At 30.9% G+C, this 144,179-nt stretch overlaps 1 protein-coding gene across 1 annotated transcript; it reads right to left on the reverse strand.

The window, feature by feature from the left end:
• Positions 1-73,048: 73,048 nt before the first annotated feature.
• LOC129918625 (uncharacterized) lies at positions 73,049-75,062 on the reverse strand. Its single transcript, XM_055999249.1, has 3 exons — positions 74,447-75,062; positions 73,273-74,387; positions 73,049-73,212 (listed from the first exon to the last, which is right to left on the reverse strand). The coding sequence occupies exons 1-3, from the start codon at positions 74,791-74,793 to the stop codon at positions 73,163-73,165; spliced, it is 1,512 nt and encodes a 503-aa protein (XP_055855224.1). The 5' UTR covers positions 74,794-75,062; the 3' UTR covers positions 73,049-73,162.
• Between the last annotated feature and the right edge of the window lie 69,117 nt (positions 75,063-144,179).

Genomic DNA, 144,179 nt, shown 5'->3' on the forward strand with positions numbered 1-144,179 from the left:
TGTTTGATCTTAAATTTAAGATTTATAAATTCATATTCCATTAAAAAATCAAAAATTTTGAAAACAAAGTCAAAAATGGCCAAATGATTAAAACACACTTATAGACTAAATTTCATGTTTTTTTTTTTAATTAGCACAATTTTGACATCTCTTCTATTTCTGTTTCAAACGAAATATTGAATATTTTGGGGTTATATGCTTGCCAACTATGTTTTTAAGTACATACATGTTAGAAAACATGATACCTATATTTAATAAAAATGTTCAATGTTCAATAAAACTCAGCATTTAAATTTTCGGTAAACAAAAATATACTTTTCTAATAGATTTTAACATTCCTAATTCAAATTCGAAGTCGAGCAAAATCTATAACATCACGTTTTTGAGATTTAAGAAGTTCAAAATGAATTTTTATCTACTTCAGAATTGAGTGGAAACGATTTTAAATGTTTCATTTTTCAGAATGAGTGAATCCTTTTTTTTAAATTTTAATTATAAAGCTACTTAAAAGCTTCTGAAAATTTTTGTTGTGCTAAAAAAAAAAAGTCATTAAGGAGAAAGTCAGATATCAAGAAAACGGATCTATGACAAGTCGCGTTCATAGATATTGGCTCAAAAAATATTTATTTTTATTTTATTATTAGGACCCTACTTTCCAAAGTTCACAGACCTAAATTAATTATCAAAATCGTAAGAGCAGTTTTTTTCAGAAAAAGAGTCATATAACATCTACCTGAGATTTTAAGCAAATTTGTCAATGGTGCAAAAGATAGTGAAATTTTATCAATTTATTATTCATTAAAATGGTACTGTGTATTATGAAAATTTACCAATTTCAACTGAAAAATGCCACCAACTTTTTTTTTAAATGAAGTTTCCACAGGAAAAATGGCTTAAGTCCACTTAAAGTAATTTTGAGTACCTTGTTACATAGATATAACGAAATTATGAATTTCACTCCCCATATACCCATCTTACAAATAAGGGGAAATCATTCCATGACGTATTCAGAAATAATTCAATTGATTTTCAAAAAGGAGGAATATCATCAGATATCAATCAGTAAATGCTACGAGACCTCATGCGAACTTTTCCAAGGCAGGAATTACTACTACCTACTCTTTTGGAATTAAAATTAAAAACCAAAAAAATTCTTATGAAAAGTGCAAAAGAATACCAAAGATTTAATAGACAATGTTACTCATTTACTAACCAAGAGTACTCTCGACATCATTGGCTGCTGACTTAACTTTAATCGCTGAGTAGTGTGAAAATGTAATTTTTCCAACCAACCTCCTCCAATTGCGCTTTTACTCTATTTTTTTTTTTTTTCATTTTCATTATAAATTTACAACATCCGTTAAAAAAAAAAAATAAATATATTTTTTTTACTTCTCGATGACATATTGCGGAAAATTTCGATGAATTTGTTGGCATTTGGAAAATGTATTTAAACAAATTTGTCATTGATGTGAACAACATCTGGAATTTATTTAAATATTTTACTTTATCTGTCTCTCTGCTATATTTAATGCTTTGTGTGTATGAAAGAGCATTGTATGTAGGTATGTGCATTAAGCGTGTTGCTGACAAATGAAATAAAAATATTTTGAATGCTTTCAACGGCAATGAACATTGAACTGTATTTATATATGCACAATAAAAAAAATGCATTTCATTACTAAGTTATTGGATATTCTAGAAAAACTAATTGGAATGAATTTCATAATAAATTTTCCGACTCTTTATAAGATAATGGGTGGGAGTGGATAGTGGAAATATATCACTCGATTTGATCATGCATACTTTTAGGCTGATGGAGAGAAGTTTTCTCCTAGAAAGAGAAAGTGAAATGGGAAAGAGAGTTTTCGCTTTTCGTCTGGTAGATGGCTTTCTTTTGTCAGTGGAATTGTAGTTGGATCTTTGAAGTTGGAAGAGTTGCATTGTACGATGAGATTATGTGATTTTGTGGGTTTTGTGTCGCTGCAGCAATTCAATGATTATCGAATACGAAAGAAACTCTAATAAGAAAACGATACAAATTTGGTGCGCTTCTTTAATTGATAGGTGCAGTTAAATTGCAAAAAAAAAAAAAAAAAACGAGAAAATAGAAGAAACAAAAAATCAAACAAACTGAAACTGGATAAAAAATAATTAATTGTTTAAGAATTGTTGGTTTAAAAATGAAGAAATTAACATTAATTAACATAATTAAAATCATAGTCTGGTAATCTCCAAAATAGTGGAAAATTTGTCCAAAAGTATTATGATTCGGTCGCATTAGTACCAATTTTACAGTATTTTTGTTAGAAAATGGGAATTTTGTATGTGTGTTTTCAATTTTATTTTCCTTAATATTGGTAGATTATTCCTCAGACCAAATTGTGGAGGTATAATCTTGTTTTTCATAACGTTTTTTAATAAGTTGTATTCTAACATATTATATTTAAATGCTTTACATAAAACTCAAAAAACCGTTAAAAATCTATTTAAAAAACCTGACCTCCGGAGGAAAATAAGAACAAATTTGTTCCAGAAATTTTATTGCTGCATATAATTCTTTGCCATAAAAGTATCCTTGAGTCAAAAATGCTACTAAAATCCATTGATGAATTTCAGAGTTGGTAATTCGAAAACCAAGCCTAACTTTCAATAATTTAATTTAACTTTTCATAAAAAAATTTAATTTTATTTTAAAACAAGTTATTTTAAAATTCTAAAAACATAGTTCTGACTAAAATTCTAACCTTCTTAAATCAATAAAAAAAAATTTTTTAAATTAGAGTTTTTTTTTTACTAAATCACCCCGTACCTCCAAATTGTATGCTAGTAAAATAAAGTACCTAGTGGAGAAATCATTTGACAACATTCTTCTTTTATTATTTATTTATTTTTTTTTTTTAAACGACAGAAATGTACCCTTCAAAAAATTAGCACTATTTCTCTATTTTTGATTTTTCAGCTGAGAAAGACATTTTTAAATGCGAGAGAAACACTTAAAGTAAACTGATTTCAAGCGACTGATTAAATATAAATTTTAAATGACAAAAAAAAAATATTAAGTAGAATTCTAATGGTTTTGTGTCAACTTTGTGTGAGTGTTCATTTTATAAATACTGGTTGAATCGACCTTGTTTTCTTTGCATAGAGCAACACTTCATACGTAATAGTAGGAGGGCTTGTGGCACATTTGACTAAGGTAGCTCTTTTAAGGCTGAAAATTCGTACAGTGGTAGTTTTCAGCATGCTTAGTAAGAAAATCTTGGTCTGGCAGGCCTCAGCGGTGCACATCATATATATATTTGACCTTGAAAGTTTAATTTTCAACTTTTTTTGCCCAAAATTTGACTTTGAAATCGATTATTTCAAAAAGTATTGATTAAAATAACTTGATTTAAAAACTACTATAAAGTGTAATATTCTGCCTTTTGAAAAATGTATCACTCATAACTGTAGGTGTTGCCGTCGTTTTTAAATATTTTTTTTTTTATTTTGAGTTACTTTTTTAGAAAATTGCCCCTCCCTCCTAAACGGGGGGAGATAGACCCCCCTTTCCTCTAGTAAAAAATGCTTGTATTTAACTCCTCTGCAAGAATCAGATACTAATTTTCTCCGCCTTAGAAAACCATTTTTGGTTCAAATTTTTTTTTTTTGTATTTTATATTTTTTGGGGAAATTACGATATAGAGCGGGCGGCCACTGCAGAAACGCTCAACTCATCGAGCTAAAGAAAATTTCAAATGGGAAGTGAAAGAGGGCTATTAGTAGTTACGAAAACCACAGGTCTTCCCGTTCGCATCCTGGCACGATTGGCGTGGTAAAGTGCATCGTGCATCTCATAGAGTTAAAAGACAATATTGGTGTCAAATTAAAGGTGCTATTGTCAGCTATCAAAATTCAGAGGTCTTCCGGGCGAAAGTCTGGCAGTTTTGTCATGCAGCCCGTTTTAAGGTTAGAAGCGATAAAAGTGAGTTTTTTCATAAAGTCTTGTTTTTTGGTATTTTGGTGGATGAGTTAAGGAGTTTTTTCACTATAAAATAAAAATAAGAGTTATTAGCATTTAAATATAAAACGATGTTTTGGAAAAAGCTTGATAGTTTATTAACAATGACCCAAAGTATATGCAAAACTACGAATAATTCACGAAAAAGTCTCAAATAATACGCTGCGCCCCTTACAACTTACCGAATTAAAAGGCGAATTTAATTTCAAATTAAAGCTAATAATGTCTTTTTTTGAAAACCAGAGGTCTTCCAAGCCACATCTTGTCATTTCACCCCCCAGCCTGCTTGAACGTTTTAAGTGAAAAACGCACCTAACCTTAAAACAAGCTGCGTGACCTAACTTCCAATTTTTGGCTTGGAAGACCTCTGGTTTTCAAAAAAAGACATTATTAGCTTTAATTTGAAATTAAATTCGCCTTTTAATTCGGTAAGTTGTAAGGGGCGCAGCGTATTATTTGAGACTTTTTCGTGAATTATTCGTAGTTTTGCATATACTTTGGGTCATTGTTAATAAACTATCAAGCTTTTTCCAAAACATCGTTTTATATTTAAATGCTAATAACTCTTATTTTTATTTTATAGTGAAAAAACTCCTTAACTCATCCACCAAAATACCAAAAAACAAGACTTTATGAAAAAACTCACTTTTATCGCTTCTAACCTTAAAACGGGCTGCATGACAAAACTGCCAGACTTTCGCCCGGAAGACCTCTGAATTTTGATAGCTGACAATAGCACCTTTAATTTGACACCAATATTGTCTTTTAACTCTATGAGATGCACGATGCACTTTACCACGCCAATCGTGCCAGGATGCGAACGGGAAGACCTGTGGTTTTCGTAACTACTAATAGCCCTCTTTCACTTCCCATTTGAAATTTTCTTTAGCTCGATGAGTTGAGCGTTTCTGCAGTGGCCGCCCGGACTAATAGCTAAGGCAAAGTTTTTGAGATATTGAATTTTGAACGTCACAAACACTTTTTTCTGATTTTTGACATGGTAATATGTCAAAAACGTGATGTGAAACCATTAGAAAAATATACTTTGATTTCTATAAAAAAAAACTTTTTGGCTAGTGAAATCGAACAAGGCATTCGTTTTTTCTGCCCTGTTGGATTTTACTAGTCAAAAAGTTTTATAGAAATCAAAGTATATTTTTCTAATGGTTTTTTGTGCGCTGAGCTCGAATCCGAAGTCAGAAAAATTCTATCACATCACATTTTTGAGATATTACCATGCCAAAACATCACAAAAATAGTGTTTTTGACGTTCAAAATTCAATATCTCAAAAACTTTGCACGTTAGAGCTATTCTAATTCTAGATTCAAATTAAGAAGGTCAAAGGCCATTAGAAAAGTATAATTTGGTTTCTATGGAAAATTATTTCTCGCCAATATTACTGTCATTTACGGGAAAATCAATCTTAAAAATCGTTTTTAGTTTTTTTTTTTTCAATTTTTCTCAGTATTTTCTATCTTCTTCTTCCTTTTTCTCGGCGCTGTTATGATCTCGATGTCGAGGGGATCATTGACCTCAGAAATCGGCGGCAAGCCTCCCGGTTTTGTATTGTTCCATTTCTATGGCCAACTGAATGCTGGTGGTTTTGCATTTGCTTGTACCAGGAGTTTTTAGGCCTACCTTTCTTTCTATTTCGTGTTGGAACGTTGTATTTTCTTTAATAAAAGTATACTCTTTCCACACAATCTTAAAAAAACGGTCTTAAGCTAAATAATTGCATTCCAAACTTTTCAAAAATCAAAAATTTTTTTCGGTAACTTTTTTGACTGAAAAATAGGCTATTTTTTCAAATTAATTTCGTCAGAAATTAATTTGAAACCGCAAATAAATTTGTACGAAAATTTACAATAATAATAGTTTCATATATAATTTCGTCCAGCTGCCGGCAAGTATTGAAATTCAAACAACCTATATTTTGTTCTATTTTTGATAAAATAAACAATATACCTAAGCAAGATATCTTTATGAGAACCTATATGAGACAGTTTTTATTTGGCCAATTGTGAATGTATACAAAAAAGTGGATTCTTTGATATTGATCATTAAGTATTCCAATTGTTGCAAAACAAAATATTTTTTTTTAAAGGAAGGTACATTTATTGTAACCTTCTCTCTTAGAAAGAAAAATATTGATTACAGGACACTTGAAAATAGAATTCAAAATACTTCTTGAAATCGAAACTGCTGATTGAAAGATAAACTTGAACATTTTCTCCAAGCCGATCTGATAAGGTGATTAGCCAACTCAAAACTCAATCGTCCGGAAGAAGTGTTACAAGAAAATACATACAATTTGAAAGAATACTTTAGTGTATACATCGCAATTCCTAGGAACTCAGACAAAAGACATACATCATATATACATGTCCTGCATCTCTCATGAATCATACCTTTACCTTTCATATTTCCGGTTCAGTAATCGATTAGCATCAATTCGCGGTTCATATACAAGCACACACACACTCAATACCTACACTTAATGAATCTAATCTAAAGGACACTTTTTTTTTGCTTTTCCATTATTGGTACATCCTGGGAATTGTTAAAATAGCTCCATATACCAATTCATTCGTATAAACTCATACCTCAAACGTTTAAGGTTGACAATAAATAATTATAGAGTCCCGTTGACAAAAGAGAACAAAAAATAAAAACACGAATAATATATCGAGTGGAACAAAATACCTATACCATCGACAAGGAGCGAACACGGTTTGATCCTCTATTCTTCAAAATATATTATATATCCTGCGTGTTCTGTATTTTGTGCCTTGTAGGATTCACAATCCATCCGATGAAATGCTAATCTATGGAAGTGTGTAGCGCAAGTGAGATTTTATTCCTTTTGAAAATCGAAACCGTATATTTTCTGATTTTTCTTCTTCTATTCCTATTTTTTTTTGTGCGATAGCTCTGCCAAATTGGATAGACTATAAAGAAGGAGAAAAATCACTCTAGGAATCTAGGAAGAACGACACAAAAAGGAAAAAAAATCGTACTGAAATCCTTTGATGAAATAAAAATAAAGAATCAAAGGAGGAAACTTTTGAGATCTTTTTTGTGTACCATACGAGCTCTATGCTACTCTATCATCGATGACAATTTGTTTCTATACCCTTCGATATATTTTTTTTTTGTATTTCGAGTATTATTATTATTTGTATAAGTATGCAAAAGGATTTTGTCACCACGAATTTCTAGGGAGGATTTAAAAAGAACGCGCGTTATGGAACTGATACCACTGATGGAGATTATACAAAGGTATTGTACTGGTTTTAATATATTATAACGGAATGCTTTGAGTCAAAGGATTTATACATACTTTGTAGAACTTAATTGATCGAAAATATTAGGTTACCCTCACGCACAGGAGCTATAAAGCGAAATCGTCAGAAAAAAGGCTTAAATCTCGGATTACAAGGTGCAATTTATTGTCTTGTATACGTAGAACCGAAAGAGTTATTGATTTCAATAGATTATGTCACAGAGACTATTAACTATAACCTAGCAACAACGGAAATTATTGGGTCTTTAAAATTCTAATAGAAACCAATCATTTCTGATGTTTTCCATCTTTGTAACCAGGACCGAAAGAACTTCTCAAACAAGGAAAAAAATTTCTCAAATTCTATTATCTGCTAAAATATCACAAAAACAGACCATTTCCCTTTTGACATAATCTCGATAACATTACAGTAACCTTATTCCATCGCCATTTTCTTAAGTGATGGGAACTATCGAATAAAAACTATCAAACTATCGATAGTTGTAAAATATTCATTCATCTGATAGTTTTAAATCATTCATTCATTCATTCATTTAGTTACTATTTTCATTCGAATAGTTTTTTCATTCGATAGTTTAGTTACTATTTTCATTCGAATAGTTTTCTTAAACGATAGTTTTTTCATTTGAATAGTTTTTTTATACGATAGTTTTTATTCGATAGTTTATTCGTTAGTTTTTTCGATAGTTTTTATTCGAATAAATAAATGAATGAATGAACTATTCGATATTTCAAATCATTCAGTTACTAAATATCGATAGTTCAAATCATTCGATAGTTCCCATCACTAATTTTCTTAAAATTCGCTTGAAAACTGCTCCAAATAAAGCCACTCCCTCATAAACAAAAAAAAAGTCATGTGTGCAATTCACACGTGGTAGAAGTGAAACCTTAAAAAATCATTTTTCTTGCAAAAAAAATAGAAAAAATCTAACTATTTTTATTCTATCACCTTCAAATCCATGTTTTTTATATGACAACCTATATAAATTTTATATCATCTGTAAGCTTATTGTCTAAGCTCAAAATATCAATTTCCATAAAAAAAAGCGAAAAAAACACGTATTTTTTGTCTTCTCACGCTATTAAATGCATTTTTTTCTAACAACCTATAAAAAATTTTATACCATCTGAAAGTTTTTTGTCCAAGCTCAAAATATACATTTCGATCAAGTCAATGAGACATCTACAAAAAGAGCTAGAATTTTTTAAACTCGATAAAATTTCATCAAAAAAACCAAAAAAAACATTTATTTTTATGTTCTCATGCTATTAATTCAATTTTTTTGTTTGAAAACCTACACAAATTTTTATACCATGTGAAAGCTTATTGTTTCCTTGTATAATGATGTATAAATCTTATTTCAAATATGTCTACAAGAGAAGTTAGAATTTTGTAAAGTCAACCATGTCGAATTTCCAGACTGAGATTACGGTACTTCCTACACTGGTAGCTGGTCATCGCCAACAGATCTCCACAGGTGTTTTGAGGTATTTTTCAATTTTTTCAATTTAAGATTGTGTAACTTGTAGAGCACGTACCGTTATGTGCGATATATCAAATAAAAGGTTATGTTATCAGCATGCTTATTAAAGTTAAATCAAATTTGTATGTGCACTAGATCAAAAGATATAACGTGTGTTGGAAAAGAACATCTTTTTACCGTTATCTCCGAATTTTGGATATGAAATTAATTGAAATTTTGTACAATTATAATTTATTTAATTACCTATCTACAGTACAAATTTCATTCATCTATCTATTAAAACAAAAAAGTTATAACAAGTTGAAGTCGTGTCGCGTTTTCGTTTCATCTTGTTTCTAATCACTACGATACTAAAGAAGTTTTCACTTCAAAAAATTACAACTTCTCATAAATAAAAACAAAGCTTAAAAAATTTCCTTTAGTCGTTGAACTTTATCAAAATGACTAACAAATTAATAACAATAACACTAAAGAGGCTCCTCTATAGTACCTGTGCCATAGCTAATGAAGCTATCACCCAACGACTTTTCTACAACACACAAAAGTCTTAATACAAGTGTATTATAACAAAAGTTAAAAATGGAAAGGTTAACCATACCTCTTTCTGTCTCTAAAATTTCAAGACTTTGTGCGCCTTTTTGTGCCACACTCAGTCAGAGTCAGAGTGAATGTTTATTGGAAAATTTGCTAAAAAGAAAAAAAAAAAAAATTATAGTCGATGTAAAATGCCTTACTAATTGCCACCTGCCTTCAAGGCACAAAACAAGCCTTACTTTCATACCACACGATGCTGCTGGGGAGAGCCTTATACTTACTGGTTTTTTTCTGTAAGATGGCGCTAATACATTGTAGCACACGGTTTGGTTGTGGAAGGAAATTGATAAAAGTGTGATTATAGGGCGGAATGACTGACTGACTGGCTGGTTGGCTATAAACCTACTACCAAGTAAAACCTATTATAGCCACAACAGAAAGTATATACAGAGAATATGGATGATTGGTTGTGGCTTGAGGAAAATAGCAAACCTAACTCATCATAAACCGTTAGATAATAATTTCAATATGAATTTTATGTGATCATAGTTTTGAAAAAGTGTTACTTGGTAAGAAATTAAAAATTATGTGAAATTAATATGGTGTTTTTTCTTGCAATAAATTTGGAGCAGATTATAATTGAGATGTAAGATGACATAAATATCGCCAATTTTTAGAAGTCAGATTTATATCAATATTTTTTAACAACCCGACTAACAATTTTGCTTCTGTAAAGATTTAGCTATTTATGTTTCTTTTGTTTCTATAAAGCCTTATAGAAGCAAAATTGTTAGTTGGGAAACCTTCTGTTAAAGCTTAGTATGTATTTAATTTTTAGAAAGAAAATTAGTTATAGTTTAAACTTTAAGGTAAAAAAAAGTTTTAAAATACAAGCATAACATCAATACAGAGTGTGAAACTTATTGGTTTTACTCGCGTTATACTAGCCGTGTTTGTGAGTAAACCGTTTAAACTTTAAGCGATTATTTTTTTTTTATGTTATAATCTTTTGTTGTTGAAATTTTTCAAAAAAATTACACATTTATTTTTTTAGATTTTCGAAAATTAGGTATCCTTATCGAAAAATTCGGAATTTTCAAAAATTTTCTCCAAATCCATTGAATTAGATATCAAAAGAAAAAACTCTTTAGACTCTATTCATAACTGAAAACCAAAAGTTTGTAGGAGTTCGGGTTGCTGAATTATTTGAAATCGAAGTATTTTTTTTCCTTTCATTCGGAAGCAGATATTTTCGGATCAAAGTTCCGAAATAAGTTTTGGTTTACAGATATGAGATCACAGTAAATAGCCCTATGCATTCAGCTAAAAAAATTAAAAATTTATTTTTTTAAGATTTTCGAAAATTTTCCAAGGGGTACCCCTTGTCTAAAAATTCGGAATTTTCAAAAATTTTCTCCAAATCCGTTCAATGAGACATCAAAAGAAGGGTCTCTTTAGACTCTATTCATAACTGAAAACCAAAAGTTTGTAGGAGTTCGGGTTGCTGAACTATTTGAAATCGAAGTATTTTTTTTCCTTTCATACGGAAGCAGTTATTTTCGGATCAAAGTCCCGAAACAAGTTTTAGTTTACAGATATGAGATCACAGTAAATAGCCCTATGCATTCAACTAAAAAAATTAAAAATTTATTTTTTTAAGATTTTCGAAAATTATCCGGAATTTTCAAAAATTTTCTCCAAATCCATCAAATGACACATCAAAAGAAAGGACTCTTTCGACTCTTTTCATAACTGAAAACCAAAAGTTTTTTGGAGTTCGGATTGCTGAATTGCTTGCAATCGAAATAATTTTGTTTTTCTTATTCTTTTTGCGTCTGTTAAAACAAGCTGTTCACATCTTCCACCTTAATTTTTTAACTTAAAATGCTATTCATTTCTTGTTAAGTTAAAATTCATCGACCGAAAAAATCCAATCAAGATCCGATGCAAATCCAATCAGTTCTGCCATTCTTTCTCGAAATTAAAAATCCGTTAACTGACAATGATTTGTGTTTTTTTTTTTTTTGAACATTTAAATTTCGTATCCTTAATATTTTATGTCTTCAGTTAACACAATTTCTTCAAATTTTGAAAACATCATCTCCTGTCAATTTAAGTTAATGCTGTGTTTTGACACATATTTTATGATTTTATAATTCCGTTAGAACGAACACTTAAAAAAAAAATGAATAAAACCAAAATTCAATTCATCCTTCCAACACATTGTAGCAAACATTGTTCAAGAAGTGTGAAAATAAGATCTGATTCTGGCTCAAGGGATTAATAATAATTTTTTTATCAAGAAAATAAATAATATCCACGACGACATGCGGTTCCACTAAAGTTCTTGACGGTGCGTTAATTGGATGCCATGTAATCAGCCCCAAAGGTGTGAGAATCGATCGAATTAAATTGTTAGCCACGCCAGTAACATCCATTGCAACTGCAGAATTGCATTTATCCCAACTGTAGACATATTTTATACTACCAACTCAGCTCCATCTGTCCAAATTCGTTTCGCACATCTTTGTTAAGATTTTGAAGGAATTAGGGAAGCGGTCAAGGTATATAGTATAAATGGAGTCTTTGCCATCTTGTTAGGGATTTCTTTAATGGGTTTCTTTTTTCTTCGTTTCTTTCAATGTGGAACACCTGTCGGATATGCAAAGTATCCTTGCCACAGACGTCGTCGTTTTCATCGTGTCGTTCCTTTTTGGTTTTGAAAATCCCAAATAGTAACCAAAGTGCAAACCAAAAAAAAAAAAGGAATAAGAAACATTCGTGAATGAAGACGATGACACAGGATACAAAAGAGAAGTTCTCTGGTGTTGCTACAAATTTGAATAAATTTTTTTATAGGTAAAGGATATTTCTATTTTTTGACAACTGAAGTATTTTTCATTTCTAAAAAAAAGTATGATGAGAAAAAGGGATTTTTAGTACTTTGCTTCTATTCAAAAGCTTAAAACCTGTTTTTTGAAGTCACTTCTACATTGTCCAACGGCCTACCAAGGTACCACTTCTTGAATCCATTTCAGTGATATTTTCAGCCAGATAGCCACAAGTTGGAAGACAAAGAGAAATGCAATCAGGTGTTAAATATTTTCAATATTCATTGTGGAACAGTATTGTCGAGGATGCCTTACAGTGGGACCGACGTTATAAAAATCAAGGTTAAATTCAATAAATCAATAATTCATCATTTCATGTTATATTTATATGTACTTTTTCGATGCACTTTGTAACACATTAGCATCACGGCCGGCGCAGGGACATAATGTCCATGAACATAACGCCCCACAAATCAAAAGTTAGAGCAATGTTACTGGGTCTTAGACCATTTTGCAAAAAAATGAACCAGCACATATTAGTAGAGACATAAGGTCCAGGGATATAAAGCAGCGGGTAAAAATATCCACAAACAATATGTGGGTATTATGTAGCTGGGCTTTTTGTTTCTAGGATAATATTTCCCATTCCCACTTATATGGGCATAACTCCATATAATTTTGGTATGTACTTATGGCCTAATAGAGTGGGACATAAGTCCAAAATGAATAATTTGGGACATAAGCCCCAAATTGAATGTTGGGCTTATATGGAACATAGTCCCCATAAATAAAAATCGTTTGTTATGTCCCTGCTCCTAGGATGACATCTTATCAGGTAAATCTTGTTATGGAAAATTATAGTAATAGTATACACTAATAAAAACTGCCCCACTGTATGCCTTACAGCCAATTCCAATTCCAGAGAGAACCAAAAGCATACGCGAAAAATTAGATCTGGTTGCATGACTTGTGGTGTTAAGTTGGCTGTTAATCTTGTTTCCATACGCCAACATCCAGTCAGTGGGGCACAAATCCTCTATTATATACCTACTTATTATATTCCAAAAATAATCTTGTGGGTAGATGGTCTTTTTGAGCAAAACACAAAAAAAAAAAATAATAAGTCCAAGTTATGTCTAACCATTTCGATGATGCCTTGTTGCTCTAGAAAAAGTTTGCACCGCACCACATCGAAATCAAAGAGATCTCTAACCAAAGGCAAAAATATATAAGTAAGAGACTAGAGAGAGGTATGCCACCGCTTAGTTGGCTCAAACTGGGATGTAATTGTGCTATTTACAGGTTCCTTCGATCGATTTTGTTGTTCGCGCCTGATTTGATTCGGAGCCAAAAGAAGTATCTTTTTCTGGATTCACAATTTTCGCCATCTCCTTTCGTCTTTTCAAACTAATACCCCCCCCTATCGCCCCCTCTTTTGCAAAATTACCTATTATATTTTGTGGTATATACCTATGTAATATGTCTATGGCGCGGTTTATGTTATTGCTGTTATTGTTAGTATAGTGATCCAATGGATAGAGAGAGAGAGAAGTTCCAGAGTTTTGGAAAATAATACCCTGGGGAGTCATGCATGAAACGCTGTGATTGACATTGATTAGATGTTTTGGTGTGTTTGCTGGTGTTTTGAATGTTTCGTTAGGTAGGTCATGACGATTAGAGGGCAATTTTCGTCCGGATGCTGGCTGAATTGATATGAGGTTTTCGAAAATGAAGAATTAGGTTACCACTGTTTGGGAGAAGGAGGATGAGGTGGAGGTTCTTGTTGTTGTTGTTGTTATTATTATTGGCTGATGGTGATTTGAAATGAATGGTGTATGGCGACCACAACAGATGTGGGCTTTCTTTGAGTTGGTATCCGGAGAATTCTATATATTTTTTGTTTTGTGCTTTTTTTGGATCTACAATTTTATTTCTAATCTTAGAAAATGTTTCAATTGATTTGTTCTAGACATCGGTGTTCCGCATGAACTGGCAAGAAGAATTTGATTTGTTACCTATATAAAATTGATAAAGGTAGGTAGGTTTTTTGTATGTAATTTTGTTCAAGGTATTTTAAGACATTGGTCTTTTGTATTGATTTCAATATATGTAACTGTCAAAATAAAAATAAATTCAATTGAGCTTTAAATACGAGTAGTAGCAAATGCTGTAATTGAGTTATGCTCCCTCCATCCATTGTAATTTATCTCTTATTTTACTTATAGGAATATTATTTATTTTTGTTTACTTTCGAAATGAGTTCTTAGGGCAAGCTAAGGATTCGTAAAAAAAACGAAGTCAAGACAACAATCACCAATCCGATCCCACTACGATAATAGGAAATGCTAAACAAAAATTGGTCTCATAATTCAGTCTGCCAGTTTGTCTGTATTTCTGTCACTATCTCGAGCTGCAGCCTAAGGTACTGAAGCGATTGACTTCAAATTTCGTATTGAAAAATTGTTTAATACCAAAATTAACCCCAATTGTCTTTGACCATAAATGAAGAAAGATAGCTTTTTCCAAAACGATTCTAAGCATTTTGATTACAAAATACACTGAATATTGCAAATATGGTCAAACTTTGGAAATAAAAAAAAATTACCATTTTTAATCGTAGAACCGTTTTCTTGATATTAAAATTTCTTGTAAACGACAACATCGATTATTACAAAAACATTTCAGTAATTATTCTAAACTTAAAACTAAAAACATTTTTAAACATTTTTTGGTATAAAAAAAAGTTTAACATTTTTTTTGAAAAATCAATTTTTTCGAATTTTACTGAAACTTTTCTTTTTTTCACGTACTTACGAATTTTGTTTTAATACTTTGGAAATTTCTTATATACAAAAACTACTCCTACGGTTTTTCTTTTTTGTTCTTTGCTTAAGTCGAAATTACACTGAAAAAATTATTATTCTTAAAAACTATGAATCTTGTTCATAAACTAAAATTCATACATTTTTAAGAAAAATTCATTAAATTTAAGCACAAATTCTTAAAAAAAAGTTTAGATTTAAGAAAAATTCATAAAATTTAAGAATCAGTTTTCATAAAAATTTTCCTATGGAAAAAATTTTAATGAATTTTTTTTAAGAACAAATACGAAGGTTTATGAATAAATTCATAAACTTCTAGCTCCAATTTGAAAGAATATTTTGCTGGATCATAGAATCTGGACATACTTTTATGAATGAAATTCACTATTATTTTCCGTTCAGTTGTATTTTGAGTTAAAATAATTTTTAAAATTGACTTTTTTCCCTTCTAAAATTGAGAAAAATCTATTTTTAAAATTACATTTGTAAGGAGTTCATAAATTTTGTGTTTTTAAGTATTTTTTCTTAAAATGAATGTATTTTTTCTTAAAATGAATGTATTTTTTCATTAATTGAAAAATAACGAAAATTTTACCGTTATCCTGCATTCGGTATTAAGAACTTATTCTTAAAATCTAAGAATCTGTTCATACTTCTTAAGTTCGAAATTCATATTTTTCCAAAATTTAAGAATTAATTCATTAAATTTTATGAAAGTATACATATAATTTATGAAAAAATTCTTACCTTTTGAGTTTTTAAGTATATTTTCTTAAAGTCTATGTATTTTTTCATCAATCTAGAAAATAATAACTGTTGTTTTGAATCTATGCTTTAGAAGGTTTTCTCTGCAGATTTAGTTTAAAATCTGATATTCAAAGTGGACGGTTGTTGTCAAAACAAGTTTGTGAATAAAAAACAATATTTATTATAAACAGTGTTAAGCATTTTAAACCACGTAAACAAATTTGAAGAGTATAAGACATTATTGTGTAAATAAGTGTAAATTATTGTTGGTTCCCGTTGCCTCTTCCCGATATACTCAGATATGTATAAAAACATAATTTGTTAAAGATTTCTTTCTTTTATATATTAAATATATTTAAAATTTTTTTGTTATAGGTACATAATTTAGATACTTTTGTGAAACGAGTACGCACGTGAGTAATCTTCAATTTAAATTTTGTTTTAACGTAATATTATCAACATTCCTCATATTATTTTATATAATGCTGAAATGCTGTATCTACTTAAATTTTTAAATTGTGATTTTTCCTCAACTTATTCAATTTTGTATTGTTTTTTCTTTCAGCTGCAGAACCTAATGCTGCCGATTACAATAAGGTAAAAGATAATTCTACCTTCTATTTCGATTTTTTAAACCAAATAGTACATAGTCATTTTACTAATACAAACTTTTTTTTATCTTTCCAGATGATGCATCAATTAAAAAAGAAAAATTAAATTTAAAAATTAATGTATAGTGACAGTGACCAATAAAACATTTTTATTACGTTTAAACTCAATCATTTCTTTTATTTTTAAAAATTATTTCATTTGTTTCTTTTAGATTTTGGGTTGTTTTCTTTGGCTGTTTGTTTGATTGGAATACAATTTTTTTCAGGAACAAATTAAATGCTTGGAATGGTAATGTATATTATATGCATCTATATAAATAAATGCATACATTTTAATGAAAAGTGTATTACATTTTATGAAAACAATCATAAAACTTTAAGAAAAATTCATAGTTTTTATGATTTGTTTCATAAAATTTAAGCAACATTTCATTTAAATTTTAACGAAATTTATAAAAAAAAATTATAAAATTTAAGAAATAATCTTAAAATGTAAGAAATTTTTCTTAAAATCTAAGAAACTCTTCTTAAAATCTAAGAAACTTTTCTTAAAATCTAAGAAACTTTTCTTAAAATCTAAGAAACTTTTCTTAAACATGTTCAAAACTTTTCGAATTCGTTTATGAACAGAATTCTTAAAATTTAAGAACTTATTCTTAATTTTTAAGAAATATTCATTCCCTTATGAATTTGTTCTTAAAAAGATTCTTAAATTTAATGAATTTTTACATTGGCTCATTTGCCATGAATTTTTACATTAATTTAATGTACAAATTCATTAATTTTATGTACCTTTTTGGTTCAGTGTAGCATAGGTAATTTGTTTGTAGGTCAAACCCATTTCAAGAAATGTTTTTGGAGCTTAAAATGACTTTCTGTTTATTTTTTACTTGCGATATAGGTAGGTACTATAATAGATAGGGCAAGTTTAGGATTCGTAAAAAAAATTGAACTCGAGATAACAATTTTACATGACATTACGATGATGGAGAATGCCAAAAAAGTGGGTCCGGCAATTCTGTCTGTCCGTCTTTAAGTACCTGGAGCTGCAGCCTAAACTAAAGGAGTGATTTTCTTCAAACTTGGTAGTTAGCAGTTTTTGGTGATTCCCTAGAGGAGAAATTGAATTTTTTTTTATGACCAAAACTAACGGTACCTGCCATATAACGGAAATAGAAAAGTTAACTTTTTTCAAAAACGGCTCTAACCATTTTGATTAAAATTTTTGTGTATAGTATGTATAGTATTACACATAAGAGCCAACTTTTGAAATAAAAAAAAATATTTTTTGTACCGTTATTAACGGTACCTGTCATAGAACGGTTTTTTTTTATTTATGAATATCTCGTACAAGACTAACCCAATTTCAACGAAAATTTTTAGGTATACAAAAGCGTTCAAGTAAAAGTAATATTAAAATTTTAGAAAATTTTCAAAAAACATATTTTTGGATTTTTAAAAAATATTTCAAATTTTTTTTTGAGAACGGGTTTATGAAAAATTTTTAAGTTTCGTACTTATGTGTAAATTAATTATTTCTTCAAAATGGCATACCAAATTTTTTTTTTAAATATTAGAAAATTTTTATATACAAAAATATTATTTTTTAAAAAACACGGCTCTAACGATTTCGTAATTTTTTTTTTCTAAATATTCCTTTTTATACAAGAAATAAAATGGCATACTTGGTTTTTTGTAAAAGATCATTTAAAACGGTGTTTATTTAATTATAATTAAATTAAAAACAAATTTTTTTTTTAATTTACCCTAATTTTCTTGAATAAAAAGCTGTAACATTGAAGTAACTTTAAGCATAAGAGCAAGTACGTGCGACCCCAGTCGTGCATTTTATTTTATTTTGTAAATCAATTTTTTATGAATTTTTAAAAATAGTTTTAATAAAAGCAGATTTTGACATAAGAATGAAGACGTAATAAGACCCAGTGGTGCATTTTTTTTTTTTTTTTGATTTATGGAGTGTTGATTTTGAAAAGACCCAAAATGATTTCGAAAGGACCCAAATCGCTCAAAATGGGTCTGCCTTTGTTCTTATGGTATTTCAGGATCGCTAAATGCAAATCCGGAATTTCTTTAATCTTATTAGTAAAATTTAAAGGGAATTGAATGTCAAATTGAGAATAGTGTCAAAATAAACAGATTTATGCATTTGGAATGATTTTTTAGTGTAAATATGTAGACCAAAACAGCCTAATAACCGTGGAATAATCAGTATTATATTTATGAAAAATATTGTTGTCAAACATTTTTTTTTTCGTGGGTTGTATAACTTAAACAAAGCTTTATTGGGCTAAATACATGATTTATTTCTTAAATGCATCTTTTCAAAACAAAAAAGCCCAAATATTTTTTTTTATTTATCTATAACCATTAAAAAAAAAACAGGGGTCCAAAGTTTGAGAAAAGCATTACAAATTAGTTTTTTTTTAATTTTATAACTTATCAAATAGCAATTATATATAAATGAACAAGACATCTCGTCTTTCGTAAAAAATAGTTGGAAAAAAGTTGCGCATACACCCCCGTGGCCGTAAATTTTAAAACTTTAAAAAGTGATACAAAATTTGTAGAGAAATGTTGCTCAAATACATAAATAGACATTCTCTGAAAAAAACACATTTAGCTTCTAGTAAGTAAAAAAATTATTTTTTGTTTTTCAACTCCGCCAGACACATAACTAACTTTTCTGTACCTGGGAGAGCTGACTACGTTTTTTTTAAATCTTATTTATAATTAATTTAAATACATCCCTTTATTACCGACATAGTGCACAACAAATTTATTAAAAAACTTTTTCTACTAAAAAACAATTTTCAAAATTCGTAGGTATGCAAAAAATTACTTCGTTTAAAAGTTGTTTCCTTATAAGGATCTATTCCTACTGGACTCATTGGAAACAAAATGCAATTCAATTACAGATTGCACCATAAACTAAGGTGTGCAAGTGTTTTTCATGGTATTCACATACGAGATCTCCAATGATTAGCCTCCTTTATTAATTTACCATTGGAAAAGTCAATCAATTGTTTTTTTCTTCTTTTTTATTGACTATTTCAGAACCCAATTTGGTATGAATTCTGTTCGAGCGAGGACAACTTGGAATGACAATAAAATTCCTTTAAAACGCAACTAAATATGATTAGGTATAGGTATATAGAGATTGGAATTCTTCTTCATCACACGCCATAAAGGTGCGCGCTTTCAAGAAAAACAGATAACTCGAATTCCTATTCGCTTTCTATGGCTAGACAGAGTCTTCCAATCCGGAAAATAGAAGTTTCTGCTAGCTCCTGGCGATATGGCGGTGTAATATAAATAGAATAAAAAAAAAATAAACCAGAGTTGACCACATTGCTAGAGGTGCATAAATTTCCACACACAATTTTTTTCTTCCATTCGTTATTGTTTTTCCACACTGAAACAGTTTCTACTTTTCAAATCTCTTTTTATTGAAGCTGGCGGATGGACATCAAGAAACACATTGGATGCACAGAGGTATATCTCCTCTCTCTCCTGTTGGATTGAAACTTACAAAACTAGAATTGGTTCGCAAGTGGATGTGATCAGGGTTGTTATGTATGATAAGTTGAAATAATTAAAAAGTAAAAAGTAAAAAGTAAAAAGTAAAAAGTAAAAAGTAAAAAGTAAAAAGTAAAAAGTAAAAAGTAAAAAGTAAAAAGTAAAAAGTAAAAAGTAAAAAGTAAAAAGTAAAAGTAAAAAGTAAAAAGTAAAAAGTAAAAAGTAAAAAGTAAAAAGTAAAAAGTAAAAAGTAAAAAGTAAAAAGTAAAAAGTAAAAAGTAAAAAGTAAAAAGTAAAAAGTAAAAAGTAAAAAGTAAAAAGTAAAAAGTAAAAAGTAAAAAGTAAAAAGTAAAAAGTAAAAAGTAAAAAGTAAAAAGTAAAAAGTAAAAGTAAAAAGTAAAAAGTAAAAAGTAAAAAGTAAAAAGTAAAAAGTAAAAAGTAAAAAGTAAAAAGTAAAAAGTAAAAAGTAAAAAGTAAAAAGTAAAAAGTAAAAAGTAAAAAGTAAAAAGTAAAATGTAAAAAATAAAATGTAAAAAGTAAAAGGTAAAAAGTAAAATGTAAAAATTAAAAAGTAAAAAGTAAAAAGTAAAAAGTAAAAAGTAAAAAGTAAAAAGTAAAAAGTAAAAAGTAAAATGTAAAAAGTAAAAAGTAAAAAGTAAAAAGTAAAAAGTAAAAAGTAAAAAGTAAAAAGTAAAAAGTAAAAAGTAAAAAGTAAAAAGTAAAAAGTAAAAAGTAAAAAGTAAAAAGTAAAAAGTAAAAAGTAAAAAGTAAAAAGTAAAAAGTAAAAAGTAAAAAGTAAAAAGTAAAAAGTAAAAAGTAAAAAGTAAAAAGTAAAAAGTAAAAAGTAAAAAGTAAAAAGTAAAAAGTAAAAAGAAAAAAGTAAAAAGTAAAAAGTAAAAAGTAAAAAGTAAAAAGTAAAAAGTAAAAAGTAAAAAGTAAAAAGTAAAAAGTAAAAAGTAAAAAGTAAAAAGTAAAAAGTAAAAAGTAAAAAGTAAAAAGTAAAAAGTAAAAAGTAAAAGTAAAAAGTAAAAAGTAAAAAGTAAAAAGTAAAAAGTAAAAAGTAAAAAGTAAAAAGTAAAAAGTAAAAAGTAAAAAGTAAAAAGTAAAAAGTAAAAAGTAAAAAGTAAAAAGTAAAAAGTAAAAAGTAAAAAGTAAAAAGTAAAAAGTAAAAAGTAAAAAGTAAAAGGTAAAAAGTAAAAAGTAAAAAGTAAAAAGTAAAAAGTAAAAAGTAAAAAGTAAAAAGTAAAAAGTAAAAAGTAAAAAGTAAAAAGTAAAAAGTAAAAAGTAAAAAGTAAAAAGTAAAAAGTAAAAAGTAAAAAGTAAAAAGTAAAAAGTAAAATGTAAAAAGTAAAAAGTAAAAAGTAAAAAGTAAAAAGTAAAAAGTAAAAAGTAAAAAGTAAAAAGTAAAAAGTAAAAAGTAAAAAGTAAAAAGTAAAAAGTAAAAAGTAAAAAGTAAAAAGTAAAAAGTAAAAAGTAAAAAGTAAAAAGTAAAAAGTAAAAAGTAAAAAGTAAAAAGTAAAAAGTAAAAAGTAAAAAGTAAAAAGTAAAAAGTAAAAAGTAAAAAGTAAAAAGTAAAAAGTAAAAAGTAAAAAGTAAAAAGTAAAAAGTAAAAAGTAAAAAGTAAAAAGTAAAAAGTAAAAAGTAAAAAGTAAAAAGTAAAAAATAAAAAGTAAAAAGTAAAAAGTAAAAAGTAAAAAGTAAAAAGTAAAAAGTAAAAAGTAAAAAGTAAAAAGTAAAAAGTAAAAAGTAAAAAGTAAAAAGTAAAAAGTAAAAAGTAAAAAGTAAAAAGTAAAAAGTAAAAAGTAAAAAGTAAAAAGTAAAAAGTAAAAAGTAAAAAGTAAAAAGTAAAAAGTAAAAATTAAAAATTAAAAAGTAAAAAGTAAAAAGTAAAAAGTAAAAAGTAAAAAGTAAAAAGTAAAAAGTAAAAAGTAAAAATTAAAAATTAAAAATTAAAAAGTAAAAAGTAACACAACCCTGCACATGATGAGTTTCAATCCATGGAAGTGAAGGAAGGTTGCAGTTGATGCTTGCAATGGAGAGAAAAAAATACAAATCATAGATTTTTGCTGGGCAATAAAAAACAAAGTACTCAATCTAAGATGTTCATCTCGATTTAATTTACTACGCTTTGGATGAGGCCATAGAATAGTGAGTGAAGCTAGAGAATTTGATGTTCTTTTTTTTTAATTTTTTTTTTTGCAACTTCAATTTTTAACATTACATATAAAATATAAGTTGACAAGGTGAGTTAGATTTGAAAAATAGCGAAGTAAATATTTTTGTTTTGGGAAATGTAAAAAAGGAAAAGGTAAAATTTCGGTGTGCGATTTCTTCATTAGGTATTTATTCAGTCTTAATGCACCAAGTTAGGTATTTATCTATAATACAAGTGTTATTTGGTAATTTGGTTTATCATTAGAGTTTTCTATGAGAAAAAATAGAGTTTTTACAAACTTCTCCTTTAAAAATAAATACTGGATTCTTTTTCTTTAATTTAAAATTTCATTTTAAATTCAAAATGACTCAACTTGTTTGTTGTGGTTAAAAACTTCATTTGCCTTTTGTCATTTACATTTAAATATTTTATGCAAAATTAACTGGATACCCAATTGTTATTGTTGTTGTTGTTGTTTTCACTTACCAATAAAACGAAAAATTCCAAGAACTCACAACCCAACAAACAAAATGCTGCACTTTTTCTTTCGCTTGTCCGGGGATTCAACATAAAATCAGATAAACACAAAACTCTAGACATGGACCAATGAATAACAATAACTAAAATGAACAACAACAACAACAAAATAAAACTGATCACTAAATACGAAGAAATAACACGACTCACTGACTGGCGATTTTCAACTTCAACTTCGACGTCGACGACGAGATGACCTTACAAATCACGCTGCAGTTCAAGATCATCATATCTCCTTGACAACTCCCGAACTCTCTGAAGTCGCGTCTATAAAATAAAAGTCAGTGCAAAACCAAAACCAAAATACAAAAAAGCACAACACCCAACTTCTCCTAGCCATGCTGCTGCCATGCTGATCACTATCACCTTTTTCGTGCTGGAATCACCCATAGTGGTTATATGGTGTATGTCTGTCCAAGACAGTCTATAGAGCTCTTCATTGGATCTTGGGCTTGGTATAAGTTTCTTAGCCAGCATGATTGTTCAAATTGCCAAGGCAATCGAATAATTGTAATGCATGACATTTGGATCATCATCGATCATCGGTTTTTGTTGAGGGTTTTTGCATTGGAGAAGGGTCCTGCTGCTGTCCTCCTGCAATCATATCCAAGACACATTGCATGCGCGCGGTATGATGGTCTCGTGGTTCTGGGCAGTTTTTATTTTATTGTTAGTTCGTCCCAGGATATTCATGGTATCGATCATCAGTAGCAAACTGCATGGCTAAATGCTGCTGGGATAGGAGATCTTTGATGTGAACTGCGCGCAAACCTAATGAGACTATCCAAGTTGCAGTATCCTATCCACTGTAACCATCAATATGATGGTTTTTATACGAATATATTTTTTTGGTGGAGTTGGTGTTTTTTTGTTGTGGTTCGTCACAAAAGAATTGAAAAGTAACTTTTTCGAACTTTAAGGCTCTAGTTGCTTCGATACGATCTGATTGAAGACCGTTCTCGACTTAATGCCTTTAAATATGAAACTAAGAGTTTGAAAGAATTATTTTGCCGAAGACAAACCAGATTGCAAATAAAATAGATTTGAAAATTTTATTACCTAAATGCAGAGGCATGTTGATTATGAACTCATACCTATCTTAATTAAATATCGAAAGATATTGGCTTCGGAATGTAAAAAAACATTTGTTTTGAAATATCTCAAGAACCAAGGAACTTTTAGCTTCCAGTATGAATAGAACTTAAGGACACCTTTCTTTTGATATCTAATTCGATGGTTTTGGAGAAAATTTTTTAAATTGTATTTTTTTTTCGACAAGAGGTACCCCTTGGACTTTTTTTTCGAAAATTAAAAAAAAAAAAAATTAGTTTTGTTGGAAATAATTTAGGAACCTGATGTTCAACAAACTTTTAGTTTTCAATTATGAAAAGCGCTTAAAAAGACCTTTCCTTTCATGACTCACTCGATGAATTTGGATCAAATTTTTAAAAACTCATTCAAATACATCGAGTTTTTTACAGTGTTTTTACATGTAAAAAACTCACTGATTAAAAAATGGTAAAAAATTAAATTTCAAACAAAAAATTGAATGATTGCATTCTTTAATGTTTTTTTTTTTTCAACTATTTGGAGAAAAAGAAAAACACTACAATTTTTGAAATCATTTAAATTCACAAGAAATGCTTGATTTTGTTTGCTTTTTAACGTAAAACAAATGTGAATTATTTTCCTTGACCTTTCAAATGCTTATGGACTTGCATAAAATTTAAATGTTGGGCAATTTGGGTTTATTTAGTGGGCAAATTTAATAACCTTAAAGCTAATTTTGAATGGTTTGCGATTATTATTTCAGCATTATTTACCATTTTGGTCTAACAATACATCACCTTTTAAAATTTGTGAACTTTTTTGTTTAAAATTATGCCAATCTTCATTGCCCTCTCCTGACACATTTCTTAGAAGAAAGTTAAAGTTATTTGTCAGAATTTCGCTGTAGAAAAATGGATACTAATGATATGAAGAAAGATCATAATCGGTGTTTTGTAAGGTTTGCAACAAATAATGTATTGGGTTTGAGAACAAAATCCATCTCTTCAAAGTTTGTTGTTTACGGAACTAGCATTTTATAGCCTCTGTTTTTACTAGAGCCCAAATGGGATAATTTCACAAATAAACATATTTCGAATGTCAAATCGTAAAGGATATTTCTTCCAAATGACATCATTTGCGAAATTATCTCAATTGTCTCAATGCCGCAAAATTAATGACAACCTATCAAAATGAATGCGTTTTTTACCGTTTATACCATTTTTTACATTGTTTACACATTATTTACAATTTTTTACGGATTTTTACACAAAAACGTGAAAAAACAGTTTTTACACGAAATCGCCCATCAGTGCCTAAATGCATGGATATAACCTTCAATGGGAATTCGTATCTGCCTCCGAATAATAGAAAAACAATCAATATATTTTTTTTATTTCCTTCTATTAAAAATAATAATCCATCACTATAAAGATTAATGAAAAAGTTTTTCCATTTATTTAGGTTAGTTTTATTGACAGAAGCTTTTCTTCAATGTGTGTTTCTAAAAGATTCGTGTCCCCTTTTAAAAATCCCATACTTATCACTTCTACCTTTTTACCCTGCATTTTAAACCTTAAACTGCACATCCTAGCTGAATATGAAAAGAAAAAAAAAAGAAAAGAACACTTAACTAGTTCAGTGACAAACGGATGTGTGTTCCAAAAAATATACATCTTATCCAACAAAAGTCTCTTGACTGCATGGTAATCTACATGCAAATCTTCTCAACCCCATTTATCTTTTAGCCCAATTTCTTCTTCGACAAAATGCACTCCCTGTTTTTTTTTTCACCATGAGTGTATAAGTATAAAATATGTAGGTATTTGTATATATGAATGAATTTTACAACCCAATTTCCAACGCCTTGCATTTAATGTTCACCAAACGAGTTACCCATTCATTATAGACCCGACAACTTGCATTATCCCTCTGCACTCTTTAGCGAAGCTAATTCAAGCTAAAAGTCCTTTTCATATGCAAAAAAAAATTGAAGAAGAAAAAATTTGTCGTTACGGAAAAATGCAACAGTAGCTTCTGCACTAAAGAGGATGTATATATGTATAGGAAAAGAAAAAGAAGAAGTAGAAAAAAATACGACCACCCTTTTCGACCCAACACAACACATCCTTTTGTTTGTCTCAAAAGAGTCACCACATAATATCCACTATGCTCTTAGTCTACACTTATTCTTCTTCTTGTGGGACAACCACACATAGATAGTTCCTTCTTACCATATTACATTCAAAGTAGCTAAAGAATAGAAGTCAAAAACATATCAATGAGTCGTATGAGCTTGCTCAAATGGTTTAAAAGTTATATTATTTTAGTGTTCAAGAACGAAAATAATATTAATAAATCAGTCCGATTTTTCAAATAAAACTCGATGTTATTCTTTTAATAAATTATGGTTATTTAAAATTATGAAGTAATTTTATTTCGAATTCAATTGATCAAAGGGACAACAAATAAGACCTCAAAACAAATAGGAACAAAATGTTACGTATACACCTCAGTGACCCGTTGTAATTTATTTTACATTTTTCTTTTGGAAAAAAAATATATGAACGTGACTTTTTATTGTCACACCTGGACAGAACAGTAGTTGGAATACTTTTAAAAACGATGAAACAAAATAATATACTTTGTGTAAATGTATTAAGATACTTAACTTAGTGAATAGAATAGTTAAATAAATAAGAGCGACAAAATACAAAAATTTGCCCAAACTTTCCAAACACTAAGCTTTTATACATCAGAAAAAAAAAATGCATTTTTAAAATTGTAATTTTGTTCGAAAAATATTTTTTGTGTTTTTTGAAAACGCCAAAAATATTGTTTTTTTATATTTGATAATTACTACAATACCAATAGTCTATTGAATAGACCCTTTTGAATGGAACAAATTCGTTCAAGAGTTTTTATTGCTGATTATGATTCCTTGGCATTAAAGAATACACCAGCCAAAAGTGCTATTAAATCCATCGGTGCATTTCTGAGAAAACGGCAACACTGGTCGGTTTTCTGTTTTTTTGATTTAACTCATAAGCCAAGCCTAACTTTGAAATGGTTCAAGGACACTTATCATGGTAAATTAAATTTAATTAAATTTTAAGTTAAGATGGTTAAAAAATTTTTAAAATTATTTTTGACTAATATTCTAACCTAAAATCAAAGAAAAAAAAAAAGTTAAAAAATTGACGATTTTATGTTTTTTTTTCTAAATCAAGGATATTTTGTGTATGAAGCCGGTAAGTCTAAACTTTGTACTAATAAAATAAAGTAGAGGTCAAATCCTTTCATAAGATGCAATTTTTATTTTTTGTTTTGTCAAGAAACGAATTACATTAAAACCAAGTTTTTAAAACTCGATAAAATCGTATTAATTTTTAACTTTTAGACTTTTAAAGTAAACAGACTTCGAGGGATTGATTTAATATAAACCGACAAACAAAAAAATGTATTTGCATCCTTATGGCCTTGTGTGCATTTTTATAAATACGGATCGAATAGATGGACGGAGATCCATTAGCTTTGGTCTCATAGAGGAAGGAATACCTAGAGAGCCGACTCGTACCCCCCTTGCCTAAAACACCCGCAAATTTAATTTCAGATAATTGCTATACATCTCTCTTATTTTTCTCTTGTTTTCCTATCTGTGAATACGTGTGAAAGGTATAATGCGTTTAATACCTTCCTTTCACCAGTAGATCTCCTCACAAACTTTGAATTTAAACATGATTTTGGTTTGTACATGAACTTGAATAGCTCAAATAGCTCACTCCAGACACCCACCTTTCAATAAATATGTACAGAAATAAAAAAAAAGGTTCGTGTTTTGAAATTATTATATTATTTTTTTATGAATTAATTCCTCTACTGAGCACTTAAATTGTTTTTAATTGTTTTGAGCACAACTCCACAGTTGAATGTGTTGGTGCCATTTAAAATGCACGGGAAAACTACCACATATAAGCACTGTGGAGTTTTAGGAGCGGGTCATAATTCTGCTTGTCAAAATTCTGTACGACAAAATTCTGTGGGGTCAAAATACTGTAATACCATAATTCTGTACGTCATTATACTGTAAATACAAAATTCTGTACGTCAAAATACTGTATGAACAAAATACTGACATGCAAAATTCTGTTTTGTAAAATTCTGTACGGCAAAATACTGTATATCAAAATTCTGTAAAAATGCTGTAAAAAAATATCGTTTTGATAATGTAAAAAAGTGCGAGCGCACTTTTTTACATTATCATAACGATATTTTTTTACAGCATTTTTACAGAATTTTGATTTACAGAATTTTGATGTACAGAATTCTGAAATACAGTATTTTGACCAACCAGAATTTTGCTATACAGAATTTTGACTTTCAGAATTTTGTTCCTACAGCATTTTGCACATACAGAATTTTGACATACAGTATTTTGGCATACAGTATTTTGAATACAGAATTTTTCAACACACAGAATTTCGACCCCAACCCTGGAGTTTTTCCTCTCATTGCAGCTTGTAGGGTGGAAGAGAAAAACCAACCGATGTCGCGTCTCTAGGTATTCCTTCCTCTATGTTTGGTCTATTGCATAGAAGGACATTTAATACAAAACTCTTTTACTGTTTTCAATGGCCTGAAAAAACGATTCTTGTAAAATCAACGACAAACGAAAAGTTTCTCTTGAAAAACGAAAAAAATACTCAAATGAGTTTCAAACAAAATAGAACAGGCAAATTAGTAAATCAAATTGCATTTTCCACTGAACAAATTTTTTTCATGGAACGTGTTTGGGTGTATGTCTCCGGTCTATTAAATAGACTACAAATCGATTTCATTTGTTTTTATTGTTTATAGCTTAGTATTTGTTTTTTTTTTTGTATGGTTCCAAATATTTTTAACTTTGTTTAATGCATCTTCAAGTATATTTTTTTTTTGAAAAAGAAATTTTATGTTTAATGTTTTTTTTATTTCGATTTTATCTGATTCTTGTACTAATTATTATTGGCACCCTTCATGCAATAAAGCATTTCACAAAATCTTCTATGCCCATTAAAAAAAATCATGTTATTTTTTCATACTTTGTATCAATTCTCCACAATTCTGGATTTTTATTCAGGTTTATTTAATTCTCAATTCCTTTTAATCAGTAAAAAATTAAAGCTGTTATATGTTCTTGAAAAAAGTACTAAAAATATAGTGTTCCTGCTAAGGACGCTGATTTTGGTAACCGTCCGTTTTTTATTATTTTTTGAGTTTTTCGATGAAGATGTATTTTTTTTAGTTTAACAATAGGTAAATTAAATATTTTTAATATGGCAGCCACCACACAAAAAGTTACGCCGTTTTCTCCAATTCCACTCTCGCACTTTCGCAGTGCGGCAAAAATTTCAATTCGAAATTAAAAATAAACTAGGTATTAAAGATACAAAAATCTTCTATAGCTTATTTGAAAGATATTAACCAAAAGTTAAATACATTTGAAGGATTTTAAAAAATTCCATCTTTTAAAGGTAAATAGGGGTAAAACAAAATTTCAAAAAATTGGCTATTTTCTAAACGCGACAATGCATAGAGTTGAATTTTTTTTAATCAATAGAAAAATTTATTTGCAAGACTGACAATGGTATTCAAAAAAATTCTAAAAAATTTCAACACCAAGCTATTAATGGTTTTCTAAAACTAAAACATGAGGTAGACCTTTGACAAAATAGTGATTATAGTTATGGGAATTTTTTTTTTGACAATTTGAAAACCGTCATTCAAAAGATAATAAAAAAAAAGTTAGGTGTCTCATACGGATTTTTTTTTAAGTCCCTTTGTTTCAAAATATGAATTTTTGAAAAACACCTACTTATTTTGGGGTATTTTTGGGTGAGTTTTTATATTTTTAAATTTTTTGTAGCATTCAAAAAATCTCAAGCTTATAGAACATGTAGTCTATGACTGTGCACATACATGTGCAAAAAATTGGTATTTTAAAATGGTTTTTGACCGAATAACGGGAAAAAAAAGTTTTTTTGTCCCAAGTTTTTTGACCTTTTTTAACCGTTTTTTTATTTTTATCTTTTTTTTTCAACAGATAAATAAATGAAATTTATATTGTAGATAGATAATAGACAGGATTATATCTGTGTAAAATTTCAATTAGTTTTGTAGTCACAATTTTGAGATAACGGTAAAATAAAGTTTATGATTGTTTGAAATAAATAAACGCTTCAATTGACTCATTTTAAAAGCACCCAACCTGTTTTCTTACTACGTTATCACGTAAAATCATCGTCCGTAAACCGACTTTACAAACAACCTCTTTTTTATTTTGACTTGGTTTTGAATTTCAATTCAGCTCGAAGTCAAAAGAATTGAATGCAAACTATTTACAAGGAAATTCTAATAAACGTTTCATTTCTCAGAATAAATGCAAGCAAACCCTTCTACATTTGAGTCAAATTGATAACTATTTTCCAATAAAAGAAACAAAATATACTTACGGACCACTTACATGTCCTTTAGTATAAGAAGTCTATATGGAAACAATATCTAATGTCTATGGAAAGAATGCTTTTATAGTTCTTCGTGGGTGCTAATGAAAATCGTGCATACAAAAAGGATGTGCAACCAAACAGAAACAACAATCCATCTAATCTTGCCGTTTGCCAGAGACCAATTTAAAATTGAAAGAAGGATAATAAAAAGCCAGAAGCAGCAGCAGCAGCAACAGCAGCCAGCCAGGATTAAAAAGGAGGCAGGGCAATGACAATGCATTCGTATATAGTTTTTTTTTTCTGTTTTCTATTCTATTGCATCCATCTACTATACACAGCTAGGAGGCAATTTAAGTTCCCTTACACCAGCACTTGGGTGATGCAAGCGACACATTATAAGGATTTAGAAGATGCAAAAAGGATGTACTAGATGGTATACGATGCTATAAGAAAAGTTGCTATATTGCCGATAAAAAAAAATGCAAAAAAGGATCTCCAAAGAAAAGAAACTTCCTTAAGCCTTATTCTGATGATTATTCTATGTAAGGCATAGGGATAACAGATGAGAGGGTTGGGGTATTTTGTTTGTGTGAAGAGGGAAACGATTTATGGATCCTGCAGGAAGGATACTTTTGTTCGACAAAAGCCGCCCGTTTAATTGCATTTGCGATTATATTTCATGGGGATTAAACGTTGGGTGGTTTGGTTAAAAAGAGGGGGAGGCTACGACCGACACAAGAACGACACGACAAATGGGCTTGCAATTTGGGATGTGCAATGAAATAGAAAGAAGACTTTTTTCCCTCTTTATTATATGGTTTGAGCTGAAAACTGGTTGAAAAACTGGGTCAGTAGCTGCAAGGACATTCATAAAGCCAGAGCCCAACAGCAGCATGATGGTTAAAACTGAATTCTAATTGAAAATCAGCAGGATGCCGTTGCTGGAACTTATACTTATACATATTGCTCCATCACACTTCACTTTTAAAGGAAAAGTATTTATAAAGGAAAAGCTATATGCATTCCGCAGGAAAGAGTGTTACTAGGTCCATAAAAGTGATGCTATACAACACGACCAAAAAGTTGGAGTACCAATAGTTTTGTATGGCGGTTCCCGCCGCCGCTGCTGATGATGATGATATGACGACGAATGACGACGACGACGATAAAACTGGCAAAAGCATAGCAAACTACACTATTCTTCGACTGTGTGCGTGTGTTTAATTTAAGCCAGATGAAGTGAAACGAAATTGGAACAGTGCGCTATTTTAGTGGTCGGTGGTAGAGAGCTATTATAATGGAACTTCCAGCTTTAAAGGATAAAATTTTAATTTAAACTATTGTTTTTTGTTTTTTGGGTAGGTAAACACAATTGGTGTGTGTGGCTATGGCTAGAGAGAGGATTTAACAAAGTTCTGGTGAATAAGTGGTAGGTAGTGTACATACCTCTATAATAAAGATGCATTTCATTGGGAATTTAATTAATTATACGAAGTGCGCAAAAGAGAGAATTCTAATCTATTTAAGCTTTGATTGTTTTGTAAGTATTCTCAGTGCAGTAGGTAAAATAGGAAGGTATGTTGGTATTTTGAAATTAATGTTTTAAGGGCATACCTAGTCTGAATATAGGTCGAATTTATAATATTTCAATTGGGAGGATTTATCTTTTGATTAAAAAAAAAAAAAACGAACAATGCTGTAGATATTTTGTATACCTACTTTTCGGCTCTTTTTTTTAGAGCAGGAATTTTTTGAATCTGCTTAAAATTCTTTATATACATTTCAATTAATGTTTGTTTTACTTTATTATTTTTAACCCTTTGACTGCCAACTTCTTAGTGCTCTAATATTTCACATAAGGTGTCACCCAAAAATAATAGCCATGGCAGTTTTAATCTTATTAAATAGAAGGATTTGTTTTTAAGATTTTTTTTATTATTTTAAACGCAAAATAAAAACAAAATTAATAAAAATGTAAAAATGTTTTTATTTTACGAATAAAATAAAATAATGATAAATTTATTTTCTTAAAAATGAATACATGCTCAAGTAGCACAAAAGTCTAAGATACACCAAAATATTTGGTGTATTTTTTGCACTTTCGTGATATGCATTTTGAATATAAAAAATACACCATTTTCTCGTATAAAATAAACTCCGGTGGTTAAAAAAATATACCGATTTTGGTGTATAAATGGCACTAGTGGTATATTAAATGATCTGTTTTTGGTGAAAATTATCCCTTTGAAATTGAAAAATACACAATAAATCTATGGATAAAATACACCATTTAAATTATTCTGATTTAAAATTTGAACCAAAGTTTATTTTTTGTCTCAAACAGTTTGATGAATTCTAATTCACACCATTTCTTATGAAATAAATGAAAATGAATTTTTATTCACTTTCATAATATTGCCATAAGAAACCAATGGTTAAATATGATTTTGTTTGCCAAATTTTAAAACGAAACACATTCTATCAACTAATTTTAGATGCTACCCCCTCTAAAAATCGAGCGCCTCAAAAATGTCAGTGAATTAATGATTTTTTTTTCGATTTTAAGAATCCATTTTTCAAAAATTATAATTTTTGTGTTGTTTTACATTTTTTTAAGAAAAGTTATTTTATAATGAATCGAAAAAACTAAGAATGCGGGACTATTAGGTCGATAAATATACTATTTTAATAAAATAATTAATCGCTGTCTTCTATTTTTAAATGGCGTCCATTGAAAAATATGGCGTCTCCCACATATGCATTTTGGTGAATTTTATGTCCACAGGGTGTGCTTCCTACACCAAACAGAGTGTACAAAATAAACCGTTTTGGTTGATTTCAGAATCAAATAATTTTATGCACCATTAATGGTATATTATAAAAACAACTGAATATCGGTGTATTTTTCGCACGGAATCTTAAAAAAATGTTGAAATTTTGTACAGAAAAGACAGTGGTATAATTTTTATACCACTAATTTTAAGAAATACACCATATTTTTTCAATTTTCTCAATTTTACACCAAAATTAATGAATTTACACCAATTTATACACAAGTGTGCTACTTGAGTGCATCAAAAAATTTAAAAGTTACATTTTTTAATAATTGTTTTGAATTTAAGAAATCTCAAAAAATACAAAAAAATTATATAACCGCTAAAAAAAAACGGTAAAAAATGTACCTATTATTCAAAAACTTAACTTTTTTTAAATGGAAATAGGTATTCCTTTTTTGTTATAAAAAGTGCTTGATAATTTTAAGAAAAATAAATGGTCTTTCAATTTGAAAAATCGTGGAGCCGAAAATAGTCACTTTCAGAAAAGGTTCAAAAAATGCATAAAATTTGTTTTTGTATGAGATTTTTGATTTTTTTTTTTTAATTATCAGATAAGTTTTAATTTTTTTACTTGCGATATAGGTAGGTACTATAGGGCAAGTTTAAGATACGAAAAAAAATCGAACTCGAGATAACAATTTTAAATGACATTAGGATGATGGAGAATGCCAAAAAGGTGGGTCCGGCAAATCTGTCTTTCTGTCCGTCTGTATGTACCTCGAGCTAGAGCCTTAACTACTAGAGCAATTCTCTTCAAACTTGGTAGTTAACAGTCTTGCGTGATTCGCTAGAGGGGAAATTGAAATTTTTTTTAGGACCAAAACTAACGGTATCTGTCATATAACGGAAATAGAAAAGCTAATTTTTTTCGGAAATGGCTCTAACGATTTTGTTTAAAATTTTTGTGTATTACATATGAGAGCCAACTTTTGAAATAAAAAAAATATTTTTTGTACCGTTATTAATGGTACCTGCCATAGAATGGTTTTTTTGGTTTCTAAATATCTCGTACAAAACTAACCCGATTTAAACCAAAATTTTTACACAAAAGCGTTTAAGTAAAGGTAATATTAAAATTTTAGAAAATTAAAAAAAAATACATTTTTGGATTTTTAAAAAATATTTCAAGATTTTTTTTTTGAAAAATTAATTTTATTTAAACGGGTTTGTGAAAAATTTTGAAATTACGTTTTCATGTGTAAATTAATTATTTCTTCAAAATGGCATACCAACTTTTTTTTTTTTAATGTTAGAAAATTTTTATATACATATAAAAAATTATTTTTTTAAAAAACGGCTCTAACGATTTTCAAAATTTTTTTTCTAAAAATACATTTTTATACAAGAAATAAAATGGCATACTTGGTTTTTCGTAAAACGGTGTTTAATTAATTATAAAAACAGATTTTATTTTTTATTTAAGTACTTTTTAATTTCTTGAAAATATCAAATTTTAAATTTTCCCTAATTTTCTTGAATTAAAAGCTTTAACATTAGAGTTACTTTAAGCATAAGAGCAAGTACGTGCTACCCCAGTCGTGCATTTCATTTTTTAATACATTTTTGGTTTTCATAATCATTACAATACATAAAACGAAAAATGTAAGCAAAATGGTTGTTTCTGTTCATATCAATGCTGGATTTAATTTGTAAAATGCTTTAATTTTGAAAAAGTCTTAATTTAAAAGATCTAAATTTTGAAAAATCGGAAATCAAAATTTTGAATGTGCGAGTTGAAACGTTTGAAGAAACCTGTTTTTATAATTAATTAAACACAATCTTAAATGATCTAGTATTCCATTTGAGTTCTTGTATAAAAAAGAATTAAAAAAAAAAAAAATTCGAAAATCGTTAGAGCTGTTTTTTTTTTAATAATTTTGTGTATAGGTAAGATTTTCTAACATTTTTCAAAAAAAATTTTGGTAGTTATGCCATTTTTATAACAATATTGTTCAACACATAAAAACAAAGTTTTGTTAAAAATCATCAACAAGTTTTGAAAAAATTAGTTTTTCAAAAAAAAAAAAAAAAAAAATTGGGACACTTTTTTAAAAATCCGAAAATGTGTTTTTTGATAATTCTGTAGATTTTTAATATGTATACCTAAAGTTTTTTTAAAGATTCTGAATAAAAATTTTGGTCGAAATTGGCTATGTCGTTCTGGAGAAATTCATAAATAAAAAAAATGTTCTATGGCAGGTACCGGTTATAACGACACAAACAAAATTTTTTTTACTTCAAAAGTTGGATTTTCGCAAAAAAATCAAGGAGTACCCTTTGCCGAAAAAAATCCATTTAAAAATTGTTTCTCCAAAATCCTTTGGGGACCCCGAGGCACTGCTTCGACTAACCCAATTTTTATGTAAGTCCCTGAGTTAATTGCTTATGAGCCATTGAAGACTTAGCCAACATAAGCGCACATTTGCTGACATATAATAGATTTTCTCAAAAATGTCAATTTTAATTTATTTACGTCATCCCAATATCCACCTTCACTCCTTAACACTTATCCACTATCGTGGTGGTCCTAACAACAGGCTACTTTGCAAAATATTCTTTAACAAAAGTCTAAAACCAACAAAAATTAGTTAAAGCTATTGTACGTTTCCTTTGTAATATGAAATAAAAAAAAAAATTGAACATGAAACAAATTGAATTCGAGAAATCCTTCTAAGCAATTGTCCTTTTCAAACAATGTATCTGTCATTTGGCAGCCAAAGAAGAAAACTGACCAATCTGCTACTTCACTGTGTTTTCCTTTGCTGATGGTTACAAAACCACAGTAATTTTCTTCAAAAAAATCAACCACAAATAAAACCAAAACAAAAAAAAAAAAACAGGAAAAAACAATCAGCAGGACTCCGAACTTCTGTCCATTGACCTCATGTAGGAATTCCAATTGCATTCTCCGAATAGCGTTTTTATCTAGTGATGTGTTGTGTGTTGTTGTCTTTTTTTTGTTTAGAAAACCAGCAAACGGCAACTAATTCTTCACATTATCCTTGTTCACTCCCATCGTTATAGAGCATAGAGCACACAGAGGCTATACCTAGGTATGACATTGTTAACTTGAAAATCGCACCTGGATTTGGCAATACACGTAGATACAGACCACAGGAGCACCAACAGAAGGACTCTAGTAGCAATAACAGGAGGATTGGATTTTTTTTCCTTTTTGTAGATATATGTATTGTATGTGACCGACAAAGTATGGGAGAGACAAAAAGAAAAAAAACAAATATTTTCTGGCAAACTGTTGAAAATTCCAAGCCTTCTTGGTGCCTTACTATATTTTCTCATCCTCATGCCTCTTTCCAATCAAAGATTCTATGTCCAGTTTGTGCGAATAGTACTTTTGTACACCGAACATAATTTATCTAACTGCAGACGAACCTTCTATTCACTTTTCACCTCGGAAAAAACGAATTATTTTATTGAATGTTTGGGTTGGAGTCAAAATCCTGAAAAATCAAATCCCCGAAAACCCATTACCTATCACGAAAATCTTAAATCCAGAAAACCCAAAATCCATAAAATCCAAAATAACGAAAACCCATAATCCCGAAAATCGTTAAAATAAACAAATTTTTTGTTGAAAGTTTGGGTTATGGTCAAAATTCTGTAAACCCAAAATTCAGAAAATCAAAAATCCCAAGAACCTAAAATCCCGAAAATCCAAAAACTAGAAAACTCAAAATCTTGAAAAACCGGAATCCCAAAAACCTTAAAACCCGAATGGAAATTTTTCGGTTTTTCGGATTTTGGATTATCAGGATTCTGGGTTTTCTGGGTTCTGAATTTTCTGGATTCCTAATTTTCGGTATTCCGAGTTTTCTGGGTTCAGAATTTCGGGATTGTGCCCGCCTCCTTGAAAGTTTTTTTTTTTTTTAAACTGGTTATCCTGTTATTTTCTCTGAATTTACTATCGGTTTTTGACATCCCGACTAACAATTTTGCTTCTGTAAAGCTTTATACATGCTGCTTTTGCTTCTATAAAGCTTTATATTAGCAAAATTGTTAGTTGGGATTACATCTTATAAAGGTGACTTAAACGTCATATTCGTACAGGGATAAAAACACATCGTAAACAAAATTTTTGAAAAATAGATGAATGTTTTTCTCCGTGTAGAAGGTCCTTGCAATGTTGCGGTTAAATATTTTCCATTTATTTCTATTGTTGATCGTTTTCCCAGGTGCTCCTTGACTTGACTTCAGGGACGCGAGATATAGCAAGAACAGAAAAAAAAAATTCAACTAAATGGAGAAAAATTCTTTGAAGAAAGTCTATGACCAGGACAACGACCAAGGACTAACAACTACGACGACGACACAACGATAGAGTAAGAAGAAAAGTGATTAAGGTAAAGGTAAAGGTGCTAAATTGTAGGACATCCGTTCATTAATCAACCTAAACAACACCGACCAGGAGCAACCGTCCATACCTACCAACATACCTACTACACACAAAGATACATCAAAAGGACAATGAACAATGTATTATGGGATTTTTTTTTGTGCTTCTTACTGTTGTGACATGTTGTGATCGAGAAATCGGTTTTCTTTATTTGTTTTTTTTTTTTGTTATCCTTTCGATGGACTTTCTCAATAGATTTTTTTATAAAGTAGAGGTACCTTTTTCTGCCATTTTGGGTGGCATTTTTTTTTTTATATCAAATTGTTTAAGGAGTGGAGTATAAAAAACCAGAAAGGCAAAGGCACAGACTAATGGGAGATACTATCAAGGGAAATTAAATGAGCCTCATCAATAATTGTGACTCAAAAGAATTAAGTTGTGTGACATTTTTATGGGCATCAAGGGAGTGATTAAGAAATAAGCGTGAGATTGCGATTAAAGTAGTTTGAAGGTTTAATTTTTTTTTTGCTTTAAGTTATGCGGGTGTATTTTTTTTAAAGTTCAAGGATTTTCCAAAAAAAAAAAAAAATTAGTTTGAAGGTATCTTTGGATTTGCTATCTGATTGATTGGTTGAAGAAACCAAATCCTTAAATCTCAAGAGGGTTTGAATTTATATACTTCTAAGCCTATATTATTGACCTTGACATCAATAAAACTAGTATATAACAACACAAAAAGGTCCCACATTTTTAGTTTCGTTTTTTTTTATTTCTTGACATATTAGGTACTATAATATACGCTTAGGCGCAGAAGATTGAATCGTACGAAATGGAAAAAGAGAAAGAATTTAATCATACACATGTTTTCAAGTTATCTTTTGATGATAATTCTAATGACATCAGGCAATAGTCTATAGTGCATTTATGATTTCCATATATTTAACAAAAAAGTATTAATAACTTTTGTATTTATAGCGATACAAAAAAGTTGTATGACAGAGTTGTAGAGAATTTTAAGTTGAACAATCGTTTCTTGGAAGGTTTTTTCATTATTTTGATAAAACTGATCAAAACATAAAAAATTTCTTTTTTTTTCGTTTTTTTTTTACTTTTTTGGCTTGTAACTTTTTTAATATTCAGAACATCGAAAAAGTGTTCTTAACATAAAAGACACGAAATTGAATTGTCTACGTTTATTGTATAACCAACTTTTACCTAAGATGAACAAAAGTCGAGATATTTAATAAAAACTAAAATCCAAGATGGCGGCCAAAAGGTGAATCTCACGAGTGCAAAAAATCAGGGTTATGATATTGACCTGTTCGAAAGAGCAAAAAAAAATTTGGGGGTGGTACAAAATGCTGGGTCAAATTATAAATGCACTGAACTACAATTTTTGGGCAAAGGGTATTTTGTTGAGGGTTTGAGTTATGTGTAAAAAAGCTGATAAAAATTTTATTTATTTTTTTTTTTTAATTTGGTGAAAATGTTACGTTTGTTATAAGTTATAACTTATAAGAATTAAGAATTGAATTTACAAAATTATCTTGAGAGAAAGGGTGTTTTTTTTTTATTAGAAAAGATAAAATTCAAAACTATGACAAAATTCGTACTCCAGTGGAAATGGTAAAAACTAAAAATATTTTATTTTTTTACCAAGTAGGTATGTAAATTATTTTCATTTGAAAGGGTGTTATTTTGAGATGATTTGAGAGAAAATGTGGGTATTTTCCAAAAGCTATGTAATAAAATGGTACCCTGTTAAAAATCAGCAATCATTTTACTTTTAAGACTGCAAGAAAGTATCTGAAGTGTCTATAAGACTATAATGTTAAAAGGGTGTTTTTTTTATCGAAAACAAAATTGATGCACCACTCTTATAAAATTTGGTAAAAACTATGCATATTCGATAGGAATCAAGAATAAAAAGAAACTTCATAAAATCATTTGGCTGTTTATTTTTGAGGAGGGTGTAAATTCTATAATAAATATCAAAAATCCAATGATTCGGATATAACGTGTAAAAGTTTTAGTATACCTAAATTTTCAATTACCATCGGCAAAAAATTAAAAATGAATTTTTGAGTGAAGGAGACATGAGTACCTATACTTATTAATTATTATAAGAAATCAGTTTTTAGGTTAGGAGTCAATTGTCTATAGAGCCGTAACAATTATTTTAAAGAAAAGGGTGTTTTTTCGACCAACTGAAAGGAAGAGATTTGAACGGAATTTTTTTTTCTTTCCTTCACTTAAAAAAAAACAACCTATCGGTGACTAAAAACTCATTTTATTATTTGCTCTTATTTCAAAAAATGTAACATCTTTAGATTTTTTGGGGGTTTATTACAAAATTAATTTTACCTTAACAAATAATTCATTTTCAAGACCAGTCTATGTCTCAAAACCTTGTATTAATTAAATTTTTCTGTATCAAAGTTGATTAAAAGAATTTAAAGTACATGTTCTAGTTTGCATTTTATTCCTTAAAAGAATCATTATCTAAAGTCTATGCCTTGACATGCGCTAGACACCTCTTTTCACCATCAGTCGGCTTTTTCGTCTAAGTAAGACCATTATATCTTTCCAGAACAATGCTTCTGTCCGCTTATCTCATTATCAATCGACAAAGAATGAGAACTTAAAAACAAAAAAATTTAATAGCCAAACCCCAGTATCAACCCCATTAACCGATCTTCTCCTTCGAGGACTGTCTAAAATGCAAAAAAAAAAAAACACTAAAGGTGAGCTTGAACATCACCCACCCGAAGAACACCTGGGTTTTATTTAAAAGATTATCATAACATCACCTTTCCACTGCACTCCTGATTCCAATTCGAGAATATTCATAAATTTTACATGTCCAAACAAAGAACAATGCAGACACAATGTTCACCTTTTGTCTTAAAGTCTTAGGAGGACCTCCACAGACGCCGCCACCGACCGTCCACATCGTTATCGTATATAGTTGCCACCATATCACCATCGCCACTATATTATACCGCTCTGCATGGGCAATTAATTTTTGTGAACACACAAACTTTGCCCACCAGAGACCAAAAGATTTATGAACTGTTGTGCTTCCGCGTAGATACAACTTCCAGATATCCTATCCTGATGCATACTTTAATATCGGACCAAAAGACAACAACAACAACAACAAAATCATCGAGGAAACTATCATAACATTCAACAATCAACACTTCTTGTTTATAATGTCTTAATTATTTAAATTTTAAATGTAACTTGCATGGGACGGTATACTTTTGGACTTGAACCAAAAAAAAAAATATTAAACAATTGAAATTTCATATTCATAAGTGGAGCATTTGCATAGAGCCCAGCCCGCATGACCCGCCTTAAACAACCACCAAAAAATGTTATAACTTAAGACCTCGCAGACTGGAACATAAAAAGTACATTTTTTGAGCAATAATTGTCTTGCGAGCCTTCATACACGCATGACTAATTCTAATGGCCTTGTAAATTTTTGAATTTTTAAACCCATGTCCAGTTTCTTTTCTTTTTTGACAATAACTAACTATTTTGACAGGCGACTTAGATAGTTTAGATTCGACCAAGTAGAACGTTATGATTTTCGGTCTCCTTCTAGTATCTAGTTTTTGTTTTGGAAAAAACCTACCCAATCCACACCTTGCTCTAACTAATTGACATGGAGATATAATTTATAGACCAAATTTTACGGGAAGTTAGGGTGAACTTTTTTTTAAAAAAGGGGTATAGACAAAGTCATTATTTTTAATTTTTTAAATTTTACCGAAAAACGCATTCCCCTCTTGAGGTATTTGACTTTTGAAGCGTTTATCACTCATTAACACTAGCATTTTCAAAAATGGAAATCAGGCGGGTAAAATTTGCGACTTTTTTCGAGTGATTGATAATGCCAGGGGTCGAATTTAACAGCTTAAATTTGAGTTTAACAGAAATATTTTACGATGGGAAAGTCTATTTATGAAAAATACAAGATTATTTAAAAAGAATAGCAACAATTTCTATGAAATAGTTTGTTTAAATTAGTGCGCATTATTCCAAAAAGTATTTAAGGTCACTTTTATTGCATTTTTCTTTGACAGAAAACATTTTTTGAATAGAATTTCAGTTTTATAAATATTTTAATGTTCTCAACTAAAAATTTTATAAACATTAAGTATTATGTATTTTCAAAAATTTAAGAATGCAATTAAAAATCAAAAAAGTTTTTCATTGGAATGCAAAATTTTTTATCAGAATCTATTAAATCCTTAGAAAGAAATTTGTTTTCCGTGTTGTTTAAAATAAAAAAAATTTCAATTCTTAAATGTAAATCACAATCAAGAAGCGTTGTTTTTTTCAAAACTCAGCAAATACCCAAAATGTAAAAATGAGATATTGGTAACTAAATTTTTGGTATGACCAGGCGCACAATATCTTCTATAATTACACTGTGTTACAAAATAAAAATCATTTCAATTACTTTGGAAATAACCTAGCAGAGGTTGTAGGTATTACTGAGTACATCATATTTCGGCACTTGAAATTTTTACTAGACCCTCAAAATTTCAAGTTATCGTAAAAAAACCGTTTTACAATGTTTTCAGATTTCAACGATTTTTTACTCAGTTTTCGGTCAATTTCAGATTTTTTTACAGTTCTAAACAGAGGAGTACTTGTTCTTTTTTGAAATAATTTTTTTCATATAAAGTTGATTATTTTGGCGTTATAGTATATTTGGCAACTATGTTTTTATGAAATTAAATAGGAAAAATGTAAAAAATGTGCTAATTTAATCAAAAAATCCAAGAAATAGCATAAAAAGGGTATAAAAGTGTTTTTTACTACTTTGGTACGTTTTGGTCTTTGTTTTAAATTTTTTTTAATTTTGTTTTTCATTGAATATGAACAGTTTTAAACAAATCCAAGAGCGAACATCTTTTTGACATCAATTTAGCTAAATTTCTAGCTTATATTCAGTTTTGTAAAAGAAAATTCTATAAACGCTTATTCTGTCCGCCATTTTGGAACCACCGTTTTGAAAAAATAAAAGTTGGAAGATTTTTCGTATTTCTCATACTAATATGCTTCAGTGTCCCATATTTCATGACTTTTCGTCAAGAAATGGCCGTGTAAATGATTTTTGACGCCATAAAGCACCACTGTGCGACGAGGAGAATGATACATAGTCAAATCCCTTTGACCGACGGATTTTCAAATCTTTAACGAGTTCATAGCATTCACTGATTGTGTCAACTTCATTTTTACTTCAAATTTGGTAAAAATAATAATTTACCAAATAGTCTAAAGTCTAAACCATTAAAAAAAATTCGTAAAAATAGGAATTTTGCCATATTTCGAAAAATTTCAAAACGCATGTGCGACCGGAAGTCCTAACCCAATTTGAACAATTTTTTTTTTCTACTTAATATTTAGCTAATATAAAGGTTGTCTAAAGCGATTTTATTAAAAAAAAAGATGTTAGGGTGTTTAAATTTTTTTTGTAAAAATACCATTTTTTTAATATTTTTTCAAACTTAAGAGCCGATGAGCGGATTGAAGATATTAACCGATTTTGATTATTTTTTAACCCCTTCTTAGTCTTCACTATTCACAACTTTTCCGCACTATTACGTTTTGAAATTCGAAAAAAAAGAGGTTGTCTGTAAAGCCGGTTTACGGACGATGATTTTACGTGATAACTTCGTAAGAAAACAGGTTATGTGCTTTTGTTTAGAATGAGTCAATTGAAGCGTTTACTTATTTCAAACAATCATAATTTACAAGAAAAAGCTAAAAAAAAATACCCTTTTTTATTTTCTCATTATATTAATTTTTTTATTTTACAAGCTTGAAAAAAAAATTAGGCAATTTAAAAGCCAAGTATTTCTTCTAAAGAATAAAACCATTTTTAAATTTTTACAATGCGCAAAAAGTATAAAAATAATTTATTTAAAACAATCATTTTCATCAAAAAAAGCAAAACAAATCATGAATTTTTATCTTTTCACGTCATTAATTCCATTTTTTCAATAACAACCTATAAAAAATTTTATACCATTAGCTCAAAATATACATATATATCGATCATTACTATGAGACATCTACAAAAAGAGCTAGAATTTTTTTAACTCGATCAAATTTCATTAAAAAAAGCAAAAAAAACATTTATTTTTATGTTATCAAGCTATGGAATCAATTTTTTTGTTTGACAACCTATAAAAGATTATACCATGTGAAAGCTTATTATTTCACCTTTCATATGACGTATCAATCTCATTTCAAGATGCCTACAAGAGAAAAAAGAATTTTTTAAAGTCAACCATGTCGAATTTCCAGACTAAGATTACGGTACTTCCCACACTGGTGGCTGTTCGGGGGGCAACAGATCTCCACTGGTGTTTTGAGGTTTTTCGCAAGTTTCTTGATTTAACATTGTGTAGCTTGTAGTTAGTCTACCGTTATGTGTTATATACCAAATGAAAGGTAATTGTATTAGGATGCTCATAAAAGTTTAATAAAATTTCTATCTGCTCTTGGTCAAAAGTTATAACCTAATGAATTCTAAAATTTTATTTTACCGTTATCTCAAAACTGGGTTTACGAAAATGATTGAAACTTCGCACACATTTAGTCGTGGTCATGGTCTATCATTACTCCATATAAATACTTTATTCCTGTATCTAGTGAAGAAAAAAAGATCAAAATAAAAAACGATGAAAATCGGTTAAAAACGGTTAAAAAAAACGGGTTTTTTAAAAACTTGTTTCTTCCGTTATTCAGTCAAAACTAACTAAACAATTCCAATTTTTTGCACATTTATGCATAAGGAAAAAACCTACATGTCCTAAAAGTTTTTTGAACGCTCCAAAAAAAAGCTAAAAATCAAAAAATACCCCTAAAAACAAGGTCTTTTTCAAAAATTCATATTTCGAGACGCAGAGTGTTGGAAAAAAATCCGTATCAGACGCCTTAATTTTTTTTCCCTCATCTTTCACCTGGCATCTTTAGAATTGTTAAAAAAAAACTTTAACCAAAATCATCATTTTGTTATAGCCCCAACACGTGTACAACGTTCAAACAAAACGTTATAGCTTAGTTTAAAAATGTTTAAGAATTTTTTCTTAAATGCAGTTATTCTTAAATTAGTCTCATCTATCTATAGCATCAACTCTCTACAACTTCGCGTTTAGATTTTAGCCCACTGTACTACTTTCTGAAGAATTTCTTGAGTGCTAGAATAGGTACTTTGTATTAACCCATGAGAAACTGTACTGAACCTTTAAATTCTTCTCTAATTTCAGCACTACAACACAAAAAAAAACATATTTCTTTGATCATAATAAGGGTATAGTTAATTTTGCAGTACTTAAGATTCTTTCTTTCAGAGTATGGTACTTATACCTTGTTTTTTACCTGAAGAGAGTTAATCTTTCTTAATTTACCACTAGTAACTTTTTTTTTATGGGCTAAAAAAAAAACTTACGTATCATTTTTCAAAGCTTGTTCTTTTACAGAAATCATTGTCTAACATTATCCTAAGCAATCAGTTTGTTTCTTGCATTGCCTTAGCCGATAGAAAAACTTTCCTGTTTAAATGAGAGAATTAAGAAGATACTATAGGTATACAAATACCTACATGACTTATTTAAAAAAAAAAGATCAGTATTTCGTTTAAATGCATATGTTCCCATTTCAATTCTACTAACAACAAAAACAGCAAAAAAATATCCATTATTATGAGTTGAACACAAAAACCGGTCAAATCTCTTGAATAATCTCGTTATCGGTAAAACCAAGATTTAAATGAATCCTGACAAAAAATAATCGTCAATGGCACATACAAAAAAAAAAACTCAGGCAAAAATAATTGGACTACATCCGATTCAATGGAAGACAAACGTGAATGCTTCAGCGCACCCAAGGACAGATGGAACATACTACCTTCAATTCTGTGTAATTTGCATTTGTCCGAATTTACAAAATGAAAAAAAAAAAAACACAAATCCTTAAAATGACAGAGAAATACACAGAATGAGACAATGCCCCATTTTGGCGCCTTTAGGCTCTAGCCGTCATAAGAGGAGTGACAGAGTAGTTTGCCAAAAATACAAATGCATTTCACTCTTTGCGAAATTCAAGGTGAATAAACTGCCCATCACTAAGGTACATTGCGAAGCTACGCGGTATAAAGTGTGGTGGAGATGTGCAGTGGCGTACGTTGAGTCGCCGGGGCCCCGGGGCAAGACTAAATTTTGGGGCCCCTTTGATATTTGGGGGCCACTTAGATACAAAAAAAGTACGTATACGCCATACATTTTTTTTTGTATGGCTTATTTATTTTTTAGGTTTATTTTAATGTTTTAATATGTTCGTAATGCACTTTGCTATAACTACTTACTTAAAATTTCTATCATAAAAGTAGTAAATACTTGTACTAAAAATAAAATATTTAGAGGCCCCTAAAATAAAAATTTTTGATGCTTAGAAATGATAGTTCTTGGGGCCTCTGTTCTGAAGTAATACATAAGTACACATTTCATTTTCCATCATCAAACATAGTTTATTTCTTTCGGGGCCCCTGAAAAATTATTTTTAGGGCCAAAAAATTAAGTGTTTAGAGGCCCCTAAAATATAATATAATTTTTTTGGAGCCAAGAATTAATAGGTATTGGGGCCTCTGTTCTGAAGTAATATTCGGAATGCCACCAATAACGTAATATTTTTATTTTGGGCAATGATGTATTTATGTTGGGGCCCCTGAATTGATATTTAATTTTCCATTTGACTGTTTTGAACCACTGAAGTAATAGCTTTTGAGCATCCTCAAATAATATTTGTCATGCCATCAGAAAATTTGATGAATATTTTTGGGCTCCCAAATTAATATTTGATTGCCTCTCAACTAACGGAGTTCCTGAATAATTATTTTTTGGAACCCTTCATATAATATTTTTGGAGCCCCGAAGTCATATTTTTTGGGGCTCCTAAAGAAATATTTAGTAATCCATCAACAAATGTGATTTAATTTAAAAAAAACAACTTTTTTTATTTTAATTTTTGTTGACGCCCTGAAGTAAAGGCTTTTGGGGCCCCTGGCTTGAAGTTGTTTTTTGCTTTTTGGGGCCCCTTATGTATTATTAGTGGTTGCAAAGATTTTTCAAGTAATATTTTTTGGGGCCCTTAGATAAAATTATAATTTTTCTTTTAAAAAGGCAGTTTATTTTTTTGGGGCCCCTGTATATTCATTTTTATTAAATGAATATATATTGTGTGGCTACCAATGCATTATACATTACACTGAATGACATAATTTGTCTCCCTTGTATCCGAAGTGATTCAAATACATTTTAATTTACTTCGTAACTCAATTTATGCTAACAGTTTCCTTCTCTGCATTGTCTCCAGTGGGGGCCCTAGGGTCGGTCGGGGGCCCCGGGGCTCCGCCCCGCTTGCCCCAAGGGAGTGTACGCCCCTGGAGATGTGTTGTGCATGTAGGCTCGTGTATAACCTAGGTAATTGCTACCTTTTGCGTTGTAACTAAAATTGACATACAAGACAGGCGCACTGATGCAATGCAACGGCAGTAGCTGATGCAGCAGCAGTCGCAACAACGCATCAGAAGCACGTTGCCACAAATGCGCAAAACTTTTCGCTTTAGTTTAAGACGCCCCGATTTCATACTACACTTTACTGAGTTTGATTCTGCTCTCAAAGACGAAAGCCAAAAGAAACTCTTTTCCTCCACGCACACGAAACGCTTAAATGGAGATTATAGCCCCACGGGGTAGACTCATTGGCAAAAGAGGCACATCCAAAACGCAGCGCAGGTCGCCGCTGCAGCGCAATTGCAATACTTAATCTTTCGGAATTCCTTTTTATTAGGGACTTCCACGTTGAGTTTTAAAGTTGACTCTGGCCAGAAGGACGAAGACGAAGACAAAGTCGAGAGTTGTTGTCTTGGTCACTTTTGTATAAGTCGTCATCATCAACATGCGGATGCACATTCATTACCTTGGAAGAAATAACGAATTACTATCAAGGGTAATCATTATCCAAAGCAGTCAGTCAGTCAGACAGCCTGGGCAGGCATTTGTAGTCACTCAGGTAGTTGTTTGAAGCCATCTTTGAGAATTTCATAAGTCGGATAGTTGAAAATTCGCTGCTGGTAATTAAAATTTCTTCCAGAACTTCCATCTTCGTGAAAACTTGGGAGCCCGGAAAATTGTTACGGGGAAGATTTTCAACGTATCCGAACATTTTGTTCCAGGGAAAAGAAATTTCACTGCAACTGCGGTCCCCCTTTATAGAAATTCTACCGAAGCTTCCTTCAGAACGTATTTTAGCGGCCATTTAAAATTTGGCGAACTTCACCATGAAATTATCTGTCTTATGATGTAAGTCAGTTGCTTTGGTATATCGGTATGCACAGTGTAAAATGGAGTGTTGTGGAACCCACAATTACAGTGCCGCCGCCGCCGCTGTTGCATTCCTCATTGCACCTCGATAAAATTTCAGCAAAGTAGGCAGAGTGGGGTGGGTTCCAAACTTAGCCGTCGCGTCGTCGTAGTATAAAAATGTATATAAGAGAGGATCCAATGGACAATGAGAGAATATTATAGGTACGTACTTGGGGCACGTCGTATTTTGCGGTGGTGCTTGCTCGCGCCTTGAAGCGCTACCCAAAAGATCAACGAAGCAAGATGACTTTTCTTCTTCTTATTCTTTTCCATCTTTTTCTTTTTCTTCTATGGAATGGAAATGAAGAAGCGGCCTGGTTATGTTGTGTTGTGCACCTTGTAATATTCTATAGTTTGTGGCATTATCTTGGAAGTACTTCCAAATGATTGCTTTTAAAGTTGTAACTACGAATTAGCTTGCTGACTGACTATGACGATCACGATGACTATAAGACTATGAAGAAGAAATGGCACTTCAGGAGGTATAGAAACTGAAGCAGTCAGAGCTGTGGCTTTGGTTTTAAGTTGTCTCAGCTTGAAATAAGAAATATAAGAAACAATATTACAATGATGTACACACTATATAGAGATTGTACGGTGCGGCTAATGGTTATTAAAATATGAATGAGGTTAAACAGTTAAATGCATTGTATTGTAATTACACTGGTCAACAAGGTTTTTGCCACAACAACCAAAATATACTTTTCTAGTAGTTTTTGATGTGCTGAACTCGAATCTGAAGTCAGAAAATTGTTATTGGCCTCCGTTTTTTAAATATTACCGTTAGAAAATGTAAAAAAACGTCATTTTGGCTGCTTTCGAGGTTATGTTTTTATGTGGGGTAATACATTATGAATAAATTTGTAACGGTGGCTATAAGAACTGATTTTATTCTTTCAAAAAATGTTTAAATCCTTCCGATATCTCTTTTACTGCCCGAGATATTTAAAATTTAAATAGCGGTCTTTGAATCAGAAACAACACTGGCCAACCAAATTAAACTTTTTTTGCCACAAGAACCAAAATATACTTTTCTGAAGGTTTTTGGGTTGCTGAGCTCGAATCCGCAATCAGAAAAATTTGATTAGCCTTCGTTCTTGAAATATTACCGTTATAAAATGCAAAATAAAGGTTTTTTTATAACGGTAATATTTCAAGAACGGAGGCTAATAGAGTTTTTCTGATTGCGGATTCGAGTTCAGTAACCCAAAAACCTTCAGAAAAGTATATTTTGGTTCTTGTGGCAAAAATTCTGTGACCAGTGACTTAATCTTTTAAATTAAGTTTAGTTTCTCTTTGGCTTATTTAATGAAACTTAAGATATCTCGAGCAATAAAAGAGATATCGGGAAAATTTAAACAGTTTTTGAAAGTAGAATATCAGTTCTTATAATAACCGTTACAAATTTGTTTATAATGAATTACCCCACATAAAAACAGAACCTCGAAAACAGCCAAAATGACGTTTTTTAGCATTTTATAACGGTAATATTTCAAAAACAGAGGCCAATCAAGTTTTTTTGACTTCAGATTCGGATGCAGCACCCCAAAAAATACTAGAAAAGTATATTTTGCTTCTTGTGGCAAAAAAAAAGTCAAATTTTGTTGACCAGTGTTATTTTGTGAAAAGGCTAGAATTAAGTGATTTATCACATCCCAGAGTCTTGCTGAAATTGAACTTTATAAAATAACATGATTTTGATAACGAGGTCCAAAATTCGTCAAAACTGTTGATAACTAGACTGAAACGATTTCATGAGTCGAAAGTACATCAAAACGGGAAGATTTCTTCTAAACCAAAAAAGTAACAAAATGGCTTTATTTTTCTTACTTTTTCAGGTTAATTTTGTGTAGGAGTAAATCGGTGTATAAAAATCGAACTCAAAATCACGAAAATCTGTTAACTTTTGTAGCAGTTTTATTGGCTTATATAAATTTTTGTTTTTAAAAGTTTCACCCACTATATGAAACTTTGGACTTTGTATCGTTAAGTCCTCTATTAAATGAAGACGTTTTATTATTTTTAAGGACTCATTTGCATGAAGACTTTTAAATCCATGAAATCACACTTTCTGTTTCGTTAAGTCCTCATATTACATGAAGACTCAATATTTCTTAAAGTTTCATCTCCAATAAAGGCTCTTAAATCCATGAAATTACGTTTTCTGTTTCGTTGAGTCCCATTATGTTTCGTTAAGTCCTCATTTCTCAGGAAGACTCTTAAATAAATAAAATAACTTTTTCTATTTCGTTAAGTCCTCATACTACATGAAGCCCTTATATTTCTTAAAGTTTCATCTATAATAAAGGCTCTTAAATCCATAAAATTACGTTTTCTGTTTCGTTAAGTCCTTATATAACATGAAATCTTTATATTTCTTAAAGTTTCATCTCCAATAAAGGGTCTTCAATCCATGAAATTACGTTTTCTGTTTCGTTGAGTCCCATTGTGTTTCGTGTTTCTTAAATAAATAAAATAACTTTTTCTGTATCGTTAAGTCCTCATACTATATGAAGCATTTATATTTCTTAAAGTTTCATCTCCAATAAAGGTTCTTAAATTCATGAAATTACTTTTTCTGTTTCGTTGAGTCTCATTGTGTTTCGTTAAGTCCTCATTTTTCATAAAGACTCTTAAGTAAATGAAATAACTTTTTCTGTTTCGTTAAGTCCTTATATTTCTTAAAGTTTAATTTCTAATGAAGGCACTTAAATCCATACTTTCTGTTTCGTTAAGTTCTTAATAACATAAAGCCCTTACATTTCTTGAAGTTTCATATCCATAAAGGTTCTTAAATTGTGTTTCGTTAAGTCCTCAATTTTCATAAAGACTTTATATTTCTTAAAGTCTCATTCTCAATGAAGGCTCTTAAATCCATGTTTAGTTTATTCAACACGTTAAATACTAACTTCGTTAAGTTCTCATGCTTCATGAAGATTTTTTACTTTTTATAGAATGATCCTGGGTAAAGCCCAGTGATTCCAAATTGTTTAAAAAGACTTCATAGGTGATGACTTCGATGGAACTGTACAATCTAACCAAAATCTTTTCTACATAAAATAATAATTATCATACTATCCACAGACAGCTTAAACTGATCATACCATCATTTCAAAAACTCTGTGTAAATCCATCAAGTACAACCCATCACGATAAAATACCAATTCTGGCTTAATTTCAACAAATTGCATGCCACAAAGTGTTAAAGGGAAGCAAGCAATTCATCTCTCCAGCGCGCACCACCACCATCACCTTCTTCCACCACCTCCAGACCTTCCGAAACCACCAAAACTTCAACTCTCATACTCACATGAACACAACACACCGATGCATGATGCGATCATTCAAAACCCCTTTTCGCTTTAGAATTAAAATTACACCTTCAGTGAAATGATAGCAGAGCAGCAAAAAGGAACAGATCATTCCCAAGTTCCTGCCTTCTTTCGTTAGTGCGCCACAGCCGCGTATAATTTGGCAACTTTAGATCCACTTATATCACCTCCTTGTTAGGAACTCAGAAACAGAGGGCGCATTTTTTTTTTTTTATATATATAAAGATACAAACTTGCGCACATGAACTGAAAGAATTGCACGAGAGGAGAGCCTCAAGCCCTAAAGTAGATCGACCAAGACTCCGCCGCCGACTCTCTTCGTCTTTAATGCTTCACTTTTCGTCTTCCATCATTGCGCTCTTGCTCGCAATCCAATGCAATTTCCCTGATAATGATAATGACTTTAGTTTTGCTCTACCATCATGGAATGGAAGTTGCCCTTAGATGGAGTTCAACTTCTCCAACAAGTGTTCCACACGATTACCGCTGGTTAGCTGAGTTTATTCCCAATCTGAACCAATCTCTTGGGTTTGGTTTGGAATCGTTACATTCTTGTTATTCGTCTTTGGATTCTACTTTTCGTTCTGTTTTGCTTGGAGTTAGACCCGTATAAACTTAGCATGACAACTTTTGAAAAGTTAATTTTTTTTTGGCTCAGTAATTGCCGCATAATTGCCGTGTTTATGCCGTGAAGTCAAAAAAATTGCCGCGCGCTTAGTTTGGTCAGAATCGGTAAACCAAGTTTGTCATGCTAACTTTATATAAAGTTAGCATGACAAATTTTAATTTTTGATCAATTTAAATTTTTTTTTCGCTAATTATTTAAAGTTTAATTGCCGTAATTATGCCGTGAAATCGAAAATAATATATCTCTTTTGGTTTTCTCAAAAAAATATAAAATGTATTTTTTGTTAACCCTATTCCATATAAAGTTAAGATGACACACCCTGTATTTCTTAAATCCTTGGTCAATTTTTAATTTTTTTTGGCCAATTAATTGCCGCATTGGGTTAATATAAAAACTGCAAACTCAAAAAAATTGCCGCGCTTTTGGTTTTTTCAAAAAAAATTAAAAACTGTTTTTGGCCTCATATCGTATAAAGTTAGCATGACAAACCATCTATTTCTTAAATCCTTGGTCAATTTGAAAATTTTTTTGGCCAATTAATTGCCGCATTGGGTTAATATAAAAACTGCAAACTCAAAAAAATTGCCGCGCTTTTGGTTTTTTCAAAAAAAATTAAAAACTGTTTTTGGCCTCATATCGTATAAAGTTAGCATGACAAACCATCTATTTCTTAAATCCTTGGTCAATTTGAAAATTTTTTTGGCCAATTAATTGCCGCATTGGGTTAATATAAAAACTGCAAACTCAAAAAAATTGCCGCGCTTTTGGTTTTTTCAAAAAAAATTAAAAACTGTTTTTGGCCTCATATCGTATAAAGTTAGCATGACAAACCATCTATTTCTTAAATCCTTGGTCAATTTGAAAATTTTTTTGGCCAATTAATTGCCGCATTGGGTTAATATAAAAACTGCAAACTCAAAAAAATTGCCGCGCTTTTGGTTTTTTCAAAAAAAATTAAAAACTGTTTTTGGCCTCATATCGTATAAAGTTAGCATGACAAACCATCTATTTCTTAAATCCTTGGTCAATTTGAAAATTTTTTTGGCCAATTAATTGCCGCATTGGGTTAATATAAAAACTGCAAACTCAAAAAAGTTGCCGCGCTTTTGGTTTTTTCAAAAAAAATTAAAAACTGTTTTTGGCCTCATATCGTATAAAGTTAGCATGACAAACCATCTATTTCTTAAATCCTTGGTCAATTTGAAAATTTTTTTGGCCAATTAATTGCCGCATTGGGTTAATATAAAAACTGCAAACTCAAAAAAATTGCCGCGCTTTTGGTTTTTTCAAAAAAAATTAAAAACTGTTTTTGGCCTCATATCGTATAAAGTTAGCATGACAAACCATCTATTTCTTAAATCCTTGGTCAATTTGAAAATTTTTTTGGCCAATTAATTGCCGCATTGGGTCAATATAAAAACCGCAAACTCAAAAAAATTGCCGCGCTTTTGGTTTTTTCAAAAAAAATTAAAAACTGTTTTTGGCCTCATATCGTATAAAGTTAGCATGACAAACCATCTATTTCTTAAATCCTTGGTCAATTTGAAAATTTTTTTGGCCAATTAATTGCCGCATTGGGTTAATATAAAAACTGCAAACTCAAAAAAATTGCCGCGCTTTTGGTTTTTTCAAAAAAAATTAAAAACTGTTTTTGGCCTCATATCGTATAAAGTTAGCATGACAAACCATCTATTTCTTAAATCCTTGGTCAATTTGAAAATTTTTTTGGCCAATTAATTGCCGCATTGGGTTAATATAAAAACTGCAAACTCAAACCCAATGCGGCAATTAATTAGCCAAAAAATTTTTTAAAATTGACCAAGGATTTAAGAAATAGATGGTTTGTCATGCTAACTTTATACGATATGAGGCCAAAAACAGTTTTTAATTTTTTTTGAAAAAACCAAAAGCGCGGCAATTTTTTTGAGTTTGCAGTTTTTATATTAACCCAATGCGGCAATTAATTGGCCAAAAAAATTTTCAAATTGACCAAGGATTTAAGAAATAGATGGTTTGTCATGCTAACTTTATACGATATGAGGCCAAAAACAGTTTTTAATTTTTTTTGAAAAAACCAAAAGCGCGGCAATTTTTTTGAGTTTGCAGTTTTTATATTAACCCAATGCGGCAATTAATTGGCCAAAAAAATTTTCAAATTGACCAAGGATTTAAGAAATAGATGGTTTGTCATGCTAACTTTATACGATATGAGGCCAAAAACAGTTTTTAATTTTTTTTGAAAAAACCAAAAGCGCGGCAACTTTTTTGAGTTTGCAGTTTTTATATTAACCCAATGCGGCAATTAATTGGCCAAAAAAATTTTCAAATTGACCAAGGATTTAAGAAATAGATGGTTTGTCATGCTAACTTTATACGATATGAGGCCAAAAACAGTTTTTAATTTTTTTTGAAAAAACCAAAAGCGCGGCAATTTTTTTGAGTTTGCAGTTTTTATATTAACCCAATGCGGCAATTAATTGGCCAAAAAAATTTTCAAATTGACCAAGGATTTAAGAAATAGATGGTTTGTCATGCTAACTTTATACGATATGAGGCCAAAAACAGTTTTTAATTTTTTTTGAAAAAACCAAAAGCGCGGCAATTTTTTTGAGTTTGCAGTTTTTATATTAACCCAATGCGGCAATTAATTGGCCAAAAAAATTTTCAAATTGACCAAGGATTTAAGAAATAGATGGTTTGTCATGCTAACTTTATACGATATGAGGCCAAAAACAGTTTTTAATTTTTTTTGAAAAAACCAAAAGCGCGGCAATTTTTTTGAGTTTGCGGTTTTTATATTGACCCAATGCGGCAATTAATTAGCCAAAAATTTTTTAAAATTGACCAAGGATTTAAGAAATAGATGGTTTGTCATGCTAACTTTATACGATATGAGGCCAAAAACAGTTTTTAATTTTTTTTGAAAAAACCAAAAGCGCGGCAATTTTTTTGAGTTTGCAGTTTTTATATTAACCCAATGCGGCAATTAATTGGCCAAAAAAATTTTCAAATTGACCAAGGATTTAAGAAATAGATGGTTTGTCATGCTAACTTTATACGATATGAGGCCAAAAACAGTTTTTAATTTTTTTTGAAAAAACCAAAAGCGCGGCAATTTTTTTGAGTTTGCAGTTTTTATATTAACCCAATGCGGCAATTAATTGGCCAAAAAAATTTTCAAATTGACCAAGGATTTAAGAAATAGATGGTTTGTCATGCTAACTTTATACGATATGAGGCCAAAAACAGTTTTTAATTTTTTTTGAAAAAACCAAAAGCGCGGCAACTTTTTTGAGTTTGCAGTTTTTATATTAACCCAATGCGGCAATTAATTGGCCAAAAAAATTTTCAAATTGACCAAGGATTTAAGAAATAGATGGTTTGTCATGCTAACTTTATACGATATGAGGCCAAAAACAGTTTTTAATTTTTTTTGAAAAAACCAAAAGCGCGGCAATTTTTTTGAGTTTGCAGTTTTTATATTAACCCAATGCGGCAATTAATTGGCCAAAAAAATTTTCAAATTGACCAAGGATTTAAGAAATAGATGGTTTGTCATGCTAACTTTATACGATATGAGGCCAAAAACAGTTTTTAATTTTTTTTGAAAAAACCAAAAGCGCGGCAATTTTTTTGAGTTTGCAGTTTTTATATTAACCCAATGCGGCAATTAATTGGCCAAAAAAATTTTCAAATTGACCAAGGATTTAAGAAATAGATGGTTTGTCATGCTAACTTTATACGATATGAGGCCAAAAACAGTTTTTAATTTTTTTTGAAAAAACCAAAAGCGCGGCAATTTTTTTGAGTTTGCAGTTTTTATATTAACCCAATGCGGCAATTAATTGGCCAAAAAAAATTAAAAATTGACCAAGGATTTAAGAAATACAGGGTGTGTCATCTTAACTTTATATGGAATAGGGTTAACAAAAAATACATTTTATATTTTTTTGAGAAAACCAAAAGAGATATATTATTTTCGATTTCACGGCATAATTACGGCAATTAAACTTTAAATAATTAGCGAAAAAAAAATTTAAATTGATCAAAAATTAAAATTTGTCATGCTAACTTTATATAAAGTTAGCATGACAAACTTGGTTTACCGATTCTGACCAAACTAAGCGCGCGGCAATTTTTTTGACTTCACGGCATAAACACGGCAATTATGCGGCAATTACTGAGCCAAAAAAAAATTAACTTTTCAAAAGTTGTCATGCTAAGTTTATACGGGTTGGAGTTAGTCGACCTTAAAGACTTTACGCGAAGCAAGTGAGGTTCTGGTGGACGATTTGGACGTGTCTTCGCCGCCATCACCACAACAAAACATGATTCATTTTAAGAATCCATCTCGTTAAGGTACAACCAGATAATTGCTCTCATTAGTCTTTAAAATGCGAATTTAAATCTCTGGTCAACTGATTATGGTCTTATACCGCGGCCCGTAACAAGGACCTATATGCGCTCATCAGGACAAACGAAGCAGCAGCTGGCTGTTGTTTTGATCATAATGTTGTCGGTCAAGTGAAAAGCAAGTGAATGGTAGGTTTTTTTTTTTGGGGAAACCATGATGATGATGAAGAGTTAAGACTTAAAGATCACATTAGCATCAGTGATTAATCAGTGTTGGCAAAATTGTTTCGGTGTAGCCTTTGCCGTTAAAAAACAATCGTTAACTCAAGGTATTTTCTGTTTTAATAGTTTGGTTTAAGTTTTTTTGCAACAGATGTTGTTTTTATTTTAAAAAGCCTCAAGGCTGAAAATTATAAATTCAAAACTCTTTTAAAATAGGTTTCGGGTCAAACTTTGTATATAGCCTTGTTATAATAGTTACCTTATCGTCTGCAAGTGTTAACGACTAAAAGGTTATGAAGAGCAAAATTCTTATTAACATAATTTTCACAACAAGCACCAGAGTCTTAAAAATTAATTACATTCTCAGAAATTGCGCTGACTGAACTCCTAAAAATCTTATTGCCAGTTTACTCCTACAACGTTTAACACTCGAGGTGATAACAAAAATTAAAATAGCAAAACCAGCCATGGCTAAGTGTAAAAGTATAAGTTGTTAATATTAATTGAATTTTTTCTTATTACAATTTATAACTGCAAATAAAATTTTTTAAAAGAGTGAGATTTTGTTTTTAATCTTGAAACTTTTACATGATTTAATATATTTTTCAGGGTATAAACTTTATGTAATCGTTAAAAATGGAAAAAGCCTGAAGAAAATTGAATTTGTGGAGGTGTGCACTTTTCGATTAACATATGCAATCGATATTGATTAAAAATTTTTAAAGTTTTATTTTGTGTTTTGAGAACTATAACTACCATAATAAATAATATAGAAAACAGATTTTAGTAGAATTTAAATAAAAAAATTTGCCACTTCATAAATTCTCCACGTCTTTTATGAAAAATAATATATGATAGATTTATTTATTATTATATTCATTTGGGAAGTTCTAGGATTTAAGTTTATATTGATTTTTTTTTATGTTGCACGTTCTTCTAGTAAAAAATTAACTGTAGAACCAGGAAATGAAACCCGATTTTTTCAAAAAAAAAAACTAGGCCAGGAGATTTTTGCTCAAAGTTGAATAATAGTAAAAACTGATAAAAGTACGGGTGATTTCAAAATAATCTGTTTGCACTTAATTTAAAGTTTTAGTTTTGGAACCAGGTATTTTTTTGTTGTAATATGTAGGCTTAAAATAACTTGATACTAACCAAACAAAAAAATTAAGAATTGGATAAGTTATCTTTGACTAAAAAACAATTTATAGGTATTAGTGATTTTTTAAGGTCACACAATTTTTAACTACTTTGTCTGCTAGTCTGTTTGGCTTTATTGGGGAATAGTATTGAATTTTAGAAACGGTTTTCAAAAATTCATCTTTTTTCTGGATATGTCTGGCAATGGGTCATTGGTTCAAATGCAATTTTCATGAAAATTGACTCAATAGCTTAGTTTTACTTGAGTTTTTTTTTTAACGTACGTTCTCTCATACAAGGTGCCCTAAATTATGAACTGTGCTCCACCGCCGCACATAGGAGTATTCTGGTCAAAAAGCTGGACAAAAGTCGATTTTCTAAAAATCAAAATTTTGAATTAAATTTTTTATAAAGCTAATGGTAAATATACTATACATGGGCTCATTTTAGGCACTTCTTTTTTTTGTGGTAAAGTGTGTGGTGTGATAAAACAAGTTCAGAGTCAGCTGTTTATTTCTGGATTTTTTTTTTTTTTGTAATTTATGGTGATTTGGTGAGTATTGTTAGGAGATTGATTGTTAGCGAGGGTGTTTTTAAACATAAAATTTTCAAATGAAAAACACAATTGCTTCGGAAGATAGATTTATGATAACTTTGACTATTCTTTTAATTTATTATCAAAAATTTGGTTGCCAAATTTTGCGATTGACAAAATAATTTGCGGATGAAATTTTCACTTTTAGTAAAAATCACTCTTACGCCCTACGTGTTTTTCTTCCTGGTTTTAACATTTTCCAGAATTTTTTTTTATTGAAAATAATGCATTTGGATTCACAATGGTTTCTTTTTAGAAGCATTAATAATAGTATATAGCAATAATAAATTGCTTTACTTCAAAAAATAATTTTGTCCAGGTTTTTGATCGAAATAAATTGCTTTATACTTCAAAAAATAATTTTGTCCAGGTTTTTGATCGAAATACTCCTATGTGCGCCGGTCAGTGCGTTAATTTTCATAGCCCAATTTTTGTTATGTGATTATTGAATTTTTAAAGTGGTTTTCTTTTTGTTTATTAATAACTGACATAGCATGGATACCCCCATTTTTTTCGAAGTTTTCAAGTTTTACGTAAAAAGTATACTTTTTTACAATACAAATTTGAAGATTGAAGACTAAATTATAATGAATGGACTTTTTAAATTATCAATTTAATAAAGCTTTTTATGGTCTTTAGTCCATACAAAAATTGGTATTACTCACGGTTGAGCCCACTTGGACTCATCAGTTGACTTATCGTTAGACATCTTGTCAATACACAAATTGTGTTTTTCAGCTCAACTTACATAGAAATGTCATATTTCGACAAAAGTCTAATGTTAACTATTCCAAGCAATTCTACCATGAAATCTGGAAAAGGTTTTGCCCATGGCCAAACCTAGTTAATAAATAAAGATTGGTTTTATAATAAAAATTCTATATAATGTATTACCTACTGAATAAATCAGCCAAGTAGAAGACATTTCACTATAATAACACTAGATATAGATACTTGAAGATTGTTACTTTATTGTACTTTCTTTTTATTTATTATAAAATAATCTGCTGAAGCCTATTAAGCTTTTCATGCATATTATACAGGCTTAATTGCAAAATCTAGATCGTGAATTTTTGTGTCAATACATTAAACTTTATCGATATTTTTGACAAAAAGTGTGTCAAATTTAAAATTGATTTCCCAAATGTAAATGGAATATTTAAAATAAAGATTTTTTTTTTGTTCTCAAAATTGAAATTGAACTTTACCCATGGTATATCTACCTACCTTAACGAATTTTTTATTCGAATATTTAATATCGAACAGTTGAAAATTTATTTTTTCTAAAAAAAAATCTATTCAAATCTATTTTTATCCTTAGTTGCGGGCCTTTTGTTGTTGAATAAACAAAGCCCACATATATATTCGGCCCTCTTTTCTAATCCATTTACATTTTTTTGCATAAATTCTGTGAATAGTATGAGTCCTTTCGATGACACAAATTGCGACCAACTAATCCCTTTCTACCTGCTGGGTCGAATAAACTATGCTGCCACAAACACAAAAAAAAAGCCTCCTAGTTAAACCTTCGTTGACATCATGTTCTATTCAAAGGCTAACAACAAAAACAACTAACAACACAGATGACATGACAAAAAAAAAAAAAACTGTCACCGTGTAATTACATACCGGAATGTCAAAGGACTTAGCAATAGCAAAAAAAAAAATATAAAAAGGAAAAGGACATTCAATACGTTTTTCTATTTATTTTCAATTTCTTATTATTTGTTTTTTCTCTCTTTCTTATACCAAAAAAAAAAAAAAAAACGATCACAGGATAATAATATAAATGAAGCAATAGATTTGGTTTCCTTGAACAGGATATCAGTTGTAGAGTTGTTGTTGAATTCATAGATGAATAAAAAGAAGGACAAAATAAGGTGTGCCCTAACGATTAGGTTACGACATTTTGACGACATTTTTCTAGGCTTCTAAAAAGGTACCTCACGACCTTCCTATACATATAAATGCCTATAGATAATGCAGAATAATCTCATATGGATCAAACAGAAAAACCGAACAACAATCCTTTTACGCTTCATTGGCAGATCCTTTTGCAAAATAATATAATTTGAATGAAATCTGGTCAAGAAACCAAATCCGTATAGGTCGAATTGCTTCCCTAATCTCAATTCTAAATCATACCATAAGCCGCTTGGCCCCAAACTAAGGTCCTCATATAACACAAATTATATTGCATTCATTGGCGATTAGTGGACTCTAGTCAGCACTTTACTTAATGCCAATACCACATCAAACAGGCCAACAATTAATTTCACTCCACGTCCCTACTGTCTCTTAAACCAAGTCAATGTTCAATTTTGGAGATCCATTCGCATTATAATACTGTTGCTCCTGCTGATGACTGATTACCTTGGAAGATGTGTGAAAGGAGGTTAGATGTTGTGTGGTGTCAATCGGTGCACACACAAGCACAAGGATGATTAATGCTCGCGCCACCGTTCGTCTTGGTGGAGAAGATGTGCATTATTATATGGAATTTTCTCATTAACCAAGACAAACACTGTTGGCTTGTGGAGTTGCTGTCAAATAGAATTTCCCATCCTACAAAAATGACACCAGTAACCTAGTCATGCGATGCGCTATGGTGTTCAGCTCAGGTGATGGTGTACCTTTTATATTGTATATAAGGTTCCTTTGGAAAAATAACTGTTTACTGGCATTTTCTTTTATTCGGGTTAAATTAGCTTTAGAATTCTTCACTGTGCACTTTATTAGTGCCAATTTGAATCGACTAGATAGAATATAATGGAGAAGCCTCTCTCTCTAGCTTTTATCTACGGATGAACTTATGAGAGACTTACACTGAGACACTGCTGAGGCAAGTCCAGGTCAAGTGGGTGTTAAAGCATTCACAAAGCTGTCATCATCATCGAAGGCATCATCATCGTTTGTGTTTCCGTTTCATCTTTTGTGGCTTTTGGAACTAGTAACTTAAAGAAATGATCTGAACAAAGAGCAAGGCTGTATTTCTTTTCTTATAGGCCTGAGGTGCAAAATTTTGATAAAATACTAGGGTGGGTCAAAAAAAAATCGAAATTTTTTTTTTTTTTTTGATTTGGTACTATGAAAAATCGATTGCTAGACACCTCTAGAATATACACAACGAATATGAGCTCTTAAATTTTTACATCAAGCTTCTACTAAAAAAAATCATTTTTTTTTTTAAAGGAAATTTTTCTTGTAGGAAATTGAACGCTCTAAAAAAAAGTCCTTGGACACTTTTTTCGTTTATCTAACCGTTTAATAAATATTTGAGGTTTAAAACTCGAGAAAATCTTTAAAAATTCGTTTTTTGTTCTTAATTTTGTAACTAATTGAAAAATTATAATAATCAAACGCGCAAGACATATTCTTGTAGGAAATAGATTGTTCCACAAAAAAGGTCTTGTTAACTTTTTTCATTAATCTAACCATTCTAAAGATATTCGAGGTCAAATTTTGAAAAAAAATTATACCTAAAAACATTTTTTACTTTTCAAAATTTTTTAATTCACTGAAAATTCATTATTTTCAGTATTTTGGTTTTTTTTGCTTGAAGTTTCATAAAAAGTTATTTTCTCAGTTCTCCGACTTTTTTTGGTGTCATAGGCAGTGCATGTTACTTAAATGTAACATGAGAAAAACACATTAGTTTTGCTATTTATTATTTTGGAAAATAAATTTTTGCTATTTATATATTATCTTAGTTGTGATGTTTTTGACCCGATAATACCGAAAAAACATTTTTTAATGTTGATTTTCATAGCTTGGGCTCGAAAGGGTTACACGTATGTATTACATACTTTCTTAATTTCATAATTTTTGTTCCTGAACTGTATTTGTTATGTTTCACCAATTGCGTTACCTGTAATTATTTTTTTTTATATTTGGTGTTTTCATGCCTTGTTATGATTCACACTGTATTTGTATCGAATAATATATAACTAAAATCGAAATTTTAAAAGAGTTTATTGGTTAGTAATTTTTAAAAGAATTAAAATCATTGGGAGACGGACTAAATCCCGAAATCTAGATACAGAAAACTAAAAATCCAGAATCCCAAAAATCCCCTAATCCTAAAAAACTCAAAAGTGTTAAACCCAAATTCTGGAAAATCCAAAATCCGGACCAAACAACAAAAAACCGAAAATAAAACGGAAAAGTAAAAAACCCTTCAAAATTTTTTTTGCTGATATTTTCTTTTAAATATCAGCAAAAAAAACGCTGGAAAAATTTGTTTTATGACAATTAAAAAATTAAAACAATATTTGTATTCACTTTCAGTAATTTGTAAGAAAAACGAAAGAAAATACTTAGAAAAAGAAAGATATATCATTATAATAAACTGAAACGTAAAATCTAAAATTTTTACTATCAACCTAAAATTAAAAAATGTCATAATGATATGATAATCATATTAAAATTTATATTTTAATTGTTGGATGACTTTTTTCACTCAAAAATGTTAATTTGATAGATAGTTTTCTCCTTCACTGATCATGGGATAATGTTAAAATGGCATGTGCATCCCCAAATGCTAATATTTTTTTTTTTTCAAACCTTTTTTTTTGTTTTCACCTCACAAACCAAAAAAAAATATTTTTTTTTTTGTTCAGGGTAAAAATCGTTGATTTATCACTGTGGTTCGTTTTCCCAAGATAAGCCCTCAAGTAGCACAAAAGTCTAATGTACACCAAAATATTTGGAGTATTTTTTGCACTTTCGTGATATCCATTTTGAATATAAAAAATATACCATTTTCTCGTATATAATAAACTCCGCTGGTTAAAAAATTAAACCGATTTTGGTATATAAATAGAGCTAGTGGTATAAAAAATTAACTGGTTTTTGGTGAAAATTATTCCTTTGAAATTGAAAAATACACAATAAATCTATGGATAAAATACACCATTTAAATTATTCTGATTTATAATTTGAACCAAAGTTTATTTTTAAACCTTAAATAGTTTGATGAATTAAAATGTACACTATTTCTTATGAAATAAATGAAAATAAATTATTCTCTATCACAATACAATTAACTAATGATTAAATATGAATTTGAGTGCCTAATTTAAGAACGAAACAAATTCCATCTACTGATTTTAGATACAACCCCGTCTAAAAATCGAGCGCCTCAAAAATTTCAATGAATTAATGATTTTTTTTTTCGATTTTAAAAAACCAGTTTTTCAAAAATAATAATTTTTTTGTTGTTTTTACATTTTTTTAGAAGCGTTCTCTTATTATAATATAGACGAATCGAAAAAAAGTAAGAATGCGGGATAATTAGGCCGATATAGTACAATTATAGTAAAATAATTAATCGCTGTCTTCATTATTTAAATGGCGGCCATGGAAAAATATGACGTCTCCCACTTATGCAGTCTGGTGAATTTTATGTCCACAGGGTGTACTTCCTACACCAAAGAGAGTGTACAAAATATACCGTTTCGGTTCATTTGAGAATCGAATAATTTTATGCACCAATAATGGTGTATTAAAAAAACAATTGAATATCGGCGTATTTTTTGCACGGAATCTTAAAAGAAATGTTGAAATTTTGCACAGAAACGATGATGGTATAATTTTTATACCATCTTTTTTGATAAATACACCATTTTATTCAAATTTCTCAATTGTACACCAAAATTAATAAATTTACACCAATTTATAAACCAGTATGCTACTTGAGCCCAGAAGTAAATACCATTTATTATTACCATTTTCAGTTGGTGACAGTTCAGTTTCAATAATTTTTTAGAAAAAAAAAAAAAAATAGTACGCATACACCACAGTGACCGTTTTTTATTATTATTATTTCAACTTAAAAACCAGAAAATAATATGTAATATGAACACCTAGAAAAGGTACATACATACATGCTCTCAAAAGTAACAAAAAGTATAAAATGGTGTGTGAGCTGTGAGGTGATTTATTTTTCAGTACCTACACGAATAGTACTTTTTAAACGTCTCTCAACTAAACATGTTTATTCCAACAAATTCCATAATTTTTATTAATTACCTACCTATGACAAAAAAAACTTTTTTCTTATAATACTTACCTCGTAAAAATCAAATTTTTTTTCAGTGTAAAAATTGTCCTGTTTACACTTTTTCTCAATTAAGCATGGTAATTCCAACAAATAACATCACTTTTTTTCTATAGCCCACCATTAGTTTGAAAGTTATGACAAAAAAAATGTATACACTGATAAAATAAAAAATTTTTGAATTTGGAAGTGAAAAACAAAATAGGTGCCTTATATAATAAAAGAACTAAGGGTGAGCTAACGAAAAAAATCTTGGGTTATCTTGTCAAAATTTTAAACCTAATACCGAGCAAATGAGCCACTGTCGCGGATGACATTTTTCGTTTAGGACTATTAATAGTACCTATTAATATTTCATGATAGTCGAGTAATACATGTGCTTTTATCTATTCCAAATACTGCCTGAAACTGATGCCTTCAGACCGGCCATGAGCACAAAACAGCCGATACAGTAACATACCATTTTCCGTTTTGTAGCCAAATTGGTATACCCCCCCAAAAGAGTGCATTGAGTACATATTTTTATTCGTCTATGTGAAGATCCAATCGCGACATCAAGACCTCAGCCACAGCTTAAGAGAGTTTTCCATTGCATTGGAATAATTGTACATCTAACTTCATGCATCTCCATTGTTTGTGGCAGACCCTCTATTGTTGTTGTGAAGTGAAGCCGCCTTAAGATATATTATGACGAAGATACAAGTGCAATTGCCTATGTTAGCGCGAAAAAGAAATTTACCAATTCATCCTTCTCTCCCAGATTGTATGGAATAGTTGGGTGATTTATTGCATTGAACTTTTTTTTTTTTTGAAAATTTGTATGAACTTCATTGAGGGTATCTTCGATGATTTCTAACGCCCCCTGTTGGGTATTTTTTTTTCCTCTCTTCTGATCGAATTTAACCTTTATTTGACATTATAGCATTTCACCCTTAATCCAAGAATAGGTATCATTTAATAATTTCCAACGAAATGATTGACAAATTTTCAATAACAGTTGTATCCAGCAAATAAAATAATAAAAAATGGTTCTCCGAACAAGAAGAGAAATGAAGAAAATATAATAACTTTTGCCGAAGTAGGTACCTTTTTTTGGGTTAGCTTGAAGGAATTAACTGACAGCAGTCTGACAAGGAGAAACACATTTCGCAGTTAGCAGAGCAATTGCTTGCGTCTGGATGAGCTCGTCGACGTCGTCGTCGTCGTCATTCGTCCTGGTCCTCATCGCCATCGTCATAGTCATCATCGCCCCCATTGACGTCGTCGTCTAATTATCTTCGTTTCGAGAGTGTAACATTAGTTGCAGTTTTTACTTTGACAGCTGAAGTGTGGAATTTTTTAATTTACTTCAACTTCATGCTAGACGTGATGCAGACATTGGGTATAGTATAAGAGTTGGAGTAGTAAAAAAAACGAAAAGGAGCAAAAATGGATTCAAAATTGTTCTAGAGCTTTGAAGTTGATATGTTTCGCGAATGGATAGGCGGATAAGGGAAGGAGTAACATGAAGGTTTTGCTTTTGGTAAAAATAAATCGATTTTACTTTGAAAGCTGTTGAAAAAAAAAAAAATTTTTTTGTTCTCGTTATGAGTGGAATATTGTCATACAAATGCGGTAATAGGATTGTTTGTTTTTACGAAAAGAAGGTTTATAAAATGAACTACATGGTTTTCTGCTTTTGTAAAGATGGAGTTCAGTTCTAAACATGCTTTCGAAAAAGGGTGTACAATATCAGGACGAAACTAAAGTTCGACGAATGGCTGAGGAGCCACAGGAATGTTTTTTTTTGGCTAAAAATTTAAACATTTTATGAACCGTGTTTTTTAAATCCATTTTTTACCAAATTTTTCTTAACCCAAATTTACTGGTCAAAATCAGGACTTACTTTTCCGATCATTTTGACTAACAAACACGACATCTGAGAACCCAGAATTTCGTGAAAGAAACACCTACGGGCAACCATAGCTGACTTTGTCACTGTTTCGGTTTCTTCCAACTCCAAGTGTACCTAGTCAGAACGATCGCTATGTTGATTAAAGTTGCTCAGAATATTGATTCTATTTGTATAAAAAATCATGAAACAGTATTTTTGATTTAATTTTATTAGAAATTTGAAACTTTTTTAAAAACTAAAAAAAATTCACGGGTCAATAAAATTGCATCTTTTTTATGTTTTATGAAGTTTCCTAACTGTTTTTTACTAATTCGGCATCGCTGTTATAATAATCTGCTCTCAGTTTCTCTAGCAGCTCTAGTTTGGGTGATACTGGTACTTAAAATGCAGAAAAAAATGGATTATTGAGATTTTATAACGGGAATATCTTAGAAACATAAAATGATAGAAAAATTCTAATTTCGGAATTGAGTTCAGCACACCCAATGCATTTAAAAAAATATTTTTGTATTTCCAAAACCAAACTGTAAGCTGGGGAAAAGGTTAACAAGTACACAGCAAAAAATCGATAATTGAGATTTTAGAACGGAAATGTCTCAAAAACACGAGCTGATAGAAAAATTTTGATTTCAGATTCAAGTTCAACACATCTAAAATATTTAGAAAAGTATTGTTTTGTTACTGAGACAAAAATCAATTATTAAGATTTTGTAACGAGATTATCTCGAAAACGCGAGCTGGTAGAAAATGTTTGACTTTGGATTCGAGTTCAGCATCTCAAAAACCTTCGGAAAAGTTTATCAAACTTCTTAAAACAAAACCCTTGCTGTCCAGTGTTTTATTTATTGTTCTTATTTTATTTTTGTAATTTTCACATTGAAGTTTCTAAAACGTTATTCAATAAAAACCAACCGTTGAAACATTTTTCAAAAAAAAATCTAGAAAATCCTTGTTTTACAAGAAATCAAATGACACATTTAAATTGGGGGTTAAGATAATTTAGAAAGGTGTTTTTTTTTTTTATTTAAAAAAAATCTTTTTATTTCGGTTTAAATTTCTTATAAAATTAATGCTTAAATTAAATTTAAATTATTTGTATAAATAATAACAAAAAAAAGGTAAAACCCTCAAAACAATTCTTACCATAAAAAAACGAATCCGTGCAACCAAGTCATGCATTTTATTTTTTAAGTTCGTAAATCAACTAATTTCACACTTTTTGCTCTAAAGATTCTTCTCAAAGCAATTTCTTACCTGCCCTTACCTACTACATAAAAAGTTTAAAAATTTTAATAGCATCTTTTTCCTCAGTCTCAATTCTTCCAATGCCTATGATGCATATATCCCGTCCATGCGGATATTTCTGTTTTTGTTTGAAATTATTATTTTTTTTTTTAATTTGCATCAAAACTATGCGTTCTGCATAGAGGTCAATCACCAAATCATGACTAGAAGGTCAAATTTATACAATTTCAAGCAAAAAAAAAAAAAAAAACATCACTTATTAATCCCATTCCCAAAGTCCATCCATTTATTCTAATCTCTTCTTCCTAATATTGCAGAGAGTAGTGCGCTTCATAAATAGATTCGAAGGAAAATCAAAAAATGCTAATCGCTCCTATTAATTCATCCGGCCAAATGGAACACTACAAAAAAGGCTCAACATGCGGCGCAGAAGTTCTCCTTGAAACCATGAAGATATAAAAAAAAGCCCCAAAACGATTCTAAATGAAACAAAAAATAACAATAAAATATGCTTCGTCTTCATGCGATCTGCATTTGATTGTATTTTATTATTCTTTTTGTCATAATAGTTTGAGAGGTAAGGTTGTATTTTGAGGACGATCGGTGGATCCTTTCCTTCCTTAATACGTACAGAAATAGTACTAAGCAAAAATACAAATATTCCTTTGATTGGTATAAACTGGTCTAACGCAATTTCTGCATTAAAACAAACTTATATCTGTATCTTCCGAACTATACAATAGCATTTTGTTTTTATTTCGTTCAACATCCAATTTGAATAAATACGCGAGCTAAATTCCAAAAGCGACCAATGTTAAACAAAAATTTGCATAGAAAACGGACTTCAAGAAATTTAATTGCACCGCACCGATACAAAAGCGCATTTTTTACTGCAAAAAATCTTCTCTTTTGTAATAAAAAAAAAACACAAAACTAAAATCCGAAACCAATACAAGAAAAAAAAAAAAAAAAACAAAACGCAAATGCGCCAGAATCCGACAATTTGTAGTCATGCGACCATGCTAAGGAACCTATTCAGAATCACCATAGAAAAGACAGAGCCTTCTTCAAGCCTCAGCTATAAGAAGAAGTAGTACTTCCATTGGCATTGGGGGGATATTGTTGGAAATGCAAAATTGTGTACGTTATTACGGTGAAAGTCCAAATTACACTCGACCCAGTGCTCTCGGTGCAGTGCATCAGGCAGGTATATATTCATGAGACTCATGTCAAGGCATTATACAAAAGTTTAAGTCGACAAAATACAAAACAAGAGGATCTCTTTGACAAAACGGAAACTCTATGCAAACGCATTGAACGAAAAATTGCAATTCGCTTATTGTATAGGTACCGACGACGAACATTCGAACGGATTGTTAAAAGACGCAACAGAGGAAAAAAGTTCCAATTTATTTTTCGAAAATCACCACTGACACAGAGATCACCGAATGATCATGATGATGATCTGCATTTTGCATCCCACTAAGGAGTAACAAAAGTAGGCGAAGATCATTTTCGAAGATCGGACATGATCTTCGTGGGTCGCAATGGAGCGTGTGGCACATGTAGATCAGCTGGTGTTTTGCTATAATTGGGATTTGTCTCTCAAAATTCAGTGGGCAGTGGGTATATAGGTGAAGTTGAAAAAAAAAGTATTATAAAGCATAAACGGATATTGTTTTCTTTTGTTGTGATGGAAATTTAAGTTAATTTAATTTTTTATCAAATACCTAACGTTTAGAATTTGTGGACATTGATACGACGAATTAATAGAAGACACAAATTTTTAGCAGATGTTAGCTTTTTTATTGAATATTAAAAAAAAAAAAAATCATGTGTGCAATTCACACGTGGTAGAAGTGAAACCTTACAAAATCATTTTTCTTGCAAAAAAAAATAAATTGCACGACTGGGGTCGCACGTACTTGCTCTTATGCTTAAAGTTACTTTAATGTCAAAGCTTTTTATGCAAGAAAATTATAGAAAATTAAAAAAAAAAATAAAATCTGTTTTTATAATTAATTAAACACCGTTTTAAATGATCTTTTACAAAAAACCAAGTACGCAAGTTTCTTTCTTGTATAAAAAGGAATTTTTAGAAAAAAATTTTGAAAATCGTCAGGAAATAATAAGTTTACACATAAAAACGAAATTTCAAAATTTTTAACAAACCCGTTTTCAAAAAATTGATTTTTCAAAAATAAATTTTGAAATATTTTTTCAAAATCCAAAAATGTGTTTTTTGAAAATTTTCTAAAATTTTTATATTACCTTTACTTGAACGCTTTTGTATAAAAATATTCGCTGAAATCGGGTTAGTCTTGTACGAGATATTCATAAATAAAAAAAAACCGTTCTATGACAGGTACCGTTAATAACGGTACAAAAAATATTTTTTTTATTTCAAAAGTTTTATTTTATGTATAATAATATACACAAAAATTTTAGTCAAAATCGTTAGAGCCGTTTTTGAAAAAAATTAACTTTTCTATTTCCGTTATATGGCAGGTACCGTTAGTTTTGGTCATAAAAAAAAATTTCAATTTCTCCTATAGGGAATCACCAAAAACTGCTAACTACCAAGTTTGAAGAAAATCGGTCCATTAGTTTAGGCTGCAGCTCCAGGTACTTACAGACGGACAGACAGACAGACAGACAGACAGACAGACAGACAGACAGAATTGCAGGACCCACTTTTTTGGCATTCTCCATCATCGTAATGTCATGTAAAATTGTTATCTCGAGTTCGATTTTTTTTACGAATCCTAAACTTGCCCTATAGTACCTATATCGCAAGTAAAAAATAGAAAAAATCTACCTAATTTTATTCTATCACCTTCAAATCCATGTTTTTTATATGAAACCTATATAAATTTTATATTATCTGAAAGCTTATTGTCTAAGCTCAAAATATATATATCGATCAGGTCTACAAAAAGAGCTAGAATTTTTTAAACTCGATGAAATTTCATCAAAAAAAGCAAAAAAAAACATTTATTTTTATGTTCTCATGCTATTAATTCAATTTTTTTGTTTGACAACCTATACAAAATTTTATACCATGTGAAAGCTTATTGTTTCACCTTGTATAATGATGCATAAATCTTATTTCAAAGATGTCTACAAGAGAAGTTAGAATTTTTTAAAGTCAACCATGTCGAATTTCCAGACTGAGATTACGGTACTTCCTACACTGGTAGCTGGTCCTCGCCAACAGATCTCCATAGGTGTTTTGAGGTATGTTTCAATTTTTTCAATTTAAGATTGTGTCATTTGTAGATCACGTACCGTTATGTGTGATATATTAAATAAAAGGTTATGTTATCAGCATGCGTATCAAAGTTAAATCAAATTTGTATGTGCACTAGATCAAAAGATATAACGTGTGTTGGAAAAGAACATCTTTTTACCGTTATCTCCGAATTTTGAATATGAAATTAATTGAAAATTTGTAAACTTATAATTTATTTAATTTTCTATCTACAGTACAAATTTCATTAATCTATCTATTAAAACAAAAAAGTTATAACAAGTTGAAGTCGTGTCGCGTTTCCGTTTCATCTTGTTTCAAATCACTACGATACTAAAGAAGTTTTCACTTCAAAAAATCGGTTTATTGACGGACCCGATTATTTTGACTCAAAGTTAAGATAAACATTTAAAAATATAACAGATTTTTAAAATGGAAATTATTTTTTAATTCATCCCTAATTTTCCCACTTCGCAAAAGCGTAGGTACCTATGTTGACCTACCGGGGGACAAAAAATGTGTTCTTATGTTCTGTTTACATATAACTAGATTTCAAAAGTTCTAAAAAGATATGAGTTCATAATCAACAGGTCTATTCATATAAAAAAAAAAATAACATGTGTGCAATTCACACGGTAGAAGGGGAAACCTTAAAAAATCATTTTTCTTGCAAAAAAAAAAATCGAAAAAGTCTATCTATTTTTATTCTATCACATTTAAATCCACCCACCTATAATAAATTGTATATCACCCGAAAGCTTATTGTTTCAGTTCAAAATATTTATATCGATCATGTCTATTCAACATCTACAAAAAGTGCTAGAATTTTTTGAACCCAATCAATTTTTTCATCAAAAAAGTACAAAAATCAATCTTTTTTCTCTCATTAAATCTATTTTTTTAAATGACAACCTATGATAAATTTTATATCATCTGAAAGCTTATTTCACTTTTTAAATGACGTATCAATCACATTTCTACCACTCCTACAAAAAAAGTAAGAATTTTTTAAAGCCAACTACGTCGAAATTTTAAACTGAGATTACGGTACTTCCTACACTGGTGGCTGGTCATCGGCAACAGATCTCCACAGGTGTTTTGAGGTATTTTTCAATTTTTTCAATTTAAGATTGTGTAATTTGTAGAGCGAGCACGTATCGTTATGTGTGATATATATCAAATAAAAGGCTATGTTATCAGCATGCGTATTAAAGTTAAATCAAATGTGTATGTACACTATACCAAAAGATATAACGTGTATAGAAACAGAACATCTTTTTACCGTTATCTCAGAATTCTAAATATGAAATTATCTTTCTACAGTACAAATTTCATCCATCTATCTATTAAAACAAAAAAGTTATAACAAGTTGAATGTTCGTGTCGCGTTTTCGTTTCATTTTGTTTCAAATAACTACGATACTAAAGAAGTTTTCACTTCAAAAAATTAAAAATAATTTTTTTTGAATTTTAGAAAAAAAAAAATTTTTTAAAAAAATTAATAAAGACCTCCAAATCCACGGAGTGTGACATCAAAGCAAAGGTCTCTTTAAGTTCTATTCATAACTGAAGCCCAAAATTTTCTTCGAGTTGTGGCTGCTGAGTTATATTTTATTTATAAAAAACTGGTTACTTTCCTACAAAATATCTCGTGCGACTCTGGTATTTATTAGGGGCCTCATATAAATTCAATTTAAAAACCTTTTTCAAAAATACCACTCTTTTTATGATTCGAGTTCGTAGACTAAAAGTACCTTTGAGGAAATAAAATGCTTGACTCTTAATATATTAAAACTTTTTTATGAAAAAGGTCGTTTAAGAAATTTGCATTTTAGTTTTATAAGAATTTTTACAAAAAAATTAATTAAAATTTGTTTTTAAAATTACCAAAACACTTTTTTAAATGTTTTGAACTCCAAACGACATTGGTAATTTATTGTCAAACATAATTTTTTTGAAAATACATATGTTTTTATTGTTTTTGCCGTTAAAAAAAAAGAAATTAGCTTTATAAAAATTTTCCAAAAACACAATTCAAAACAAAAATTGTATTCCATATAAAAGAAATTATTACTTAGCCCAAAAAAAAAAAAAAAAATCGTAAGTATTAATAAAATAAAATTTTCACTGAAATTGATTAAGTAGTGTACCTACTACATGAGAACGTCAGAATATTATGCTGAGTTCGATTTTTTTTAAGGATCCAAATATTTGCACATTAAAAGCAACTCAAATACTTTTGTATACAAATTTCGTTAAAAAATTAGCTCAGTCATTTTGTTGAAAGTAAGAAATTAATCTCAAAAAATTGTTAAAGGATGATAATTTGACGTGATAATGTCATAAGAAAATTGGGCTGTCTTGGAATTCGAATCCCATTAATTAAAAAAGGTAATATAAATTGTTTTCCGCTTCAGTCAGACGTTATCTAAAAATGCACAGGATTTTTTGTTTTCAACAAAATCATAGAAGTTGTTTTTGATAATTTCAATTTTTTTACAAAATTTTTGAATTTCGAAATCTACATATTGGAGAAACAATAAATAAGTGAAATAATGTTTTGTTTTTATTTTTAACATTTTATAAAGTTTTATTCAGAGTCATAAATAAATAAATAAATGAATAATAGAATGTAAAATAAAAATTTAAAAAAATTAAAGATATTGATTTATTAAATTCGTTTCATTTAAAGCTAAAATTAATCATTCCAATAAAACTTTGTTGTCGAACATCACTACATGACGTAATTGTTCTGTAAAAAAAATATTTTATTTTTATTGAAATAAACCATAGTCCAAACAACAAAACTTACCAACTTTATCCACATCATAGTCATGCTTTCGATATTTCTTTATCATAAGGAATAACCCCAGTGTTACTAGCAGCAAACCCGCTAAAACTGTCCATATCCAAGGAAAATCCATATCATCACGTCTTTCAAGTTTCCCACTTAATTTCCAATTCGGTAAACACTCGAATAAATTATCTGGCACATGACCAAAACCATCAAGACATTCACATTTTCCCGGGCCCACACAAATACCATTGATACACTCTCGATCACATTTAGGAACACATCCATCACCAAGTTGATAAATGAAACCTTCCAAACATTCACAAAATCCATTTTCCTGACAAATACCATTAAGACAGATTTTATCACAGGAATTGATAATACACTCCTTGGAAAATTTACTATAGACTGATCCTTTTGGACATTCACAAATTCCATTAACACAAATTCCACCACCTGAACATTCATCATAGTCACAGTTTGATGAGAATTCATTTAAAGTGAATACCGAAGATTCTGAAGAGCTTTCGCTTGACAAGATCGGTTCTGTAGTTGAAATTGTGTATTTTTCTGTCGTAAGTCGTTTACAAAAGCTTAATCTTATGCATTCACCTAACTTGAAACCATATTTTTCGTAATCTAAGACACAGGATGAATCAGCCTTAACATATCCTTCGTTACATTGAAAGTTTTCACTAGACAATTCTGTAAAACTAATTATTTCTTTATCTGTCGATGGTTGGCTTGATGATCTTGTTGTTCCTGAATGAGCTCCTTGAATGTCGGCCAAATCTTCTGGTTCCGTTTCAGTAAACGGTTTTCTTGCCATTTCGTTCGAAGGTGATATGGACTTCGTTGAAAATATTTGTGGACGATCTGTTGAAGCCATATGAACTTCTCGAGTAGTTTTTAAATCTTCTGATTTCGATGTGGAAGACGATTCTGGCGTAGAAGGTTCCGACTCCGAACTTGTTGTAAGATATTTTGTTGTCGAAATATTATCCAAGGTCGTTCTGTTATCACCACACGATTCAGTGAAATTATCATACTCGAATCCAGATTTGCAGAGACAAATATTTGGCTTTGAGCAGAAGGCATTTGTCTTACAAGTCGGATCGCATTTTGGTTCACAGCTTTAAAAGTTAAAAACCGTCAAAATCTTTATTGATTCCCATATCTCAATTTCACTTACCTTTTTCCTTTCATTTGATATCCTCTATTACATTCGCAAGTGTGTGTCATACATTTTGAAAACTCCGGACATCCTTCTGGACAATTTGGTTCACAAATTCTTAGCTCCCTGTTCATAGTAAAGCCCTCACAACAAACTCTTTGATGTCTGGTAGTTGGAACATCTTCGGTGACAGCATAAGAAACAGTTTTCCTCTTAATACCTCCATACCATCGGCGATAAGTTAGAACTTTAGTTTGAGCTTTTGTGACTCTCAAGTTTGTTGTTATTTCTTTAATACACCAATTGGCATCACAAAAATAGGAAATTAAAACGAGCCATAGAAAAGCTGTTAAGATTGACTTCATGTTGTCACAATAAAATTCAGAAGCTAACTGAGACTGACCAAAATGATTTCCAATGAATTTTTGAAGAATTTTCTGCGATGATTTTAAAATATTTTTTTTTTTTTTCTCTATGATCGTTTTCACTTTCTGCAAAACTATGTGTAATGGAGGGCAATTTTGTGATAAAAGTTCGAATCATTGTAAAAATGCCTTGAGTTTATCTTGAAAAACCATGAAAATTATATATATCTCAAACTGAGTTGCGGTTTGGTGCTGTGAGTAATAAATATAAAGTTGCTTTGTTTAAGGCACGTTTATCGATTTGTGAGTGAATAATGTTTGTTTACAAAACAAAGATTTGCGGAAAGACTATTTTTGTAATGAAAGAGAAAAAAAAAATGATAACATTAAGCTGTTTCTGTTTGTATACGTGATAAACTATATAATATTAATCAGTGGCTTAAAATATTGTAAACAAATATTTTACAAATGTTTTAAATTGAATGTTGTCGATAATCTGAAAGAGTAGGTATTAGAAAAATTAAGTACCTATTCAATTTCTTGACAACTTTAAACACTTATAAATATCACTATCATGTTACAAATTAGCCAAGGAATTCTTTGTCGTCATACAATCAAATATTTAAGATTAATAGATGTGTAGCTCTGTTGTTAAATATAGTAGATTGAACAAGAGATGATAAAATTGCTATGGTAGAGGAAAAAGCGAAAAAATAATTTTTGAAAACAAAACAATATTATTGGCAGATAATGTGTAATGAGGTTTTTTTAGGATAAATAATGTTAAAAATAAGGGAAAAATCGATTTGATTGCAACTGATTGCTGGAAGTTGGGTGGGCGAGGGAATTTAGTAGTACAGGTAAAATAGTACATAAAATCAAGAAATAAAAAAAAATTGTTACACTCATGAAACTTGGCAAAAAGTTTGCTTTTGGGATAAGAATCAAGTACAAAAAAAGTCTATACAAAAAAGTTGGGCGGAAGGGTGTTTTTTCGCGGACAAGATCAATTTTATTTATGGTTTTGATGACAAATTAAACATTTATAGTTATATAAGTTCTTACACGTTTTACGCGAATCATTGGCTTTTTGGGACCAATTATTGCTGATTTTACTGTCTCTTCGAAAAAAACACCCTTTCACCAAATTTTTTTCATGAAAACTCTTTATTCTTGCTTTCTATCTCAAAATTAATGTTTTAACCAAATTTCATTTTTGTTTTCACTCAAAAAAAAAACACCCTTTTAACCATGATATTTTTATAGACACTTTGGATTCTTGTTTCTTATCTTAAAAGTAACATAATTGCTAAATTTCAATAGGGTACCACTAATATTAATCTAATATTACACACTTTTTCAAATATAACTACCCATATTTTCTTTACTTCTTAAAAAAATACCCTTGATAGACTTACATTATTCGTAACTCCCATTGGAAAGAGAACATATTTAATGAATTTCGTAAGAGTATCATTTATACCAGTGATTTTATCGGACTTATCGCGGATTTTTCCCTATTTCCCAAAAAAACACCCTTTAAATATTTGTATAGACTGTTCGGGTTCTTGGTTTCTGTTATGACTGAAACATTTTTACACAAATTTCATTGGTGTAACAATTTTTTCCTAGTTTTTGTGGTACCTACTAATTCCGAATTTCATCATTTCTTAAAAATAAACACCCTTTCACCTAAGATAATTTTGTACACTTTATAGATTCTTAATTCTTATACCAACCAAAACATTAACACCAAGTTTTAAAAATTAATAAAATTTAAGTCAGCTCACACACAACTTAACCCATCAAAAAAACACCCTTTTACCAAAAATTATTTTAAGAACTTTATGAATCCTTTGTCTTTGCCTTATCTTAAACCTTCATCCCGAATTTTATCAGTGTAGCATGTTTTTCACATGGGTTTCGGTTATATTTTATTTGTTGAAGTCAAAAAACAAGCACCCTTGTTTTTAATCAGCAATAACTTTTCTTAGAGCAATCGTTTTGACTTTATATTTATGTCATTAGATTCAGCATCAAAAAATACCTTAAAAACATGTGTCATATGATGATATTCCACAAACAATTTTTTTCAGTATATTATTTACTTTTACCCCCTCCCTCTTGTCCGCTAAAAAATACCCTTCCACCCAAATTTTTTGTATTGGATTTTTTTCTCCTTGGTTCTTATCCCAAAAAAAAAAACAAAAACATTTTGCCAAGTTTCATGAGTGTAACAATTTTTTTTTTGTTTATCCTATTTTACTCCTGTACCTACTAATTAATAGCAAATTTTTAATTTTTTTTGAAAATTGTTAGAGCCGTTTTGGTAACCGTAAATTGATTTCTCTCTTATATAATTTAGTGACATCAAATTATTTGCAATACCTACTTATTTGAAAAAAAAACTCTCTTCTCTTTTCTTACAATTACTGTTCTTCTAATTAATACAAACATGCAATATATAAAACATTTTTTTTACTTGCGATATAGGTACTATAGGGAAAGTTTAGGATTCGTAAAAAAAATCGAACTCGAGATAACAATTTTACATGACATTACGATGATGGAGAATGCCAAAAAAGTGGGTCCGGCAATTATGTCTGTCTGTCTGTCTGTGTGTACCTCGAGCTACAGCCTAAACTAATGGAGCGATTTCCTTCAAGCTTGGTAGTTAAGAGTTTTGGGTTATTCCCTAGAGGACAAATTGAAAATTTTTTTTTAAGACCAAAACTAACGGTACTTGTCATATAACGGAAATAGAAAAGTTAATTTTTTTCAAAAACGGCTCTAAAGATTTTGATTAAAATTTTTGTGTGTAGTGAAGCACATAAAAGCTTTCTTTGGAAATAAAAAAATTATTTTTTGAACCGTTATTAACGGTACCTGCCATAGAACGATTTTTTTGATTTATGAATTTCTCGTAAACGACAAAACATATTTCGACCAAAATTTTTGTACAGAAACTTTTAAACTATCGTTATTTAAAAAAAATTTTAATTTTTCAAAAAACACATTTTTGAATTTTTAAAAAATATTTCAAAATTTTTGTTTGAAAAATCAATTTTTTTGAAATTCCGTTTTTATGTGTTAATTAATTATTTCTTAAAAATGGCATAATAACTTTTTTTTTGAACAATGTTTGAAATTTTTTATATATAAAAAATTATTTTTTTTAAAAAACGGCTCTAACGATTTTCGAAAAATGTATTCTAAAAACTCTTTTTAATACAAGAAATCGGGAGCGGGTCATAATTCTGCTTGTCAAAATTCTGTACGACAAAATTCTGTGGGGTCAAAATACTGTAATACCATAATTCTGTACGTCATTATACTGTAAATACAAAATACTGTATCAACAAAATACTGACATGCAAAATTCTGTTTTGTAAAATTCTGTACGGCAAAATACTGTATAACTGTATATCAAAATTCTGTAAAAATGCTGTAAAAAAATATCGTTTTGATAATGTAAAAAAGTGCGCTCGCACACTTTCAGAATTTTGTTCCTACAGCATTTTGCACATACAGAATTTTGACATACAGTATTTTGGCATACAGTATTTTGAATACAGAATTTTGCAACATACAGAATTTCGACCCCAACCCCAAGAAATCATATGGCATACTTAGTTTCTTGTAAAATACCATTTAAAACGGTATTTAATTATTTATAAAAAAAGATTTTTTTTTGTACCACTTATGAAATTCCGTGAAAATATCAAATTTTAATTTTTAAAGAAACCTTAGTACGAGTATTTTAGCAATTTTTAACATATGTAGAAGAAGTACATGCGACCTAGTTGTGCATTTTATTTTATGTATTGAGATGACATCAACAACACAGTATTTCGACGAACAAAATTTTTAAAGTATTCTTATCAAATCAATCGTGCAATGCAATTTTTCATATACACACGCACTTACTCATACTCATATTAACATATGGAAACTAAGTATAAGCAATGCGATTGAAATGCAATTCTTAAGAAAAAATTTTGCATTTGTACAAACAGAGACTCGCAATGATGTAGGTTAGCATGAAAATCTGAAAATCCTCTTCGATGTATTCGTACATATAAAATAGATTTCGAGATGATTGCTCTCCCATAGGGCAATGATCATATTCGTCTCCATTTGACTGTGAACACATGGATGGCCTATTGTCCATTCGGAACGACCAGAACTACAGAAGAGACTAAAAACCACACATTTGCCCTGATTTATAGTTTCTTTTTGTGTGCAAGTCTTTCAGTTTGGGAAACCAAATGAAGTGAAGTAAATTTAATGATCCACTCGATGATGGAAGAAGTAGAAGAAGACTTCTACTACTACTGACTACTTTTACTGATTGATGATGAATTTCTATATGGTTTTGGTGAATTTCGACTATGGATGACTTGAGGATGTGTAACGTGAGCCAGTTGTATGTTGAGAAAAAAAAAAAAAAAAAGCATTTCATTCTTAAACCTAACTTTAAACCTAACATGCAATCAACAAACTACCACTACTTTAATAAAAATATAATAATAAATAATAATAATAAAATTAATAAAATCATCTTAAAATAAAATCTAAACTACAATCTATCTACCATTCATACATAGTGGGAGGGAGGAGGTGATCATACACCACCCCCTCAACCTCGATTCATATTTTTGGATCCATATTCCATCTTCCACTTGTGGGTGCATATCATCCACAATATTTTTTTGGAGTGTATCTTGTACATCCCATAATGCATACAAGATATATCCCCCAGATAGTGGAAAAGCAGTGCTGGATAGTTCGCACTACAACAGGTAGTGGCGAATCAAATTTGCAAATTTGCCTTTGTTGTTTTTATCTCCATCTATCTGGGGCACTAAGTCTTTCGTTATTCCATTTATGTATTCATTATCATTCTCTTATATAATATAGTAAATCTAAAAGAAAAAAAAAAAGGTCATTAAAAAAGAAAATAAAAAAGAAATAAATACCAAAAATAAAACTTACCAATTATGCCATCCATTCGCCACCACGTTTAGTTTTGTTTTCATAATTTACATAAAATAGTTTGACATTTCTTAATAACACTCTATCTGTCTCTTTCTTAAAGGAGAGAAAAGAGTACAGATAGAAATTATGTAATTTAAGTCGGCCATTTCTTTTTGCGGCGAATTCAAAAAGAAAGGAAAGTACCAAAGGATGTAGTAGAATTATTTATAGGAAGTTAAGATCGTAGCCGGAAATACGAATTCTAGTGTCGGTTACACTTTGAAAACAGGGAAAGAAGTAGTAAAAGCAATAAATAGTATTTTAGAATGTTTTAGGATTATAAGATGCAATATTTATACTGTGATACTAGTTTATAAGATAGGAATATACTTATAATCTGTGATATTAGTCATAAGGCAACCAAATATAGTACAAACAGTACAATAGTAGTGAATACTTGTTATATGTATAAGGGTAATACGTTACCCATATTAGGCTTGTAAGTACAAAAGAGTGAAGAGTACGAATGTTAATACCAGTAACTATGTCCAGCTACCCTACGGTTAAAGCTTATGTATCTCATAAAACAAAGAATTTTAGAAGTATATTGGGGGTCTTTGTTTAAGGGTTTAGACAAAGGGTAGTCATATGACCAAGAAATCTCAGTCAGATCAGTGTGAATCTTGTCGCAGAATTTTTGATTAGCAGTTGAAGAAAGTTTCACGAAGTTTTAAACCAATTTAGATTTTTTTTATTTTTAAAATAAAATCAAAGTTAAGACTGAAAAAGTGAAAAATTACAACAAATAATAAAATAAAAAAAAAAATTCTAAGAGACAAATAAACTTAAAATTACAAGAAAAGTGAATTAAGTGAGATTTCGTTAATAAAGCTGCAAAGCCCCATTAAGCAGTAAAGGATTTCTTTTTAAGATTCAAAAAAAAAAATAAGCAGAGGTATGTAGCTTCACCAGGCATAGATTGTGGTGACTTTATCTTGAACATTTTTTTTACATTCGTGTATAGGTACTCATTTGTAGTCCTGGGGCTACGAAATTCAAGGTGGACACAAAGGTGCCTCTGCCCCCTTTTTTATCAAGACCATAGATGTCCTGTATGAAGGTTGTCTGACAAAAGGAAAAGGAAGCCATTCAGTACAGGAATCCATGTCAAACGAGGGATCTTATAGATTATTAAATCTAGACGGGGACATTAGGATCTAAAAGGAGCTAGAAGCTGCGAAAGTTTAAACAAATAAAACGAAGAAAGAAAGAAATAAGTGACTAAAGAAAGAACTAAAGAGAACAAAAAAAAAAATAGAAAGAAGTGAATTAAAGATATATATATAAATTTGAATACAAAAAAAAAAAAAAAAAGAATATCAAAGAAAGGTTCAAAAATTAAAGTAAAATTAGATTTTTTTAGTAAAGTAATTTTAAAAGTAATTTTAAAAATATAGAAAAGAAAAAGAGTGAAAAGCTTATCTGCATTTGAAATACAAGTATTAGTATCGGTAAGAACAAAAAAAAAAATAAATTCAGTGATTTTAAAACGACGTTCCTGATACGTGCTGCCGGCAGGACTTCGAGGGACGTGTAAAAACGTGAGTAAACCAAAGATTTACATATATATACATATATATATATTTGTCTGGGACGACAAAGAATTCCCCAGATCCAACCTAAAATTACATATATATATATACTTATTATTAAGTGCAGATTTTTTGCTTCTATAACTATATTAAATTTTGATAACTTTTTTTTCTTTAAATTGAATTTTTATGATTTTTATGAATATACTGATGAAACATCAAATATTAAAAATTTTTGAACTTTCAAACAAATGAAAATCTTTCATTGCTACCAGAATTTGGTGGTTATATTTTAATGATTTTAACAGCAGGATGATTTGCTAAAATTCGAAGCATTTGGTGTGTGAAGGGTCTTTGTCAGACCACCTAAAAGGAATGGACTAGAACGAGAACATGACATAAGATATATTTTTTTAGCTGGTAAGCAATATAGGGGCTATCTTCCACAACATGGGCCAAGGAAGATAGCGAAGGATATGTTTTCGAACATATGGGAGGGATGGCCAAGCGGATGCCAACAACACCGGGCAAACCTTCATGGTTCCAGCGAACCATTATCTTGAGGAGACGATGGATATAGGTGTTAGAATATTTTTATCTTGATAAACAGATAAAAATATATTTAGATTAGGTTAGGATAGCTTGTATTAAGGGGGGTTAATTTTACTAATATATTCTATTGGTAATTTCATATTTTAAAATTAATTTTATAGTTAGTTATAAGATATAGTTTATCTAAATTCAAGATAGATATTATTTTCTTTCATCATTTATCCATCCTTTCGTCAAGGTAATGGCATAGGCAATGTGCAGTATGTTCCTTTTTATTTATTTCTTTTCTCCTATCGTCCGAACAAAGTCCGTCTGATTAAAATTATAGATCTTTAGTTTTCTCCTTCTTCTTTTTAAATTTTTTTTATATACAATCGGCATGATTTTTTTGAGAGTGAGCCTAGAGTGTGAGTAAAGGACAAGAACCACCCCGTCCGACGAGCCTTAGCCGTGCCCGAGACAAGCATGCCGCCGTCCTTTAACGAAGCACAATATCGCCCCTATGGCCAAAACCTAGCTCATTTCAATGGCGCCCAACGATTTTTTTTTAAATCATTTCTCGAGACTAATTGCTACTTCAAGGGGACGATTTTCTTCGGAAAGTCGTCACCTTGGACTTTCAATAGCCTCTTCAAAACTTTTAAAATTTTACTTTTCTATCTTTACTATAAAACATACTCACAGCCGTACATACTCCTGCTTCTTCTCATTAATTTAAAAATTTCTGCCCAAAACTTATAGGTCCTTAGAACCAGTGTTTCCGTGAGGAAATTGGAAGATTGATATGGAAGCAGGAGTGGGACGATTTTGAAAGGCCATATGCATCGCGCTGTCCTTTGAATTAAAGGCACAGTCCAGATTCTAGTGAGGCGTGAGCTTTGGTCTTGAAACATCGTCCGTGTTGATGCTTAGCTGGAAGTTCAGGCCAGCCTTCTATCAGTTTTTTTCAAACGTTGCAAGTAGTGGCAAGAAGGAAAGGTTATGCATCAACACTCGCTGGGATCAAGGGGGTTCCAGCTAATAACATGACAGACTTGACTGACAGGACATACAGACATTTTCCTTTTTTAGAATGGATACCTGACACAGGGACTTCACACACCACCGCATCAACGAAAGAATCTTCCTTAAATAGAAAAAAAAAAAACAAATACATAAATAATCCATTAAACAAATAAGAACAAAGAAAAAAAAGTATATTTGCTTATATTATTCTTTAATAAATTCAAAATTTTGTTTTATCGTACAAATACATTTTTTTAATACATTTTTTTTTATACATTTTTTTTATATTTCTTTACAACACGTTTTTTTTTTTATTTTTGATATTTTTTTTAGTTCTTTCTTATCAGATTTTATTTTTATTTTGTTTTTTTTTTATTATTTTTATACACATTTTTCATTACACTGAAAGAAATTTTCTACACAATTTTTTTTTGGTTTTCATTTAAGAATTTTTTTTGTTTTGCAAATTGAAGTATACTTAAAGCAAAATAAGTGAAAATAATATTTTTTTTAGTTAGTAATATTGGTTGAATTCCATTTTTTTTTTTTTTTTTTGTTATTATTTTTTTTACTTTTTATATTTTTTTTTATACCATTTTTTAATGTGAATTTACAAGTAAATATTATTAATTTTATTGAATAAAATTTACTAATATTATTAGTACACTCTTTTAAATTTCTTAACTAGTTAGTTTTTTTTCAAAAAAAAAAAACTAAGTCTAGTATAAAAGAAGATCTGAATTCTTAGTAAAGAGGAATACTTGAATTTTTTTATCTTTTTAAATACATTTTTTTTTTTAATTTAACAATTTTTTTTAGATATTTAAGATAATTTTTTTTTATTTCTGAATTTTAGCTTGAATTTTTTTTATATAATTTCTTTATTATTCTCTTTGATTTTTTTTATAAATCATTGCTGAGTAAAATTTTTGTTTGATTAAATTTTTTTACGTTTGATACTAATTCAAACAGTTTATAAAAAGTGGAATTCAAATATTAAAGGATTATTCGAAATATGGCAGGTAGAAATACAGGTGCTGTATCTAGGAATGGTTTACCAAGTCCTTTTGTGAGATTTCCTCTCAGGACTCTTACGGAGGAGATGGAGGATAGGACATCTACAGCTGGGAGCAGTCCTAGTGCAATGTCCACTTTGAATGGCGAAGCTCTAAGTAGGTCATTGGGTGAAAATCCGCCTATGCTATATGGGTCAGATAGACCCAGTGGCATTTCAAGTAGGGGAAGTATTCGAAGTGAATCAAATAGGGAATTTGCTTTTCATCGAGCAACTATAGAAGAGATCGATGAAGAGAATAGCCTAGACGGCGTAGATGATGATAACGACATCATAAATCAGATTCGAATTTTACAGATCGAGGACAGAAATGTCCGTGCTGAGATGGAAGAGAGAAATTCACATCGCGAAAAATCTCGTGAATCATTAGATTCTAATCTTGGGTCAGGGAAAAGAGCTTCTGAGAAGATTGAAAAGAAAAGTCAACTCTATGAATCCGAAGCTGACTACATTAAAAAAATAGCAGAAGAAAGTATCTCAAATAAAATAGAATCGGCGATATCAGTGGCAGTGAGGGAATGTAATGATCGGACACTTAATATGTTTCACGATGGTATGACAAAAATGTTTACAAATGTGGAAAATAAGTTTAAAGAAATAAACAAAAAAATAAGTGAACTTGAAAACACTTCCACTTTTATAAAAGATAATGTTCCTTCTCTGTCTAAACAATCTAATAATACTTTTACGTTCAATTCAAGTGTTAAAAATCCGATAGTTCCTCCCACTGCTAACCTATCTTTAAATACAAAACCACCAATAAGTGGAGGTAACCAAACTAATTGTAGGGATACAGAAAACTTTAGAGATACACGAAAATTAGATGTACACAAATGGGATGTAAAGTTTGATGGGTCATCAAAATCTGTGTCTGTTGAAAGCTTCATTTTTAGAGTTGAATTCATGAAAAAGAATCATAACTTAAGCAACAAAGAATTACTTAAAAATTTTCATTATTTGTTGTCAGGTACTGCTCGGACATGGTACTGGCAGTATCTAGAGGAAAATTATTTAGCAAATACAATCCTCAACTACGAGGATTTGAAATCGGAACTTTTAAATCAGTTTAAGAATAAAAGAAAAGATCCTGAAATCCTTCGACAAATTATGGATAGGAAGCAACTTCAACATGAAAGCTTCGATGAATTTTATAGTGATATTAGGGGTCTCTTTTTGCAAATGCGAAATCGCCCTAATGAACAGGATTTGCTAGGGATTTTAATGCCAAACATTAAGGATAGGGTAGCAAATCTAATTTTTAGCTCTAACATAAGTACGATTCGTGATTTAAGGGAAGAATGTAGACGTGCTGAAATTCACTTAGCAACTAGAGAGAAGTTTAGAAAAAATGTTAGCGAAGTAGATTATAAAAAAACAATTTTACAAGAAGATGAAGGGACAGGTGAAGAAAGCTTCTTTAATGGCGAAGAAGAAGAATACGATATTGCTGCTATTCAACAAAATAGATTGAATACGAATTTTAATAAAAGAGGTTCAGGTCCACCTAAACAATCCGAAAGGGAAAAACCACATTTTAGTGGAAATGACCGCAAGAAAGAGGAAGGGAATTGTAATGCAAATTGTCCTTCAAGTTTCCATACAATGACATGCTTCAGTTGTGGACAGGGAAACATATCATTTAAATGTGCATCTTGTATGGGAAAAGTACAAGTCGGAAGTGCATCCGGGAGTCCACTTCCGACGAAAATGCAATCTCCTGCGAACCCGAGTCAAACGGAAAAATAAATATATTAAGAAGAATAACCAATGAAAATGAAATTGAACCAAAACCTGAAATACTACCTGTAAAATCGCTTCACCAACGGCTTCTTGATTATCAAGAAGCTAGAAAACGTATCTTTGGTGAGGAGATAGAACAGGTAACAAAAAAATCTAAAAATTATAAGAAGATTGAAAAATTAAGGGAGAAGTGTGCAATATTGAGGTTACATAAAAAGAGAATCGAATCATCGATTATAACAAATACAGACGACAATAGACCATATACAAAAGTACATATTGATGGAGAAGAGATGCTCGGTCTTTTAGACAGCGGAGCATCTGTTAGTTGTTTAGGGATTTGTGCAATAGATTTCTTAAGAAATCATAATATAGAAATCATAAAAATGAACATTGGGATAAAAACAGCTGATGGTAAAAATCAACAGATCTTAGGTAGATTCAAAACTAAAGTCTCCTGGGGAAATAAAACTGAAGAATTAGATATTTATGTCGTGCCAGGTCTTCAGCAAAAGTTATACTTGGGAGTAGACTTTTGGAGAGCTTTCAAGGTAGCTCCGAATATTGTGAGTGCTCTAGACATTCCATCACCGATGGTAGGACCGGATACTGATCCTGTACGGGATCTTTCACCAACACAAATTGGAGATCTAGAGCGGGTCAAGCAGCTGTTTCCTTCGTTTGCAGTGTTGGGATTGGGGAAAACTCATCTCGAAGAACACGTAATAGAAATGGAAGATGATATACCCATAAAACAGCGGCATTACCCAATCTCACCTGTGATACAGAAGTTGATGTACGCGGAACTTGACCGGATGCTCGAACTCGGAGTCATAGAAGTAAGCAATAGTGCATATAGTTCTCCAGTTGTGCTGGTGAGAAAACCTGGGAAGAACAGACTTTGCTTAGATTCACGTAAAGTGAACGCGGCTACAAAAAAGTTTGCATATCCGCTACCACATATCGAAGGTATTATAAGCCGCCTGCAAGATACACATTTTATATCCAGCATTGACTTAAAGGATGCTTTCTGGCAGATTCCACTGGAGGCCAAGTCAAGGGAGAAGACAGCTTTCACAGTCCCTGGACGACCATTGTACCAGTTTACGGTTATGCCGTTTGGACTGTGCAATGCCGCTCAGAGAATGTGCAAGCTGATGGACAAAGTCATTCCCGGTCATATGAGGGAGAATGTCTTTGTTTATCTGGATGACCTTTTGATCTGTTCACCAGACTTTGAATCTCACATTAAAGCACTAGAGGAGGTAGCAAAATGTTTGCGTGACGCTGGTCTCACTATTAACGTGGAGAAAAGCAAATTCTGCTTCAAGGAGATTAAGTACCTTGGTTATTTCATCGGTGATGGATGTCTTAGAACTGATCCGGACAAAGTCTCAGCGGTGAAAGACTTCCCAATTCCAAAGACTTCCAAGCAGCTCCGTCGGTTCCTGGGAATGACAGGCTGGTATAGAAGGTTCATACCAAATTTTGCGACCATTTCAGCTCCAATGACCGATTGTCTTAAGCAAGGCAAAGCTTTCTTCATGACAGACGAAGCGGTCAAGGCCTTCGAGGAGCTGAAAAACAAGTTGGTAACTGCGCCAATTTTAATAAACCCGGACTTCTCGAAACACTTTTACATTCAGTGTGATGCATCGACTTCAGGTGTAGGGAGTGTTCTTTTCCAGAAAGATGCTGAGGAGAACGAACGACCCATAGCATTCATCTCTCAAAAACTGAATTCCGCCCAAAGGAATTACACAGTGACTGAACTTGAATGCTATGCGGCCGTTCTGTCGGTAAAGAAGTTCAGGGCATATATTGAGGGATTACCATTCACAATAATCACGGATCATGCTAGTTTGAAATGGTTAATGACCCAAAAGGATCTGTCTGGAAGATTGGCCAGATGGAGTTTCAAACTGCAGGGTTTCGTTTTTAAAATCGAACACCGAAAAGGGGTCCTCAATGTAGTCCCTGATACTCTCTCACGAATCCATATGGAAGAGCTCAATCCCGAAATAGAAATGCAGGAAGTTGATCTCAGTTCTCCATATTTCTGTTCTCAGGAGTATGAGGAGCTGAAGAAGACAGTGGCGGAAAACAAAGAAAGATTGCCTGATGTATGTGTTTCGGAAGGTTTCGTTTACAAACGGACAGACATAAGAACCGGTGACGAGCTTCAAGAAGACAGAGCCTGGAAACTCTGGGTTCCGAAGGAGTTGCATGGAAACCTTTTGGAGGCGGCTCATAATTCACCAGCTGCAGGACATGGAGGAATCCATAAGACCTTGGCAAAACTGCGACAAAAATATTTTTGGCCAAACATGACCACCGACGTGCGGGAACACGTAAGTTCATGCGAAATTTGTAAGTGCAATAAACCTCTAACTGTGATATCACGACCTCCAATGGGTAACCAAGTCGTGACTGAAAAACCTTTTCAAAGGTTATACATAGATTTTTTAGGACCGTATCCTAAGACAAAATCAGGAAATACTCATATATTCATTTGTTTAGACCACTTTAGTAAATTCGTGTTTCTAAAACCCATAAGAAAAGCTACTTCAGCAACCATAGTGCAATATTTAGAAGAGAGTATATTCCATATTTTCGGTGTACCAGAGTACATACATTCGGACAATGGAAAACAGTTTGTATCTGAACTGTTTTCCAGCTTTCTCAAAAGATATGGGGTTAAACACATCAAAACTGCATTTTATTCGCCTCAAGCGAATGCATCCGAACGAGTAAATCGTTCAGTTTTAGCAAAAATAAGATCCTATTTGGAAACCGATCAAAGAAACTGGGATATGCATGCAAGCAGTGCAGCATTTTCTTTACGAAGCGTAATCCATGATTCCATTTCATTTGAACCATACTACGCGGTTTTCGGTTCACAAATGGTACAGCATGGAGGATCTTATGAACTTTTGCGAAAACTAAACGCGTTAAAAGATGGCAATATAGCTATAAGCAACACTAACGATAAACTAGAATTAATAAGAAAAAAGATTTTTGAAAATTTAAAGCTAGCACATGAAAAAACCACAAAAACCTATAACACACGAAGTAGGGACATAAAATACCAAGTAGGTCAAATTGTGTATAGGAGAAACTTCAAGCAAAGTAGTTTAGCAGACCACTACAATGTGAAATTGGGACCAAAATTTCTGAAGTCCATTGTTTTAAAAACAATTGGGAATTCTCTATATGAACTAGGTAATCTCAGAGGAGAAAAAGTAGGAACGTTCCATGCTAAGGATCTTCATACTTAAATCTTCAAAAATCCTGACAATCTGTACTGCTAAGTCAAACCTATGTGATTAATTTTTGTGATATACTATTCACTCTGACAAACCTACTTCTGTCAAAACCTTTACTTTTGGAAAAACCTACTTCTGTGATTAAACTGTGATATAAAACCGTGATAAACTTCTGTGATATTTTTAGTTTTTAAGAGAAAGATTTATTTAGTATTTATTTAGTATCAGAGATTTATATTTTTATTTATTTACTTATTTATCTTAACATAGTTTTATTTTTTTTATTTTCCTTTAACTTTAATGTGCAATATAGTTTTAAGGGCATTATTTTATTGATATGCAAAAGAATCTGTGATACTAAGAAAATTTTAAATACATCTTTCATCTGTGATATCCACGTAACGTCCCTTTTATGTAAACTTTAACGTTCGGACTAACGTCCTCCACAAAAAAAAAAAAAAAAAAAAAAAAAAAAAAAAAAAAAAAAATCTCGAAACACAGTATAAGCACAATCATGTATCTTAATAAAAGCCCGGCTGTAACAGTAGAGCATTAGTTCAGGGCGGGGCTCTTGCCACACGTTTGACGAGAAATAATTTGTTGAAAATCGCATATACATACAACCAGCACCACTCCTTTTTACGACGCTTTTGACCTCACGACCACTCAGCCAAAATCGTCGAGCTTGTAACGTGAGCCAGTTGTATGTTGAGAAAAAAAAAAAAAAAAAGCATTTCATTCTTAAACCTAACTTTAAACCTAACATGCAATCAACAAACTACCACTACTTTAATAAAAATATAATAATAAATAATAATAATAAAATTAATAAAATCATCTTAAAATAAAATCTAAACTACAATCTATCTACCATTCATACATAGTGGGAGGGAGGAGGTGATCATACACCACCCCCTCAACCTCGATTCATATTTTTGGATCCATATTCCATCTTCCACTTGTGGGTGCATATCATCCACAATATTTTTTTGGAGTGTATCTTGTACATCCCATAATGCATACAAGATATATCCCCCAGGTAGTGGAAAAGCAGTGCTGGATAGTTCGCACTACAACAGGTAGTGGCGAATCAAATTTGCAAATTTGCCTTTGTTGTTTTTATCTCCATCTATCTGGGGCACTAAGTCTTTCGTTATTCCATTTATGTATTCATTATCATTCTCTTATATAATATAGTAAATCTAAAAGAAAAAAAAAAAGGTCATTAAAAAAGAAAATAAAAAAGAAATAAATACCAAAAATAAAACTTACCAATTATGCCATCCATTCGCCACCACGTTTAGTTTTGTTTTCATAATTTACATAAAATAGTTTGACATTTCTTAATAACACTCTATCTGTCTCTTTCTTAAAGGAGAGAAAAGAGTACAGATAGAAATTATGTAATTTAAGTCGGCCATTTCTTTTTGCGGCGAATTCAAAAAGAAAGGAAAGTACCAAAGGATGTAGTAGAATTATTTATAGGAAGTTAAGATCGTAGCCGGAAATACGAATTCTAGTGTCGGTTACACTTTGAAAACAGGGAAAGAAGTAGTAAAAGCAATAAATAGTATTTTAGAATGTTTTAGGATTATAAGATGCAATATTTATACTGTGATACTAGTTTATAAGATAGGAATATACTTATAATCTGTGATATTAGTCATAAGGCAACCAAATATAGTACAAACAGTACAATAGTAGTGAATACTTGTTATATGTATAAGGGTAATACGTTACCCATATTAGGCTTGTAAGTACAAAAGAGTGAAGAGTACGAATGTTAATACCAGTAACTATGTCCAGCTACCCTACGGTTAAAGCTTATGTATCTCATAAAACAAAGAATTTTAGAAGTATATTGGGGGTCTTTGTTTAAGGGTTTAGACAAAGGGTAGTCATATGACCAAGAAATCTCAGTCAGATCAGTGTGAATCTTGTCGCAGAATTTTTGATTAGCAGTTGAAGAAAGTTTCACGAAGTTTTAAACCAATTTAGATTTTTTTTATTTTTAAAATAAAATCAAAGTTAAGACTGAAAAAGTGAAAAATTACAACAAATAATAAAATAAAAAAAAAAATTCTAAGAGACAAATAAACTTAAAATTACAAGAAAAGTGAATTAAGTGAGATTTCGTTAATAAAGCTGCAAAGCCCCATTAAGCAGTAAAGGATTTCTTTTTAAGATTCAAAAAAAAAAATAAGCAGAGGTATGTAGCTTCACCAGGCATAGATTGTGGTGACTTTATCTTGAACATTTTTTTTACATTCGTGTATAGGTACTCATTTGTAGTCCTGGGGCTACGAAATTCAAGGTGGACACAAAGGTGCCTCTGCCCCCTTTTTTATCAAGACCATAGATGTCCTGTATGAAGGTTGTCTGACAAAAGGAAAAGGAAGCCATTCAGTACAGGAATCCATGTCAAACGAGGGATCTTATAGATTATTAAATCTAGACGGGGACATTAGGATCTAAAAGGAGCTAGAAGCTGCGAAAGTTTAAACAAATAAAACGAAGAAAGAAAGAAATAAGTGACTAAAGAAAGAACTAAAGAGAACAAAAAAAAATAGAAAGAAGTGAATTAAAGATATATATATAAATTTGAATACAAAAAAAAAAAAAAAAGAATATCAAAGAAAGGTTCAAAAATTAAAGTAAAATTAGATTTTTTTAGTAAAGTAATTTTAAAAGTAATTTTAAAAATATAGAAAAGAAAAAGAGTGAAAAGCTTATCTGCATTTGAAATACAAGTATTAGTATCGGTAAGAACAAAAAAAAAAATAAATTCAGTGATTTTAAAACGACGTTCCTGATACGTGCTGCCGGCAGGACTTCGATGGACGTGTAAAAACGTGAGTAAACCAAAGATTTACATATATATACATATATATATATTTGTCTGGGACGACAAAGAATTCCCCAGATCCAACCTAAAATTACATATATATATATACTTATTATTAAGTGCAGATTTTTTGCTTCTATAACTATATTAAATTTTGATAATTTTTTTTTCTTTAAATTGAATTTTTATGATTTTTATGAATATACTGATGAAACATCAAATATTAAAAATTTTTGAACTTTCAAACAAATGAAAATCTTTCATTGCTACCAGAATTTGGTGGTTATATTTTAATGATTTTAACAGCAGGATGATTTGCTAAAATTCGAAGCATTTGGTGTGTGAAGGGTCTTTGTCAGACCACCTAAAAGGAATGGACTAGAACGAGAACATGACATAAGATATATTTTTTTAGCTGGTAAGCAATATAGGGGCTATCTTCCACAACATGGGCCAAGGAAGATAGCGAAGGATATGTTTTCGAACATATGGGAGGGATGGCCAAGCGGATGCCAACAACACCGGGCAAACCTTCATGGTTCCAGCGAACCATTATCTTGAGGAGACGATGGATATAGGTGTTAGAATATTTTTATCTTGATAAACAGATAAAAATATATTTAGATTAGGTTAGGATAGCTTGTATTAAGGGGGGTTAATTTTACTAATATATTCTATTGGTAATTTCATATTTTAAAATTAATTTTATAGTTAGTTATAAGATATAGTTTATCTAAATTCAAGATAGATATTATTTTCTTTCATCATTTATCCATCCTTTCGTCAAGGTAATGGCATAGGCAATGTGCAGTATGTTCCTTTTTATTTATTTCTTTTCTCCTATCGTCCGAACAAAGTCCGTCTGATTAAAATTATAGATCTTTAGTTTTCTCCTTCTTCTTTTTAAATTTTTTTTATATACAATCGGCATGATTTTTTTGAGAGTGAGCCTAGAGTGTGAGTAAAGGACAAGAACCACCCCGTCCGACGAGCCTTAGCCGTGCCCGAGACAAGCATGCCGCCGTCCTTTAACGAAGCACAATATCGCCCCTATGGCCAAAACCTAGCTCATTTCAGATGATAATAATATGATAAGGAACTTTATTCCGGGATGGAAATTCAAATTGAAATGTTCAATTTTTACAGAATATTGGTTTGTTTGAGAAATGATGAAGATGATGATATGAAGTTCGAGGTTAGTTTTGTTAAGGCATGCAATTGTCGTCTTGTATACCTGTTTTCTTGTTATTTGATATAAAAGCTCTGCAAGAAATTTTTCACTGAAATGGTTTGCTGATATCTTTGAATAATTATTTTGTATTTTACCTTGATTTGTAAAATATGATATCATAGATATTTGAAGTAGTAGTAAAGGGTTTAATAATTAGAAAGGATTTTCCCAAAAGTTAACCCTTTTTACCTATCCGCCTCCTGATATAACTTTTATGGCAATATCCAACTTCATACAGGTACTCTACTCAATCATTTCCAAATGAAATAACTTCTTGCAGTGGAAAAATAAAGCAAAACAATTTCAAAGAAGCCTTGAAGAAGCTGAGGACCATTTTAAAAATCTTCACTTAAAATATAATTTGAAAACATTCAGCCGCCAAAAAGCGCCGACGACGTAATTTATTTAATGATCTTATATTGAAGTGAAAAGTAACATCAAAGAGTGTTGTACAAGTATAAACTTCATTTCCTGCTATAACATAAACCGCTCTGGAGCAATTTCACTCTTATAAGATCCGCAACATGTAACATCATCTCCGTCCATAATATTGCAGATGACAACACTTATGTTAAGCTTTCCGCTTTATTTTTTTTTTCTTTTTAAGTATCAACAACCTTATACAAAACTATAGCGTATGCAGACACGACACTATATTCTTTGCGAGCTTCCTTCCGTTAAGATACTTTAATGTCAATTTAAAAAAAAAAAATATAAAAAAATAAAAATGAAAAAAAAAAAAAAATAGATATAACGAAAATGTTAAATTTGATTGCACTTGAACGTTGTCGCAACATCATCAACTTCAATGCAAAAACATCCTCATTCTGACTTAATTTACATCAGCCAGCATCCATCTTTCTGTTTTTGCTTTTCATCCTACACCAGAAACATTATGGTGATACCCTCTCCTTCATATCATCAACACCCCTCGCACTCTAACCGAAAACATCCTTTTTTCACACAAAAAAAAAAAACAGAGAGAGGGCGAAGAGAGCTTTTTCTGCATCAAGGACATGCAATGCAAGCAAATTGTACATCGTACATTAGTTTTCATTAAGTTGCACTAGCGTAACGACATAACGTGTTGTCAAGACTTAAGGACATGACACGAAATGATATGCTGCAGGCAGGATTATAAGCAAACTACTTCCCTCTCGTAAAAATAGTTGGCGCATAAGGACTTGAAAAGCAAGGAAGAAAAAATAAAAATTAAAAAAAAATACACACATCGCATATTAAGGGGAGGTGTTTAGGTTAGGTTTTAGGTACCTACCCTCATATATCCTATACTATAGAACTGTGCAAAGATTTCTTCTAAATTCTGTGTTTGTAAATATTTACTTACGTGAAAATAACCTAACCTAACCTAACCTAACCCAACCTAACCTAACCTAACCTAACCTAACCTAACCTAACCTAACCTAACCTAACCTAACCTAACCTAACCTAACCTAACCTAACCTAACCTAACCTAACCTAACCTAACCTAACCTAACCTAACCTAACCTAACCTAACCTAACCTAACCTAACCTAACCTAACCTAACCTAACCTAACCTAACCTAACCTAACCTAACCTAACCTAACCTAACCTAACCTAACCTAACCTAACCTAACCTAACCTAACCTAACCTAACCTAACCTAACCTAACCTAACCTAACCTAACCTAACCTAACCTAACCTAACCTAACCTAACCTAACCTAACCTAACCTAACCTAACCTAACCTAACCTAACCTAACCTAACCTAACCTAACCTAACCTAACCTAACCTAACCTAACCTAACCTAACCTAACCTAACCTAACCTAACCTAACCTAACCTAACCTAACCTAACCTAACCTAACCTAACCTAACCTCACCTAACCTAACCTAACCTAACCTAACCTAACCTAACCTAACCTAACCTAACCTAACCTAACCTAACCTAACCTAACCTAACCTAACCTAACCTAACCTAACCTAACCTAACCTAACCTAACCTAACCTAACCTAACCTAACCTAACCTAACCTAACCTAACCTAACCTAACCTAACCTAACCTAACCTAACCTAACCTAACCTAACCTAACCTAACCTAACCTAACCTAACCTAACCTAACCTAACCTAACCTAACCTAACCTAACCTAACCTAACCTAACCTAACCTAACCTAACCTAACCTAACCTAACCTAACCTAACCTAACCAATCCTAACCTAACCTAACCTAACCTAACCTAACCTAACCTAACCTAACCTAACCTAACCTAACCTAACCTAACCTAACCTAACCTAACCTAACCTAACCTAACCTAACCTAACCTAACCTAACCTAACCTAACCTAACCTAACCTAACCTAACCTAACCTAACCTAACCTAACCTAACCTAACCTAACCTAACCTAACCTAACCTAACCTAACCTAACCTAACCTAACCTAACCTAACCTAACCTAACCTAACCTAACCTAACCTAACCTAACCTAACCTAACCTAACCTAACCTAACCTAACCTAACCTAACCTAACCTAACCTAACCTAACCTAACCTAACCTAACCTAACCTAACCTAACCTAACCTAACCTAACCTAACCTAACCTAACCTAACCTAACCTAACCTAACCTAACCTAACCTAACCTAACCTAACCTAACCTAACCTAACCTAACCTAACCTAACCTAACCTAACCTAACCTAACCTAACCTAACCTAACCTAACCTAACCTAACCTAACCTAACCTAACCTAACCTAACCTAACCTAACCTAACCTAACCTAACCTAACCTAACCTAACCTAACCTAACCTAACCTAACCTAACCTAACCTAACCTAACCTAACCTAACCTAACCTAACCTAACCTAACCTAACCTAACCTAACCTAACCTAACCTAATCGCTCAGTCAATAGTCAAAAAATATGATCAATCGATGGAACTTTTTAAATATTATAAACAACAATTTTTCGAAAACATTCAATTTACTGCGCACAGTTCTGTAAATTATGGAAGCAAAAACCAAGGTGAATGCTCTATTTGCATCTGAAAATGATGCTTCTTACGCGACGAGAAACACATTTTCATTCATAAAAGAAGAAAAAAAAAAGTACCTAGAAAAAAAACACCAGATGATAGACAAAAATGTGTATGCAATTCATAGAGAACAATATAAGCAAAGCATAGTGTGGGTTTTAATCAAAAGGACTATTTTATAAATGGTGGCCCTTAGCACTGAAGAGTTTTCGTCTCTATTTAAAAAGATTTACCTCCAACATAAAAAAATAACAAAATAAAGGATTAGTCTTAATACGACGAAGAAAAATATTATGTCCTTTCAACAATAAACTGGACATTTTTCAAGATTAATCTGTAAGGACATTAAACCTGAAAATATATAGTCTCCCACATACACACAGTCAATTACCCCCAAATAAGTTAAAAAAAAAGATCAAAAATTATAAGAAGTGTGTACTTAGGTAAAAAATGTCTGAAGGATACTTTTGTCCCATTATCCTTGAATTTATCCAATATTTTGGAAATTAATTTTATTTTATAGAAATAATTTCAATTATAAATTTATTACTATTTTATGGGAGATGGGATACCATTATTTCGAGGTAACATTAAAAATAAAAAATGTAACCATGAAAACTGGGGCAAATAAATCCTTTTGAAAGACAACCCTTTTTTTACGAGACTCTTTGTCTCCATAAAGTTCGATTGTTATCTGTGTGTCTTTGATTGATCCTCATATCTATTTATTTGGATTTTCCTTTCACCTTTCTTAAGAAGTCAATTGTGTGCTATAATAAGAAACGAATGGGCATTCATAAAAAAAAAATTATTGGAAAAGGATTATACGACCCCAGATAGGAGCATTAAGTCGGGAAAATAATCCCTGCAAGTGCCTATCAATCAAATTTATTTTGACAACTGGAACCTGTCTCATGTGTGTGAAAGAAATTCCATCAGATAAAATTTTATTGCCAGACATCTGCTTTAGGTGATAAAAAGGACCAAAAATATTTAAAAAAAAAAAAAAATTGTTTGAATATATTGATGGTTGATGCACATTAAAGGAAAATTTTGAGACAAATTTGACATGCCTAGATTCTTTGTTTGTGCTTATCGGTTTTTACATTTTATAGAGACTGCAATTTCAAATTGTAATCGTTTTTACCACTGACAAAAACTCACAAAATTAGTTATCAATAGAGACCGGATGAATGATAAATGGAAACTCAGAGTGATAAAATACCTAATTTCTAGCTCTTATGGATAGAACATGGAGGTGAAAGACTTTGCAAAAAAATACTAATAAGGTGTACCTATCATTATTTGAGCATCATTTGGAACCTAGTGTAGAACATTGAACGAAAAAAAAAACGGATTTTAAATAATATTCTTTACGCCTTCTCATTATTAAGATTTAAAATCCAGTCTCAAAGTGGATTCAATCAAACTTTGGAAGAAAAACCTTAAAAAGATATCTGCAAATATCTCCTTGAAAAGCGTTTGGTGCAGACGAGATGTCCTCTGAAAAAAAAGAGGTATCGGCACCTACTTTTAAACGTTCCATACTTTTGAGGACACTTAGTGGAGGAGTAAAAAAAATAATCTCGGTAACTGAAGTGAGTTAAATCCTTATTTGTTGCACAAACCATGGTTTTTGAGTTACTGAATTTCCGCTAAAATAAGTCGAAAAAAATCAGATATTATTTAAAACAATGGGTTTGTCTTTCATCCAATTGTGTAGCTTTTTAAATGCTTTTCAATTCCACAAACTTCATTTTTATATCAACCACAGTTTTATTTTTTGTTTTTCAAAATTCCGCTAAAAAAAAGTCTAAAGTAAGAGGAAGAAAATATGAAAATAACTATTTCTTGATGTTCAAAATTATAGCAAAAGTTTTCGAAAAAAAAGGCAACGCCATATTTCCACTATCCTAATTTTTTGAGAAAAACTAAAAACGCATATTGATTGGAATAGCATTAGAGCCGTTTTCAAGAAAATTGAAATAACTCAAAAATTTTGTATGGGAGGTAAACTTTTTAAGTGAGATATTTAAACAAAAAATCAACCTTTGGAATTACGAAAAAATTATCTGTACCAAATTTAAAAAAGAAATCCGTCCACCCGCTGAGGCTGCATTTTCATGTACAGATGATGAAGTGACGATGTACAAAAGGCGGAAAAAAAACCATATTTCGGAAATACGATATATTTTGATACTGCACGTGTTTCTAACAGTAAATTAGTTTAAGAATCAGAAAATGAAAACTGTTTTTCAAAAAAAAAAAAATTTGTGGGCCTTGAGATTATCGCTCAAAGTTAAAAAATAGTGAAAACTGATAAAAACACAAGTAGTTTCAAAATGATCCATTTACCGTATAATTTCAATGTTTGAACCAACTTTTTTTGTAAGTAGGATTAAAATAAATTGACAAACAATATGGTACATTAGTTTAGCGAAAAAGAATTGAATACGATTTTTTTGACAAAAAACATTCCATTTTAGTGACTTTTTATGTTCACATAAGGTTTTAACTACTTCCTCTGTTTGCCTCTGTTGGCGGATAGGTTTCGTTAGATAGTGTTAAATCTCAGCAATAGTTTTCAAAAAAAAAATCTCACCCGAAGACGTCCGTATTCGGTTTTTATAGCAATTTCAATCTGAAAAAATCATCCAAAAAAAGCAAAAAAAAAAAAAAAAAATGAGGCAAAAAAAATAAGCAGCTATTTTTGCCAGACAAATCTTTCTAAATGTGTTTTGGTATGCTGAATCTGAATGTGAAGTCCGTTTTGCGAAACAACCCAAAATTTTTGATAAGATTGCAAAAAAAAAAATTTAAAAAACACAATTTTAAAGTTTTTCCCAATTTAGTCGCTGTTGGGATCAGGAGTTTGTGTTAATGAAACCTGAGTGGCACATTTACCTATTAAAACAAATGTTTTTTTCACTAAGCCACTTTTTGGACTTTTTTATAACTATCGGAATCGGAATACAATAAAACTGGTTATTTGAAGCCTCTCTTATCTTTAGTTCCACTTGTCTCCAAAAAAAAGATAGAATGATTTGATGGAATGTTCCGCTAATTGAAGGAAAAGTTTGGGTTTGGTAGCCGTTTAAATTTTAGAACTAACAAAGGAAAAAAAGTTTTCAAAAAAGTTAAACTTTGAAAAAAATGTCATACCTACCGTTTTTGGATATTTTTCCTTTTTTGAAAATTTATGTAGAATTTAAAAATTATTAATAAAATGTTCAAATAAACTCAAAAGAATTTGATTTTTCTAGTAAAAAAAAGTGATTGGAAGTAAGTCATTTACAGCTGCAAAAAATTGTTTTCAGATTTTTTAATATAATTTTTTTCTGAGTGGATTTGGCAATGGGTGGTCATTGATGTAGGTTTGTCTTGCTATTAGCTACCTTTCCTGCAAATTTCATGAAAATTGGTTCAGTAGTTTAGTCTTAATTGAGTTTTTTCCGGTCTCCCATACAAGGCGCCCCACTGTGCGACACACAGATCGACATAAATCATGACGAAAACCACTTTTTTGGATTTCTCTATCATCTTAATGTTAATTTTCATTAAAACCTGGAATTTTTTTTCATACAAAACCAATAAAAGTAAGGCAAGTAAAAAAGGTGAGATAAAAATCAGACATGCCATTACAATAATAGAGAATGCAAAAAAGGTGAGTCCCATCTCTCTGTCTGTCAATAATTTTTGTTCCAAACTAATTATTCGATTTCAACAAAAACATTTATATAACTTTAATATTAGTCAAAAATAAGATTTTGAAAAAAATTATTTTGGATTTTTTAAAAAAATTTAAATTTTATTTTTGAAAATCGAACTTTCGAAAAGAGACATTGATTTTTTTGAAATTTTGGGATTAGATAGATATTGATTAATATTAATTTTTACAAAATGGCAAAGGTACTAAATTTATTTTAAAACTCTTTTTCAAAAAATTATTTTTTTTTTTAAATGACTCTAACGATTTTGAAATTGTTTTTGTAGAAATTTAAGAAATTTAATTGCATACTTTTTTGGAGCTCAATTTTAATTAACGAGTTCTTTGTTTTTTTTTTTTTTCATTTTTCATTTGCGCCTTCGTTCTCCAGAGAGAATAAGACGTGTGATCCAGTCATGCGTTTTGTTTATTTCAATTTTAAATAGCTATCAGAACTGCGCTTCCGATTTTCTCAGGTCAGTGGAGACATTTTGCAAGACGTAACCTTTTAACTTCAAACTTATCAGAGGTCACGCTCCCAAACTTTCCAAACAATTTAGACTCTTAATCGGAAAAGCATCTTGTTACAAGGAAATGAGCCATGGGGTAAGAATTAGGGGGATAGAGTGACCCCTAAGTCAAAGGAAAAAAGACCTAAAGGGCGTAAGTTATTCATCCAGCACTTTCATACGATTCGCAATGTTGGACAGTTGTTTAAACGTATGTAACTTAAAGCTGGCAAGAAAATACTTTTAAGAACAACTGTAGTAACAACGCTTGAACGAATAAGAAACAATTTAATCCGAGACCGTAATTTAATTCTTAAGGAGCCATTACATCTACTATTTCAAATTTCATGTTTTGCCGAGTTGTTTAAATATTTTTTTTACACCTTATAATTCACACCGTCTTAAATCGTCGTTGAAATCTTAGTTGTTTAAAAAAACGTACATATCAATTTTTCATCCTGAATGAAAATCAAACACTCATCCAATATTGATCTTAAAAAAAATCTGTATATACAGAGTGCATTTGCAAGTCCCAAAATGTTTCTTAGATTTATTACAGCCATCTTGCTTTATAGTATCTATTTATTCAAATTTTCTGCTGACAGCACAAGTGTCTTCCCACCACCTGCGATACCATTATCTTAACTTTATTCCTTCGACACAATACAAAAGACCCAAGAGACCATACAAAAAAGAAAAATCAACAAAAACTTTTTTAAACTTTACACATCTTCATATATACCTTCGCAGACTAAATAATCACCACCAAAAACCATCACAACACCACCAACAACCTTTAACAAATATTCCCGTGGAATGCATTATATTTAGCTTATCAACTTCCCTCATGAATCTCCATTAGAAAAGTGAAAGGTTTTTCTTTCCGGGGACAAAACTTTCCCCATAAAATTCACAATAGAATCAGAAAAAACCAAAAAAAAAAAAATAAGAAGAACTTTTTCCAAAGAAGAGTTCGAAACCTATTGTATAGAAGAGTTTCATGTATGCAACTCATCCATATCACTCGGCCTCTCTGGAGCATTAAAGTGCAACGAAAGGCTACCAATTTGTCATTTTGTAAATGAAGGCCGCCACTCTTTGTTGTAGTATAGAATATTGTTGTCGGTTGGTTGCTCTCACAGTCGGCCGGCGTTCGTCGGTAGGGTCCAGTCCGGTCGGTGTGTGTGTGAACTTAAATTTTAGAGATTCCACCCTCTCTTAACTGATGATGGATGACCGCTGCGATTTATCTTGCTCCTCAGCTCCACTAAAGCGACATGCAGACGGAAAAGTTCACCAAAAAGCTGTTCCGAAGTGTCCGGCGGGAAGTAGACAAATGGCCTCCCAAGAGTTTATGTTTTACGGCAAAAAGAAATAACTCAACAATATAACCATAACCCAGTAAGTCGGGTCATTTAGGAAGAGATGGCCAAACTCTCTCTGTGTGAACTGGAAATCCAGAAAGTGGTAGCAAATGATACAAAGTGTGCGCCAAATGACTTGACTCTAGGGTATCTTTTTTAAAGTTAAAGTGGCAACACTCTTTAATTGGATTGAGTTCTTTATATTCACTCTGAGACCACTGGGGCTTCTAGAGCGATGGTTCTAACAAATGATGGTGCTTCCCAATGATGATGGTGGTCCATTAAAAAATCTTTCCTTTCATTGAAAAGTTTTCTAGTGAAAGTTCAAAGTTTTGATATATGACTCTAGCTCTGTTCGTTTTTTTTTGTTCTCCTGAAATCGGAGGCCTTAATGCTTCCCTTGGGTTATCCCATTCAATATGATAAAAAAGTAGATGGAACTCTTTTTCAATGCGACTTTCATCATGAAATTAATTTACCAAACCACCTGCCAAGATTGGTGTGCGTGCATTTTGTGAGCGCGGTATCTTGGTAGGTCATCTACACCTTTGGCCCTTAACCACACAATAGGTACCTACTCCCTAAAGGTTTTCAAAAACTTAGATTGATTGCAGGAATTGACACAAGTTTTTTGGTTTTCTTTTTTTGTCTTTGAGAAAATAAAGGGCCTCTATCTTTAGAGATTTTTTGCTTTTGTTTTGAGGCAGATTCGTGATTGATGAATGATGATCATGCGCGCGTGGTACTCTCACGAAGAGGCTTCTAAAGAAGTTAACTAATTTCTTTGCTTTTCATTGTCGGATAAGAAAAATCTAAGTCTCGAAGGTCATTTATGGATCAGGAATGATTTTTATATACTTTTTCAGCTGGAGGCTGGTTTTTTTCTTTTCTTGTGTGGCACAATCATCGTGTGGAAAAGTAGAAGCCGAGATCCATTTTAGAAAAATTTATTGGATTTCGTTCTAAAGGGAAATGTGCTGGATGATGAGATATTAATCGGTTGGGCGTGAGGTAGAAAATTTAATTTGACCATAAAACTACTTGTATTGTATGTCAAATAAAAAAAAGTGGGATAGTCTATTGATAAATTTCACTCTTTTATTATAGAGAGAAATCAGTCCAACACAGAAATCTGGAGTAACATAAAAAAAAGTGCATTTGAGCATTTTATTTCATTTTGTAAGACGAGCTTACTTTTCAATTATCACTTATTTTAGATAAGACACAACAATTATAGTCAAACTGAGAGCTATTAGTTTTAGTTTTAAGACACACACTTAAAACTAAACACCATTACCTATAATAACATCAGACACAATCGACTTTATGAGAATTATTCTATCTGCCGTTTTTCTGGCAGTTTATATCCGAGACAACAACTGCTGAAATAATAATTTATTTTTATAAATGTGGACATTTTGATTTCGTGATTCTGAAAATGTATCATTTTTTAGAAAAAAAATCAAGTATATGTATGTACCTACATTTTTAGAGTAAAATTATGAGATACAGCCTATACGGATGGACCGATTAACATCAAAGTTTGTATATAGAGTTTTTTTGGCAGTTCTCCAGATGGGTTTTTGGAATTAATTTTTTTGAGCAAAAATAACGCTACTTGTCATGTAGCGATTTTGGAAAAGTTTAATTTTCTCGAAAAAGGCCCGAACGATTTTGTTAATAAAATACTAATGTTAGTTTTTAAATAAGTTCTGTCTATAAATAATTTTTTTTTTTGGAAAATCCTGTCATAGAACCGTCTTTTTTTTAATCTAACTTTACTTCAAAGTGGCACACAAACATTATTTTAAAACTTTCATTTTAAATACCTAAATAAGTTTGTTTTTCAAAAACCGGCTCTAACGATTTTGAATTTTTTTTTTCTCTTAAAATGCATTTTTATAAAAGAAACTAAGCTCCATACATTTTTTGGAGCTCAATTTAATTTCAAGACTTATTTTTTTATATTTTTTATATCTATTTTTATATAATTTATATATCTATATATATATTTTTTTTTAATTTTATATACATTTACCAAAATTGTATTTCATTTCATTCATTTTTTTCTATTAATAAAAAAAATGAATATTTGAAACATTTAAAAAAAAAATAATCAATTAAGTTTGTTTTTCGGAAATTGTACCTACTTATTCTAAATTTAACGATTTGATTGATATCGCTTGAAATTTAATTGCATCTGCAGAGAATCCTACAAAACTCATATTAAGCAAGATTCAAGCAACCAAGCACTTACGGCTCAAAAACCGTAAGATTTTATGTTACATTGATTAATCTTATGGTTTTTAAATAATTTAAGTGTAAATTTTAATAAATAGCCCAAAATTATAAATAATGATAAAAAAATTTTCGAATTCAAGCTTTTTGCATTTTCCGAGAACATGCGCTTTGGTGTACTAATGTAAATTTTTGTTTACACTATTAGAAAGTAGAGATTTTAACGAACAAAATGCCCACCGATTTTTTGAAAAAAGCTGATATTTTGACACGTGAATTTTCGATTGATAATTAGGGTGTTTTTTTGGTATTAATAAAAAAAAGGGTAAAAAATAAACATTTTAAATCAAATAAATTACTGTGTATTTGGGATATAATAAGGTAAGTTTTCACCAAATTTTGTAGAAAAAAACATTTTTTTTTAAAAAGATAAAAATAAAAAACCAAAAACTCGGTTTTTTGAATTTTTCACATAAATTTTGAGGTTATGTGAAAAAATTGTTGATACATAAGTTGTAGATCTTTTTACTACCTACAACCTTGCTATACAACTTTTTTCCATAGGACTTGTAGTTTTGCCGGAAATCGAGATACCTATACCATTCTTTACCATTAAAAACTCAACCCTACCACTTCCCGAACTCGGCTCGCCCGTAATTTATTTTTCCCTTCATTTTTATCATATTCACCTCCTTTTCCAATGGTTTCTGACTGATTTTTTACTTGCGATATAGGTACTATAGGGCAAGTTTAGGATTCGTAAAAAAAATCGAACTCGATATAACAATTTTACATGGCATTACGATGATGGAGAAAGCCAAAAAAGTGGGTCCGGCAATTCTGTCTGTCTGTCTGTCTGTCTGTCTGTCTGTTTGTCTGTCTGTCTGTCTGTCTGTCTGTCTGTCTGTCTGTCTGTCTGTCTGTCTGTCTGTCTGTCTGTCTGTCTGTCTGTCTGTCTGTGTGTCTGTCTCTATCTGGAGCTGCAGCCTAAACGAGTGAAGTGATTTTCTTCAAACTTGGTAGTTAGTAGTTTTTGGTGATTCCCTAGAGGGGAAATTGAAATTTTTTTTTTATGACCAAAACTAACGGTACCTGCCATATAACGGAAATAGAAAAGTTAATTTTTTTCAAAAACGGCTCTAACGATTTTGATTAAAATTTTTGTGTGTAGTACTACACATAAGAGCCAACGTTTTAAATAAAAAAAATATTTTTTGTACCGTTATTAACGGTACCTGTCATAGAACGGTTTTTTTCGTTTCTGAATATCTCGTACAACATTAACCCGATGTAAATGAAAATTTTTAAACAAAAGTGTGTAAGTAAAAATAATATTAAAATTTTAGAAAATTTTCAAAAAACGCATTTTTGGATTTTTAAAAAATATTTCAAAATTTTTTTTTGAAAAATCAATTTTTTGAAAACGTATCAATGAAAAATTTTGAAATTTAGTTATTATGTGTAAATTAATTATTTCTTCAAAATGGCATACCAACTTTTTTTTTGAAAAATGTTAAAAAATTTTTATATATAAAAAATTATTTTTTTAAAAAACGGCTCCTACAATTTTCGAAAATTTTTTTCTAAAAATACCTTTTTATACAAGAAATAAAATGGCATATTTGTTTTTTTTTTTAAGATAATTTAAAACGGAGTTTAATTAATTATAAAAACGGATTTAATTTTTTTATACTACTTATGAAATTTCTTCAATTTCAAAATATCAAATTTTAAATTTCCTGAATAAAAAGCTTGAACATTATAGTTACTTTAAGCATAAGAGCAAGTACGTGCGACCCCAGTCGTGCAATTTATTTAAAATGCAAAGACTGATTTTCGTACAACTCACATCCGTTGAAAACTGATTAGAAACGAGGTTGGGTGATACAAAATATTCCTTTTCTTATGAAATTTGAAGTTAAGTTGATTACTTTTTCAACAAGACTATTTTAGATACAAAATTCTGTAAAAAAAAATTAAAAATAAAAGGTTTGGAAAATTTTAAAAATCCCGTGATTTTCAACATTTTCTAATTCTTAACTTTTTGCAAAATTTTGTAACACTGAGTTTTGAACGCAGGATTTTGAAAAAAAAAAATTGATCCTGGCGAATTTTTAACCCAACCGCGAAAACTTCTTTTCGTTCAGTTTTGTCCTAATACCCAGCAGATATTAAGAAGATTTGTTTTCTGAAATACGTTATATGTACGTGAGTTACGATATACGTTATCCGAGTGAAGCTTGATTCACTCTGAACGATAGTGAAACATGCTTTAGTATTTCAAAGCTGGAAATAAGAGTTAGAATTCTCGAAAAAAAAACCCCTATGGTTGAGAAAATCTTAATCAATTTTGATATGGTTTTGGTTTTTGGCATTATTTTTTTTTTTTTTTCAAAATCAGCTATTAAAGCAAATTATTCTGGATGCTCCAAATTCTTCTAAAAAAAAAAAAAAAAAAAAGTTCTGTTAAAAATCAACAAAAAACATTAAAAGTGCAGCTGTTTATCTTTTCAATCATCACAAATCTGTTATAATGTAGAAATTTAGTTTTCTTCAAACTCTTGCAGTTAAAATAAGAACACAGAACGATTCACAAGGGCACATTATAGTTCTGCTAATGTTTTGATAAACAACATGTCACATATCTCGACAAGTTCCATAATCAACTCCTCCAAGATGCCATCATTTGGTTTGTCAACATCATCCACTGCTTATAAGACGAGAGAGTAGCTGAAAGTATTATACGAAGAGGACTCAGAGAGTCATTGCATCAAACGCAATGTGAAAAACAATTGAAGTATCTACAATTCCCGCGAACATTCCATCTGAGGAACATTATAATGGCGTCATCGTCATCATCATGAACCCTCAGCATTCGATATCAGACAAACACCAGACATATGTACACATTTACACAAACTGACAGATGGAGCAGAGTGCATCCAAGAGAACAACCAAAGAACTAGAAAGAAATATAGAAAAAAACAAAACAATGCTCTAAAAAGAAGATTTATACAATTGTTCCACCACCATCATCCGAGTAAGGCGCCGCCACTGCCGCCACATGATCATGTAACTAATTTGTTCCCCAGAACTATAGGGCATCCCAGCTCTATCCATCTCTCAGAGCATTAATTACTCGTGCAAACGCATATAAATCCCCCAAATGTCAATTTGTCAGATGATGGTTTGTTGTATTATTTTTTTCTCATTTTTTCTTGGTTTTGGTCTTTCGCGTTTCGGTGATGCTATAAACAGAATCACACGCGAAACAACAATTCGAAAAGGTTGCAGAGCAGAGATAGCTGCTATGTAATTTTAGAAATTTTGCGGTATGTTGAGTGAATGGAATCTCAAATGCAACGAGAGGGAATGTATTTTATGTGCATCAGAGATTCGAATTCGGAGCTCATTGGCAGACTATTGTTGATGAAGTTTGGGATATTTTGCTTTATCTGAAATTCTGTGAAATTCCAATGAAATTCAATCGACAAAGCTGAAATACCAAATCATTTTGTCGAAATGTGTATTTTGCAAGGATTGGTAGATTGGGATTGGTTGTCGGGGCATGACTTGGGACTAATTGGGTCAATGAATTTAGCAAATGGAATTTATCCAGCCGTACACCTTGAAAATCATCTATGGCACTGGTGAAGTTTTGATTGCGAGGAACTATAATTGTACATAGTACGAAAAGTGATAAGATGAGATAGCTATTTTCGTAGCTTGATACAATTTTCATACGTCACCGAGTTTGCTATATTTTCAAATCTCAAACTAAGGATCAACGACCACAATATAAACATCGAAAAAGTGTAAACATTTGTTAAATTAAGTAATACGTACCTACATCATTCTATACTTAAAACTTCGAAAAGTTCCACATAAACTACAGTAAAGGGTGACATGGCGACAAGGCGACATGGCGGCAAGGCGACGTGGTGACAAGGCGGCAAGGCGACGTGGTGACAAGGCGACAAGGCGACACGGCGACATGGCAACTAGTAAGTTTTGTCTGTAGAAACTTCCGCTTACTCTTGCAACAAGTGTTTGTTTACGAGTATTTTTTACATAATGTGTTCAGATAGGGAGCTTTCTGATCTTCGGTTTTCCAACCCAACAGCCCGATTGCGTGGTGTTTTGCAGTTAATGAAGTCAAAATTAAATATGCAATCAAATTTAGAGCCTGAAAATCAAGAAATCTTAGCAAAACACTTGTTTTTTTAATTTTTTTTCCCGAATTCCCATACCTACAAGTTCCTGGATTGAATCATGTATACAAAAGTAGGCGTGGCAGGGGGTGAATAGAGTCGACACTATTTTGTGGTTTTGAACTCGCATAGATAATCAAATTTCTTCAATTTTATTCAAATTGTGCAAGCCGTTTTCTAGATATATATATGCACACTCAGAAGTGGGCGTGGCAAGTTTTGTAAAACTTGTTGTTATTACATTTAAAAACAATTTTTTTTCCAAACTCAACTTATTTTAAAAAATTTTATTATTTTCCAACATCTCCATAAAATCGACGCACTGTGCGACATGGCGACATGGCGACATGGCAACAAGGCGACATGGCAACAAGGCGACATGGAGTTCATCATAATCATACCTATTATGATTATACAAAACTGTATTCGAAAATACAGTATTTTTTATTATACAGAATTTTGAAATACAGAATTTTGTAATACAGGACTATAACATTCAGTATTTTGCTCATACAGTATTTTCAGTTACAGGATTTTAAATTTGCAGTGTTTTGAAATACAGAATTTTAATCACACAGTATTATGATCATACAGTATCATTCAGCATTAGGTATACAGAATTTTGACAATCCAGAATTTTGAAATAGGTAGGTACAGTAATATGACCCGCTCCCGACAAGGTGACATGGCGACAAGGCGACATGCCAACAAGGTGACAAGGCGACATGGCAACAAGGTGACAAGGCGACATGGCGACATGGCGACATGGCGACATGGCGACATGGCGACAAGGTGACATGGCGACAAGCCGACTTGGCGACAGAATAGTTTTTGATTAGAAGATATTGGATTCTTAAATAAGGGTTTTCGACCTACAAAAATTACCCATAGCTATATTTTTGACATTTAGCTTTACCTAAATATGTTTATTTTTTACTTTAAGCAAATCATTCTTAACGATGAAACAATGGTTTCTACCAATTTTCGGCTCCAAACTAGTTTTGTTCCAGGTTTGCCCTATTTTTGCGATATTTAGCAGCCTACTGAAAGACTTTCAAATTATCAAATTAAAATGCACGAATACCATTTCTGGTGTGTATGATGGCTGTTTTTTTGTTTAACGAGGAGGCACCTCGAATTTATAATCCAATTTTAGGAACTTGAATTAAAAAATAAAATTTTTTTTGTTGGATCACTGCAAAAATCAACAAAGTTCATTTAAGATAAAAGAAAAACAAATATATTTCAATATTATCCCACCTCACATCGCTTTTCCATCTTTTCCAAAGATTAAAAAACACCATCTCTTTGTATGCAGATCCAAAACCACTCAAAGAAAAATTACATTAAAAAAAAAAGTTAATCTATACGATTTTCCTTTCTCAATATATGCAAAAGCTTAAAATCAAAACGCAATTTTCAAAACAAATCCAATTCTTTGAGTCTTTACCTCGTTTGAAATTCATATACAAACAAGAACCTCATATAGGCTTATTCATCCCCACATACATAGATCACACTCAGATGGGTATAATGAAAATTTCATCATCGTCACCGGAATACCTGCATAATCGGCAACAGCATTAGGTAGAGTTGTAGGAGGTGAGTGGTGGTAGCAGCGGTCGCTGAGTAACTTTTCCATTAAACAAATTGTTAAAAGGATTTCAATTCGTAATGATGTTTTCATTTCATTTTTATTATCCTTTCTAGCCATCTTTGCCAAGAAATTTTTTCTTATCCTTCTTAAAACCTCCACACACCTACATATCTCTACTTAGTTAGTACTTATGTACCTCTACGAGCGTTTTATTGTTTGGCAGCAAAAAAAAAAAGTTTATCTAACCTTCGGGGCTTACAACAACCAACTTCACAGAAGATTCCTACGAAATTCGAAATTCTTTTTGAACAATATGTTCACAATTCTCTTCTTCAACTCGCCTCCATCATCTTTTATCATCCTGCGGCATTGCTAAGAAGTTCAAAATCCTTACGCTAAGAAAACACATTTCTGGCTCATACCTATTCGTATATAGACCAAGTTACATACTTTTAGGTGTATAATTTATTTGTGCGTGTGTTGGTGGGTGAAGATATAACATAAAAAGTCTCTAAGGTGTTTTCATTGTCAAATCCATTCCTAACCAAAAACCATCAAACATCCGTCTTTGCAAAAGAGAGTGTTGAGTTGTGCGAGCAAGGACGACGACGAAAGGGCAGAGGGACAAAGGGTAAAGTAATGTTACGTTTGTTTGTTCAGCCGCGCATTTCCAAGACTCACTGAAATAATATCAATCAACTTTCTAACCAAAGACCAAGAAACGAGGATCAAGGATAATAAAACATCCTAACAACTTTGCGCACAAACTTCCAGTGTGATGTTATTTTTAAGGCTAATCCTCCATTAAGCACAACACACACGTATAGAAAACATACAGCCATACCACATCTCATCTATAACATAGAGTCTCGAGCAACTATAGTTAGTTTGCAAAATCCTTTCAAAAAAAGGACGAAGATGAGGAATTTGCAAAAAGCAACAAGAAAAAATAAAGGATAAAAGTACCTTCATATGCGTGTGAATGTAAGTTGTTGTTCATTTTTTTTGTATCGAGTTGAGAAAACTTCTTAAAATTATCCCACATCCTTTAATGCAAAAATATCCAGTTAAAAGGATCTTCGAAAAAAAAAAACACAACAAAAAATAAAGATGGAAATTGTTATTTTTTTAAGAAGGGATAATAACGGTGTGGAGAGTGAATTTAAATTGACTATTGGGCATGCTTTCGGATTCCAAAAAGGAGATGAACAATAAAAAAAAGGCACATTATGGTGACTGGCCCTTTAGGGATGTAATAGAGGAATTGTCGTTTGTATTGCCGACACTCGGAGGCAATGGACAATACAAAAAGGATTAAACAAAACAAAAATTGAGTTCTTTTCATGGTGCGTGTGTTGTTTATATTTGAAAAGGATTATCCTTAGACAATGCGTTAGATTAATTTTTAATTTTGTTGTTCTTTTGAGGTATTAGTCGGAAGGTACTGTATGTTGGTACCTACTATGTCGGTAAGTAAGTACTTATAAATCTAAATAATGAGATTCATAAATACTTTGTTTGCAGTTGCAACGAGAAAAAATGTTTCTATTTTATTGTGGACTCAAAAAATTGCCATGCATCCTTAAGGTTAACAGAAGCTTCAATTTCAAAAAGAGTTAATCGTATTAATGCTTCAACTGTATTGTCTTCGTTCTGTTATTTGAACACATTTTTAACCACTTTCAATTGCAGATCTTACTATCAAATGTAAAGAACTCAGTTTTGTATGAGGACCAATCATGATTATAAGATAGAAGTGAATAACGGCGTGCCTTCTAACTGCCGCCTAAAAAAAGTGTTCCCACGAAAGCAATTTTCTCTGTCTTAATAGACTGTCACAATAACAGTAAAAGCATCAACTTCTATGTGGCTTTAGGAAAGTTAAAGAGTCATGCTAAAAAATATGTGATAGGTGCACAAAATTCAAAGTTATGATTATCTTTTAAGACTGTGACGCTAAAATTTTATACTTTCGAAGGATGGAATATACATTCTGCACCGCGCATTATTATGAGAGGGATTTATCTACCTAAGAGAAAAATGATATTTTTAATTTCGTGTGTTAGATCTTATAAAACCATTTTTATTTGCTGAATTTTTACGCTTATACCTTTCCATGAATTTAACAGTATAATTGGGTTTGTTCAAACAAAAGAGTTGAGCAGCGAACTTTATTTTAATCTTCAGTTTAAGTTACTTATCCGGTCAAGTCAATAGTTTAGTAGATATAGACCAATTCTCGTTTTTCAAAATGGCAGATTTCGCCAGGGGATTGGCGTCCCAAAAACCAGGACTTAAGCTTTTCGAATACCCTTCTTTCAGATTTGAAAAATTTAGCTTCCTGTATTTCGTTCCACAAAATGCCTGTTATTTTATTAACTTTCCTATACTATTTAGAAGATATTAAAAAAAAAAAAAAAAAAAACAATTTACTATAACAACTTTCATACAAAATATGATTTTACAAAATAAAATTTAAAGAAAATTCTTGATTCAGTTTTTGTGCACTTTTATTATTTTTCTTTTTCCTTATTGTAGGGTGGGAAAATAACGATTCTCGGTATGCAAAGAACTCGCTGCACACAGGAGTATTCCACCTCAAAATCCGGTCAAAAGTACTTTTAATGTTTTTCTTATTGGAATTGGCCTTAAACATTATTTTATAACTTATAATTTAAAATTAAAAAGTTACACTGAAAAAAATTGTCGGGTTAATTAAAATTTTTCAATTTTATTTAATTCGTATAACTAATTTTTACATGAAATTTTTAAATATTGTTAATATTTCAGGTTAAAAAAAAAACAAAAACTTGAAAATAAGTAGTTTTTTTAAGCAACAAAAGGCAATTTGACTAAAAATACCTCAGGACTAAAAAACTCCATTAAAAAAAAGGTGGAAACATGTGAAAATTTTTTTATGTGCATGAGATGACAAAGATGTACAGTTAAATATAAAATAAAAATGTTTGCCCGACCATACCCAAGACTATAACAAAAACACTTTTTTTCTACCGAAAATTACATACATTTTCACGTTTTTCTATGCACTCTTGTCATCTCAATTTTTAATATATTTTCAATAAAATATATGGAAATTTCTGTATTAACATAAAGTACATAAATTGACCTTGGACATGCATAAAAAATTTTTCACAATATTATCACAAATCACAATAAAAAACAGACTGCCAGTGCTAATTATTAGAAAACAAAATAAGCTTTTGTGGCATGAGCTTATTGTATGTAAAGAATTCGAGGTGGATAAATGACAGAATCAGGGCTACCTTTGCGCCTCTAAAGAGGTCTTTTTTTTTTCACCCAATCCACATTCCCTCAATTTTTATAAATTGACAAAAAATCCCTCTATTTAATATTTTGGTTTCTCTTTTTCCTCTTTTTTGCTTTTGGCCTATTTTTGAAAATCTACGAAGATGGCCCTGGACAGAATGTTTGAATTTATGAAAAAAAATTATTCTTGGATTTTTAAGGGAATTCATATTTCAGATTTCCTATAAAAAAATTAGCTCTTAGAATTTTTCGAAGGGTAGATAAACGAAAATTTTGGGTGGACACTGGACAAACATGAACAACAGGTGGACACATGATTTTAACAAGTTTGGTTTAAAAGTTTTAAATCGGAATTCTGGTTTCACTTAGATAGACAAGAGATTTTTCAGAAAAAATTCGAAATTTTTTAAGTTTTAATCTATCCGAAATGACTTAATCTATTCAATTCACTACGTTCTGCATATTATTTTTGATTAGTGGGCTGTGGAATAAATTCTTATCACCTATATTGAGTCCTATTGAAAAAAAACGATGTTGGAAAGCCTCAAAAAAATACACATTTCACAAAAAATTGAGATTATTTTTAAACTCATGCAAGTAGATTTCTATCAAAAGAGAGATAGGCAATGTAAATGAATTATTTTATGGTTCCCTTGTGATGTCCTTAATACTTTGTCAACTTTAAAATAAAATTCAGATTAATTTTGACCGAATATAAAATTGTTTTTATGTCTGTACCAATTTTTGTCAAGCAAGTCTTATATTTTAACTTCAGTCATATATGCTAAGCGTGGACTATGTCAAATAAAACATCCGGTTCCCCGCATTATTATTGAGTAAATACATAATTTCCTGATTTTATCGACCAGCACATTTCACACCGTGAAATTTTAAATTTTTCGTGCCCACATTTTAATGTTTCGTTGAAATTAACTTCTTTAAAGTCTCTAAAACAACCATCTGCTGATGGTTTTTGGTACATTTACTACAACACGTGTCCAACGTCCAAACTGTCTTTTTGTGCAATTAGTATCGGTCAATATGCAATCTTTTCCTCTAATACCCCACACTCCAAACGACCACCATTACAATACAAACCTTGACTAAAGAAGGACCATGTTAACACAAATGAACTAACTACCTACTCGTACCCTCCTTCCTTTTGGTCCATCCAGAATGGCCATGATTTTGTAATTGTTACAATTGGTCATCAAGCTAAACGAGCCTTGCTCCCACAAAAAGTCCCATTAATCATAGAAAGATATATAGAAGATTGAACAAAAATTGCCTACAATTGGCTACGCCCATCATTTGATTTCCTCATCATATAAATAGTGACAATTCGAGTCCATATAGAGATAGATTGTATTTTTTTTTTTACTTTTCTCACAGCGATTTATATAAAAATTTTAGCGAAATTGTCCTTTTTTTGTGGGAAATTGTATGAACATTGAACAATCCCCCCGACCGACCGAGCGACCGACACAGGACGACGAGTGTATGGGAGTATAAAGAGGGTTGGTGATATTTTTCTAACGCAAATTCCAATTCCAAAACCAAATCTCTTCTCTAACCCTCGTGCGTTTGTTCATTGAACAAAATAAAAATTCCTGTGAAACTGGTGGAAAAATGTTTTATTGTCACTGTGGAACGAATTTGATTTGATATGACACATTTACAGTGAATAGCTTGGCTTTACAACGATTCACAAACGTCGACGACGAGGACGAGGATATACGAATTTTTCATTTTCATTCCCATACTAATGGGGCGGTGAATTCGTTACACCTTCCAACAAAAAAAAAGGACTTTAAGCAACCCTAAAAGAGAAAATAATATTTTTAGGGAAAATCTTTAATTTCTATCTGGTGACACGACCAGCAGTCGAAACAGCCGTTCTTTAAGCAGAGGGTTGATAAAAAATATCAAAAAGAATCTGAAAACATGAATTGAACTCAGATGTAATAAATGGCGGACTTTTATTTAAACATAAAATAAAGGGGCTTTAGTGGGTCCACATATAGAGAACACACAGACACGCCTCCTTTAATTGAATTTATCAATGATAAACGGTCAGCAGAAGGTCTTACCATCAATAACTACCCGTAACCCAGACCCCAAGAATTCAATTGGTAATCAAATCATATTGAAAGTATGTGGCAGTTTGATCAATAGACCAAATGGTCTAGTGGTGTTTCAAGGTCTTAAGAGTTGTTGCTGTTTATTGAGAGAAAAACTAAACTCTAATAAAATTGCAAAGAAGACAGTAACGACTATCCTTGAAAAAAGGTTTTGCTCACAGTTTGTCAACTAAAGTTTTAAATTTTTGACAAATGAGAAATAGTAGGTCTGTTTAATGAAAAAATCTAGGACAGAACAGAAATTAGAGCAGCACAAGTTTGTGAATACTGTCAGAACAAGAAAGAACAGAAATGATCACTTTCATATTTAAAAAGATTGACAGTTGTTGTCTATACTAGTTGAAAATTTTTAAATTCAAAAATTATTTCTTGAAATGATTTTGTACTAAAATAAATGATTTACTAGCACTTTTAATACCTACACCCTTAATTTTTTTCTTGTTATTAATTCAAAATTCTTAAGAAATTCACATTTTAAAATCTCATTTTCTCTAATTTTTATCACAATCAAAAAAAACAGCTGAAAATTGTAAGAGCAAAAGTAGGAGCAGAAAAACTTTTCTGTGCTGAACAACTTCATGGAACATAAAATTACAGAAATTGTAGAACAAGTTGGGGCGAGTTTTTTTTTTTCATGAAACTCAAAAACTTGTACTTTTCGGATCTTTTCTGTACTTTTCTGTGCGGATCAGATTCATTAAACAGTATTTTAACTATCAACGTAATTGGTGAAAAACAATAATTAATATCGTCAGTTTCATGAACAAATTACTGATTACTAACATAAATAGAAATTGACTCTGAATGTTGAAAAGAAGTTGGATGGCTTTGAGGAGACTAGAGGAAATTATGGGAGAAGGAGAGAAATGAAAACAAAGCACTTTAAAAATTTTTCGGAAAAAAACTGGCAACAATTCTGAATTGAATGTTGATGAAACTATTCCGGAAACTTTTAAGGATCGCTCAATCAATTGGATATAACGTCATTAGCAAATCTTACTTGACTCTTGGTACTAAACCTTCAATTGCAGATATAACTGCAGGGTTACATTCAACTTCAATCGCTAAGCAATCTTCTCTGGGGTAGTCAACATTAGCGAAACGCTGAAAAAAAGTGATTTGTTTTTGTGTTTTTAGCAATTTAACTAAATTTTTTGGAGAAAGTGAATTTTTTTGAAAATTTGGTTTTATAAAACCAATATAATTTATTTAATTTATCTTTCAAAAAAATATTTATAAAAAAAAAAAACTATTTTAAAAAAAAGGCTCTATGTGATTTGATTTTGCATGCTCTAGAGGCAAGTAGGTATTGGTTTTGTGTCAAAAATTTTGATTGATTTTTAATCGAAACTAATTAATTCCAAAAAAGTGGTTTTAGTCATGACGTCCTTCACATCGGTCTATGCGACGTCACATCAAGCCTAAACGGGTGTACGGATTTTCTTGAAATTTGGTACAGATTTGTTCGTGCTTTCCAAGGTTTTTTTTTTTTTAACATCTCACTTAAAAGCTTAGGTACCTCCCCTACAAAATTTTTGAATTAGGTTTTGCAATTTTTTTTGAAAACAGCTCTTACTTATTCCATAAAATTTGGTGTATATAATGATTTAAGGTAGTCAAACTGCGTTTTTAGTTTTTCTAAAAAAATCGGATAGTGGAAATATGGCGTACAAGCCATTTTTTGCGAAAACTGACATCTTGGTTACTTATCCATATTTCGTTAAAGCATGGACCAAATTTATTCAAACCATACACACAAATATTTCTTATCATTAAAGGAATGTATGTATCAATAAAAAAAAAATGGTAAGCAAACATTTATGTAGGGGACAGGGTGGCAAGACGGGGTGGTTGGGTAAGATGGAGTACCTAGCAATATTCAATAAATTTGATTGTTTCACTATGTAATTTTTATATCATTTTTAACGTTTAAAGCTTAAGTACCCCATCTTGCCCACACTTCCCCTATGTTTCATTATAACAGCAAGTACATGCATTTTATTTTTTTTTGTTTCATTTAAACTTAACAAATTTTCTATTAATTCTAAAAATGTTAAGCAACTGGAACTAGGAGCAGGTTGGTGCGACCCAGTCGTGAATTTATTTTATATCTCGCTTAAAAAGTATATCTTCCATACAATTATTTTATTTTATTACAATTTTCTTAACAACTGCTCGAACGATTTTGATTAAACTATGCAGAAGTAATATACAAAGCAATTGCAATAAAACTGCATTTTTAAGATTGTCTCGGAAAAGTAAAATAACAAAACAAGATTTCATTGAACAAAAATTTGTCTTCCATACCGGCAGTTCTTATAAGCTACAAGTAATATAATAAGCGCTTTGAACTGCAAGAGCAAGTTCGTGCTGCTCACATATAGAAAAAATAACACAAGGATAACTATAATTGTGGTAAATTTAACTTTATTTCTAGTATAATAAACTTTAAAAATGCTTCATGGGACAAAAAAGCTCCATGGAACATGCTCATGAGACAGAAAATAATCCATGGGATACAAAATCTCCCATTAGAAAAAAAAAAAAAATCATGTGTGCAATTCACACGTGGTTGAAGTGAAACCTTAAAAATCATTTAAAAAAAATCGAAAAAATATAATTTTTTTTTATTCCATCACTTTTTTTATATGATAAGCCTACAATTAATTTCATACCATCTGAAAGCTTTTTGTTTCATCTCAAAATATTTATATCGACCATGTCTATACAACATCTACAAAAAGAGCTAGAATTTTTTTAACCCAATTCGTTTTCATAAAAAAAGCAAAACAATCAATCTCTTTTCTCTTCTAACGCCATTAAATAAATTTTTTAAAAGACAACCTATACCTAATAAATTTTATATCATTATTATTTCAACTTTTATATGACGCTTCAATCATATTTCTACCATGCCTACAAAAAAAGTAAGAATTTGTTAAAGCCAACCATGTCGAAATTTCAAACTCAGATTACGGCACTTCTTCTTCACAGGTGTTTTTAGGTATTTTTCAAGTTTTTCAATAAAAGATTATATAGCTTTTAGAGCACGTACCGTTATGTGTGATATATTAAATTAGAGGTAATATTATCAGCATGCGTATTAAAGTTAAATAAATTTGTTATGTGCTCTAGATCAAAAGATATAACGTGTTTAGAAAAAGAACATCTTTTCACCGTTATCTCACAATTTTGAACATGAAATTAATTAAAATTTTGCACAATCATAATTTATTTAATTACCTATCTACTGTATTAATTTCATTCATCTATCTATTATGATCAATTGATTTTTCGTGTCGCTTTTTCGTTTCATCTTGTTTCAAATCACTACGATACTAAAGAAGTTTTCACTTAAAAAAAAACAGGTCTTTGCCACAAAAATGGCCTACGAGATAAAAAGTAATTTGATTTTGATTTTTTATATTTAATTTTGTTGGCTGAAATCTGTATGATTCATTTTATGAAATCAAGATATTGAGGTGGATGTATTGTAGGCGCAGTAGCCAGTAGGTACCCCAGATGACATTTTCCCAAAAATTTTAAAAACTGTAGGTACTGAACAGGTTTCGGATTTCTTCTCCGTTTCTTCACTTATAAGTTTTATTCGTCGTCCATAATGTAAATCGTTGTTATTTTTTTTTTTTTTTTTTTTTCAATGATTTTCTAGATCATTTTCGGAAGGATGTTTCTACCGGATACTTAGAAAAAAAAAAACAAAAATTTTTAGAAAATTTCGGTATCTACATTTTTAAATGCCTCATAGCTGGAAGAAACAGATATTGTCAGAAATGACCTCCAAACAAATTTATAGATGTCGGTCGATGATTTCTTTTATCATCGATACCGACATTTACCATCACTATAAGCAAAAGTTTCTTGTTTTTTTCTTCTTCTAAATTGTCGGTCGATACAAAATATTAATACGTTTAAGCCCTGCAGGCTCTGCACACATGTTTCGAACATTTTTATATGTTTTGCTCCGTTTTCTTCATATTTATACAAACAATAATAATCCCACTTTCCAGCTAATTTACCCTCTGGAAATATTTTTTTTTTTTTTTTGGCTTTACTTGTTTGTTTGACTTTCCCTGATCTCACTCTTCATATCAGTCGATTTGCCCTACTGACTTTTTTTTCTCCAATACATTTCATCTAATTGACTCCAATAATGCCCCAAGATTAATGACCACAAATGATGGATGATGGCAGCAAACAAAATAGCACAAACAAACAAAAATAAAAAAAAAATGTGGCAAAATGAGAAAAAAAACTCATTCTTCATCATATGTGTGTGTTGCGAGCCTGTCTGCTGCTGATGGTATTCAACTCTTCAAGATGTGTCACCTTGTTCAGGAATCACTCTGATACTCGCACTCAGCCAATTACCACAAAAACAACTAAGACTTTCAAGTGGGATGCAAGCCAACGCAGGCAGAAGAGAGCAAACATTTTTCAAAAGTGCCCCTCAAGTGGTTCAGCATACCTACTCCAACTTAAGTGCGACGAGGTAAACATTGTCTTATTTTTTTTTTTGTCTTTACTTTTCCAGAAGATGATGATGATGGTGGCTTCCTCTACTTCTTCTGTCCACAATGAAAAAAAAGGAAGATATTTATGCGTGCACAATAGCAATTATCGATGACACCATCTTCCCAAACAAAAACCCAAACTCAAGGACCTACTAACTGTGACTTTATTCCTTCGACTTTGGCTCCGTCCGTGTGACTTGCGACTTGCGTTTGGTCATTAGCAAAGCCGCCCACTCACTTGCCTGAGGTTTCCGTCGTTTTTCATACTCTTTTACGGGTCTCATGGTTTCGGGCTTTAAGGGGGCTTGCAAGTTTGGACAACAAATTAATTTCGGATGCCTAATGTGGTAGATGGTGGTATAGGACTATAGATATATGTATTTATACGTTTATATGGTGGCACCATCGACACAAACAACTTGGTAATTTCGGAGGTAATTTCAATGGAAATTTATGCAAATCGCAGTAAACACCAATTAATTTGTTAACCACCGGTATAGTCGTTGTCTGTCTGCAATGAAGAAGAAGAAGAATGTCAACCAATCCGCTATGCCAATATGATGGGGACAAAGTCTATACGAAACGTAAAGAGAAAGATGGGAGTTTTGCTTGCTGAACGCCTACAGATGGTTTTATGTGAAATTTATTAGATAGGCTGGACATTGTTCCAGGACTTGTGGACATAACGAAGGCTGTTAGTGTCTTCAAGAGTTGTTGGTTTATGTAGCTTTAAAACATTGTATGTTGTATGGTATATGTATGGTAGGCATGGTGCGTTTTCGATGATTCAATTAAAGGCAACGTGAATAATAATTATTAATGGGTCTATAGCACTTGCAAATAATGTAATTGTTATTTCGGAATATTGGTGGGTGTCTTCTTAAAAAATAAGTCTGGTTTTTGTTTTGAATTTTGAATAATAATAAAATTATTGTGCTTAAGACCACCATTTTGAGCATATCCATTTCCAGTGCTCTTTTCTACACGCAAACTTTGTATACCCAAAGCGAAATGGTTGCTGCGATGACTTTTCATATCATACAAAAAACGAATTTACTTGAAAAAATGCTGAGTTAGCATGTTGTTTTTTGGTACGCACATGTTTATTACAAAAAAGCTTAAGCATGATAATGTTTTTTCGACGAACTTAAAACTAGTCAATGAAAGCAAAACAGAAATGGCAGGACTTAGCAATCGCACGTGTGGGTACCTGGGGCTTAGTAATTCAAGGCAGCGAATTTTTAAAATTTTCGAAGTTTAAAAAGTCTGAAAAACTGCAAAATATAAAGAAAGATATGACCCACACATGAAGTTGCAAGGTTACACTGGAAAAAGAGACAAGAACATTTCCATTGCAATTGCCCAACCCTATCCTTATTCATACATCAAGCCCTCAGTGCTCCGCTCTTAGATGACCTAATCGACCTCTGCAATAAAAGAATCAAAAACCTTATTATTTTTTAATTAAAAAAACTCAATGGCTCTTAGATACCGTATCGGCAAATAAAACATGCACGTTCTTCAAAGGAAAAAAAAAACATTTTAAATGAAATAAAACTCCGAAAAAAGTATATGCAGTTTAATTTATTTTATTAATTTGCATTTTTCGAAAGACAAAATAAGTTGTCAAAATCGTAGGAGCCATTTATAGCATTCGCACTTTTATTTAAACTTAACACAAATGATTTAACATTTTCACAAATAAACTTCACCTTTTAGCAAATATAATAAAACAAAAAGCAAATCAATTAAACCCAAAAGCAAATATAATTAAACTAAAGCAAACTATTTAAACTTTTAGCAAATCTATTTAAACTAATCGCAAAGTGATTTAACCTTTTCCAGAAAAAGCTTTTGGTATCGAGCTATGAAGAAGGGATGAGGATTTTGAAGCTGTCCGTAGCACAAAAATCAACGAAACATTCCAAAAACCACAATAAGATACTTAAAACAAAATCCCAGTTTACGTAATTTTTTGTTGGGTGGGACATCCGCTATTTAATAAAAAAAACGCGTTGCTCTCATTATCTCAAGAACGACTTGTTGCACAGAAAACCTGTGCTTTTTAATGTTTCTTATTACCGAAAAAGTTATGTGGGAAAAAATTAAAACTAACATACTCCAACTCTTACAGCCATATTTATAAAAGAATCTTAAAGGTTGTTTAACTTTAAACCACCTCTAAATAGGTCTTAAGTACAAAATGTGTATTTATAAAGAATTTACACATTTAAGCAACGTTGCTTAGCGATTGCTTAACTTAAACGCCATTCACCACGTTTAGAGCTTGCTTAGAGCCATTTTAAGAATGATTTGACCACATATGATTTATTATTAAGATCGTGAGCTCAGTATCATGCTATTAATTTATCTAGGGTTTTGATGTGAAGACTACATTTTGTTTTGAAATTAAATTATTCCCTAAAAGGAGCTTGTATTTTAAATTGAAACTAAAGAATTGAAAAATATTAATAAAAAAGAATTAGAATGGTTAGTAAAAATCAACTCCCTCTTTTGGCTTTGATCTGCGTATTTTATTGAGGAACCCGACGACGTAAGCAGAATCATCGTCAACGAACTAATCAGTGTTTTTATTTGCAGTCAAATTTATGAATAGGTATTTGTTTACAAATACATACTTACAAAATGTCAAAAACCACGTGATGTTTCTAAAATGTAGTAGTATTTTGTACTAGATTAGTTAATTTCCCCTCATTTTTTGACACTACTATCGTTTAGTTAATCATCTGTGGGAAATCAATTATAAATCCAAATCTAAGCAACGTTGCTTTAAGGCGAATTAAATATTTAAGCAAGCTGAACTAAACAACCATTGAGAACCAATTTAAGCAAATCTAATAAATACGGCTATTATAGTATAGCTTATTAAAGATAAAAAGACACTTTCAAAACATACGCATGACAAGTTTTAAGTAAGATTAACATGGACCATAACTTTGTTGCAGTTATTGAAGTAAAATTGATAAAATTAGATTGCCCTAGCAATGTTATTGACATTATTCTACTTATTCCAATGTCAGCTAACGGATAATAATTTTTCATTTTAATATAATTTTTCATTTTAAAGGTGAAATAAATTTGTTTTTTGGTTAAATAGATTTGCTCAAAGTCTAAACAGTTTGCTTAAGTTTAATTATATTTGCTTTTGGGTTTAATTGATTTGCTTTTAGTTTAATTATATTTGCTAAAAGGTGAAATATATTTGCTAAAGGGTGAAATATATTTGTTAAAAGGTGAAACTAATTTGTGTTTAGGTTAATTAAAAGTGCGAATGCTATATTTAAAAAAACTAAATTTTTATACCTAAATTACAAAAAAAAAAAAAAAAAAAAAAAATAAAGTTGGTTTGCAGCAACTACTAATAGACACCTAAAACTAGTCACAATTTCGAAAATTAGATTTTTCAATTTTTTTTGTTGAATTTCAAAATGTTTTTAAAATCCAAAAATTATTTTTTTTTTTTTTCAAAATTTTGTTTTTGATTTATGTATATTTAAACAATATACCTAAGTGCTTTATGGGAGGAACCGTTAATAACGATTTTTGAAAAAAAAAAACTGTTTTCAATAAAATCAAATCTTATCTAAAAACTATTACATAATATTAACTCCTATGTGGGCTTTAGGTCAAATTCATTTATCCTAATTTTTCTTCGACGTTTCGGTTGTGATTACAACTTTCTTCAGGAATGATGTTAAGCTTAAAAAGTTTAAGATCTTTAAAATCTTTAATTTTATCTGGATTGGTTTTTTTGTTTTTGTAATATTTTAAAATTCAATTAATGAAGTCTTGATAAAGACGTTTCTATCAATCGAAATTTTAAAAAGCAAATCAATTAAACCCAAAAGCAAATATAATTAAACTAAAGCAAACTATTTAAACTTTTAGCAAATCTATTTAAACTAATCGCAAAGTGATTTAACCTTTTCCAGAAAAAGCTTTTGGTATCGAGCTATGAAGAAGGGATGAGGATTTTGAAGCTGTCCGTAGCACAAAAATCAACGAAACATTCCAAAAACCACAATAAGATACTTAAAACAAAATCCCAGTTTACGTAATTTTTTGTTGGGTGGGACATCCGCTATTTAATAAAAAAAACGCGTTACTCTCATTATCTCAAGAGCGACTTGTTGCACAGAAAACCTGTGCTTTTTAATGTTTCTTATTACCGAAAAAGTAAAATTTCGATTGATAGAAACGTCTTTATCAAGACTTCATTAATTGAATTTTAAAATATTACAAAAACAAAAAAAACCAATCCAGATAAAATTAAAGATTTTAAAGATCTTAAACTTTTTAAGCTTAACATCATTCCTGAAGAAGGTTGTAATCACAACCGAAACGTCGAAGAAAAATTAGGATAAATGAATTTGACCTAAAGCCCACATAGGAGTTAATATTATATATTAAAGAAGGTCACGAAGATAGAAATAATTTAAAAACTATTACTTTAATTTTTTAATCAAAATTGTAGTAGCCGTTTTTGAGAAGATTAAAATATTCCAACATTGATACACCTACCATTATTTTTGGTCCCTAAAAATAAATTCGAAAAACACCTCTGCAGAGTGCTCAATAACTGCTAGGTACATACCAAGGTTTAGGCTGTACTCATACAGACTGACAGACAGACTTTTGAGACCCACTTTTTCCGCGTTTTCCATCATCGTAAGATCATGTTTGATTGTTATCTCAACTTTTTTTTTGTACGAATGCATAAGTCGATGGAAATATAGATCAGTAAAAATAATCTTAACCTTCTGCGCATCAGAGGCAGGCAGTTTCCTTGTTTATCTTTGATCTAGTTAAATTAGATTACAAATTATTAAATTACAAATTATTTCTAAAAATAAAAACAAAAGAGTTGACCAGCAAACTTAATAAACCACAGAAACTGTTTAACTTGCCCGAATATTTTATTTCTATACCTCAATTTTTTGTATATGAATTTTAAATTTCTGATTCGTAAATTCAGTTAATTCTCATGTGAAAATATTTCTTCCACTTTAATTTCCATGTAGGGTTCGGTTTGGTTTTATGCTTTATATGAGCAATTGTGTATTTTTTTTAAATTAACTATCAAGATTTAGTACACTTTCAAAAAAAAAAAAAATTCTTTCTAAAAAAACATATTGTCAAGAAAAAGCTAAAGAACATTTTAACAATGTTTGTCAATAAAAAATGCTTAACATTAAATTTCAAGCGCAATATTTCCTCTTCATCACACATGACCTACTTCCATCACTATGACCATAACCTCATCAATCCACCATTCAAGGTGTCTAAAATTCCAACAATATATAAATCCTCATTCAATGACGGAAGCAAGCAAAAACATCAATTGTCTTCCATTTGTCTAAGCATCAACAAAAGAATAGAAAGAAAATAAAGAAAAAAAAAACCTTACGTTTTATCGTTCATCCATAAGCTATTGTCCAGCAATTAAGGCAAAAAAGAACCACTACAATAGAATCCATATCCTTGGCAAAGTCATCCACAATGTTTCTTCCCGCAATCTCTCTTCAGTGTTGTTCCCCCTATAAAGGTCTCTAAGTACATATCCATAGAATGAGAAGATCACAGAAACAAGATAAATTCCTTGAAAGACAAACATGATGAAAAGAGGGACACGAGAGAAGATGAAGAGAAATGATGAAATATTGCCCTCTAGTATATAGTAGCAATACATTTGCACTTGAATGCTTTTAGCTCGAGGACGAGAGTCATCCAGTTTCAACCAAACGAATTTGCTTCCCTTACCACCCCCTATCTCCGAAAAAAGAAAACAACCCAAAACACACACTCTTCAGTGCAAAATGCTGCTTCAAAGGACTTTCGAAGCGTAATATCATATCATAACAAGAAACACTTGAAGCATCAGCATACAAACTTTTTGAACATCCTTCACACATTCACCCGCACCAAATATACACACACACACTTTGTAACAGAGGAGAGTTTTGGATCCCATCATCAGGTCCTGCAAAGGATACTCAAAACTCACTCTGTGTGACTCTGTTACAGTAACGCCAAATATTTGCGAACATCGTTAATCGCATCATTGACTGACTATGACGATGAGAAGGACATCATCACCGTCAATAATAATGGACGACCGACCGACGACGATGTCGACGTGCACAGAGCACCAGAAATGAAGAATCTATATAGTCGATGGAGATGGATAAGAGTTTCAAGGATAATATGACACTTGAGTGTGACGTTGATCATCACTATGGCAAACAAGCAAGTTTATTTTTTTGGGGAGAAAAAAACAAAAGACCACACACAGCACACAAAAATATAATACAAAAAGAAACGGATTTTTGTTGTAAATCGAGTGGAAACGATATGGCTTAAGTATATTGCATAACACACCTCAAGGACTTTGTTTCATCGTCAGAATACAAAAATTTGTGTTGTGCGTTATTAAAATGTGTTTAAATTGAGAGTTCTTAACGACTTTGTTTTATATTTTATATGAATCCTTTTAGAAATTTTTGAAAAGCTTCATGGAATTTAAAAAAGAATTGACGTTGGGTAAAAACTCAAATCGATTAATATACTAAGGGGCACAATGAAAGATACAATCGTTAAAATAATGATTAGGTTTATTCTGTTCTTGTACTCTATCTGTAAATGAATTGCTGATTTTTCCAAAAGGATACTTCGAACGTAAGGCAGAAAAATTTTATGGAAAAATGCAAGAGCAGTTCCAATTAAGTATAGAAACAAATTTACAGAACGAGAATCAAATCTCTTATAAAAATCTTCATCATGTTAAAGTTAAAAAAAAATATTAAAATTATTTTTGCCTACACTCTACCAATAAAGAAATATTTCTCAATATTCAGAAATTTTATTCGTACTACTTTAACGCTTTCCTGGGGCAAGTACTCCTAACTTTTCAGCAATTCACCTTACTACACCACAAAAAGACAATACAACTTTGTATCAAATTTCAAAATCTAGATTTAAACGGTCACTGTGGCGTACGCGCAACAATTTCACACTTATGTTGGTAGGGAATAATGTTTCTTTTTACTAAAAATTAATTTAACCAGCTGAACTCTGTGGACTATATCTTCACCATTAACAATATATAGTGGACAGTTAAAATTAAAAACCACATTAAAGCCACACTCAGACTAGTAATAGGAATGTTAGTTATAAAACAATTGCTAGAGATTAACTGAATAGTTAAATCCTGAGCTTTTGATAAGATGAGGAAGTGGTAAAATCATCAAAGAATTATTCTTTCAAGTACAATTTACGTCTTCTAAAAAGTGCCATAAAACATAATTGAAATTTGGAGTTTTTGCAACAGAACAGTCCTAATGTGGCTTTCCCTACATTCTTTAAAATGTTAGATTTCAACTTAAGTTTCTTTCTAAAGCGAAATTTTTTTACAGAGTTTGGAATTTTTTTGGTTCCTGATACTTCGATGCCTGGGCAATCTACTAACAGCGGTGTTCTGTAAGATTTGCATACAGATTTAACTCTTCGAAATTTGTTGACTGTGTGGCTACCTATATTTAGTTTGGAAATGTTTTTAAGCAATGATAACCGTTTATTAAAAAAATCTAGAATTCAAATGGCAATCTTTCAAAATGGACACGTATTTATATAGGTAAGTTTCTTATCGTTTTTACCCTTTTATACCATTTTTGTACCGACTTCCAAAAAAGAGGAAGTATTCAATTCGCCTGTATTTTTGTTGTTGTTGTTTTTTTTTTTTTTGTTACCTCATAACCAGTGGCGTATTGGGGGGGGGGGGGCTCAGGGGGCTCAAGCCCCCCCCCCCCCAAGCCTTCAAGATCATGTTATTATTTAGCTGATTTCATTATAATATGAATGATTGACTAAAGCTTGCTAGTAAATATTAGAGATATTAGAGGCAGCTCAGAAAGTCGAGCCCCCTCCAAGTTCTGAAACAGCTGTTTGTGTTTGTTTGAGTAAGAGCTGTAGCTAACTTTGACGGTTGGGGTTTTTTTGTGGATTTTAGTCGAATTCGGAATTCTTCAGATCATTTTTTTTAGTATTTTGACGTAAAATTTCTGAAGAAATCTTAAAATGCAGTATTTTATACCTAGTCTTATGCATATTTACTTTTTTTCAAAAAAAAAAATTTTTCTCCATGATATTGGAAATAGAAATTTTTGATATCTTAAAATCTTAGTGGTCAACATTACTAATGGTTTCTTTAAGCACATTCCAGTTTGTGCTACTGATTTGGATTAAAAAAGCAACATTTTACGAAAACATTTATTTCGGATTAAACATGAAGAAGAATTTCATTGAAAATTAGTTTTTGAGACTTCACGTTCTGCATTTCACTTTTTGACCATTCACTTGCCTAAAGTGAAATTAGGTGTTATGTCTGCATTTTTTCATTCATTTAGATTTTCTGATCGAATTCAATTCACTTTGTTTCTTTTCTTGAATTTGGTGCCTTTTTCATTGATTCTAAAATTTTTGGACAAAATATTATCAAAACTTATATTTTTACTATTTTGTAATGTTTATTTTTTGACAAAATACACAAAACACATGAGGCATGAAATATTATAATTCTTCACTGCCTGTGTTTGCAGTGTACACTGTACTATTCTATAGGGGAGAATTGCACCCTGTGTTTGCAACCTCATTCGCTTTATACTTTACCTTATTCATTTTTCTTTTAAAATTTGCAATAATATCGCCCATGCTCTGCATTTTACTTACATATTTGTTATTTGATTTGTCCCTCAAAATGTGTCTTCTTAGATATTTTTTTTTTTTATTTTAAACTCTTCTTTTTTCATTAAAAATGCAAATGAAAAGCAGCAATAATTTCACTTTCGAAACAAAATAAAAATGAATTTGAAAGTTTTCGAAATCGATCGAAATGAAGAATGAGATATTTTTCATTTCACGTGAAATTGGAAAGTGATTGCAATTTACTTTCGGTCGAATAGCGGAACATGGGCATTTATACCGATAATAGTGATGAGTATAGCTCAAAAACTAGACGTGATAGGAATAAATCTGTAAACTGTTTTGAATTTAGCAAGAAATAAAGTGTTTTTTTAAGAAATATGACTCAACTCCTTGGTGTTTGTGAAAATGTTTGGGATACAAGAACTTTGATGAAACACGACTTTGGATGTAAAAGGAGGAGACAGTAGTACGAAGCTCTCGAGAGCAGTAAAATGCTACTATACCACTTTCAGTACAGCAGCACTTCACTTTCCATCAAAGATGAATAAAAAAGAGAGAAAATACCCTCTAAAAAATGTATGAAAATTTTTCCAGCCCCCTCCAAATTTTTTTCTGGATACGCCACTGCTCATAACTTTGGACTGATTGAACTAATTTTGATAATTTTTTTGTATTGGAAAGCTGGTGTCTGAAGTGTGGTGATGGCCCAATTTTAATTTCATTCAGTTCAGAAACTATGAATCGTTTATTTCAGAAACAACATAAGTCCATTTTTCCCAAATTTTAGTTTTTTTTTTTTAAATTTCTCATTTATGTATAGGTAGTTCTTAATCTTCTGCAAAAAAAAATAAACTATGTCAGATCCCCCAAAATACGAAAACTGAAAGTAAGGGGTTCAAAATATAAGGAAAAATATATGACTTTTTACCAGTTTTAAATTATTTTGGCAGCAATCTTGACACGCACACCCTTTTGTTATACATCTAAAAAGGTACTGAATTACTCTATCTATATCTATTAAATTCATTAAAATTGAACTCAGGGTTCAAAAGTTAAAGCCAGATTTCTCGTGGTGGCAGCATTTTTAAGTATTAAATTTTATGTCATTTTACCAGTTTTGAATTATTTTTTCAGCCATCATGAAACGCAAGCCTTAAAGATATACATTTATCTAAAGATTTACTCTATCTACTGGTATTTTATTTATTAAAATCAGAAGCAGGGTTCAAGAAGGTATAGCTAGATAAAAAACAAAAGTTTTACCACAAAAAAATTCGTTTATTTCAGAAACGACAGAAGTCCAGCGACTTTAAAGGCTTAAAAACCTGCTAAGACTTGAAAAAAAAAGTTTATATTTTAAAGGTTTTTAAATGCGTCTTTAGCTAGATTATAACTCGGCATACTCAAAATTTGAAGTGCTGTGGAATTTTAACATAAAAAGCAGTTTTTTGTTCCTATTGAAAAGTTAATGCTCATGGACTTATGTTGTTTCTGAAATAAATGATTCTATTAGAAAAACCATAAAACCCAGTTTTGATCCATTGAAGTCGGTTTTGCTTTTTGATAAAACTGATTATTACGTTTTTTACGTTTCTTACACTTAATTTATAATTTTTTACTGTTTCTTAAGCATAAATTGTAAAATAACAGTTTTTTTTTACACAAAATCGCCCACCAGTGTGTTCGAAAAAGTACCGCTGAGTTGTAGGAAGATAGTTTTGCTAATTTCTCCAGAAATACCTTCAATTTTGTATCGACAAAAAAAAAACATAAGGACCATATTTAGTAAGAAACTGATGAAATCGCAACGCACAACAAATAATTTTAAAGCTAACGTATGTGAAACCAGATTCAAAAACTATAGAAGACTATATCTAATAGCCCAGATGTACGCAAGGCTTTAGTCTATAAAATACCTTTATCGAATAAATCTTTCGTTCTTTACTCCAATATACACCTAAGAAGGTATTAAATCTTATCACATACAAGGCGTATATTATCATGTGAATATGTATTATTTCAGCTTTTTTTGGAAGGATTCCAGTTTTTATCTAAAAATAAAGAGAATCTAAGATATATTCCCCTTCAATGTTTTCATAACCTCAAAATATTGTCAACCAGATTGTCAAACAATAGAATTGTGGCGAACAAAGCAAAAGATCGCAATCAAGGGATGAGTTTTTTTTACTTGTTTGTTGCTGGTTTTTGTTTTGTTTTCGTTGTTGTGTTCTAAAACGCAGTTCTTTTTGTATTATTTTTAAAAATCTAAAAACAACATCAACACAAAAATTTCAAAAGGATTTTTTTATACTCATCATCAGTGACACGCTATCGACATTAAGGACAAACACAAATTCTGATAGAAAATGAGAACTGAATGAAAGAGTCGGAGCTGTTTTCATTATTTTGTCTGCAAAAAAGAAAAAAAAAAAAGTACTCTGAATGCCATATTCACTCATCCGTGTGGCACTTGAAGAGGAGAATCCCAAACCAAAAATAGAAAAAAAAAAAAGAATATTAAGAAGCCCAGAGATGTTGGCGATGATAACGAAGGCTGTAATGGCGATGATAATGATAATAATGATCAATTCAAGGACCCGCTTTCGCTTGCTCTCAAACGACTGAGTATGAGTTGTTGTAAATTTGTCATTTTGGGTCTTAAACTGTTTTTTCTTCCTTTGCTTGCTTCTTTTAAATTTTGAAAAAAAATATTTTTTTCCCATATATAAGTGGCATGCACTTGAAATGGATAAAAAGAAGAAAAAGAAGTACCAAGCTATAAAAACATGACGACGAATTAAAAAAAAAAAAAATTCAAAGAAAATGTCACTCCTCGCAAAGAAGGAAGCAGATGGTATGTCTGGTGAATGGAACGGCAGCAGCGGCATCGGAATCACTTCTGTGGCTCTCTGTTTCGCTAGGTTTGCTCCGATTTCAAAATAGCGTGCGAGATGAAAATCATATGTCATTCTGGGTTCTGGCTCTAGGTCCATTATTTATAAATCAAGAAATTGTCTCCCTGGTAGCTGATAGTAGTCATCAGTTTCATATCTTCGTCTTCGTTGTCGTCGGCATGATATTGCAGAGCATACAAAATCTTAAGGACCCACTTGCAGGAGGCTGGCAAAGTGATGAAAGACACTTGCTAGCTGAATGCATGCATTGGTGGTGTACTTTCCTTTTTTTATTATTTGCTCCTCGGATAGGGGGAAAACAAACATTTTTAATTTTAGATTCTAAAATATTCAAATTGCTTGTGATGACATAAAGAGAGTCGTTATTTTCTAATTAAAAATACTTAAACGCAATGCAACATTGAAGGATCTGGAAAAGAGTCTTGGTGATTGACAAGTTTTCTGGAGGGAGCTCCGCTGATGGAGTGTTTTGAGATGAGAATGAAAATTTTATTTCAACGATACTCGCTGTGGGGGCTTTATATTGGAGTTCTATTTATGAACGTGCTTTAATTTATAAGCTTTAATTTTTGTTTAACTCACTCTTTAAGCTTAACGGTATTATATTTGTTTAATAGCTCCATTTTTACTGATTTTAACCAAAAATTACCAAGGGTCCGTCCCTTTATTTTTAAAAAAATTGTATCAAAACGAGTGTGAATTGATTAAATTCAATTTTATAGTAGTTGGTCAAATACAAAGTTTGTTTCGCTAGTTGGCAAAAACATTTTCTCGACTGTTGTTTGTTTATTTCTTTTTGAATAAAAGTCTCGATTTTTGTTTGTTATTTTTTTCTGAAAAACCCTGTTTTGTTGCATTTAAATTGTAATATCTTTCGTTCTAATTTCAACTTTGGACATTTTTATACATTTTTGAAAACTGCAATAACATGACAGGTTTTTAAAATAATAAACCAGTATCACACCATACAAATTTTTTTTGCTCTGAAATAAAAGTAAGAAATTGAGTTTTTTATAAAACATGAAACTGAAACTGTTTATTCATTTGCAGCAAAATGGCGTATGAAACAAAATATATTTTGATTAATTAATTATTTCCTATTATTAGGCGATAATTTAGTGGAAGAATTGTATAAAACAAAAATCAATTATGAGCGGAGGAAGAAAAATACTGATGCAAAGTCGAGATTTTTCGAAATTTCACAAAAACGTATTAAATCGAAAACCGTAAAGATTTGGGATGAACAAGTTACCAAATTCTGAGAGCAATTAAGTTGGCCTATCAGCATATTTCGTTTGATCCATTACTTTTGGGACACCCTGTATATCAAGTTATGCATTCGTACAAAAAAAAAATTGAGATAACATTTTTCCATGACATTACGATGGTAGAGAATGCCAAAAAAGTGGGTCCCGGAAGTCCGTCTGTCAGTCTGTCTGTATAAGGAGCTACAGCCTAAGCGGATGGACCGATTAATTTCAAACTTGGTATGTAGCATAGCGTTATTTGGCGACTCTCCAGAGGGGTTTTTGGAATTAATTTTTTTGGACCAAAAATAACGGTATACTTGTCATATAGCGATTTTAGTAAAGTTGAAATAGCTCAATAAACGGCTCCAACGATTTTGTTTAAAAAATTCAAATGTTAGTTTTAAGACAAGGTCTATCTTCTAAGGAAAAAATTTTTTTTTGAAAATCGTTATTAACGGTACCTGCCATAGAACCGTTTTTTTTTCAAAACCGATTATCTCCAAAAGCGCTTATTCGATTTCAACGAAATTTTTTTTGAAGAAGCATTTTTATAATTTATAAGTATAAACCAAAAATAAAATTTCGAAAAAAATAATTTTTGGATTTTTAAAAAAAATTTGAAAATTTTTTTTTGAAAAATGAAATTTTCGAAAACGGGACATTGAATGGCATACCAATTTTATTTTAAAACTTTTTTTCAAAAAAATTATTTATAAAAAATTATTTTTTTAAAAAACGGCTCTAACGATTTTGAAATTTTTTTTTTCTAAAAATGCATCTCAATATATCAATCAAAACTGCATACTTGTTTTGGAGGGCAATTTGATTTCAGATTTTATTTTATTTTTTTTTTTAAACGAATTTTATTTTTTTTTTCCATATTTCTATATAAAAATTTTTAAAAATAAATTAATTAATTTTTAATTATTGTGTGAAATTTTATCTATATTTAACCTGTATTAAACATAGTTTTGAATTCACTTTAAGCTATAAAATTATGATTTCACTGAAACAACTACCTACTTAGAAACGCGAAAAATAAATTAAGAAATATGTACCAAAAAATATTTATTTTGACTTTAGTTTCATATGCTTATACTTGGTAAGGAATCCGCACTGCTTCATTACTGCACAAATCAATTTTGCATAGACTAGATCAAGTCTTGGCATCTCTTCACAGAAACCAAACACCAAAGGTTCTTTCACTCTCTGGATTTTTTTTTTGCATAAAGATCTCTATTTTTGAGTCATCCCATACATATTCGAAGAGGTCAAGACTTACGTGCAAAAAATGCTTTTCAAAAAACTGTTTTATCAGTTTTGAGGTACGCTTTCGGTCATTATCTTTTTGAAATGACCAAATTACCGGCTTATTTTCCTTCGCCCACGGTACCATTATAATCTTTAAAATGTCAACGTATTTTTCTATGTTCAGATTACCTACAACACGATGAATAAGTCCAAAGCCAATAAAAAAAAACATCCCCAAAACCCAGATTGGATCAAGACCCAAGACTATGTGTTCAAGATCATAGTTGCTTGCATTTATGGCGTCTAACATACTTTCTGTCATTATAGGACGGATCCGATAAATTATTGAATTATCATTTGCAAACATACATTTTTACAAAATGCATTTCTTCTTCTTCAAAAAAAAAAAAAAAAAACAAAAACTATTAATATCGAATTGTTACAATTCAAACGAAATGAAAATAAAACGTTACATATGACAGAAACAACAACAAGAACAAAAATATCAATTAGTATTGTTTATTCAACTGAATCGAATTCCATTATTTCTCACATCAAAATTGGACAAAAAAAATCTCCTGCCACCACCCATTACAACTTCCTCCATGAAATCCAAAAAAAAATGCATTTTCAATTCACATACACATGTGAGTAGCTGATGCTTCAAAAAGTTCAAAGTATCTATTATCTTGTGTAGATGGGTGCATCCGGGAATTAGGGAAACAATATTGTTCAATGGTGATTTTGATGTTATGTTATTTTTTTTTTTGTTTTGATGTTGTTCTAGATCCACTTACATTATTTTCTATCGTCCTTTTAACAAATAAAATGAAATAAAAAAAAGGGAATTACTTTGCTGATTTTGTAATTCGAATACAACACACATTGGACAAACAGTGTCAACATGTCATGTGATATTTTTTTTGTTTGTGATTTTTTTTTTTCTGTACTTTGCCCAAACCACGACACGATGATGCAATGTTGATGACGAGGAAAACATTGTTATTTCTCCTGTCAATTGTTTGTATCCTGATATGGATCCACTTGTATACAGCAGAAGGACATCAACATAAGGGCCCAGATACATTTTTATTTTCTTCATAAAATCAAACAACATTTTTGATTTTTTTTTTTTTGTTCTTTATTTCTTTGTATTTTGAAAAACCCAAAAAAAGTTTAATGTTTTTTAGGGTTTTTGAAATACCCTCAGGATCGATTGTTTCAAAAAAAAAAATACCACTAGGGAGATGGGACAGAGAGCCAGAAAGCCCAAGGAGGAGCGCATCATATTGTCCTCTGCATGCATTATTTTAGGTTTCACTCTCTGATGGGAAATTGTGCACTTGCTCTTTGCCTGCATTTGTGCTACTTTATGCATTTTGCCTGTTAGGGGGATTTGTTTTCATAACTTTTGACATGCAGCAGTTTTTTGGCGGTTTTTTATTTTTTTTTTTTTTTTGTTGATATTCTTGCCATGTTTTCTGTGTGAGTGTATTTTTTTGAAGAACGAATGAAATAAAGAAACAAAAAACAAAACATTGTTTGACTGTGGGAGAGAATTTATAATATAAATTTTTAGCTTTTGTCACATATTTTGTTTTTGATGGGCCCTGACAGTATGACAAGGATGTGATCTGAATAGTAAATCGTAGTTTTTGAAATTTAAGATTTTCCATTCTTCACGAATAAAGAGTCGAACGAAAGGACATTGACCTTTTTTTTTTGGCATTCAGATTTAATTTCTTTCAAGTAAGGAAAAGAACAGTTGGCCAAGAGCGTAGCCATAGATTTATTTTGAAGGGGATAAAATAGGCAGTTCCCAAACAGGATTATTAAACAAAGCTTTTATAAGAATCTTTTTTAGTCGAATTGATGAACAGGATTTTCGAACCAAGGACCTCCTCAATTTGTGGTGAGATTGCTCAGGTAACCCAGCAAAACTGTAAGGGGCAAAACTACCACTGTTGGCCAGTTCTAGATTGATAAAGAATAAAAATGCAACAATGTATGCATACCTCATTTAAATTTGACTACGGCCTTGCAACTTTGAACGCCTTCTGGACTGACAATATGCTTTGGCAGTGTTACAACAATGTTGTACATTTTAAATCAATCCCGATTGTCAGTGGCAGCTCTAGCCCCAACTCCAACAACTTTTGCAACATAAACATTTTCAATCCTTTTGTTATCCCATAGACAAACATACAAAAATACAAGGTATTTATTTGGCCGCATGTTGGTCTTGTTGACGTACATCGTTGTTTCTTTCACATTTTACATTCACTAAACTTTTTGTTTAGTGTTTCTCTCGCCCACTGTCTCTACTAGAACAACATAGTGACACACACTCTTCTTAGCCATCCCTATAAGTATGAGCTCTTCGAGTTCGATGTATAGCTAGCCAGAGAGCCCTAAGTGAAAGGTGAATCCTATTGTAAACTTGTGTATATAGAATGTTGAACCTATCAACGAGTTCCGGAGGAGATTTGAATCAATCCCGTTCGCCTGTGTCCGCTTTTCATACATTTTGTTTTTGTTTAGACTTTGGCACTGAATTGTTGTCCCGTTCCAAAGTTTATATAGACTATAAGAGTGTTTATATGCAACCTTGTTGTCCTGGATCGTAGTTTATTTTGGTTTTCGGAAAGAATTTATGGAAAGAAAAATCCAACAAAACTGGGCCAATGTTTGACACATTGAAGTACCCATCGGACCTAGAATCGGACAGCTTTAGAACACAACAGACTTGATTTGTAGAGATTTGCCTTTTTTCTGTTTTTTTTTTTTTTGTCTTTAAATCAAAGTGTCAGTCGATTTCATTCTTATTCACGACCCAGAACAACAACAGCATACAGCAAAAACCCATAAAGCAATTTTAGCAGCCTACTCTCGGTTTATTGGTTTGTGTTTTTTGTTTACGTTTTCGTTTAAGTTTTTGTCAAACTTTTGACGAAACACCACAAAAAAATAGTAAATATGAGACAGTCGGATATAGTTCCTCACTTTGGTACTTTTACGGGTACAATTTTGTCCGCACATATAACACATATAAAACTTTAATATTCGGCATGCTCGTAATAAAATTTGAGAAATTTATTTGACAGAACGTTGCTTGAGTCGAGGTGGAAAACATTGGCCTTTGTTGTGGTTAAGTGATATAATTGACGTAGTTTTGAGACAGTTTAGTTTCGATTTGGTTAAAAAAAAATTTATTGCTACACAAAAATTGAAATTTCGATAAAATTTTTGAGATGACACAGATAATATTTACTTAACAACTTTCAAGTTTTTTTTTTTTAAGTTCCGACACAGAAAAAATGGATTACCTTTTAACTTATTTACCTACCACCACATTTTACTTACCCCAAAGAAGGTTTCACTGGTCAATTGCCTTTTTAGCAGTGGTCACTGATTTTGTGTCAATAGTGGAGCCTGGGTTAAAAAAATCCGCTATGAATGAGAATTGGAGCCACATTCGCCTTATAGGGACTTTTCACGAGTCGATTTTTGCCGTGTGGCGAAGCTTTTCGACTCGTGTGAACGTAAGTCGCAGGGGATTAAAGTGACAATCCCTATAGAAAAATCCTAGTCGAACGACATATCGTGCTACTAGTGACAAGTGGGCATTACAGGATTGCGCCTTCTTGAAAAGGACTTTTTGGTTATTTTGTAACCAAAGTTATTAGTATGGATTTGTTTTGGATAAATTGTGTTAAATTTGTGTTTGTTGATTTTTGTTATATTTTGAAAATAAACAGAATTTAAGAAGCTGAAGAAATTTTTAATTTGCGATTTGCTTTGGAAGGATTTTGTTTTTCTGTTTATTTATAAATACTGACGACAAGGAAAATGAAGTTCTTCATCAATTATTGAGTGCAAGTGTTATTTAATATCGATTTGTGTCTGTTGGAACCTAGGCCAAAGTTGTAATTCACAATTATTTGCACGTTGTCCACGTCCACTGTGGTGTATACGTACTCTTTTTTGTATTTATTTATTGATTTTTTTTTTTAAACTGCATGTTTAAGAGTGGGTGAAAAGAAGGCAATTGATCAATCAATTTGATGACACATTATTTTAAACTATTTTACAATGCTGAATGGAACGAGAACTTATCCACGCCAAAAAAAAAAAAAAAAATTGGCACTATGGTTTTATTTGTGATGCAAATAAAGTATCAATAGTCTCTTTTAATTTTTCATTTTACTTTTTGAGGGAAATGAGAGGATTTGCAACTTGCACTGAAACACCTTGTTAATAAAAAGAAACATTTGTGAAAGGACCATGGGCACTTTTGTATGGAGTTTGGGCTCATTTTCAACATTGCTCAACAGTGATAAAACGTAAAAGGTCTTGTAAAGTACTTTTAGACCGAGAGCCGGGAGCAGATTTCTTGCGTGAGAGGTAACCGATTCATATGAATGTCAGAGGTAGCTTGGGTAATGGTGATGACGAATACCTTAGTCTGCCTGCATTTATTTGGGCCGTTGTCGAGAAAAAGCGCATCAAATGTACCATTTTTCTGAAAATCGATTTAGTGAGGGTAACCACTTAAAATTTATTGATAACCAACGCCACATACTCACGGATAACAAATATACCAATGGCAGACATTTGAAGTGCGGCCAAAGCCCCGGCAGACTGTCCCGAAAATGCGTTTTTTTTGGCGTTTTTAGACTTTGGGGTAACCACCTAAAATTAATCGCATCCTATAGCGATGGACTCCCTGATAACAAAAATACCCATGGCAGACATTTTGAGTGTGGCCAAACCCTCGGCAGACGGTTTTGAAAATGCAGTTTTTCTGAAAATTGATTTATTTTACTTTTCACATAACTCGCGTATTATTGGACCTAGCAGAAAAAATTGTATAGCAATCTTAAAGATAATTGAATTTCCTACAGAATATGTTAAAAAATTTTTTCGATTAAACCTTCGGTTTAAGAGTTAGGGTGGTTTTGTTGAAGCAAGTCAAAGGGTGATTTTCTTATTTTCGTCATATCTCTTTTATTTGAGCTTTTTTAAAAATTAATTTGAAGTAAAAGTTGTAGATCTTTTTATTACCTTCATTTATTACATTAACGGTTTTTCGATTTGACAGACCGTTTTCGATCTGTAGGAAAAAAATAGAAATAGATGTAACAAAAAACCTAGGCGTGTAGGTTGCACTCAGGCAAGAAAAAAATTGTATAGTTTTAGGCGGGGAGGGGCAAAAAGATTGCAATTTTTTATATAGGAAACAGCTATATAAAATGGTATAAAATTTTTTATAGGTTGTCAAACAAAAAAATTGAATTAAGAGCATGAGAACATAAAAATAAATGTTTTTTTGCTTTTTTTGATGAAATTTCATCGAGTTTAAAAAATTCTAGCTCTTTTTGTAGACGTCTCATAGACTTGATACATATATTTTGAGCTAAGACAATAAGCTTTCAGATGGTGTAGGTTGTTAGGGTAAAGTCGGGTGATATGGCACCACGGGTGATATGGCACCCTTTCAATATCTCCCACTTAGTGACTTCTTTTCAAAGCAAAAAGAGCAAAAAAGAATTAAGTCTGACGTAAGCTATCAGTGGATGCATTCGGATCCGCAGTAACCATTGCCACTAAAATTAAAAAAATGGACAAACAAAAAAGTGAGTTCAATTTGAGCGAAAAGTTTTTTTGTGTAAAATTGTTGTACGTGTGGTTCCAAAAGTATTTGACGCAGAGGGTTCATTTTAACACAAAAAGAACGGTAACGGTTATATTCTTGTGTTTGCTCATTACCATAACTAAGCAAACGTGATTATTCGTGTCATTGGAAAAAAACAGAAGTGTAGTCAAATGGGGGATATGGCACCCAAAAACATCGGGATATATGGCACCGGTGCCATTTCCCCCGCATCTACTTTTGAACCTATTTAATTTTCAACTGACAATTGTATTTACAAAAAACTTCAGCAAACCAGGCCAAGTGGACTAAAACCCAGATCACAGCAGCCGTTAGAGCTGCTGAATGTCAAAAAAAGCAGGACCTAAGCATTTTGCGATTCTCTTCACACTTCACTACATTAAAAAGGCTTCTTAAATGACCAGAGCCTAAAAGTTTGCCAAATAGCTTTCAGATTGGCAGAAAAGTGCCGAATAAGGCAGTAATCATAATGTCACTTTTGGTCTCATGATTCGTGTACGTCTTTCAACAATACATGCAACAAGTGTCACAAAAAAATATTAAAAAAGAAATAGGGTGCCATATCACCCTCGATTAGGTGCCATATCACCCTCCATTTTTTCAATCATGTTTTTTTTAATGTTTTTTATTTTTGCAAAAAATAACAAGAAATTATCTTTGAATTACACTTATCTACCTATTTTGTATTTGAGAAATAGTTTTAAAATAAATCCGCTTTTGTTTGAAATAGATGTCTTCTTTATTTCTCAAGTAATAACGAAAAACAAAAATGGGTGCCATATCCCCCGACTTTACCCTATAGGTTGTTAGTTAAGAAAATGGATTTAATACCGTGAGAAGATAAAAATACGTGTTTTTTCGCTTTTCTTGATGGAAATTGATCGAGTTCAAAAAATTCTAGCTCTTTTTGTAGATGTCTCATAGACCTGATCGATATATATATTTTGAGCTTAGACAATAAGCTTTCAGATGATATAAAATTTATATAGGTTGTCATATAAAAAACATGGATTTGAAAATGATAGAATAAAAATAGGTAGATTTTTTCTATTTTTTTTTTTTTTTGCAAGAAAAATGATTTTTTAAGGTTTCACTTCTACCACGTGTGAATTGCACACATGATTTTTTTTTATTATTTTAAGTACTTTTTTATAAAATGTTGAAAAACATCACTTTTGCGTTCGATTCGACTTTACCACTAAATAATAAAATAAAGTACTCTTTAAGACCTTTCATTTGACGTATACGTTGATCACTGTTGAGCAATATTGAAAATGGGCCCAAAACACCTATGGTCCAATGAAATGAAAGATGAAAGGTTGTTTTTCTCTTTTTGTGTACCATTGTGTATCAAAACACATAAAAAACAGTCGATAGGTTTATGAAAAAATATCGATATTATATGAATTCTATTTTAATTTCCTGTACAACTTATTTAAGTAGGTACAATATTTTCGGTACTTAAAGTTAAAATAGCCTTTATAGTTAATTTGAATTTTGTCCTACATGTATTCATACAATTTTGTATACAAAGCAAAATCTTTCCCAAAAGCTTTTGTAATTCATTTCTAAAATTCGATTTATTTATTTCCCTATATATTCCCAAATCATAAATCTAATCGAACCCCAATCAAATGCATAACCTCCAACTAAACCCAAAACCTCCAATCACTTGAAAATCCCTGCGTAAGCTGCCACACAAACACAATTTCGTTTCAAACCACGGAATTAATTAGTTTGACACAAACGGATTCTCCTCATTCGTATATCGGCTTTCGATACTGTGCTGCTTTGCCCGGGTGGCCCTGGCCATCATCACATGCAAAGCCCCCCATGTAGATTACGGCACAACCCTAGATTTTTGTAATTAAAAACCTGATGAAAGAGTTGACCTTTTCCTCCTCAAAAATAAAAAAAAAAAGTTAAAATACGATATAAAAAGTAAAAAGAATTTTTTTCCTTTTTTCTTTTAGAGTTTGTTTTGTTTTTTTCTTTCCGCCTTACAGTCTGATTTTCCGATCTTTCCCATCAACCTTTTCGACCCAAAACAACAACATCAAAGTCGAAGATGATGTCAGATGATGATCTTTTCTTTTCAGCCCAGAGGTGCAGTTCTATAGTCTTTATAAGTTTATACCTGCTAAACGTATCTATCCGCATAAACCATCTAACAATATGGCCAATCCCCCGAAAATCCAATGCGCGATTTCCGCGTTCATAGATACTCTGTGTAGGTAAATGCAAAACGAGTCTTGCAGTAAAAGTTCATCCTGTAGGTCAGGGCTACGATGAAGACGACGAAGAAGACGCCGCCGACCGACGACGTCTTTGATTCACGCATTTTCCACAAGCTTATCTTTACGTGTCGCATCCTCAGTCGTCGCATATTCTATACGCAACCTGATATATCCATGAATGGAGGTAGAGTATATCCCGTGCCCTTTTGCCATCTCCCAGCTTAGAAAAAGAAAAAGGTTAAGGCTTTGCGAATATTGTCGGTCTGTGGTGCGCTTGATGCGAGAACAAAAGGTGATTATGTTGAAACGCGGTGCATCTGAGGCTTGACAGTGTGGAATTTTTCAATCGAGAATAGATATAGGTGGAGCCGAACTGGGACATAATGTAGCTGAGAATGAAATTTGTGTTCTGATGGAAGATGTTTATCTTTTTAAATGACAAAAGAATATATACCTACCTCTTTCTATCTTTATCCTTTGCAATAAATGTTGTGATTGGGCGTTTAGAAAAATTGATTGAATTTTGTTTTTTTTTTTGTTTTGCAACAAGTTGGTCCTTGGTTTTATAAAATCTATGATCAATTCGAAATTTAATAATTTTTGTTCAAAGACAAGGAAGGTAATAATGCATATTATCGAGATTTTGATATAATTTTCGGGCGTGACAATTTGTAAAAGCAATTATTATCAATTGGGCTTCGTCAGCAGGTTCATAGAAATCTGTTTTGAGGTTGAAGTAATTACAGGTAGAAGGGAAAAATTGATTTCAGTTCGATTTGATTAAAGTGGCACTGACTCGGTTTCCAATTGCCCACATCAAATTGGGCCAAAAAACGATTTTTTAGACCTTCAGACATTGCAAATACTCTAGCTTCGTCAATTTTCAACCGATTTCATAAAAAAAAAGTCATTTGTTTTTTTTTTTCAAAAAATTATCAAAATTGACATTTCTTAGTTCAAAAGTATGCTAAAAATCTATGTTCCAGTAGAGAAAATGTCGAATAAAACACTATTTTTAAAATTATTTAGGTTTTTAACTTTTATATAGGTATTGTTGAAAAGATTGAAATAATATGTATCTTCTTTTGAGAACAGGTTTAAAAATTAAAATCAGTAGAAAATTGACAAAGCTTGAGCATTTGAAATGTCTGAAGGTCTAAAAAATCGTTTTTGACCATAAATCCAGATTATGGTGGTATTTTGAAAAATAAAGTATGCAGTAGGTATATTCAGTATGCCCTACAAAATGTATCAGGTCAACAGAAAAATATTTTCAAATTTCGTTTTTTCGTTAAACAGTGTATTAAAATGTAAAAATCTGTAATTCTTCTAAAATACACAGGAGCCAAAAACTAAATTAAATCAAAATTTGGCAGATATGTATCAAGTTATTTTATTTTTCATCTCTAAAAATATAAACATCATTTCAAATACGTTTCGTGCTGATTTTAGGTGAATTATTTCTGAAACATCCAATGTCACGGTTCTGACTTTTAAACGTCCATATCTCGAATCACAGATTTTTTACATTTTTTTGTTTGTGTGACTTTTATATATTAAAAATATCTATTGATTGCAGTATCAATCTTTTTCCTGCCACTTTTTGTTAAGGAAAAAGCTTTTTGACCTTTTTCAAAATTCATCTCAGTTTACCCTACCAAAATGTCAAATTTCTAAAAATCCTGAATATTCATATTTTTAAATTCAATTTTCTCTGACATTATATTTTGTTACACCACTACGACTTACCATATAAGCAGGGTGGCGTTGTCGAAAAAATTCAAAAAATTAACTTTAAGTAAATGCGTGGCAACCTTACCCTGTTTCTTTAGACACAACCTTTAAGAAAATATAACTCTGAACTGGTATCGTATAACGATCAGGGTAGGTCGTCCTATAGGCGGGATCTTCTACTAATACTTGCTTGTTATCTGCAAATTTAAATGGCTTGCCCTCAAAAAATCTAAGTGGCTTTTAAGCAACTGGGATGAATCTTATTAATTCATAGATTCGAAATTGTGCCTAAAAGAAAAAACAATATTGTAAACACCCAGATAAAAAACGCATAGCAATTTTTAATACGTTCTACATTGAATCAATGGTGAAAAATATACTCATTAATTTTCAAAAAATCGTCCTATGCTTTTTTCACATCAATTTTTATCAGTGAGATGGCGCAGTGGTAAAGCACAAGTTTGTCAACCCAGGTATAGCAGGTTCGATCCCCAGCGTCAATTATTATCAGCGTCAATTATCCTTTTTTTTATTTTTTTAATGTGTGAACAACTTAGATTTAAAGTGTGCTACTTTGATTCAATCATTTTCCACTTTAGGCTAAAAATGTAGTGATTTTCCATTGATTCAAAGTGGTTTCCATTGATTTTACGTTGTTTTTTGGCTCAGTGAAGAGTTTATTTTTACCTGGATATGTTTTGATATCTACAAAATACCTACTCTCCA

This window comes from Episyrphus balteatus, chromosome 4 (assembly GCF_945859705.1).
Source record: "Episyrphus balteatus chromosome 4, idEpiBalt1.1, whole genome shotgun sequence".
NCBI lineage: Eukaryota > Metazoa > Arthropoda > Insecta > Diptera > Syrphidae > Episyrphus > Episyrphus balteatus.

Excerpts from the sequence above, each read along its gene's own strand:
- LOC129918625 (XM_055999249.1), bottom strand. The coding sequence starts at position 74,793 with ATGAAGTCAATCTTAACAGCTTTTCTATGGCTCGTTTTAATTTCCTAT. Across the intron at positions 74,388-74,446 it reads TATCAAATGAAAGGAAAAAG|CTGTGAACCAAAATGCGATC; the intron begins GTAAGTGAAATT and ends TAACTTTTAAAG. Across the intron at positions 73,213-73,272 it reads CTATGATGTGGATAAAGTTG|AACAATTACGTCATGTAGTG; the intron begins GTAAGTTTTGTT and ends TTTTTTTTACAG.